Source organism: Nerophis lumbriciformis, linkage group LG01 (genome assembly GCF_033978685.3).
Source record: "Nerophis lumbriciformis linkage group LG01, RoL_Nlum_v2.1, whole genome shotgun sequence".
In the NCBI taxonomy this organism is placed as follows: Eukaryota; Metazoa; Chordata; class Actinopteri; order Syngnathiformes; family Syngnathidae; genus Nerophis; species Nerophis lumbriciformis.
In genome coordinates this window covers 53,678,034-53,822,212 of record NC_084548.2, presented here as the reverse complement: position 1 = coordinate 53,822,212, position 144,179 = coordinate 53,678,034, and the positions used below count along the sequence as shown (strand labels likewise).

General features: G+C 39.4%; 1 protein-coding gene across 1 annotated transcript; it reads right to left on the bottom strand.

Moving 5' to 3' along the window:
* Positions 1 to 25,047: 25,047 nt before the first annotated feature.
* LOC133623488 (vasopressin V2 receptor-like) lies at positions 25,048 to 108,959 on the bottom strand. Its single transcript, XM_061986698.2, has 7 exons — positions 108,685 to 108,959; positions 103,476 to 103,561; positions 66,504 to 66,883; positions 57,177 to 57,422; positions 56,876 to 57,022; positions 43,074 to 43,599; positions 25,048 to 26,008 (listed from the first exon to the last, which is right to left on the bottom strand). Exons 3-7 carry the CDS (start codon positions 66,879 to 66,881, stop codon positions 25,809 to 25,811), a joined length of 1,497 nt encoding a protein of 498 aa, XP_061842682.1. The 5' UTR covers positions 66,882 to 66,883; positions 103,476 to 103,561; positions 108,685 to 108,959; the 3' UTR covers positions 25,048 to 25,808.
* Positions 108,960 to 144,179: the final 35,220 nt, after the last annotated feature.

The window sequence follows — 144,179 nt, the reverse complement described above, 5'->3', positions numbered from 1 at the left end:
CTTTAGTTTTGCTGATGTGGCTGCCATGTAAACTACAGTGTATAGTGACTAAAAAGCACAGCAATGACAGTACAGTCAGAGGAGGAGAAAACAAAAACAAAACCAGATGAAGAAATGTACTTGTATTACTAAAAATCAAATACTATTGTCCCTTGCCACATCATGCGTCAAGTTTGAGGTTTTTTTCTAAATACATTAATCATATTTGGCCTACATTTTTTTTAGCATTGTCATCCATAAAAAATACTTAATGAATGGAAAAATCTGATATTACAATATTACCCACTAAATGAGATCATGGCTCCCAAAGTCAGCACAGTATGTCATATTTTCTATCATTACGTCTACTATATTTAATTAAACGAGTGTAAAGGTTAAATGTTAAAGGTTGTAAACAAATACTTGATTTATAATCAGCAAAATCTACTTCGCTTCATGGAAATTTACAAAGGTCAGGCCCGGAACTAATTACAGCCATTCCGGTGGTGGACGATGACGTCATTAATTACGTGTTCCTTGATTGGATGGTCAGAGTCACGTGGCTAAATAGCAAAACGCATCTATAGCTAGCGGCACATGCTAAAACATACAAAGGTATGTATAAATTTATTATATACATATATTTCCCTTTTTATTCATTTAATTTCCTAAGCAAATAAACACTTAAGTAGCAACCATATTAAACCAATTTGGACAAAAGATATTCGCCTCATATAAAAACAAAACGGACTTACATATCAACCTCAACAGTCATTAGAAAGAAAGACGAGAGGGTTAATTATTCTCGACAAACAATGAGCAGTTTGGGTGAGTGAGTGTGATTTATTTATTCTTTGACATTTTATATTTGTTTTTGAATTATGTATGCTGATTTGTTCGGCACATTTGTGTTTACAGTGCAGGTTACTATAGTCTGTATGTCCTTGGATTTTCATGGTGTCATCAAGCCGTGCAATTACAACAAGTGAACACACGGTGGCGGAGTTGTGCTGCTTCAAGTCCTGTGGTTAAGCTGCTAATGAGGTCAGTTGTTACTACCTCATAAACACATTACAGAATATCCTATGAGCCACAATTTTACAGCACACTAGCATGGAAGTGAATCGATTTAACATTCTGCATTTACAATTTGTCACTAACAAAAAATGTACAGTAAATGTATTTTGACAATAGTCTTTGGTTTTAATAACAACTGTTTATTCATACAGTCCATACTTGCCAATCTTGAGACCTCCAATTTTGGGAGGTGGGGGGTGGAGGGCGTGGTCGGGGGGAGCGGAGGCGTGGTTTGGGCCGTGGTTAAGAGGGGAGGAGTATATTTATAGCTAGAATTCACCAAGTCAAGTATTTCAAAAATATATATATAAGAAATACTTGACTTTCAGTGAATTGTAGCTATATATATATATATATATATATATATATATAAATAAAAGAAATACTTGAATTTCAGTGTTCATTTATTTACACATATACACACACGTAACACTCATCTACTCATTGTTGAGTTAAGGGTTGAATTGTCCATCCTTGTTCTATTCTCTGTCACTATTTTTCTAACCATTTTTCATAACATGGTCACTACTGTCTAGTTTCTCTTGTTATATTCTTATTTACTGTTATATTTGTATTCTCATTGTTGCTTTTTATTTTTATTCTATTGTAATATAGACAAACTGCTTTACGGTAGACGAAAACGTGACTGCTGTTGTTGTGTGTTGTTACCGCGCTGGGAGGACGTTAATGAAACTGCCTAACAATAAACCCACATAAGAAACCAAGAACTCGCCCTTGATCATCCTACAGTTATAACATGATTGGGCAGGCACGCTGTTTATATTGTGGGAAAGCGGACGTGAAAACAGGCTGTCCTCACTCAGGTCCGCATGGAGCTGGAGGGGGCGTGGCCTCCAGCTCCGCTTAAATTTGGGGAGATTTTTGTCCCGGGAGGTTTTCGGGAGAGGCGCTGAATTTCGGGAGTCTCCCAGAAAATCCGGAGGGTTGGCAAGTATGATACAGTCCCATGACACTAATGTAAACTGTGTATCGTGTTCTCTAAACAGAGTACAATAAGTACAATGACTTTCTCGTATGAATATTTTTTTCTTTTCTTTTTCTGCATAAACACACACTCATGGGCCCAGCACGTGTAAATCTTTTTTTTTTTTTGCGTGCAGTCACCTCAGCTAAAGGACAATGGAGACATCCCAATGTTGATAATAAATATGAGACATGAGTTGGAGGGAATCCAGGCACTCCCAGATGGAGTAACCTATTAAACTGTGGGAAGTTGTGCATTATTGAATGGATAGAACAAACAAATACTGCAAAAAGGCTGCAGGCTTCTCCTTTCTTGTAGCTGTGTGATGAAGTTCCAAGGCATGATTACTGACCACTGCGGGAGGAAAATCAAATATTTAAGAGTTTTTTGTTATTGTTTCCGAGTAATTGTAGCCGCCGGAAGGTAATTCTTTAGTCATGAATTGTTTGTCTGTTGGTTTATCCTTATTTAAGGTCAAATTAAACACAACTGAATTCAAGTAGTTTTTGTACCAAGTAGTTTAATATGGGATGAGAATTGCAAATCTGCTTTTCGAAGGGCTCTAACAACCTATGTAATTTCAAACAGAATCACAACATAACCCGTTTTATGATTTTGTCATGCATCCAAATTCAATTGAACCTCCACTGCTAATCAGTTTCCAGTTCAACCCAATTAAATAATTAGTTACAGTGTAAAACATGTTCTTACCACTTTGCTACGTGTCACATATGCATCTGTGATTCTATTCGTCTTTGCCACCGCTGCTATGTACCTGTCTGTGGTGACGTCACATTGGATAAAAGTCTAATAGAGACGGAACGCATACTTGCCAACCCTCACGATTTTCCCGGGAGACTCCCGAATTTCAGTGCCCCCTCCCGAAAATCTCCCGGGACAACCATTCTCCCGAATTTCTCCCGATTTCCACCCATACAACAATATAGGGGGCGCGCCTTAAAGGCACTGCCTATAGCATCCGCTTTTCCTCTATACAAACAGTGTGCCGGCCCAGTCACATAATATATGCGGCTTTTACACACACACACACACACATATGATTGCAAGGCATACTTGATCAAAAGCCATACAGGTCACACTGAGGGTGGCGCTATAAACAACTTTAACACTGTTACAAATATGCGCCACACTGTGAACCCACACCAAACAAGAATGACAAACACATTTCGGGAGAACATCCACACCGTAACACAACATAAACACAACAGAACAAATACCCAGAATCCCTTGCAACACTAACTCTACAATACGCTACCCCCCCATCTCCCGAATTCGGAAGTCTCAAGGTTGGCAAGTATGATGGAACGTTCTGAAATGAGTCAAGTCTGCACAGCTGGGTTTGACTCCCAGATGAAGTTGTGTCATGTATGTAATATTATGTTTCAACAATGTTAAATTTGTTTTTGTCAAACAATTATTTCCTATGAATGTCACTTCATGTCATCGAAAGATGACGTAAAGAAAAAGCTCTTTTTTTTTTTTTTTTGTCAATATTTTTGAAGTCTTCCTGACCATTGAATGTGATCACTGGTACAGGAGAGTTTCAAACTGTTCTTGGTCTGGTGGGAGGAACAGATTCGCTGACAAAAACGGGTTGGAAGCACTTTAAGATCGACACACAGCAATTTGCCTAGCAACGCGAAGCCATATGGAGATCAAGCTGTTGGAGTTTGGGACGGCTGACATCTCCACCTGAGCTCTGATCGGCGCAAGGAGTTTCTGCAAACAGGATACACATTCACATTGGTCTTACAAAAATTAGACAGCCTGAAATCAACCATGAAAGCAGATGTGGCAAGTCTAAAATCAGATGTGGGAAGTCTAAATTCAGAAATGGCAAGTCTAAGATCAGATATGGAAAGCTTGACGCCATCCCTTACCGCCATACTTGCCAACCTTGAGACCTCCGATTTCGGGGGGGATGGTTGGGGGTCAAGTATTCATATATATATATATATATATATATATATGTAAGAAATACTTGACTTTCAGCGAATTCTAGCTATATATATATATATGAAACGACGTGGTCGCATCGTGATGCGGGTGTGGTTCTCCCAAGGATGCAGACGGCTTCGGACACAGCTTGCAGGTAGGAAAATAATTTATTGAAAATATAAATCGTACGGGGAACGAACAAAAGACGTGCAAATAGCAAAAGGCAAAAACAAAAGGACTAGCGTGGGAGCTAGCAGGCAAAATGGCATAGCGTGAAAAGCTAGCGGGAATCAAAGTTGTCGTTATCTGTTGTATGGGAACAAACTAGGAAGCCAGACCGAGTGAGGCCAGGGCAAAGACTAAATAGCCCTCTGATTAGTGCCCGGGCAACAGGTGCGCGTCCCGAACACTAACCAGAGGCAGGTGAATGTAATCAGTTGACATGGCAACTGAACACAAACAAAATCAAGGTGCTGAAAACATGTGACTCAAACATAAACAAACTATGATCCGGGCAGCGGATCGTAACAGTACCCCCCCCTTAAAGGACAGATTCCAGATGTCCCTTGACACGAAATAAAACTAGAACCCAAAAAACAAGAAACAGTTCAAGAGTCCAGGGAGGGTGGAGGGAGGATTTGGTGGTGGGTCGCCAGGCCACGTGTCCCCGAATCCACCGGGGAAGAGTCAGGTGGTGGCGGCGAGTGGAACGCCGCTGCCGCAGGCGAGGCGGGCGACCACGGAAAGGCCACATTCGTGGCTGCCGAGAAGGTGGGCGTGAGTGGCGCCAGAAGTTCAGCAGCCGCAGAGTTCGAAGTCTATGTCTCGGGTGTCGCTGCTGTTTGCGCCACAGGCGTCCATACAGAAACCTCAGAGAGCGCCGTTTGCGCAGCCAGACCACTCGAGGTCGCTGAGACGACGATGAGGGCGAGGAAGGTGGCGGCGTCCTGGAAAAGCCCACCGGAGACGAGGAGAGAGCAGACGTCGCCGTGGAAGCAGGAGGAGTCGTCGTCGCCGTGGAGGCAGGAGGAGACGTCGTCGCCGTGGAGGCAGGAGGAGACGTCGTCGCCGTGGAGGCAGGAGGAGACGTCGTCGCCGTGGAGGCAGGTGCAGGTTCTGGTACCAGCCGTGGAGCCGGCGCTGGTGTGGGTACCAGCCGTGGAGCCGGCGCTGGTGTGGGTACCAGCCGTGGAGCCGGCGCTGGTGTGGGTACCAGCCGTGGAGCCGGCGCTGGTGTGGGTACCAGCCGTGGAGCCGGCGCTGGTGTGGGAACCAGCCTTGGAGCCGGCGCTGGTGTGGGAACCAGCCTTGGAGCCAGCGCTGGTGTGGGAACCAGCCTTGGAGCCGGCGCTGGTGTGGGAACCAGCCTTGGAGCCGGCGCTGGTGTGGGAACCAGCCTTGGAGCCGGCGCTGGTGTGGGAACCAGCCTTGGAGCCGGCGCTGGTGTGGGAACCAGCCTTGGAGCCGGCGCTGGTGTGGGAACCAGCCTTGGAGCCGGCGCTGGTGTGGGAACCAGCCTTGGAGCCGGCGCTGGTGTGGGAACCAGCCTTGGAGCCGGCGCTGGTGTGGGAACCAGCACAGGAGCTTGGCATGGTGGAGCTTGACGTGGTGGAGCTTGACGTGGTGGAGCTACAGGAGACGAAGCTTGGTGTGTCAGCCGAGGTGCAGGAACAGGTGCTAGCCGAGGTGCAGCTGGAGGTGGCGTAGCTGGCGGTTGTGGCTTAGCAGGCCAAAGGACTGGTGGCGGTGGCCGTGCAGGAGGTTGCGGCTTAGCACGCTGAAAGACTGGTGGCGGTGGCCGTGCAGGGGGTTGCGGCTTAGCACGCCGAAAAACTGGTGGCGGTGGTCGTGCAGGAGGTTGCCGCTTAGCACGCCAAAAAACTGGTGGCGGTGGCCGTGCAGGTGGTTGCGGCTTAGTACGCCGAAAGACTGGTGGCGGTGGTCGTGCAGGAGGTTGCCGCTTAGCACGCCAAAAAACTGGTGGCGGTGGCCGTGCAGGTGGTTGCGGCTTAGTACGCCGAAGTTGTGCCACTGCACTAGCACAGTTCCCAGTACTAGCCCCCCCCTCAAGACACGGATACCAGACGCGCTCTTTGCGGTTTGGAACCGTCTTCAAGGGTGGGTGGGGGGAGGTAAGGAGGGGGGTATACTCCTCCTCTTTAAATTGTCCAAATTGTCTATTCTCACCCCCCACTTGAGATTGGGTGAGAGAACAGGGGGAGAAAATATGTGCAGTGGGCGGAGCAATAGTCACTGGGGGCGGAACCAAAGTCACTGGAGGTGGAGTTTGAAAATCAGAATGTGACTGACTAGACTTACACTTAGCAAAAATGTCCTGATAATGTTTTATCTTGGAATAAAAGTAATTTGGAGGTGGCTGACTGAATGAAGCAGAAGATGGAAAAAAAAAATTCTTGCTCTATGACGTCATCGGGAGTGGGCGGAGTTACCTCTTTGGGGGGCGCCAATGAAATGACGTCATTGTTGATGCTGTCCATGTGACTGACAGCCCAATCGGAGAAATGTTTGGCAAAGTGGTCGATTGGGTTGCCAAACATCTGAGGAGGGGAAGTTTGAGCTGCATGTCGCTTGCTTCGGTCCGGGGGAGGAGTTTCCAGGAGCGGCGCGTCTTGGCGGCGAGGGAAAGACCTTCTGGCCGGCTTCCGTCTTTGACGGCGCGCACGGTACTGCGGTGTAGCGGCGATGTCTTCCGACCAGAGGGAGTCGATGGGGATAAGAGAGCCTCCAGCTCCCCACATGAGTTTCGACCTCTCCTCCGTCGAATAGCGAAGCGTCTCGGCTTCCATCGCTCGCAACACCATGAGCGTACCTTCGTCCCACTCCTCATTAGCCGGTGCGGGAGAATTGTCTTCTGCTGGCTTCCTACTGAAACGACGTGGTCGCATCGTGATGCGGGTGTGGTTCTCCCAAGGATGCAGACGGCTTCGGACACAGCTTGCAGGTAGGAAAATAATTTATTGAAAATATAAATCGTACGGGGAACGAACAAAAGACGTGCAAATAGCAAAAGGCAAAAACAAAAGGACTAGCGTGGGAGCTAGCAGGCAAAATGGCATAGCGTGAAAAGCTAGCGGGAATCAAAGTTGTCGTTATCTGTTGTATGGGAACAAACTAGGAAGCCAGACCGAGTGAGGCCAGGGCAAAGACTAAATAGCCCTCTGATTAGTGCCCGGGCAACAGGTGCGCGTCCCGAACACTAACCAGAGGCAGGTGAATGTAATCAGTTGACATGGCAACTGAACACAAACAAAATCAAGGTGCTGAAAACATGTGACTCAAACATAAACAAACTATGATCCGGGCAGCGGATCGTAAAATATATATATATATATATATATATATATATATATATATATATATATATATATATATATATATATATATATATATATATAAATAAGAGAAATACTTGAATTTCAGTGTTCATTTATTTACACATATACACACACATAACACTCATCTACTCATTGTTGAGTTAAGGGTTGAATTGTCCATCCTTGTTCTATTCTCTGTCACTATTTTTCCAACCATGCTGAACACCCTCTCTGATGATGCATTCTGATTCGTCTCCTTGTTGTGTGCGCAGTTGTGCACTCTTTAAAAGCCGTAGATGTTATTGTCACATATGCATGTACAGTAGGTGGCAGTATTGTCCTGTTTAAGAGTGTCACAACATTGCTGTTTACGGCAGACGAACTGCTTTACGGTAGACGAAAACGTGACTGCTGTTGTTGTGTGTTGTTGCCGCGCTGGGAGGACGTTAATGAAACTGCCTAACAATAAACCTACATAAGAAACCAAGAACTCGCCCTCCATCATTCTACAGTTATAACGTGATTGGGCATGCAAGCTGTTTTATTGTGGAAAAGTGGACGTGAAAACATGCTGTCGACACGTCACTCAGGTCCGCCTGAATTTCGGGAGATTTTTGGGAGAAAATTTGTCCCGGGAGGTTTTCGGGAGAGGCACTGAATTTCGGGAGTCTCTCGGAAAATCCGGGAGAGTTGGCAAGTATGCTTACCGCTGGCGTCGACCAACAGGTTCTGGGATTACCGCCATGACATGCGCCAACCACCTTACGGCCACAGCTCCGATTGGCTGCCTCGACAATAGAGGCACAGAACATGGTCCACTCTGAGATGCGGGGCAACAAGGATAGCTACCCCTGCCCATTGCCTCTCACTGCTGGCAAGGCCAGAATGGAAGAAAGTCCGTTCCACGTCCCAAGAGCTAGCTTCTGCAGCTGATGATTTGATCACCAAAGGCCCTGTCTTCGACTGCCGCCCAGCTCACAAAGCCCCCGACTTCTTAATGGGGAAATATGTTTAATGTCTTTTTATTTTTGTGTTAGCATTTTAGCTAGCAAGCTGGCGTAAGTCAGTCCGTGAGTTTATCAATGTGCAGTCATCAATCACGGTGTTTTGATAGTTTTAATGTAAAACGATAATATCGCTACATCACTATCCCAATTTTAAAAATATATAAACATATTGCTGTTTGAACAACTAAGCTTTTCAATCGTACACATTGAACTTACAGGCTGTGATCAGTGCTCTGTTAGAACAGGCAGGTCCAGAGACAGAGGCGTGAATGGCCAAATTACCATTAGGTAAACAGATTTATGATCAATTAAGTTTTCTTCTGTTTAATACATATGATAATTTGTTTATCTTAATACTTTAAAATTCTTAATCATCATTATGAGAGCGCTCCCCCATCCCTTCTCACGCAATCGACTATTCCATTTTACTGGGCATTCACAGACTTGATTTAGGAAAATGTTTCTTCTGCCATTGGAAATATATTGTGTGCCTGTTTATCTATTCATTTTTAAATTAAACTTGGTTGAAATACTTTAATAAGTGTATAAGTACTTTTTGAGCATATTTAACAAGATTGTGATGATAATGACAACCGTGATAGTTTTGATTACAATAACCGTAGTATGAAATTGTCATATTATTACATCCCTAATTGCGATTTAAGAGTCCTATGATGATTCTAATCTACATGTAACATACTTCCTTGTGGTCCAGCATGTCCAGATTGACATCCCAAATGGCTCTCTGTTAAAAAAAGGCATCCAAATGCATGAACCTTAAGATTTAATGCTTTGTCATTGTTTAACACGAGTATGTAACATTGTAACAACATTTATAAGTCAGAAAAGAGGTCACCATAGGTCCCATTTATGTATCGTGACGTGTATCAAATCGAAAAGTTCTTGTCAATACCCAGCACTAAAGTCCATCATTTTTTACTGAACATATTTTTTTTTTTCCATTGTCATTGTTTTTTAAATTTCATATTCCTAATTTGCACTTGTAAACTTTTGTTGGAAACTTGAGGGGACAGTCTTTGAGGAGGCATTCACATTGAGTTGAGTTAATGTTTTTGTGTTTGAAGGCTACCTCTTGCTGCTGCAATGGCTTCAATCGCAAAGAACTTTCTCTCATCATGTTCTGTGTTAACATTTAAAAAAACAACAACAATAAATAACATAAATTTATGCTTTACTTGCAGCTTGACAGTTCCAATTTTTTTCAGTGCCAATGTATTTTTACTGCCAAAACATAATGGCATTGTTCTGACTCGATAAAAGAACATTTTCTCATAGTACAGAAAGTTACAATTGAGAAGAAGTGTCTTGGGATTTTCCAAGGTCTCAACAAATGTTGCCAAGGTCTGTGGAGCTAAGCAGATATCAGTCATGGCATCTTGAACGATGAGGATTTGTTTAGCAAAGTTCTTCTGGAACTTTAGGGTTACACTCATGAGCTTAATTGACCCTGTGATGTATCTCTCAACTTAAAACACTTTAACAACCTAAAATCTACATCTCCCATTAAAAATCAATTAAAATCAGTTAAATTGGTGAAAACATACTGGTTTAAACATACTGCTTTTGTTGGAAAAACATACTTTTGAATAATAAATGTTACATCAATACAGTAGAATAAAATGTACTACTAACAATTACAGTAGTTTTATGAAGTAGTGTAACAATAATGTACGGTATTTACCTTGGAGAGTGGACATCTATGGTATCACCATTCAGCTGCTTTCGCTGTCAAACACACCACAAGACAGCTTTCCATATATCCCATGAATAAATGTCTTCCGTTTAGATATTATTTAAACATCCTTTTGCTTGTGATACGCTCGAATTGCTTTGGCAGGTTGATGACACGCTCCGTCATGTTTTTGATGATTAATTTCTTTAATGCATATCATTTCATTATGTTTCTTAGCACTGTCCTTCACACTCACTTTCTTTCTTCCCATGGTTGGAAAACAAAGTGATGTGCCTCTTTGGCTATACACTAATGTTACTGAGTAAAAACTGCAGTTTTGGGCAGATCACTGTGGCATTTGTCATGCCAACTAATGGGGATGCTTGTCACTCAGTTTTTTGCTTGCAACTAAAAGCATACCAATCAGTCGAGAGACAGCTCTTATCTCTAAACACTCCTATATGTTGGTGCACTATTTAGCTGAGGGGACAATGTATATTTTTACCCTCTATAATTGAAGTGAATTCATTTTGGAATAACTTTAGAGGTTCTTATTCCAACTCTTAGTAATGAAACAACTGGAAATATGTGATGCATTACATTGTATCGATTGCATGTTCGAAATAAACTGAAATTGATCTGAACTGAACTGAATGATATGGTTGACAAAGCGTGCAGTCCCATTGATGGCACTGCAATTAACTTGGGTACTAGTCCAGGGTCTGCCTCTCCCTCTAAATCCGGTGGTATAGAAAATGAATGGATGGAAACTCTTACTAATATTATTATTTTTACTACGGGTGATGATGGGTTAGAATCATGAACATGTGCAGGAACGCTAAGAGATATCTGTGGAATTATGTACAACAGGGGTGCTCATTACGTCGATCGCGATCTACCGGTCGATCTCGGAGGGTGTGTCAGTCGATCACCAGCCAGGCATTAAAAAAATAGTCCTAAAAATGAGCGATCATAAATCTTCACTATGACGTCACTTTCGTCACTTGATTGACATTCATGGCACCCGAGGGTCTTCTGAGATGACGCTGGCTGCTGCCAGCTCATTAAAATTACCGACAGGAAGGCGAGAAACACTTTATTTCAACAGACTCTGGCGCCGTACCTGTCGTCAAAACTCCAAAGACCGACTGCACAGTTGCACAATAAAAGCTCTGCTTCATCCTGCCTGCGCTACCAAAATAAGAGTCTCAGAAAGCTGGCGTGCACAAGCCAGCAAGCTACGGTGTTTGCCGACAATGTATTTCTTGTAAAGTGTATACAAAGGAGTACGGAAGCTGGACAAATAAGATGCCAAAAACCAACCACTTTCATGTGGTATTGGACAGAAAGGAGGACTTTTTTTCTCCGCCATTCGAAAATGCAGACGTTATCATCACTACTGTCTGATTCCAATCAATGCAAGTCATCAGAATCAGGTAATACACCAACTTTTATTCTTGTCTTCATGAAAGAAAGGAATCTACATGTGTTAAACATGCTTGTATTATCTTTAACCACCTTTAAGTTGTTAACAATATTAACTATATGTGTTAAACATGCTTGTATTATCTTTAACCACCTTTAAGTTGTTAACAATATTAACTATATGTGTTAAACATGCTTGTTTTATCTTTAACCACCTTTAAGTTGTTAACAATATTAACTATTTGTGTTAAACATGCTTGTATTATTTTTAACCACCTTTAACTTGTTAACAATATTAACTATATGTGTTAAACATGCTTGCATTATCTTTAAACCCCTTTAACCTGTTAACAGTATTAACTATATGTATTAAACATACTTGTATTATCATTAAACACCTTTAATGTATTAACAATATTAACTATATGTGTTAAACATGCTTGCATTATCATTAAACACCTTTAACTTGTTAACAAAAACATGTATTTCATAAATAAGTAAATATAAATTATATATATGAATGAGGTAGATCCCCACGACTTGATCAATTGAATTGTAGCTCGCCTGCAGAAAAAGTGTGAGCACCCCTGATGTACAATATAGCAGTATGACATGTGCACTGTGCACACACTCATGTAACAATGTACACTAGGATATGAGAACTGAGCCAAACATGTTTTCTTTTGCTGGTCCCTACAAGTTTAAAGCAGAATGAGATATCTGAATGCGTATGTGGGGGGCCGAGCAGACGGTGTGTAAAACCACATCTCGGGGGCAGACACCCAACAGGCTTAGTGAGACTCAGCCGTGTGGAAAGTGGCGTCGCACAAATGATTCTCACATGCAGTCACGCCCTCTGCCCCTGGAAACACACTGTATCTTTTCACGCTAGCTACCATTACAATAGCAGTTATTGTTTTGGTAATTCACGGATGTCCAGGCATTCAGACTGTGACTTATGGTATATGTACAGTAGAGCAGAAGTTTGAGAAGAGGGAATAAACCCGCGGTGAGCCCTGTAAGCCTTTGTGCTTTTCTCTCGCTCTTACCTCACTCTTCCTGTCCTGCATGAGCATCCACTAATCCACTTTGCCTGTCCAGCCAGTTGCTTGTCAAAAACAACCATATATGGAGAAATCACCCCTTTCTTCCACATTTCTGCCTTTCTTTGCCTCCGTAATGGGACCCCCTATTATATTTGAGCCTATTTCACAGAATTGCCCCTGTAAAAGAGTATGATTTCATTTTCTGCTCTCAGCTGGCGGTGAGCCATGAAATACTGCAGATGAAACGGCAGCAGACACAGCACAACGAACCGTTTCGCCGCCCATAAATCCAATGAAAGCATGTTCAATGATCTCCCGTAAAATGGTTTTTATCAGATGCCTGTTTTGACCTTAAACGAATAACCAAAAAAACTCAGGTCCTAGTTGAGGTGTAAACACAACTGCCCCCTGAGTAATGAAAACAAGGTTGCCGAACACGATAAAAGTTAACTCTGATCTCACGGGCTCTCGGTGTAAGCTCTTTTAAAATAAATGCTGTCTGTAAAGAATGAGGTGAGAATTTCAGAAGAAATGCGAACAAACATTTTAAATAAAAGCATGGCTATATTTGGTAAAAAAAAACTTGACTCGGATGAACTATGCTCATAAATAAAGTGCTGAATGCCTTGTATACATGTACAGAAAAAAAGTACATTCCCAGCTGCTTGGGTAAACTAGCTGTATATAATGTAAGTTAAAGCAAATAAAAGAGAAAATAATATTTATATCCTAAAGGGTCTTGACAAATTGCTTGGCTTGTGTTTTTGTTTCCCATAGTTAGTGCTACAGAGCACAAAAGGGGATTGGTTGTGTGCAGATGTGCTCACATCTGTGGACGAGTCTTGAGTGACGAAACACTGCAGCCCCTAGTCTGAGGGTCTGATTTATACAGACTGGTCAAGGCCTGAGGCCTCATCATTCTACACACTAGACGCTCTTCTCGGTTGAGCCTAAATTGATTCCAGGAAAGAAGTTCACCTATTTCGCTGACCTTGCAATAGCCTCCAAGCAAAGTCATTCATTCCTATTATAGTCCATGGCTTGGCAGGAAACACTACCCCCAGCGTAATAACAACATAACCTTGACTTGTGACATCAACCTGGAACGCATGACTGCCATGATCTTTTCAAATACACACATAGTACACGATGACGGAAGACAACAGACTTCGGGCTTGGACAGTCGCAAAATGAACAAATAAGCGGCATTAACATAATTGTATTATGTTAAAGGGGAACATTATCACCAGACCTATGTAAGCGTCAATATATGCCTTGATGTTGCAGAAAAAAGACCATATATTTTTTTAACCGATTTCCGAACTCTAAATGGGTGAATTTTGGCCAATTAAACGCCTTTCTAATATTCGCTCTCGGAGCGATGACGTCACGTTGTGACGTCACATCGGGAAGCAATGCGCCATTTTCTCAAACACCGAGTCAAATCAGCTCTGTTATTTTCCGTTTTTTCGACTGTTTTCCGTACCTTGGAGACATCATGCCTCGTCGGTGTGTTGTCGGAGGGTGTAACAACACGAACAGGGACGGATTCAAGTTGCACCAGTGGCCCAAAGATGCGAAAGTGGCAAGAAATTGGACGTTTGTTCCGCACACTTTACTGACGAAAGCTATGCTACGACAGAGATGGCAAGAATGTGTGGATATCCTGCGACACTCAAAGCAGATGCATTTCCAACGATAAAGTCAAAGAAATCTGCTGCCAGACCCCCATTGAATCTGCCGGAGTGTGTGAGCAATTCAGGGACAAAGGACCTCGGTAGCACGGCAAGCAATGGCGGCAGTTTGTTCCCGCAGACGAGCGAGCTAAACCCCCTGGATGTCTTGGCTCACACCGTCCCTTATGCCACCGAAGATGATCAAGAGAAGAATATCGCTTCCCTGGCCTGCTGACATCAACTCCAAAACTGGACAGATCAGCGGATGAGGGTATGTCTACAGAATATATTAATTGATGAAAATTGGGCTGTCTGCACTCTCAAAGTGCATGTTGTTGCCAAATGTATTTCATATGCTGCAAACCTAGTTCATAGTTGTTAGTTTCCTTTAATGCCAAACAAACACATACCAATCGTTGGTTAGAAGGCGATCGCCGAATTTGTCCTCGCTTTCTCCCGTGTAGCTGGCTGTCGTGTCGTTTTCGTCGGTTTCGCTTGCATACGGTCCAAACCGATATGGCTCAATAGCTTCAGTTTCTTCTTCAATTTCGTTTTCGCTACCTGCCTCCACACTACAACCATCCGTTTCAATACATTCGTAATCTGTTGAATCGCTTAAGCCGCTGAAATCCGAGTCTGAATCCGAGCTAATGTCGCTATATCTTGCTGTTCTTTCCGCCATGTTTGTTTGTATTCACTATGTGACGTCACAGGAAAATGGACGGGTGTTTAAAACGATGGTTAAAATCAGGCATTTTGAAGCTTTTTTTAGGGATATTGCGTGATGGGTAACATTTTGAAAAAAACTTCGAAAAATATAATAAGCCACTGGGAACTGATTTTTAATGGTTTTAACCATTCTGAAATTGTGATAATGTTCCCCTTTAATATAGTGTTCCACAAAAGTAAGTACGCCGACTTCATAATAGCAACCATGTTTTGTCTAAATTGCTGGCAACCCAAGCGGTTAGCAAGGTATCTGGGTCTTGCTTATAGTTGTGGTAGCATCATGGTCTGAGACTGCATGAGTGCGGTCTGTGTCGCACTTCATTGAGGGGATACATAAATTCCAACATGTATTGTGCTTTTCTAAAGGTGGAGGAACGCAAGGTGTCTAACATCCACCAGCTCAATGATATCAACATAGAGACGTTTTTTTATGCACATGTGCATGCCACCTGACTGGCGTCTGGACTAGAAAATGAGTCGGAATCAAAGGAAACTCAGGCATTTGGATTAAACTTTTTGGTCGGGGTCTTTCAGTGTGGTGTTTGCATGTTCTCCCTGTGACTGTGTGGATTCCCTCCGGGTACTCCGGCTTCTTACCACTTCCAAAGGCATGCTTCTGCGGATTAGTTGATTGGGAACACTGAATTGGCCCTAGTGTGTGAATGTGAACGTTAGGTCTATCTATATGTGTCGGCCTTCCAATCAGCTGGCGACATGTCCAGGGTGTACTTTCTCTCCTGAATGCTTGGATAGACTCCTGCCCCCCCCCCCCCCCCCCCCCCCCCCCCCCCCCCTCCCCCCCGCGACCCCAAGAGGTGCAAACGGGAGAAAATGGATGGATAGATGGAACTTTATTTCTAATCAATCGATTGCTTAGAAAAATGTTTCATTTTATGGGTAGTAATACAGTCAAAAACTGTCCTGATGTTCACAGCTTGGTAAAGCCCATAACATCTGATTTTACAAGGACAAAGTCTTGCCATGTCTTCAAATGATTCAACGAATCAAAGATTAGAGTTTCCCTTGTGACAAATAACTAACCTATTCCCAGGTGTGTATAAAAAGAACCCCAATCCTCCAGACCTGAAGTACAACCTGACATCTAACAACTCGATTAAGATTCAACCACATACCATAGTGCTGATCCTCAAAGGGCCTGAAAACCAAGTCTGCTGCTGAGTTGGGAGACATTTTCGATGTATCCAAACTTCAAAAGGAGAGGATAAGAAAAAGATTTGAATGAATTGGTGTTAATGACAAGCCCATGTCAGGCAGACCCCGTAAGACAACTGTTCAAGAGGACTGTTAGTTACTTTGACTGTCCAGAGCCAGACATTTTTCAGAAATTCCGAAATCTACAACAACCGTTTTATAAAAGTTTTTATGCAGTGGTCTTAATGGACAAATTAGTGCTGACAAACCAACATAAGACAGAAGAAAACCGAAACATACAGTATATTTCATTAGTCAACTCCCACAGCTCGCAGAAAAGACAAACAGTGGAAAACTGCCACAAGATTGATTTGTAATTCATGTCACATCCCAGCATTCTCTTTCGTCTTCTGCCTGCCATCTTTTGGATACATTGGCTGTGTTGGACTGGCCTTTGTGTACCGACCCCTGCCTGGTAATAAACTCACCTGCTCTTGTCTGCCAACTCTGCCTTTGTGTCCTTCCTCTGTCAAGTCCCTGACAGTATTGGTGTTTAACAGATCTGTAGAGTGGATGGCAACATCAACTGCTTGAAGTGTCAAGGAAAATATTGCTGCCAGTTACATCCCAAATCACACGAAATACAAATTTCTTGGCAGGCCGATATTATGGGAAATCTCTACTTAAGAGCTTGCGTGTTGACAGCTCGTGTTTTTGGCTCTGTGACTAGTGCTTTCGACTCTCATTCAGGAGTACCCAGGTTTGAGTCCTGGTTGGAACGGAAGCAGGAGCTGGAACGGAAGCAGGAGCTGGACCGTGCGGGCGAGTCGTGCCGTGACCCAGATGTGTGAGGTTAAAGTTAAAGTTAAAGTACCACTGACAGTCACTCACACACTAGGTGTGGTGAAATTACCCTCTGCATTTGACCCATCCCCTCGTTCCACCCCCTGTGAGGTGAGGGGAGCCGTGAGCAGCAGCGTTGGCCTGGCTCGGGAATCATTTTGGTGATTTAATCCCCAATTCCAACCCTTGATGCTGAGTGCCAAGCAGGGAGGTAATGGGTCCCATTTTTATAGTCTTTGGTATGACTCGGCCAGGGTTTGAACTCACGACCTACCGATCTCAGGGCGGACACTCTAACCACAAGGTTTAGGGGGTACTCGGCCAAGGTTTGAACTCACGACCTACCGATCTCAGGGCGGACACTCCAACCACAAGGTTTAGGGGGTGAGTGTAACTGAGGCCAGCCAGTGCGGCTGTGCCATGTGTATGTTGGTAAACCTCATTCCCTAACACCTTACTAGCTTGCGCTGGACACAGAGTTGAGGGCTCCAACTTTTGGCTCAGTTCCTAGCGCTCTTGACTCTCATTCAAGAGGTTCAATGTTTGAGTTCCGAGTGGAACTGAAGCAGGGGCTGAACCAGGCGGGTTACATAGTCACTTAATGCGATATTGTAGCTGCTTAGGGATGTGTGTAGAAGAATGCCTACCCAGCACAAAGATCCAGGTTGGTGTATACAATTTTCAGACAGGGAATTTCACAATAACTAACAAACATGCTGATGTAAACATGACCTAATTTGGCAGAGGTTGGAGTAGATAGAACATCAGAATTGTGTGTGTGGATGTTTTACACACAATGAATTATACCTGGTAGACTGTGCTCTATTTGTTCAATGTACAAAACAAAGTCAAACGCATCTGTCATATTAGGAAGAGCAGTAGAGCTTCTGTCACTTGTTTATATCCCCAAGAGGCTAAATCTGACTCAGGATAAAAGTCTATGCTGAGAGAGTGCTGATTTCAGAGTTTTATATTTGGGTATCTGTGCTTGCAACATAGACTATTTAGCTGCTCTAATGCTTGATAATGACTGTACAGACAGCAATGTAGCAAAGTGCTGTGGCATCACTCTGAGAGGCTGAAGCTGGGCCCCGTCGGTGAAGAGGAGCCATCTATTGACCTGGCAAAGTCCTGTCAGGAAGAGGAAAATACATTAACACTCAAAGGAGTTGGGGAGAAGTTTGTCTCTTTCCTGATGCAACAAAGTGGGACACGGTACGGTGTTGACATAGCCGGCAAACAATCAAAGTAAGTCTTTGTATCTGGAGAATGAATAAACGACACAGTGCTGAAGTCCAAACACGTCAAGAGGAAAAGGTGAGGCTTCATCCACACAAATGAGGGTTCCAGACACATCTTAAAAGCATCAAAGCATTGTCCTGCAGACTCAGAACATCTCTTTGTGTTTTGTACATAAATACTGCAAGGTCTTGTCGGAAATGTTTGCTTTGACCTTTTACACCCACTGGCCTCTCCATCAGGTACATGTGTACAATCGTAGACATTTTCTGAGAGGTATTCATTTAACAATATGTTTAATACAGAGATTATGATTTGCAACGGTGTCAGTCAATGTCAGAATGATGCAGTGCACCTGTACGCCACTACTAGCTAAAAGTGCGATATTACACTAAGCTCTGTCTGTCATTTGCTCCATTTTTAGCAGTGGTCTTTCAAGTAATGAAGGCTCATTTACAGTTACTCTCTAATCACAAGTGTTGGGACTAACGCGTTACTTTGTAACGCCGTTACTTTCGGCGGTAAATAGTAATCTAACGCGTTATTTTTTTATATTCAGTAACTCAGTTACCGTTACTACATGATGCGTAACTGCGTTATTTTACGTAATTTTTTATGTAATATCGGCTAGAAACTGAGAAGATCCGAGTGTTTTATTCGAGCGCTGCAGAAGAGGCGACCGGAAAAGAGGTGCGCGCTATGTATGTGTGTATGTGTGGGAGGGGGCGTGTCTGTGTTTACATCATGGCGGAGCCAGAAGTCGAGTTTCTTAACATGGAGATATTCTCACTACTTTTCTTTTTGTCGACCACAAAGAAAAGAACATTTTAGTTAAATGTAAGTTGTGTCTTGGATCAAAGATCCTATCCTAGCAATTCAAATCTGCTGAAACAGCTAAAAAAGCAACATGCTTCGACGAAGCTAGTAAAGAGAGACACACTTCACCTCCTAAGCAACAGCGGCTGGATTTTAACAAGGCGTCTGCCTCTGCTTATCATTCAGCACTGAAGGTACATACACTCTGTCAATTCTCTTATATACTCTTTCATTCTAGACTTCTAGAGTGTTTGATTATCACATCACTTTAAATGTATAGACTATAAAGTTCACAAACATAAAGAGGGATCCTAGTGGGCCAGGCCAATCTTTCCTTATCTCTAAACTAAAACTGGGGAAATGCGTAGAGTGTTCTGGGCTTCAGACATGATTTTATTTCAGAATTTCTTGAGAAAAAATGCCTGTTTAGGCTTTGTGTATGTAGTGCGTGCCTTCCTTGGTTTACAGCTATGTTGTTATTATGCTGTTTGTTACTTATGTATGTTATGTTGCAGCTATTTAAAATAGTTTTGTCAATTTGTTCTGGCCTGAAACAATTTGGCCCTTTGAAACATATCTTTGTCTTTGTGTGTTGTATGTAGACCACATTGCTTAGCAGAGTTCAGTGATGCAAATGTATGTCAAGTTGATCAACAGATTGTATTATTCTCCAGTACAATAACAGTACTGAAATGAAGGCTAAAAAGGCATTAATGGGAGCTTTAAAAAAAAAAAGAAGAAAAAAAGAAGTAACTAAATAGTTACTTTTCACAGTAACGCATTACTTTTTGGTGCAAGTAACTGAGTTAGTAACTGAGTTAATTTTGAAATAAAGTAACTGTAACTAGTTACTGTTTTTCAGTAACTAACCCAACACTGCTAATCACAAGAACAGTCTCCAATAACAGATAAAATGTGTAAAGATGCTAGATTTTACGAAGAAAATGATAGAGGATTGTAAAGTTCTACACATCAACTTGTAACAACGAAAAAAAAGAAACTTGAAAAATGCTGGTTTATCTTTCAAAATAACTGATTCGAGAGGAGCCAGATGAGGTGGTTCGGGCCTCTGGTCAGGATGCCACCCGAACGCCTCCTTAGGGAGGTGTTTCAGGCACGTCCAACCGGTAGGAGGCCACGGGGAAGAACCAGGGCACGTTGGGAAGACTATGTCTCCCGGCTGGCCTGAGAACGCCTCGGGATTCCCCGGGAGAAGCTGGACGAAGTGGCTGGGGAGAGGGAAGTCTGGGCTTCCATGCTTAGGCTGCTGCCCCCGCGACCCTCGGATAAGCGGAGGAAAATGGAATGATGGACGGATCAAAAAGGGATTCAGCTTCAGATTGATCATTCAATCATCAAGCGTAAGATCAAACCGAGGCCGAGCCCACTTTCCATACACTTCCAGAGACGCGGTGCGTGCGATAGGCGGGACAAAGCCGAACAATTCTCCAATGGCTGTCGAGTTGGGCTGCAGTGGAACAACCCACACTATACTCCCCCTTTGAAGTCAATCACAATGAATGAGAAAAACATTGTATCATCTGTCCTGGAAGTAAAACAAAAGTTGAACGCATTCTAGCGGATATTTGGTCAATAAAATGTAAACACAAAAGAACATATTTGACCACTTATTTTATTTTACATTTTAGGCATAGCTAAGCTTTTCTTGCAGACTCAGAGCGATTGCCACTGATTTTTAGTTAATACTCCAGAAACCAGGAAATGACCCACTAACAGACGGACAAACAATTTTTTTTTCACTTAGATTGGATATATTTATTTTCTCTTCTTTGCCATCTGAAATACAATGCAACTATTCAACCCGCACCAGAATAAAAAAAATAAAAATGTTTTTGTCATTTGACATGCTTATATATTGGAGTTATATTTATGCCTTGATCTTGAGGTTGCAAAGGCAGATTTTGAGCACAGAAAATATATTTTTCAAGCTCATACATGCAAAATTTAAATTGTTTGAGCAAATATAAATGTATTTTGTGCTTAATGTGTCTGCATGTTTGCCATTATCCATCATGACGTGAAATAATTACTGCTTTCTGCTCAAGCAGACCACTGTGCTCTCTCATGTCCTCTGTACCCCTCTCTCTCAACTTCTGCACTCTGCACATTCAGCTTTTTTCTTTGCGCTCTCTAAGGTTTTTCATTTGTGCCAAACAGGTAACCAATCAGAGAGCTGGACAAATGTACTCTCTGGTTGGCTGTTTCCAATTAAATCGCGTGTTACATCGCGGACAAATGTACAATCATACACTATATTGTCAAAAGTATTTGGCCACCCATCCAAATGATCAGAATCAGGTGTCCTAATCACTTGGCCTGGCTACAGGTGTATAAAATCAAGCACTTAGGCATGGAGACTGTTTCTACAAACATTTGTGAAAGAATGGGCCGTTCTCAGGAGCTCAGTGACTGTGCACCAGTGCACAAAGCAAGGTCCATAAAGACATGGATGACAGAGTCTGGTGTGGATGAACTTGACTGGCCTGCACAGAGTCCTGACCTGAACCCGATAGAACACTTTTGGGATGAATTAGAACGGAGACTGAGAGCCAGGCCTTCTCGACCAACATCATTGTGTGACATGACCAATGCGCTTTTGGAAGAATGGTCGAAAATTCCTATAAACACACTCCGCAACCTTGTGGACAGCCTTCCCAGAAGAGTTGAAGCTGTAATAGCTGCAACAGGTGGACCGATATCATATTGAACTCTATGGGTTAGGAATGGGATGTCACTTCAAGTTCATATGTGAGTCAAAGCAGGTGGCCAAATACTTTTGACAATATGGTGTAACTCAATACTGTAATGTTTATAAAACGTTATCCATAAAGTTTCAAATAACCAAATAAATAAAACAACTTACCTGTGTGGTCGTGCTGCACCAAGTTGTTGTTCCACATTCATTGACTACATTAGTCGTGAATCAATGCTTTCGGGATAATGTAAAATCCCGGAAGCATTGATTCACGACTAATGGAGTCAATGAATGAGGAACAACAACTTAGTGCAGCATGACCACACAGGTGAGTTCTTTATTTGGTTATTTGAACCTTTATGGGTAACGTTTTATAAACATTACGGTACGGAGTTATTTTTGTACATTTGTCCGCAATGTAAACAGTGATCTAATCAGAGAACGTACAGCCGATCAGAGCATGCATTTGTCCAGCTCAGGTTGGTTATCTTTTTGGCACAAATATAACGCTGTGTCAAAACCTGAGCAAGCTCTGAAAAAAAAGAATGAATGCGCCGAGTGCAGAGGTTGAGAGAGGGAGGAAGACGGGACGTGAGAGTTGTGGCTTGTGCAGCCCTTTGAGACACTTGTGATTTAAGGGCTGTATAAATAAACTTTGATTGATTGATGGAGAGAGGACAGTGGTCTGCCTGCACAGAAAGTTGTAATTATTGCATGTTAATATGAAAAATAGCAAACATGCAGACACATTAAACACAAAATACATTTATATTAACTCCAACAATTACATTTTTCACTTTAGTTTAATTTCTTAAAAAAAATAGCTTTAAAATTTTTAAAAAAAATTATATATATATATATATATATATATATATATATATATATATATATATATATATATATATATATATATATATATATAATATAATATATATACATATATATATATACATATATATATATATATATATATACATATATATATATATATATATATATATATATATATATATATATATATATATATATATATATATACATACATACATACATACATACATATATACATATATATATTTTTGTGCTCAAAATCAGACTTTGCGACAAGACACAAATATAACTACATACTTCAACTATGAAGTGGCTTGCTAAGTTACTCCCAAATGAACAAACACAAGATATGTTTTCACTTTTGCTTGACAAATTGTTTTTTTCTCTTTTTGACATTTTGAATATGACTTTTCCACCTAACCCAGAACCAAAAGAAATGATAGTGTCCTCATATTACATTTATGAACCAGGCTTTAGCCTTGTAATGAGTGGACCAACACACCCAAATACAACACCAAGCAACTATTTTTTTCCAGGGGTGCTGAAAAAAATGGCTTCACATCCGAATTGCGATTCTTGTTTATTCTGTTTCTAAATTGATTTATAGTTTTCAAAGATATGTTTTTTTTAGACCATCTTAGTAGCTGCGCATATATTTCATATGTCAGCAGCCACAAGGAGCTTTTGCAATCTGTAACCGCTTTGGAAAAGGTATGATTAAAATTTTTATATCAAATAATATATTGCGACAATTAATTGTGTTGAATTGAGAATCTGTTCTGGATCAAATTGTTAACCCAAGAATAATCGTAATCTAATTATGAGTTTTTGAAAGATTCACATCACTAGTTGTCAGCAGTTTAACCTTGTTAAATGTCTTCGCTCTGCTGTGAGCGGTACTGGTTACAGTATTCAGAAGAGCAGATGTTTTTGTCATGCTTTTGTTTGAGGATTGTTGGTTTGTGCAAGTCTACCTAATGTTGTGAGTGTACCCTTAAGTAGGACCAGACTTTATATACACTCACATGTGCGGAATGTTCAGGAGTTTATATAAATCTAAATCTAAAACCACCACTACAATGTGTGTACTTGGCGTGTGCTGACAGCCATAAAGCAATAATTTAAAACTGTGATACAAAAAAAGTGGACAGATTGAGGAATCATGTGTAGAATATCACAATTAGGATAATGAATGTGTGCTGGTGTGATTTAACATAAGACCCTCCCTCTGCTGATAGTGCCGTCTAGAATAACATGGCTGACATCAGCGTGAGATTAAACGGAGAGAGAGGCCGCTCTAAAAATGTCTGCGGACATCACAGACACTTGCTTGGTACTGGGACTGCTTTAATGACCAAGATTATGTTATTTCTTTCTGCTTTTGATACACTTGTAATGTCTTATCTGGTGAAGCTCAAATAACCGAAAGTTGGAGAATAGAAATCCAAACATCTTTGGTTGGACTGCTTATGTACAACAAATGTCTGGCAGCAGTATGTCTTACATACAGTAACGTTTCTCTTGGACACACAGTCATGTCTTATGTGCGGGATACATTTTCAATAAATAGTTTTAACTTGTTCATTTTCTACATGGAATGCTTCTTGCTCCTCCAGCATACTGCTTCGTTGCATGCTTTGAGCATACTTGCCAACCCTCCCGAATTTTCCGGGAGACTCCCGAAATTCAGTGCCTCTCCCGAAAACCTCCCGGGACAAATATTCTCCCGAAAATCTCCCGATTTTCAGCCGGAGCTGGAAGCCACGCCCCCTCCAGCTCCATGCGGACCTGAGTGAGGACAGCCTTTTTTCATGACGGGAGGACAACAGGGTGACAAGAACTAAATCATCCAGACTAGAGATAAATTGTATTATTATGTTTATCTTACCTAAAAATAAATATATTTATTCATTTACAAAAAAAATAACTAAATACATGTTTACTATATTTTGCTAAAAACATCAAAATTAATTGTATTTTTATTTGTATTTTTTCCTGACTCCTTATTACATCCAGCCATAGAATTATACATTAAAATAAACATATTTGAAATAATTGATTTTAAATGATCATAATAATTCATTTAAAATGACCATATTTAATTATTAAAATAATTGCTTGTTTATCAACAACTTTAGCATTTTATTCATTACATTTTGAAACTCTCAGAAGTCAAATTGTGTTATATTCCTTAATATTTATTTATGCAAGTTTGAAGTATCAATTATCTAAACACAGTTTTGTTTGCATATTTTCAGGATGTAGATATATAATATATATATATATATATATATATATATATATATATATATATATATATATGTATATATACATATATATATATAAATATATATATATATATATATATATATATATATATATATATATATATATATGTATGTATATATATATATGTATGTATGAAAATACTTGACTTGGTGAATTCTAGCTGTCAATATACTCCTCCCCTCTTGACCACGCCCCGCCCCACCCCCGACCACGCCCCCACCCCCCTCCTCCCGAAATCGGAGGTCTCAAGGTTGGCAAGTATGGCTTTGAGCCTTGAAGGACAGGAAGGTGCACTTAATATGCTGTTGTGTGTGTAAAAAAAAAACCCAACATTATTGTCATTTGCGTAGAACAATGTTCCTCCTTTGCAAGCCTAACCCGCGAGTGTCTTTTCACTGGTCACATTCTTCATTGAGTCTCTGACCAGCTCGCTCACAGTTAACTATTGGTCTAAGAAAGTAGATTTGTCCTGAGTGAATATCAGTTCAACCATTGTTAGTTCACTTTCTTTGATCTAACCAAGTTTGTTCACCTTATTAGATGTCCATCCCTTGGAACATCCATGACAACCACTGTTCTCAGTCCAGCAGTAGCAACCTTGCTGTCTTTACTGTCTGCTTACTTGCACTTTTCCGCCCTCTGGTTTTCCCTACGCCCTTGGTTTTGTCTCTGGCTGTTGGCACCGGGAGTGCCAACAGGCCTTTAATGCCTCACATTCCTGCTGTTTTCGATGTGAAAGTCGTTCCTCTGGGAATAACCGTGGCACTCAAAAGCCGAGGTGAAAATCCATTTACCCATCAAGAGGCCACCTTGCTTACACTGTCACTGCGTATTCCATTATGAGCTGACTCTCTTAGAGACACGCTCCTCCGGTGTTTGCAAGGACAGCGCCATTGCAGGTGTACTTCCTGTTGACGGCCTGTCACATGTTGTCGGGAGCACCTGGCGACCTTTGTACTCTGGAGTTGCGCGCTTGCAAAGAGCACACGTATGTCCCCTGAATCTTATCTGTCAGTACAGATTGTCCTTAATGGTGGAGGTGTGTGTGGTGGTGGAGTCATCGGGCAGCGAGCCACGTCGTCCAGGCCGCGACCCACAATGCAGCAGGTTCTGTAGCTCTCTGGAAACGCTGCTGGAGAAAGCCGTATAGATCCACGGGTTGGTGCACGAGTTCAGACTGGCAAGCAGCATCAGGATAGTGAAGGTCACGCCTGCAAACATTAGATTGTTCATCAATTTCCATACAAACTATTCACCATCATATTACACCGGTAACAATAATAATAATGGATTAGATTTAGGGATGTCCGACAACGGCTTTTTGCCGATATCCGATATTCCGATATTGTCCAACTCTTTAATTACTGATACCGATATCAACCAATACCGATATCAACCGATATACAGTACACAGTCGTGGAATTAACACATTATTATGCCTAATTTGGACAACCAGGTATGGTGAAGATAAGGTACTTTAAAAAAAAAATGAATGAAATAAAATAAGATAAATAAATTAAAAACATTTTCTTGAATAAAAAAGAAAGTAAAACAATATAAAAACAGTTACCATATTTTTCGGACTATAAGTCGCAGTTTTTTCCATAGTTTGGCCGGGGGTGCGACCTATACTCAGTAGCGACTTATGTGTGAAATTATTGATTATTACCGTGAAATATCAAGTAATATTATTTTGCTCATTCACGTAAGAGACTAGACTTATAAGATTTCATGGGATTTAGCGATTAGGAGTGACAGATTGTTTGGTAAACGTATAGCATGTTCTATATGTTATAGTTATTTGAATGACTCTTACCATAATATGTTACGTTAACATACCAGGCACGTTCTCAGCTGGTTATTTATGCGTCATTTAATGTACACTTATTCAGCCTGTTGTTCACTATTCTTTATTTATTTTAAATTGCCTTTCAAATGTCTATTCTTGGTGTTGGCTTTTATCAAATACATTTCCCCAAAAAATGCGACTTATACTCCAGTGCGACTTATATACCGTATTTTCCACACTATAAGGCGCACCTAAAAACCACAAATTTTCTCAAAAGCTGACAGTGCGCCTTACAACCCGGTGCGCTTTATATATGGATAAATATTAAGATTCATTTTCATAAAGTTTCGGTCTCGCAACTTCGGTAAACAGCCGCCATCTTTTTTCCCCTTAGAACAGGAAGCGCTTCTTCTTCTACGCAAGCAACCGCCAAGGTAAGCACCCGCCCCCATAGAACAGGAAGCGCTTCTTCTTCTACTGTAAGCAACCACCCGCCCGCGTAGAAGAAGAAAAAGCGCGCGGATATCACCGTACGTTTCATTTCCTTTGTGTGTTTACATCTGTAAAGACCACAAAATGGCTCCTACTAAGCGACCGGGATCCGGTTCATGAAAAGACGCAATCTCTCCATCCGCACACGGATTACTATTTCACAGCAACTGAAATTCCTGTGAACCGCACTGTGGATACAACGGGAGCACGTACGGTGAATATTCGCACCACAGGGAATGAGAAGTCATCCTTCACTGTGGTTCTAGCTTGCCATGCTAATGGCCAGAAACTTCCACCCATGGTGATATTCAAAAGGAAGACCTTGCCAAAAGAGACCTTTCCAGCCGGCGTCATCATAAAAGCTAACTCGAAGGGATGGATGAAGAAAAGATGAGCGAGTGGTTAAGGTAAGTTTAAGTTTACGCGAAGAGGCCTTTTTCACGCAGCTCTGTCCATGTTGATATACGTATGTTTGTGATTGCACATTTGCGTACATTTTGGGAGTGAACAGAGTTGTTAGAACGCTGGTTTTTAATATATTATTAAAGTTTGACTGACCTATCTGACTGTTTTTTTGACATTCCTTTAGCGCAGTTAGATGCGGCTTACAACATGGGGCGGCTTATTGGTGGACAAAGTTTTGAAATATGCCGTTCATTGAAGGCGCGGCTTATAACCCAGAGCGCCTTATGGTGCGGAAAATACGGTATGTTTTTTCCTTCTTTATTATGCATTTTGGGCCGGCGCGACTTATACTCCGAAAAATACGGTACATAGAAACCAGTAATTAATGAAAATGAGTAAAATTAACTGTTAAATGTTAGTACTATTAGTGGACCGGGAGCACGCACAATCATATGTGCTTACGGACTGTATCCTTTGCAGACTGTCTTGTTATATATTGATATATAATGTAGGAACCAGAATATTAATAACAGAAAGAAACAACCCTTTTGTGTGAATGAGTGTGAATGAGTGTAAATAGGGGAGGGAGGTTTTTTGGGTTGGTGCACTAATTGTAAGTATATCTTGTGTTTTTTATGTTGATTTAATAAAAAACAAAAAAACAAACAAAAAAACGATACGATAATAAAAAAAACGATATCGATAATTTCCGATATTACATTTTAACGCATTTATCGGCCGATAATATCGGCCTGCCGATATTATCGGACATCTCTAATTAGATTTATATAGCGCTTTTCTAGACACTCATAGCACTTTACAGTGGAAACTGAGAGCACATCATTCATTCACTCCACATTCACACTATGTGGTGGTCAGCCACAGCTGCCCTGGGTTAGACTGATGAATACGTGGCTGCCGACCACCAAAAATGTATTCACATTCATACACTAGTGTGAGCGGCACTGGGAGCAAGGTGGGTGAAGCGTCATGCCCAAGACACAACGGAAGTGACTATGATAGCCGGAATCGTACTAGGAGCCCCAAACTTTCTGGACAGCCACTCTACCATCTGAGCAGTGGTGTGCCGTCAGGGCCAGCAAGGCCTTCTCTGCTGGCCTAACATAACCAGAAATCATGATCAGAAATAAAGATACAATTATTTTTTTATTTACTCTCCTTAAATATCTAAAAGTATTCATATTCTCTTCATGTCATATTATGCTCCTTCCAGTGCTGCTGTTTTTAGTTTTAGTTTGTATACAATCAGAATTCAGCTTGCTTATGTTGCCATGCTGCATGAAATCTGCCAGAGGCCTTCAGAATCAACAATGCGGGCGTCCGTGCACTGTAAGTGAACGGGGACATACAGTTGATAGACAGTTGCAATAGCCAATCAGATCACGACGTCAGTAAGGCCTTCTAGCTGGCCCGAGGTTGAACGTGACATTTACGCGTCTTGTGATTGAATACTCACCGGGACCGTTAGCGGATGAATTTGACAACACAGAGTTGAGAGACAGCTGCGATAGCCAATCAGATCACAAGTTGTTGACAGTAGCCTATCTAGGTAGCCTGATGTTAACGAGACTGTGATTGGATACTCACTTGTCATTCCAAAGTGAGTATCCATTCACAAGTATACACCTTATTGCTTTTTTATCCTGCACTATCATGAGCTTATGTAACGAAATTTCGTTCTTATCTGTGCTGTAAAGTACACATTTGAATGACAATAAAAAGGAAGTCTAAGTCTAAGTCTAAGTCTATGTTGAGAGGCGATGTCGGCCAACTCCGGAAGCTAGCTCAGCTGTTCTGGCGATGAAATGAGGAAATGCTCGCCATTTCCACTCGAATAAGCTGACGACAAGGGGCAACATTGGCTTCAACATTGAATAGGTTCTGTAAATTGTGAGTTCAAATATTTAATTTTTTCACTTTTAATGTTTTTTGCAATTTGAATTTTGACAGTACCACATAAGATATTGAGGGGAGGCGGGGTCGGTCGGGGCCGGCGGACCGACAGCGAGGCGTGTCCCGCCGGGACCGACTCCAAGATGGCGGCGAGGAGGCGTGGCCGGCAGTCCAACAGGGAGGCTGGGCACACCGGGGCCCGCTCCAAGATGGCGGCGAGGAGGCGTGGACGACGAGCGAGCAGCGAGGCGGGGCTCGCCAGGAGCGACGCCGCAATCAGGACAAGGTGCGGGGATCGCGCAGCTGCGGACAATATAATTATCCTCTCGCACTGTATAAAAGGGCGGGAGACGTAAACGTCGGGGAGAGAGACGGAGGGAGAGGCAGGAACCAGAGAGAGACGGATGGAGAGCGAGAGCGAAAGAGAGTGAAGTGAATTATATTTATATAGCGCTTTTCTCTAGTGACTCAAAGCGCTTTACATAGTGAAACACAAAATCTAAGTTACATTTAAACCAGTGTGGGTGGCACTGGGAGCAGGTGGGTAAAGTGTCTTGCCCAATGACACAACGGCAGTGACTAGGATGGCAAAAGCGGGGATCGAACCTGGAACCCTCAAGTTGCTGACACGGCCGCTCTACCAACCGAGCTATACCGCCCCTTAAAAAAGTTAAAAGAGCGCGAGGAAGACGGCGACACACGCAGCTGAAAAGCACACAGCTGAAAAGCACACAGCTGAAAAACAGGCGGCGGTGCGAGCAGCAGGTGGAGCCGGAGCTGGAAAGCGCCCGGCGAAAGAAGACTGAGTATTTGCAAAAATAAAAAAAGTCACAACCCTGCTCAACCATGTCCTTCCTTGATGGTCCTGAAAACCCGCACGATAGCTGGAGTCTGTCACAGATATGTTTTAATTGCTGATGCGTTTTAATAGTTTTTTAGATGCCCCAGAAAATAACCCTTTTGTACACTGTTGCTGTGGTTCAATGCACAGTAGGGCGCAAATGTGTTTCTGTATAGTATTTCTCCAGCAATGGTCATGTGATGACATAAATGATGGTATTTTGAGAGGTAATTATTGAAGTTGGACATCACTGAAGGCCTAGGTGGGAAACGCACGGCCCGCCACTGAATCTGAGCCACGCCGCACCAAACCTACCTCAGTAGTTAATTAAGAGTACCTTAACTAAAATTTTGAGATACGAGAAATCTCTCTGCTTTTTATTATGGTTTAAATTGCGAGCATAATTTGAGTTATGAGCCTCCAAACGGCTAGATTAGCTAATGCAACAGTGAACGCTGGAAGAGTCGGCCCAAAACCTCAGGTTTTACTTGGTAGCATACGTTGCTTCCTGTCAATGAGAAAGGACGCAAAGAAAAACAGCTCCGCTTTCACTACCGGGGTTTTGAATAATTCAGGAGGTTTCCTGGCCACTTAATATAATCAAAGGGAGCTACAGGAGAGCTGGCTTTAAAGGGTTTCTAGCAATACTGAGTGATTTACTCTGGCAGGCTGACCCCTCCAACTGAGCTCTGGCCAACGTAAAAGTACGAAATTGTTGAAGTAAGTCAAAAGTGCCGCAAGCCGCGAAAGCGCCAACTGTCGTCAATGGGCTGCAATAGCAACTATGCCGAAACACACTCTACGGAACACAACTCCTAAGTCTCACAGAAAGAGTTCCAGCAAACAGAAAATTAAATGAGGCATGATATGAGAATGATGATGGAAAACAACAGAATAACCTTGAAACAATGATTTTGGATAACAACAAAAAGATGATGTAAACCAGGGGTCCCCAAACTTTCTGACTCTGGGGCCGCATTGGGTTAAAACAATTTGGCCGGGGGCCGGGCTGTATATATATATATATATATATATATATATATATATATATATATATATATATATATATATATATATATATATATATATATATATATATATATATACATTAGATATATATATATATATATATATATATATATATATATATATATATATATATATATACAGGTAAAAGCCAGTAAATTAGAATATTTTGAAAAACTTGATTTATTTCAGTAATTGCATTCAAAAGGTGTAACTTGTACATTATATTTATTCATTGCACACAGACTGATGCATTCAAATGTTTATTTCATTTAATTTTGATGATTTGACGTGGCAACAAATGAAAATCCAAAATTCCGTGTGTCACAAAATTAGAATATTACTTAAGGCTAATACAAAAAAGGGATTTTTAGAAATGTTGGCCAACTGAAAAGTATGAAAATGAAAAATATGAGCATGTACAAGCAGATGACATGGCACCCCAAACCATCACTGATGGTGGAAACTTTACACTAGACTTCAGGCAACGTGGATCCTGTGCCTCTCCTGTCTTCCTCCAGACTCTGGGACCTCGATTTCCAAAGGAAATGCAAAATTTGCTTTCGTCAGAAAACATGACTTTGGACCACTCAGCAGCAGTCCAGCTGGTGTCGGTCCACTCTGTTTCCTGAGATCCAGGGTCAACGCAGCCGTCTACCAGCAAGTTTTAGAGCACTTCATGCTTCCTGCTGCTGACCTGCTCTATGGAGATGGAGATTTCAAGTTCCAACAGGACTTGGTGCCTGCACACAGCGCAAAATCTACCCGTGCCTGGTTTACGGACCATGGTATTTCTGTTCTAAATTGGCCCGCCAACTCCCCTGACCTTAGCCCCATAGAAAATCTGTGGGGTATTGTGAAAAGGAAGATGCAGAATGCCAGACCCAAAAACGCAGAAGAGTTGAAGGCCACTATCAGAGCAACCTGGGCTCTCATAACACCTGAGCAGTGCCAGAAACTCATCGACTCCATGCCACGCCGCATTAACGCAGTAATTGAGGCAAAAGGAGCTCCAACCAAGTATTGAGTATTGTACATGCTCATATTTTTCATTTTCATACTTTTCAGTTGGCCAACATTTCTAAAAATCCCTTTTTTGTATTAGCCTTACACAATATTCTAATTTTGTGACACACGGAATTTTGGATTTTCATTTGTTGCCACTTCAAATCATCAAAATTAAATGAAATAAACATTTGAATGCATCAGTCTGTGTGCAATGAATAAATATAATGTACAAGTTACACCTTTTGAATGCAATTACTGAAATAAATCAAGTTTTTCAAAATATTCTAATTTACTGGCTTTTACCTGTATATATACTGTATATATATATATATATATATATATATATATATATATATATATATATATATATATATACAAACCCCGTTTCCATATGAGTTGGGAAATTGTGTTTGATGTAAATATAAACGGAATACAATGATTTGCAAATCATTGTATTCCGTTTATATTTACATACAATACAAGAAATATATAGCGCACTTTCCGCGCGTGCAATGATGTCACGTTATCGATGAGAAAATGCATTTTTAGACAATATGATTTGCCTGAGCTGATAGGAGACACCGTGCGTAGCAAGCGGTACAAAGTGGATAAGAAAAGACAGAAAAAAATATTTAAAAAAAATAAAATAAAATGTTATTTTTTTTTATACTTGGGACTTCCCGCGGGCCTGATTTTGGACGCTGGCAGGCTGGATCCGGCCCGCGGGCCGTAGTTTGGGGACCCCTGATGGAAACAATAGACAGCCTATACTCAACTACGAAATCAGATATGGCAAGTCTGCAATCAGATCAGAAATCAGTTGCAAAAAAGTAGTTAGAATAATACATAATGCTTTTGATTATTGAATCACAAATATTGAAATTCAATGATTTGGTGCATTTAAAATATTGTGTACAAAGCAAACTATAACCTGCTACTCAAGAATGTACAACAATTATTTTTGACAAAAGGGGAGAAATATAACCTAAGGGAACATTTAAAATTGAAATGTGTATAAACGTGTATTTAGTATATCAGTATGTGGAATTAAATTATGGAACTGATTAACCAAAGAAGTCAAACTAAATACGATTATGATCCAGTTTAAGAAACTGTTTGAACTGAACGTCTTTACAAAGTAGAAGGAAGAAGAGTCCTGATAAACATCTTGAACCTTACTGAAAATTACAATTATATGCTTCTCATTATGTGAATCACAACTAATAAACAACTGTTTATTTATGAGAACTTTATTTGTTATATATTTATTTAATCTGTTTTGTGTTACCAATTGAGGACATGAAGTTAACAAATGTGTCATAAATTGCTATGAAATGTAAAAGGGGTAAGATTAAATGAGCTCTGTTTCTTCCTACTTTTTTTCGAACATGTAATGAAAAACTGAAAAAATGTGTGATGTTCCATGTTGTAACTGAATGCATGTTCTAAATAGACTAAAACAATAACATAACACCATTACTCGCTGCTATTTCAGTCTTATTGACCAGCCTTCCCTCTTCAGTGACTTGGCCTGTTGTGCATGTTGGATCTAATGAGGCAGGACGACGCCAATCAGAGCAGACCAGAAAGCCCTCTTCAGCCTGCTGGAACATGTAAGTGCTTCACTACTTATTTGTAGTTATTTGTACTACTATTATATTAAAATAATTATTATTGATTATTTAAAAGTGAGTTTTTCTTTGTAAAAGTTATGTTACATGTTAAAATCGTGCTGTTCTGGGAGGGCGAAGTACAAATTAAATCAATTTCAATAATGTCAATGGGCAGTGCTGATTTAAGACATGAGTGTTCCGAGTTACGAGCTCAGTCGTAAAACGCAATGTGCTCGTAAGTAGGGATGTCCGATAATGGCTTTTTGCCGATATCCGATATTGTCCAACTCTTTAATTACCGATACTGATATCAACCGATACCGATATCAACCGATATATACAGTCGTGGAATTAACACATTATTTATGCCTAATTTGGACAACCAGGTATGGTGAAGATAAGGTACTTTAAAAAAAAAAAAATACAATAAAATAAGATAAATAAATTAAAAACATTTCCTTGAATAAAAAAGAAAGTAAAACAATATAAAAACAGTTACATAGAAACTAGTAATTGATCTGATTAATGAAAATGAGTAAAATTAACTGTTAAAGGTTAGTACTATTAGTGGACCAGCAGCACGCACAATCATGTGTGCTTACGGACTGTATCCCTTGCAGACTGTATTGATATATATTGATATATAATGTAGGAACCAGAATATTAATAACAGAAAGAAACAACCTTTTTGTGTGAATGAGTGTAAATGGGGGAGGGAGTTTTTTTGGGTTGGTGCACTAATTGTATGTGTTTCTTGTGTTTTTTATGTTCCATCCATCCATCCATCCATCTTCTTCCGCTTATCCGAGGTCGGGGCACGGGGGCAGCAGCCTAAGCAGGGAAGCCCAGACTTTCCATAAAGGTTATGAACAGAATCGGTGCCAAAGGGCAGCCTTGGCGGAATCCAACCCTCACTGGAAACGTGTCCGACTTACTGCCGGCAATGCGGACCAAGCTCTGGCACTGATCATACAGGGAGCGGACTGCCACAATCAGACAGTCCGATACTCCATACTCTCTGAGCACTCCCCACAGGACCTCCCGAGGGACACGGTCAAATGCCTTCTCCAAGTCCACAAAGCACATGTAGACTGGTTGGGCAAACTCCCATGCACCCTCAAGGACCCTGCCGAGAGTATAGAGCTGGTCCACAGTTCCACGACCAGGACGAAAACCACGTTTTTTTATGTTGATTTAATTACAAAAAAACAAAAAAAAACGAACTGATAATAAAAAAAACGATACCGATAATTTCCGATATTACATTTTAACGCATTTATCGGCCGGCCGATATTATCGGACATCTCTACTCGTAAGTTGAGGTACCACTGTAGCGCCATAGTCATTTTAGTAATGCCGGTTGACACTGAAGTTGGTCCAAATTTTTTATTTGATTTTTTTTTTTTATTAAAAAGAAAAGTTGGTCTAATTTCAAAACCCAATTGTCCTGTTAATTGTTTGGTAATTGATGGGAATAAAGTGTTTTACAGGGCACATACAAATTAGCTTTACATTGAATTAAAAGCACTACAATTGAAGGATTTAGTCGACTTTAAAACAGCACAATTTATGTATATCATAAAAAATAACAAGTTATCAGTGTATATACAGGGATTATTTCAAACACGAAACTGTGTTTATAATTTCCGAAAGAAAGTCATGTTTAAAATAAACATGTGAGAACGAGTGCAAAGCTGCATTGAGTGTCTTTTGTTGGGATTAATGAATGGAATAATTTGGACCAAGAGTTAAAAGACTGTAAAACTTTAATTCAATTCAAAATTATTCTGAAGAAATCAATTAGAAAAACATATGTTGAGAATGGATGTTAAGGATGTAAAATTAATATGTTGGAACTTTTTCATAATTTGTATTTTATTTTGTGATGAATGGAAAAGAAAATAATGCAAAACTTCATGCATAAGAAGACTTTGGTAGTTTTTTTCTGTTTCTCTTTTGTAAATACACTGGGATGGATGTAAGAAGCTTTAGCTTCTGCCTATTCCATTTCAGACTACCGTATTCTTCGGAGTATAAGTCGCACCGGAGTATAAGTCGCACATGCCGAAAAAGCATAATAAAGAAGGAAAAAAACATATATAAATCGCACTGGAGCCCGGCCAAACTATGAAAAAAAATGCGACTTATAGTCCGAAAAATACGGTATATGTATATTAAGAAATGTCTTGTCTTTGTCTGTCAAAATGTTTAAAAATGTCTGAATAAAACAAAGCTTGAACTTGAAACTTGAAAACTTGAACTTGAATTCACGATTGATTATTTCAATAAGTTACAGTCAACATACATTTCATAACTATCAAAGTATCAAAATAAGCTTACCACAGTATAATACAACTAAAATAAAAACTGTAATAAAGTAAAACCTTTTGAATATGTCTAAAACATACGCAATGGAGAAGAAACAGAAAGGATCAAAATTCACCTCAATATTTAATTAATTACTCAGATTGTACTGAGCAGCCACACCGATTCCTATGTCTTAGTATGTTCACTTTCAGGATTTTTGGTTAACTTTGTCCTTGCTATCACTTTTGTGGTGGCATTACTTATGACATAACACCTGATAGTGGTTTGAACTTCAAGTTTTGTTTGACTTTTGAGGCGTACCGTATTTCCTTGAATTAGCGCCGGGGCGGTAATTAATTTAAAACCTCTTCTCACTCCGGCGCTTACCAAAGGCATGCGGTAAATTTAGGCCTGCGCTTATAAATTTGAGGTTGATGTAAGAATACCATAATGAAAAGCACATTTAATAAAAAAAAAACGTTATTATGGTCTTACCTTTACTTATAAATGAAGTCCATGCGGCGCTCCGTCTGAACAAAAGCATCGATAACTTGTTTATAGAAGTCTTCCTTATCTTTCTTCAGTTTTAAAAGTCACTCTGTCTCGATGGAGATCTTCCTTTAATTATTACCTCCTGCTTCGATTGAAAGTCCGGTTTAGAAAACTGTTGTTGTCACTTCTTCTGCAGCCGAGTAGTCGCAAGAATGATCCCTGGGATCACTATAGCGCCCTCTACCACCATGAGGCGGGAGTCATTTAATGACTCATATTTGACACACGCAGCTATATCAATAAAACATTTTTACTGTTCTTTTTAGCATATTCAATAGCTTGGACCTTTAATCCTACTGAATAGCTCTTTATCTTCTTCCCTTTATCCGATTTAAAATTATTGAAATTAGCCTCCTCCATTTTGGAAAATTATGCCTTGAAAGGTGAAGTGTCGTGACGAGTTTGACCCGGCGGTAAAACGAGGCATATGCTAATTATTCTGCGAAACGAGTTTGACCCGGCGGTAAAACGAGACATGCGCTAATTATTTTGCTAAACAAGTTTGACCCGGCAGTAATTCTAAGCATGCGCTAATTATTTTGCGAAACGAGTTTGACCCAGCGGTAAAACGAGGCATGCGGATAATATATACCCAATATATACCCGGCGGCAATTCAAGGAAATACGGTATCCAAATTGTATCACTTTTCAGGCGTTGGACGTTGGAGGGTCCACTGTATTTCGTGCAGGAGTACCAACAATACTGTAAACATCCCAGGTCAGACCTGGGCAAAATACCACTCGCTGGTCATATACGGCCAGTTAAGATATTCAATACGGCCTGCCGGACGTTTCCAAATAATTTTTTTAGACCTCTATCATCAAAACTGTAGTCGCCATCATGATGTGCAGTTATGTTTTCAAATTACTGTAAGTCTTGAACTATAGAAAGTATTTCAATGGTTGGAATCTGCACTTTTGCGTGATATACGGGTTATTACGGTAATCTACATCACAGCAGCTCCAGGCAGACGAGGAACCAAGCAGAGTGGGCGGGGTTTGTTTCCTGAGCAGCCAGCCTGAAACATGGGTGTCAGGGACAGACGCGGAAGCATACTTTTACAACAAAGTTCTGCAGAAAAGTGTTATAATATCTGATTGTATGTGTTTTTCTCTCTGTGTTTATATTTCGCCATGTTTGCTGCTTTTTTTCTTGCGTTTTACTTGATTGTAAAAGATGTCGATCAAGGAGGTGGTATGAGAAGTAAAAGCGTAGCAATGTTCATATGTTGTTAATATTCATTGTTTTATCGTTCATGGCTATTATTGTAAATCCCACATTCTTTATTGTCATGATGTACATTCTGGGTGTCTAATTCAGAAAAAAGAATGTAACATTCTATTCCGTTTTTTGAAGTGGTGTGTCATAACGTATTTAACATACTATCATACATTACTGTGAGTTTTTGTATGAGTGTTATTTATTGATGTATATATACTGTACTAATGTAGGTATACATATATATATATATATATATATATATATATATATATATATATATATATATATATATATATATATATACATACATACATACTAGAGATGCGCGGATAGGCAAATATTTCATCCGCAACCGCATCAGAAAGTCGTCAACCATCCGCAATCCACCCGATCTAACATTTGATCAGAACTGCATCCGCCCGCTATCCGCCCGGTATATCTAATATAGACGATGCAAGGCATTAGTGAGGCACCTGCCAACTACTCCGGTTTTCCCGTAATTCGTACGGTTTTCATCAACCTATTCCGGGTTACGGGAGCAGTGATAAAAAATACGTTTTTTCTTTAATTTAAAAAAAAAAGGGTGAAAACTACGCGAATTGCACCTTGTGCAGACAAGATTTTTCGATCGGACACGGAGGAATTAGCGATGTAAAAGACCACTTTGGGACAAAAAAACACAAGTCTAATGCCGTTGCTAGCGATACAAGTGGAAAACTTTCAACGTTTTTCGTCGCCCAAACAGATTCTTTGGATGTGATAAATGCCGAAGTTTTATTTACGGAGGCAATAATTGAGCATGGACTTCCAATCGCACTGGCTTATCACATGGGACAGTTACATGTTTGTAATGCAACCTTTAAAAATCATTACGCGGTGATCGCGGTCCCAAAAATAAACTTTTCTTGCATGATAATGTCCAGAAAAATTCGCTTTATATTACTATAGAGTCCTTTTAACGAATGAGTTTGATGGTTTATCACAAACCTTAAATGAAAGAAGTCCTTTCTTCTCCTGCACCTGCATGCACTTTGGCCTTGCTTCCTGTGTGGTGCGCAATCCTGTCGGCTGTATTTCACAGCACGACATACTGTTAAAAGTGTTTATACTATTTATGCTTTCAAGTCCAAGTTGAAGAAATCTTGTTAAATGTTGACAGCATAACTACCAAAATACAGAAGTATGTCCTTAATATTTTTGCAGTGCTATTTCTGTTGAAAAGTTAAAATGATTACATTAGAGATGTGATGTGCCACTTTTCAAAGTGTCTGATGGCTTAAATTAATTTTCATTAATTTTTCATATTTTGAATTCTTTTGAAAGGCTTACAAAAAAACTACATTTGAATTGTAATTCCATGCTATTGACAGGACTATTAATTTTAATGAAGTTAGCTTACCATGTTTACAGTATGATAATTGTGATAGAAATGTGAATTTCGGGGGGTGGCGGGCAGGTATGCTGCTTACCTGCTGCGCGTGACGCCGGCCGCGGCGAAGGCGGACGAGGCGGGGTGTCGGTGCGGTGGGCGCGGTAGTGACCCTGGACGTGCGTCGGGCCCTTCTCGCGGATCGCCTCAGCTACGGCTCCCGGTGGGGCCCTCTCGGGGGAAGGGGCCTCGGTCCCGGACACCGGCGAGGCGTCCCTTCTCCGCTCCGTAAAAGTGTCCATCTCTTTTCTTTTTTTTTCTTCTGTTGTGGCATATGCAGCAGGTGCCTGCTCGTTTTTCGTATGTGGGTAACAACATTTAACTATGTGTATATATTTCCGAATTGGTTTAACTGCCACCCGCAAAAAAAAAAAAAAAAAAAAAAAAAAAAAAAAAAAAAATCTAATTGATCCGCCCGACCCGACCCGCACGCGGATAAAATCTTATTTTTTAAAATTTCATCCGCCCGATCCGCGGATAATCCGCGGACTCCGCGGTTGTGCCCGCAAACCGCGCATCTCTAATACATACATACATACATACATACATACATATATATATATATATATATATATATATATGTATATATATATATATATATATATACATATATATATATATATATACATATATATATATATATACACATACATATATATATATATATATATATATATGTATATATATATATATATATATATATATATATATATATATATACCGTATTTTTCGGATTATAAGTCGCAGTTTTTTTCGTAGTTTGGCCGGGCTCCAGTGCGACTTATATATGTTTTTTTCCTTCTTTATTATGCATTTTCGGCAGGTGCGACCTTTTCTCCGGTGCAACTTATACTCCGAAAAATACGGTATATATTATACACGTATACATTTTTTACTCTTAATGTGGCCCCCTGAGTCAAAATAATGGTCCAGGTCTGCCCTACATGTACAAAACATCCTGTTTCTTTTTTTGTTCCAGAATAAATATTTTATGTAACAGAAAATATAATACCTCACCAGGCATTGCAGACTGTGGACAACCAATGAGAATATAAGGATTGTAGAATACAAATCTAATAAGTTAAATTACAGTATGTGAGTAGAAGCAATTTAGTTTCAATTGTAATTTTTTTGGTAGAACAAATAAGAAACTAAATATGATTATGGTTTAGAAGGTTTAGTGTAAGGTAAAGGCCACTTCAAAATAACGGCGCGGCGGACGGGTGGACATAATTTGCTTGTCCTCTGTGTGCCTGCTTGTAATTTCTTTGTGCAAGCTGCTGGCGCGGATTATTGTTGATGAAATGTCAACATCTGGTCAGGTTGCAAAGTCAGCGGGGAATATAAACTAGTTATTTACCACGTCTGGTGTTTGTCTTTAGTTACAGATCAGAGGACACAGGCCACACTACCAAACACGTCTTAAAGCTGCAAACATTCACCTTGCTTGCCAACGATGACTTCAGCACGTTGCTGTTTGTGTCCTAAAGTTGTACTGAGTCTGTCTTAGAGAACTTCCTGGATGTTCTTTAAAACAGACATGGCTTTGGACTTTGTGTTACACTGAATATCTGAATTTTTAAAAAAAAGGTGTTGCTGTTTTTGTTTTTTTTAAGAAATATTTCCAAACCCTCTGTGAACTTTAGTGACATGACATTGAAAATGTGTTTTTCCCCTCTATCATTTTAATGGCCTTATATATACATATATACATACATTATAACATTATAGGCACAAGCCACTTTATTAGGCACTCTTTCACCATCGGACAGGATGGGTACCTTTCACATTTGAACTTATACGGTACCAATTCCGAGTAACTGGGATTTAATACCAATAGTAGTCAACGTTAGCAATTTCCGGTACTTTTGTGTGTGTTCATGTCCAAGAATAAAAAAAACTGGGATTTAATACCAATAGTAGTCAACGTTAGCAATTTCCGGTACTTTTGTGTGTGTTCATGTCTAAGAATAAAATCCTGTTTTTCAACATTTAACACTGAGTTGATAATGTCAACTGTGCTGCCCAGTTGTTACATCTTGTTTTCTTTTTTGCCAGTATGCATTCATTTTAGTTTGTCCTAGGTGTGTTGCCGTAGTCAGGAGTGCAATGTGCCAGTCTTGTCTTTTGTTGAGCCCTAAAAGTGTTTATACTGTAAGTATTATACCTATTACATGTCAGCTGTTTGATATTAACATGCATACCAGTTGTACTTTTGATGACCAAAATCGCCATGTAAAATTGCTCATGCTAATCAGTAGCATGTATAAGGCATATCCAATGTAAAAATAGAATTGAGCTAGTGCATTTTAAAAAGCGGAGCCCTGTGTTGAACACTTTCCATCTGTTAGCTTGCTTTGTTGGCATGGATAATTGGAAGACTCTCCAGAACCAGACCACCCCCAAGTGTTTGAGTCGAGGCTGCAACTGAAAGTGACGTCACGTTCAACAAAGGTATCAAAATATGGTACGGATGATTTTATGTGAATTGGTGCCCGGTAGTAACGACGGAATTCGGTCGGTACCTTTAAAAGTACCAAATTCGGTACCCATCTCTATGCACCAATCGTTCTGCCTTTACAAAGATAATATTTTTAAAACTTATTCTTAAATTTAAGTTAAAGTTAAAGTCCCAACGATAATCACACACACACTAGGTGCATTTGACCCATCCCCATGTTCACCCCCTGGGAGGTGAGGGGAGCAGTGAGCAGCAGCAGTGGCCGCACTCGGGAATCTTTTGGTGATTTAACCCCCAATTCCAACCCTTGATGCTGAGTGCCAAGCAGGGAGGTAATGGGTCACATTTTTATAGTCTTTGGTATGACTCAGCCGGGGTTTGAACTCACGATCTACCGATCTCAGGGCGGACACTCTAACCACAAAGTTTAGGGGGTGAGTGTAACTGAGGCCAGCCAGTGCGGCTGTGCCATGTGTATGTTGGTAAACCTCATTTCCTAACACCTTCCGAGCTTGAGCTGGACACAGAGTTGAGGGCTCCAGCTTTTGGCTCAGTTCCTAGCGCTCTTGACTCTCATTCAAGAGGTCCAATGTTCGAGTTCCGAGTGGAACGGAAGCAGGGGCTGAACCAGGCGGGTTACATAGTCACTTAATGCGATATTGTAGCTGTTTAGGGATGTCTGTAGAAGAATGCTTACCCAGCACAAAGATCCAGGTTGGTGTATACAATTTTCAGACAGGGAATTTCACAATAACTAACAAACATGCTGATGTAAACATGACCTAATTTGGCAGAGGTTGGAGTAGATAGAACATCAGAATTGTATGTGAGGATCTTTTACACACAAGGAATTTTACCTGGTAGACTGTGCTCTAACCCCCAATTCCAACCCTTGATGCTGAGTGCCAAGCAGGGAGGTAATGGGTCCCATTTTTATAGTCTTTGGTATGACTCGGCCAGGGTTTGAACTCACGACCTTCCAGTCTCAGGGCTTACACTCTAACCACAAGGCCACTCAAGGGTCAGTCATATAAGATTTTTGATAGAGCTATTGTGTTACTGTATATCTTATTCATGGATTCCCCTTCCTGTGCTTGTTGATGCAGATCTGTATAAAGAAGCACAAAACTATCTGTCCATTTGCTACCTACGGACAAAGAGCCATAAATACAGGTATGATGGTCATTTTAACAGTTTGGCGTGTATTTGTTACTGACCATGATCGGGAGGGTTGGGGTCCCAGGCAGCCCACAGCTGCACGATGAAGAAAGGCGACCAGCAGACGGTGTAGACCAACACGATGACAAGCGTCATTCGGACAGTTTTAGACATGGCTTTGGTGATGCTTGGTGGTGGTGCCGTACCAGAATGAGGGGGCGCGTAATCGAGGGAGCAGCGAGGTGATCCAGAGGCAACCTCGTAGGATGCCTCCTGGCAATCAGTACTGTTCAGTTGCAGGTGGGTATCCATAGGTGATGTCGCTGATGAAGTGTCATAGTCGTAAGCGTCTCCCGCTTGGCTTGCATTAGACGAGTTATTGTGAGGTTTGTTGGTCACGGCCTTCAAGTGCTGCCCTGATCTTTCTCCACCTCCAGATGCCCGCTGACCCCTTTCCCTGGCCCGCTCCTCTTCTTTCTTAAAGCTGTGGAAGCGGAAGAGGATTTCATTCCTCTTGAGCTCAGCCATCACCATCTTTTCAGACTTCAGGTAGATGTTGTTGTGGATCTCCCGGAAGATTCTTATCTGAAAGGTGGGAACACGTTCATGGATATAGCACAGTTGCAACGACAGCAGCGAGACGTTTGCTCATTCAACAGGATTCTGGTTTCAATTTGAAGACAGACACGTGCCAGATTCAGCAGCGAGTCATCCAGTTAGCATTTCTGCTTTGAAGTTTTACAGGAAATTGAAACAAAGGGAGGGGTGTGTGTTGGCCTTCATCATCAGCCATAAACCAACTGCAGACATTTAGATGTTCCATTAATCAATTCAAAGTTATTTTTCTTTTAGGTGCAGAATTAATTCAATAAACATTTATTGCCACATAATAATTGCTCACTCATTGCAGTGAAAGTACTAGATCTTACTTTTATTTGTAGGGGTTCAAGGTACAGTATCTGCCAGTTTGTACATGAGTTTGTGGATTAAATAGGACCTATGTTTAAAGGGGAACATTATCACCAGACCTATGTAAGCGTCAATATATACCTTGATGTTGCAGAAAAAAGACCATATATTTTTTTAACCGATTTCCGAACTCTAAATGGGTGAATTTTGGCGAATTAAACGCCTTTCTATTATTCGCTCTCGGAGCGATGATGTCACAACGTGACGTCACATCGGGAAGCAATCCGCCATTTTCTCACTTTCGTCGGTGTGTTGTCGGAGGGTGTAACAACACGAACAGGGACGGATTCAAGTTGCACCAGTGGCCCAAAGATGCGAAAGTGGCAAGAAATTGGACGAAATTTGTTCAAAATACGAGGCTGCCAGATGTGGGGAAAGCCGACGAAATGGTCAGTCCTTTGTTCCGCACACTTTACCGACGAAAGCTATGCTACGACAGAGATGGCAAGAATGTGTGGATATCCTGCGACACTCAAAGCAGATGCTGACATCAACTCCAAAACTGGACAGATCAGCTTTCAGGAAAAGAGAGCGAATGAGGGTATGTCTACAGAATATATTAATTGATGAAAACTTTATTCATTACTCGCGGTTTTACGTAAATTATTATACATAAACTGTGTTTACCAATAATTTAGCTTAAAAACTTTTATTTTTTTCAATCATTCGAGTACATTCGGGTAGTCTTGTGTAATGCAGTATTTTGTGTCTATTTAGGTATGGTTAACCTGAGTGCTGAAATCGTGGAAAAATATATGTTCTTAGCGCGCCTGAAATGGGCTGTCTGCGCTCTCAAAGTGCATGTTGTTGCCAAATGTATTTCATATGCTGTAAACCTAGTTCATAGTTGTTAGTTTCCTTTAATGCCAAACAAACACATACCAATCGTTGGTTAGAAGGCGATCGCCGAATTCGTCCTCGCTTTCTCCCGTGTCGCTGGCTGTCGTGTCGTTTTCGTCGGTTTCGCTTGCATACGGTTCAAACCGATATGGCTCTATAGCTTCAGTTTCTTCTTCAATTTTGTTTTCGCTACCTGCCTCCACACTCCAACCATCCGTTTCAATACATGCGTAATCTGTTGAATCGCTTAAGCCACTTGCTGTTCTATCCGCCATGTTTGTTTGTATTGGCATCACTGTGTGACGTCACAGGAAAATGGACGGGTGTATATAACGATGGTTAAAATCAGGCACTTTGAAGCTTTTTTTAGGGATATTGCGTGATGAGTAAAATTTTGAAAAAAACTTCGAAAAATAAAATAAGCCACTGGGAACTGATTTTTAATGGTTTTAACCCTTCTGAAATTGTGATAATGTTCCCCTTTAAATTTGTCTTTTCTGATTTATAAATGATGTTACAATGTTGGATACTTGTGTTAATACTAAAGCGTCAATTCATAAGGTTCCATGCATTTGGTGTGAGTTTGCACTCAGTTTTGGATGCCTCTGCCCGTGAGGTTTTGCAGTCTGGCTACGTTGTGACGTCACGGCGAGATGGACGTACTTATTTTAACATTGAGTAAAGCTCTCTTACTTTCACCCAATCTTGCCATGTGCATACTAACACTGACGTGTGACATGCAGTGACATAAATGCTGCTAAAAGCAGCTTTTTTATGCAGATCTATATTGTTCAGAGAGTGTGCAGGCGTACCAAATGTCTAATGTGGAGACCGGGTGAATCTATATATTGTTTATGAAGTCTATTTTCATCTATAGCCGTGATCTTAATCTGCAAGATATATATTTAAACTGTACATTTTCAAAAGATAAATTATGATACTTTTGGAGAGGGTGGGTGGTGGTTTCATTTGCAATCTGGGAACGCCTCCAGAGTCAAACAATTTGCAGGTATATTGGGTTCAATCCCGGGCTCGGGATCTTTCTGTGTGGAGTTTGCATGTTCTCCCCGTGACTGCGTGGGTTCCCTCCGGGTACTCCGGCTTCCTCCCACCTCCAAAGACATGCACCTGGGGATAGGTTGATTGGCAACACTAAATTGGCCCTAATGTGTGAATGTGAGTGTGAATGTTGTCTGTCTATCTGTGTTGGCCCTGCGATGAGGTGGCGACTTGTCCAGGGTGTACCCCGCCTTCCGCCCGATTGTAGCTGAGATAGGCTCCAGCGCCCCCCGCAGGGAATAAGCGGTAGAAAATGGATGGATGGATGGGTTATAGATGTGACTGTGGAGTAAAATTTACGCAAAGTTTACACCAAAGCACATCCCATATATAGCTAGACCAAGGGTTCTTAAGCTTTGACCCAGGGGCCCAACTTTTCCACTACAGAGGAGATCGGGAGCCACTAAAATATTAAAATATGAATTACATCTCACTTACTCACAGTCCAACAGGATTAAACCTTGTCAAATGATATGAAAGCATGTGGTAATCACAGATTATTATCAAAGATTAGGTCAGGCTGATTACAAAAATAAATATATCAAATATACTGCAAAAAAGGGACTCATAAAAACTAAATTTACACACAATTATGCAGCTCTAAAATTAAAAAAAATATCCTAAATTAATATTAAATAATAATAATAATAATACATATATGTTTCCTAACTAAACTGTCAATAAAATGTAAGTGCAAATGAAAATACAGATTCACCAATTTAATCATAATTTTTGCACCTAATGGAGAACTGCACTTTTTTTGGAGTTATGCCTATTGTTGACAATCATTATGAAAGACATGACGATGGATGTTATTTTTTTAAATGCATTTTAAATAGTACATAAATGCGATCAAAGGTCCACTTACAACGGAGCCTATGGGAGCCGCTCAATTCTGCCTACAAAGCCCTTAAAAAAAAATCCAAACACCTCCATTAGGGTTTTATATACATGATGTAAGGTACTGTATATATGTAATGTAGTAACGAGAACATTTACAATAACATTTATTATTTACGCATTTTGATAATTTTAAGCATACTATGCACATTAATTAAAAAAATACATAACAATGTTTGCTATTTTTTTTCTTCATCACTGATTATTACTCATTGCAAACTTAATGAGAGCCAACAAACAGAATAAAACTTCACTTACTAAAAATGTCTGCTGTCACTCGGATGCCGATTGCTGGGATGTTTAGATGAAGAATGACTCATAATCACCGCAAAGCAACAGGGTGGGAAGGGGAACAAGCGTCTTTTTGTGTCGTTCTCGCCAGTTCCGAGTCCTAAATGGCGGTCAAAGTGTACTAACTTGTCGGATTATATCCTCCAGCCATCTATTTTTCAGGTCAGAGGCATGATTTATGATCTGCAATAAACGTCCAAGGAGAAACTGTGAACTACTCGATGATGTAAACATAGGTACACACGGTAGTGGGCACGGCGCCGCTATAAATAGTTTGTCTGAGTTAGCGCTTACAATAACAATATCACTTATACTTGGTTAATATTCAAGTCACGAAATGTAAAAGAAGTATTGTTGGCACTTTTTGAATGGTTATTTATTGGATTTTATGGGCGGAATTGAGGACCACCCATTGGCTCCGCTGTAAGCAGACTTTTATTTATGTTTATTTAATATTTAAAATACATGAAAAAAAATCCATCCATTGTCGTGTCTTTCATAATGACTGTGAACGTTAGCCAAGGATCCGAAAAAAGTGCAGTTCCCCTGTAAAGGGGATCTATTATGCAAAACCAAGTTTTCTTAGCTATTGGTTCTTGTTTTTGTCATGTGGGATCTGCATAAGTCCTTAAAATTTGAAATCAAACCATGGAGGCATTGCGAAAGATTTTTATAAAACTATCTTGCTTTCCTTCATACTTCCTCCAAACAAGTCATTTGTAATTTCCATAACTTGTTTTTTCAACATGGACGTGCGGATATGTCCATATATGGTAAAGTTTTACCCGAAGAGGTTTGCGCAAGTCCGCCGTTATAGTCACTCATCATCTAAACGGGTCTATAACAAGATACTATCAGTCAGCATCCTATTTACGGCAGACATTGTACAGTAAGTGATGTGTTATTATGTTTGTTGGCGCTCATGAAGTCTGCAGTGAGTAATAATCAGTGATGTTGTTGGGGGGGAAAAAAGCAAACTTTGTGATGCGTTTTTTAACTTAATGCGCCGCTTATGCTTAAAATTATCAAAATACGTTATTATTAAATGTTATAATAAATGTGCCTTTTACTATATTACAAATACATGTCCATCATGTATATAAAACCTTAATGGAGGTGTTTGGATGTTTTTTTAGGGGCTCTATAGGCTGAATTGAATGGCTCCCATAGGTTCCATTGTATGCTGACTTTTGATCGCATTCATTTAATATTTAGAATGCATAAAAAAATCAAAGCAAATGTGTTGTTGTCTTACATAAGGATTGTGAATGATTTTCTCTGTTTTGGAAAAAACCTAAACGTATACCGTTTTTTCAGACCATAGGGCGCACTGCCGATGAGCGGGTCTATTCAGGTAATTTTCATACAAAAGGCGCACCAGATCACACCTCACTCCTACCCACTTCTCCAAAGTGGGCTGGCTCAGGATGGAGGACAGAGTAAAACAACTTGCACTGAGCCTAGTCTATAAAATCCGCTACACCTCCTTGATACCGAAGTACATGTCAAACTACTTCCATAACATAAATGACCGCCATAACCACAACACCAGGGGGAGCTCCACTAACCACGTTAAACCCAGATTCCGATCTAACAAAGGTCTTAACTCATTCTCTTTCTATGCCACATCAATATGGAATGCACTCCCAACAGGTGTAAAAGAAAGGGCATCTCTATCCTCCTTCAAAACTGCACTAAAAGAACACCTCCAGGCAACTTCAACTCTAAACTAACACCCTCACCCTTCCACATCCCTCCTCCTCGGATTGTAAATAATCAAATGTAAATAATCAAATGTAGATACTTGTTCTTATGCTTTCTGATCTCTCTCTCTATGTCCACTACTTGCTGTACATATCCTACCAAGTCAGACCTACACTGTTTCAATGTCCATTTCTCTGATGATGCAAATGTTGATGACTGAAGTGAAATTAACCCCCTCCCTCCACATCCCACACCCCGGATTGTAAATAATGTAAATAATTCAATGTATATACTCTGATGATTAACTTGTGTGATGACTGTATTATGATGATAGTATATATCTGTATCATGAATCGATTTAAGTGGACCCCGACTTAAACAAGTTGAAAAACTTATTCGGGTGTTACCATTTAGTGGTCAATTGTACGGAATATGTACTGTACTGTGCAATATACTAATAAAAGTTTCAATCAATCAATCAATCAATCATAAGGCGCATTAAAGGGGTCATATTGTGATTTTTTTCCCCGCATTTAAAACAATTCCTTGTGTCCTACATAACATGTAATTGACTGTCTCTTCAGAATGCGCTAATTTTGCAAGTCTACTGACAGATATAAATTCGAACTTAACGCTACTTCATGTTAGAAATGGCAACAGCAGAGGATAAATGCCCCACAACAAGAGGTTAGAGAAAAAGACTTATGTAGATCCCAAATACACAACAGCAGTAACCAATAGGTAAGAAAAGTTGGTTTTGCATAATAGGTGGAAACAAAACACTAGATAACATGTTTCCTAATAGGTCCCATTTTGGTGTTCTTATACACACACCATAATAATATCCATATGTTGAAGCACAGCACGTCTGACTACGGTAGCCGTAATGCACCAATATTCCATCAAGGGATGTGGTTTCATAGCTTACTGAAGTCGCACTAAAATATTTTGACATATTTTTGAGTGCTGTGTATAATGTTCTATATTCTCAATGAAACATCAAAGTTTTAGTCTTGTTGCTAATCTGTACTTGCTAGCGTCATTTGTTGAACAGAGGTCGTCAACCTGCAGTCCACACGTATCTCTTATGTGTGACTGCCATCTACTGGTCACACTTATCATTACACCATGTACCAAATAAAAGATACAGTAGGTGCACCTAGTTATAGTGGGCACTGTCGATTTTTGAGAAAACGAAAGGATACGGTAATTACACTTAGACTTAGACTTCCTTTTTATTGTCATTCAAATTTTAACTTTACAGCACAGATAAGAACGAAATTTCGTTACATAAGCTCATGGTAGTGCAGGATAAAAAAGCAATAAGGTGCATATATAAATAAATAAATAATATATATATAATATATATATATAAAATAAATAAATATATATAAATATATATAAATAAATAAATAAATAGATTACTGTACAGATAAATATATTGCACTTTTTCCACATGCGTCCACGTTTATGGATGTATGTTATATTGTCTTTTTTATTCCAGCAAGTTGATCCATTTTGGGGAGAGTTGAGGGGATCATTTAATTATGATGCACTCAAGAGTCTTACGGCCTGAGGGAAGAAGCTGTTACAGAACCTGGAGGTTCTGCTTCGGAGGCTGCGGAACCTCTTTCTAGAGTCCAGCAGTGAAAACAGTCCAATTACTGTCCTGACCCGACATCAACCCATATTAAAACCATAGTCGTCAATATAATCATCATGGTCCACTTTGACTAAATATTGCACTTCTATTCATACCATCTTAAACTTTTAACAGAAAACTTTCAGGATGATATTCCTCTGCAGAAACTGCATCACATGTTTGGAAAAAGTGCCCAAAGATCACTCTCAATTTGAAATTGGATCATGTAAAAAAAGGGTCAGAGATTCTATGTTTGGCTGAGATGTGGTTCACTCCACTCTTTGGCAGGGGGTTCTCTGGCTCGGCTGAGCAGTTCTCTCAGCAGTGGTCCTCCAACTGTTGTGTTAATTAGGGGAAGTAGCTAGACCCTTGAAATATCTTTCTCTAAATAGATCAGTAACAAGTCAGGCTGCTGGGGGTGCTTGCCACATTACACCAAATCCAGTCCCATGAGGGTTACCAAACAATGCTGGCCTCTTGTGTCCTCCACAAAGTCAAAACAATAATTTATTTGAAGTGCCTTCGTATTTGTGGAGGATGCAATGGCCTGTGTCATGGATATCGTGAGAAAGACTTGCAATGCATGGCTAAAAAACGTAATTATATTTGGCTAAGTCAATCTGTCTTTCCTGTGTAATGGATATTATAGACTGTATGGCTTTAATAGAAAAAAAAAAAAGTCAAGCCGTGTCAATTAGTCAAGTTTATGATTGTTTCAACCTCTGTTGTGTTTCAAATCCCTTCTAAGCCTGCCGTTATTGTGATCTTAGACTGTCAGAAAATACAAATATTAGACATATCCCAGATTGAGCAATATCATTTTATAACAATATAACTGCTGGAAGATCTAGGGAGCAGATTAAAACAAATTCAATTCATTTTAGTGTCTGCTAGGATATATTACAATAATATATATTCTAAATGAAAAAATGTCTTGCATGCTATAAGTAGATTCTGTTGTCCAGATCAGGGGTCCCTAACCTTTTTTTCCACCAAGCACCGGCCTAACGTATGCATTACTTTTACGGACCGGCTTTCCACGCGTGGCAGATAAAAACAGCAAAAAAATTAGCATGAAAAATCTACTCACCATAACACTGAAGTTGTAATATAAAGGAGTTTTAAAATACATCTATTAACAAACGTATTGGTGTGTTTAGTGGGATAGGCGACAGTTAAGTCGGAGAAAATGCGGTAGTTTCTAAATTAATTTATGTTTGTGTGTGGCCTGGTAGCAAATGCGTCACGGACTGGTGGTTGAGGACCACTGGTCTAGATCGTGTTGCAGTGTAGTCCAGAAAAGGTGGTAAAAATTATTTTTGTGTGCTGCATGTCAATAACATGACGAAACGCCACAGGTTGGTCAATGTGATGCCATATATGTGGAGGGAATTGATTGTCTCCATGGTGACAGCCGACAAACACAGAAAAATGACATTTAAATAAGTAGGTCTGCACTACTTTTGCTAGGGATTTCCGATAATGGCTTTTTGCCGATATCCGATATTCTGATATTGTCCAACTCTTTAATTACCGAAACCGATATCAACCGATATATGGAGTCGTGGAATTAACACATTATTATGCCTAATTTGGACAACCAGGAATGGTGAAGATAAGGTACTTTTAAAAAATGTTTATAAAATAAAATAAGATAAATAGATTAAAAACATTTTCTTGAATAAAAAAGAAAGTAAAACAATATAAAAACAGTTACATAGAAACTAGTAATTAATGAAAATAAATAAAATTAACTGTTAAAGGTTAGTACTATTAGTGGACCAGCAGCACGCACAATCATGTGTGCTTACGGACTGTATCCCTTGCAGACTGTATTGATATATATTGATATATAATGTAGGAACCAGAATATTAATAACAGAAAGAAACAACCCTTTTGTGTGAATGAGTGTGAATGGGGGAGGGAGGTTTTTTGGATTGGTGCACTAATTGTAAGTGTATCTTGTGTTTTTTATGTTGATTTAATAAAAAATTTAAAAATTTTAAAAAACGATACCGATAATTTCCGATATTACATTTTAACGCATTTATCGGCCGATAATATCGGCAGGGCGATATTATCGGACATCTCTAACTTTTGCACTTCTTATCAATTGTACACAAAGTCTTAGTAGCAGCATACCCACTGATAGTAGACACTATCTTGTAGTTTGCACACAACTGTTTGGCAATTGTTGTTTTGATCTTAGTCGGTAAGTTTTTAAACTTTAACCATCCATCCATTTTCTACCGCTTGTCCCTTTTGGGGTCGCGGGTTTAATCTTGCTCAAATTTTACAGACTCGTCAGTCCCTTAAAAACGTGTATCAAATGTTGTGGTGATTCTGCAAAACACCCTAAAGTTGAAGGGTGTATGGCAGTTTATAGGATGTTTTGTAAAGCACGTTACACTGTTAGGAGTCTATCCAACGGTTTAGTTCAACGGTGCAACCATCGTTTTTTTATACTATGTTTTTCTTTATTTTTCTAAAGCTGCTGCTCCTTCACTGAAGTCTTATGCTGCTTCTGAGAAAAACCCCTGGTCTAGACATAGCCCAGATTTTACACAGAGGTTGTGCGTAAGTTTAGATACCATTTTGTATGGTTTAAGAAAACAGCAGTACAACACATTCACTTAGGTTAAATGTTGAGTAGTCACCTGACACCACGGCATGGTGTAAAAACGAAGCGGCCTGCCTTTCCCTCCCCTTTTGGATTAAGCTGCAGTTCAAAACTGCAGTGGTGTCTCTTGCATGAAAAACTAGTGAGCAACTTTTTATGCTCCACCAGTTCAGCATGTTTTAAGGCTATAAGAGATACTATTACCCTGATAGTTTCAGGTATCTCCAAATAGGAGTCAAAGGTACATTTGTACACCACTACTGTATTTTTGTGTATCCCTGTATCAAGATTAGGGATGAGTATACCAAAACCTGGTTCAATAATTGCCAACGTAAACCGGAAGTAACCAGACTGAAAAAATAAGAAGCTATTGGTGCTTAATTTCAATACTAAATAAATGCAGACTGAGCTAATAGGAACACGTTCCTGGCAGTGATATTGTACAAGTAACATTTTATAAGTAATGTAGCATCCCGACACAAGCAACCAGAGTCTGATCCTCTTCCTAAACTTTATTGCCGACCTTAACGTGCCAAAGGCAGCCCACATAACACTGTTGCTGTAGCCACAACAGCAACGCACCATTTCCTCATTATGCAGCAATTACGGTTATGACGAGCAAGGTTGCATTCACAAACCCCTAGAATTATGAGTGTCAACATTACAACACTAGCAAGTCGTCTATGTGCTGTATTACTGCAATAATGATGTTAATTTATTGTGGATTTGATGTGGATTTAGATCAGGGGATGTCGTTGTGAGTTTGTAAAGCTCTTTGAGGTACTTGAGATTGAGAGCTACATTAATAAAATATGATTGATTTTGATTTCTTGTTTTGAATGTATTACTAAGGTTGTGTATCATTTAATGTATACATTGATGGATTGATGATTGGAGTATTGCAATTATTAATATAATAAATTTATTTTTATTTTTTTTATTTTTATTTTTTTATTTTATTTTTTTTTATAATTAATTTAAATGTCTCTCAATTCTGGTAAGTAGCAGTAAGTTCCGGTAAATACCGGTTCGGACACCATTTAAGTACCAACATGGTTCTTAAAGTACAGATTTGGGGATAGTACAAGTACCTGGGAGTAGAGATGTCCGGCCGATAAATGCATTAAAATGTAATATCGGAAATTATCGGTACCGATTTTTTTATTATCGGTATCGTTTATTTTTTATTTTTTTAAATTTTTTTATTAAATCAACATAAAAAACACAAGATACACTTACAATTAGTGCACCAACCCAAAAAACCTCCCTCCATCTTGTACACTCATTCACACAATGATTTTTGAAAAAAATTGTTTCTTTCTGTTATTAATATTCTGGTTCCTACATTATACATCAATATATATCAATACAGTCTGCAAGGGATACAGTCCGTAAGCACACATGATTGTGCGTGCTGCTGGTCCACTAATAGTACTAACCTTTAACAGTTAATTTTACTAATTTTCATTAATTACTAGTTTCTATGTAACTGTTTTTATATTGTTTTACTTTCTTTTTTATTCAAGACATTTTTTTAAATTTTTTATCTTATTTTATTTTATTAATTTTTTTAAAAAGTACCTTATCTTCACCATACCTGGTTGTCCAAATTAAGCATAATAATGTGTTAATTACACAACTGCATATATCGGTTGATATCGGTATCGGTTTATATCAGTATCGGTAATTAAAGAGTTGGACAATATCGGAATATCGGATATTGGCAAAAAGCCATTATCGGACATCCCTACCTGGGAGTCTACTTGAACAACAGACTGGACTGGAAGGACAACAGCAAAGCTGTATACAAGAAGGGCATGAGCATACTCTTTTTCCTGAGGACGCTTAGGTCCTTTAATGTGTGCAGCAAGCCGTTGGAGATATTTTATCAGACTGTTGTTGCCAGTGCCCTGTACTTTGCAGTGGTTTGTTGGGGGAGCAGCACCAGCAAAAGGGACTTAAACCGGATTGACAAACTGATCCGGAAAGCCGGCCAAACTATTGGCACGCAGTTGGAGGCGTTTGTGTCCGTGAGGGACAGGAGGACACTGGACAAACTGCTGGCCATCATGGATGATTCAAGAACTCCTTAATTCCGCACTCCATCCAGCTGTATAATCACTCGCCATACAGCAATAGATGATATTTGTCTATTACCTGACCGCTTCTATGTTAGCTACCTCTCTTTGTTTATAATGTATATTTTCTGCTGGATCTACTCTCTATTTGTTGCTGCAGCTGTTACATATACTGTAATATGGTAAATGTTATCATATAAAAATATAATATAATATAATATTTCATTATATATCATATACTGTATATATACCGTATTTTTCGGACTATAAGTCGCAGTTTTTTTCATAGTTTGGCCGGGGCTGCGACTTATACTCAGGAGTGACTTATGTGTGAAATTAATAACACATTACCGTAAAATATCAAACAATATTATTTCGCTCATTCACGTAAGAGACTAGACCAGGGGTCGGCAACCCAAAATGTTGAAAGAGCCATATTGGACCAAAAATACAAAAACAAATCTGTCTGGAGCCGCAACAAATTAAAAGCCATATTACATACAGATAGTGTGTCATGAGATATACATTGAATTGCGATGACTTAAAGGAAACTAAATGACCTCAAATATAGCTACAAATTAGGCATGATGATGCAATATGTACGTATAGCTAGCCGAAATAGTATGTTAGCATCGATTAGCTTGCAGTCTTGCAGTGACCAAATATGTCTGATTAGCACTCCACACAAGTCAATAACATCAACAAAACTCACCTTTGTGCATTCATGCACAACGTTAAAAGTTTGGTGGACAAAATGAGACAGAAAAAGAAGTGGCATAAAACACGTCCTCGAAAGTCGGAGAAAGTTATATATGTAAACAAACTACGGTGAGTTCAAGGACCGCCAAAATTAGTAGGAAAAAACGGCGCTCGCCAAATACTTGAGTCAGTGAAGCATGTTTAATATAAACAGTGTGCTTTATAACAATTAGGGAGGTTTGTGTCATGTTTGTCCTCCTACAGAAACCATATTAAAACAAAATATATATTTTTTCCCCTTATCTTTTTCCATTTTTCATACATTTTTGAAAAAGCTCCAGAGAGCCACTAGGGCGGCGCTAAAGAGCCACATGCGGCTCTAGACCCGCGGGTTGCCGACCCCTGGACTAGACGTATAAGATTTCATGGGATTTAGCGATTAGGAGTGACAGATTGTTTGGTAAACGTATAGCATGTTCTATATGTTATAGTTATTTGAATGACTCTTACCATAATATGTTACGTTAACATACCAGGCACGTTCTCAGTTGGTTATTTATGCGTCATATAACGTACACTTATTCAGCCTGTTGTTCACTATTCTTTATTTATTTTAAATCGCCTTTCAAATGTCTATTCTTGGTGTTGGGTTTTATCAAATAAATTTCCCCAAAAAATGCGACTTATATTCCAGTGCGACTTATATATGTTTTTTTCCTTCTTTATTATGCATTTTCGGCCGGTGCGACTTATACTCCGGAGCGACTTATACTCCGGAGCGACTTATACTCCGAAAAATACGGTAATATGTAAATATTACATATATTGCAACTACGGTACATTTTTAGTCTACTTTATACCTGCATTATCCTTTCCATCCTTTGTAACTGAACTACTGTGTGGAATAATTTCCCTTGTAGATCATTAAAGTTTGTCTAAGTCATCGGTTAAAATGTAAACAATACTCATTCATGTGGATGTCTACTACATTCTCTTGGAGTTAGTTGGACACTGCTGTCTTTGTGGATGTCAGATTGAGGATTTAAGACCAGTTTTACCTGACAGATGGTGATGATGAGGGCAGGCAAAAGAAAGACCGCCACCGTCATCCATGTGATGTAGGCCTTAAGCCCCCATGTCTCGGCATAGTGACCCCAGCACTCAAACTCCCCAGGACTCACTTCTGAGCGAGAGAAGATGAACACCTGCCAGACAGGAGAGACGGGCGTGACTATCGCTTCAGCTCAACAGAAATCTGACATCTGCAAGGACCCGACGCCGCTAAGAATAGATTGAGGGCAGTTTGGGTACACCATATGTCAAAAACAGAAACGGAAAGGGTGTGTTAGCGGTCCTTACCTGTGGAAGGCTGAGGACAAGCGCCAGGGCCCAAGCCACCATGACAGGGGTGTTCCAGCGGGACACCGCCCCGCCACGGTAGGCCTGCAGCGGGCAGCAGATGGCATGGTGTCGATCCACTGTCATGGCAACTATCATGTAGGAGGAAGCAAACATGCCCACAATCTGCAAGTACTTGATGGCACGGCACAGGAAGTCAGGTCCTTGAAACTTATCTGTGATGTCCCATATGAGCTGAGGAAGAACCTGGACACACACGACAGATGCTCAATATTATTTTTTATATCCCTTCTGCACACTGCTCAACGTTATCTCGCTTTTTATTGTTCTCCTCCCCATACTAATTACCTGCAACTAGCCCGAGCTTCTGTGCAACTCAGTCAGTGTTTGAACACATCATTGAATCTGGGAAAACACATTCCTCAGCCTCAATCGCTCTAATTTTTGAGAGATGACTCCTTTGGGCAGGCAGTCATATTTAAACATCTTTGAATTATTGAGAAACCCTCGCCGAGACATTATTTTTCTTTCTGTTATTTAAGCCGCTGGCAACAAATCCCAAAATAGTAAAGTGCCAGACGAATGACAGATTTTAAACGTTATTTCTAGAAATAAAATACCCATGTGGTGCCAGTTCCAATATTTGGGTAGTATTTAAAATGTGTGTTTATAATGTGTCAGTTTGAGTGATCACACTTACAACAAAAGATAGTTTTAGCCTAAACTTAGACTTAGACTTAGACTTAGACTTAGACTTCCTTTTTATTGTCATTCAAATTTGAATTTTACAGCACAGATAAGAACGGAATTTCGTTACATAAGCTCATGGTAGTGCAGGATAAAAAAGCAATAAGGTGCATATATAAATAAATAAATATATATAAATAATATATATCATATATATATATAAAATAAATAAATATATATAAATAAATAAATAGATTACTGTACAGATAAATATATTGCACTTTTTCACATGTGTCCACGTTTATGGATGTATGTTATATTGTCTTTTCTATTCCAGCAAGTTAATCCATTTTGGGAGGAGTTGAGGGGATAATTTACTTATGATGCGTTCAAGAGTCTTAACCCTTAGTTTCTAATAATATTAATAGTGCTGTCGAACAATTAAAATCATTAATCTGATTACCGTATTTTTCGGAGTATAAATCGCTCCGGAGTATAAGGCGCACCGGCAGAAAATGCATAATAAAGAAGGAAAAAAACATATATAAATGCATTTTTGGGGGAAATTTATTTGATAAAACCCAACACCAAGAATAGACATTTGAAAGGCAATTTAAAATAAATAAAGAATAGTGAACAACAGGATGAATAAGTGTACGTTATATGAGGCATAAATAACCAACTGAGAACGTGCCTGGTATGTTAACGTAACATATTATGGTAAGAGTCATTCAAATAACTATAACATATAGAACATGCTATACGTTTACTAAACAATCTGTCACTCCTAATCGCTAAAATCCCATGAAATCTTATACGTCTAGTCTCTTACGTGAATGAGCGAAATAATATTATTTGATATTTTACGGTAATGTGTTAATAATTTCACACATAAGTCGCCCCCGAGTATAAGTCGCACCCCCGGCCAAACTATGAAAAAAACAGCGACTTATAGTACGAAAAATACGGTAATCACAAGGTTGCTGTGGATTAATTTCATTAATCACGATTAAATGGAATCACGATTAAATGGAACTCGATTTTAATCCGAATCGATCGCGTTTCATTTTGCATGAGCAAAGAGACTCAAGAAAGAAGGAAATATACGTGCACTTAATTTGTTTATTTGGGTTGTCTTCAAATAGTCGAGGATTCGCCGATTCAATTTGATAGAGTCTGATTCGACTAAGTCTACTGATTTGCTGGTAGGGCGATATGGCAAAAAATTAGTACGATTAATTTTTTCACATCATCAGAGCTCAAATAATATCACAATTTGTTGTTTTTTATTAAAAACAAAGTACTGTTGCATCCCTACTGTTTACTACTGCAGTATCTTGTAACAGACATTTACGCCATGTTTGATCGAGGTGATAATATATGCTAACAAGTGACAACTTTTATTTTGTTCATATTTATGATTATGTTTACTAGAGGTGCAAGGGTACAGGTAACCTACGTTACTGTCCGTACCTCGGTTTTAGGGCCATGGTTTTGCTTCTTTTTTGGTACGTTTTGTGGGCGTAACGAGAACAACTTTTTTTCCCTCTCAAAGTTTTTTGTTATTTTGATTGTCATCACAAACACATTCTGCAGTAAACAAGTGATTTACTGAATACAATAATACTTTTTTCAAGATAATATATACTAATTAACATTTTTAAATAGTAAATTATTATTTGTAATCTTTAATTACGGGTATACTTTAGTGCAGTGGTTCTTAACCTTGTTGGAGGTACCGAGCCTCACCAGTTTCATATGCGCATTCGCCGAACCCTTCTTTAGTGAAAAATTAAATGTTTTGTTTTTTTTCAAATTCAAGACAAAGTTATATGTTTTTGGTAACACTTTAGTATGGGGAACATATTCTAAGTAACAAAGACTTAATTTAGAGTTATTTGGACACTAGGGGAACATATTCTAAGTAAAAAAGGACTTAATTTGGAGTTATTTGGTTAGGGTCAGGGTTAGAGTGTTAGGGTTATAATAAGGCCATGGCGAATAAGACATTAATAAGTACTCAATAATGACTAGTTAAGAGCCAATATGTTACTAATTTGCATGTTAATAAGCATCAAATGAATGGTGAATATGTTCCCCATACTAAAGTGTTACCATGCTTTTTTACTGGTGCACAAAATGAACCGTGCATGAACATCACCTTGTTCAAAGAACAAAACCAACACAGTGCATAAACTCACAACAAATTACACACCTGCAAATCAGTGTGACTTCTGCTGTTGCCGTATCCGTAATACGCCGATAGGGAGAAGTTTGTATTTACACGATGAGTCGGGTGTGTTTTGACCTCTGCCGAACCCCTGAGGTCGACTCACCAAACCCCTAGGGTTCGATCGAACCCAGGTTAAGAACCACTGCTTTAAATAAATAAATAATGATAAATGGGTTGTACTTGTATAGCGCTTTTCTACCTTCAAGGTACTCAAAGCGCTTTGACACTACTTCCACATTTACCCATTCACACACACATTCACACACCGATGGAGGGAGCTGCCATGCAAGGCGCTAACCAGCACCCATCAGGAGCAAGGGTGAAGTGTCTTGCTCAGGACACAACGGACATGACGAGGTTGGTACTAGGTGGGGATTGAACCAGGGACCCTCGGGTCGCGCACGGCCACTCTTCCACTGCGCCACGCTGCCCTTTAGTGCTTCTCACCAGTGCTTTGACAAACGTCAAGCGGTGACCCAGATTGTGGAGTTTTTCAAGACTCAAACACTGTAACTTATGTTTATTGAAAGTACATTAAAGTGCAGTTTGAATATGAGGTACTGTTATAAATGTGTACCAACACACAAAAAAAACATGTTTAATGATTATTTCTGGGACAAAATGTTTTTTTTAGCCACAAACTCAAAAATGATTTGAACAAAGTGTCTGCATAGTACATGTTATATCAGGGGAGTTGAATCAGAGCAAACAAACAAAAGGTCTGATTCAAAAATATTTAGATATACTGATGTTATTTCTTTCTGATTAAATTAGTTGGTGTTTATTTTCCCAGTCGGGACCAATACAGTAGTTCAGTCACATAGACATTCTGTGCCTGCCTGCGAGTCCGCATTGAGGCCAGGATTACTGGTGAGCTGCAGCAGACTCTGAGACTAAAGTGTGTCACTGGAATTGCTGCTCCTTCTCAATGTTGTGTTTCAACTTGCTAGTGTTGCTACTAGGTTTGTACGGTATACCGGTATTAGTATAATACCGCGATACTAATGAATCATATTCGGTACTATACCGCCTCTGAAAAGTACAGGTCCGCCACCACACCTGTGCCCCCGTCGTCGTCACGTCGTGACATTGCTGGTTTACGAGCAGACGAGCATGTTCGGCAGCGCACAATCACGGAGTACTTACAAGCAGACACAGAGTGTAGACAGAAAAGGGAGAACGGACGCATTTTGGCTTAAAAACCAACGATAAAGGTGAAGTTATAACACTGAAACGCCTGCAGGAAGAGGTGCTTTAAGACAGCTAGCTAGCTTGCGGCTAACATCCAGCCCCAGTCGGCAGTGATTTAGCTACTTCTAAATCACTAATCCTCGCCTCCATGGCGACAAATAAAGTACGTTTCTTACAGGTATCATCCCTGCAGGACGAGGAATAGATAAACATGTTTCACTACACACCGCAGCTCACCGGCATCAAAATGTAAACAAACGCCATTGGTGGATTGATACCTGACATCCACTGTAATGATACCAAGTACAGCAGCGTATTTAGTCGATACTACTATGATTACATCGATATTTTTTGGCATCACAACATCTTCTTTCGTTTTTTTTTTTTTTATATTATGTTTATAAACTCAGGAAATATGTCCCTGGACACATGAGGACTTTGAATATGACCAATGTATGATCCTGTAACGACTTGGTATCGGATAGATAACTAAATTTGTGGTATCATCCAAAACTAATGTAACATCCAAACAACAGAAGAATAAGTGATTATTGCTGCGAAAAACCCTGAAGACACATAAGACCAAGATAGGCTGCCTGAGGAAACCCGTGGTGCAACGCACAGGGCCAGTACCTTGTACGGCCCTGATGAGACGGAGGAGGACCCAGGCCCGGACACTCCCCACAGTGCCTGGAACCTCCAAGCACCACCGGCGCAACCCCGGGGCAGACCGTCGGAGGGGGGACGCGTTGCGTGGAGCGCTACCTGGACACAAGTCGAGGGACTGATCACCCTCGGCTGGGTCGCCCGGTGTTTGATTAAGACCCGAAACACCCTATGACCCCGGGAGAATCACTGATGATGTGTCCAGGTTGCACAGTAAGGTGTATTATGAAACCTAATTTTAACATAAGTGTAGATAGAACTTGTTAAAAGAGAAAGTAAGCAGATATTAACAGTAAATGAACAAGTAGATTAATAATTCATTTTCTACCACTTGTCCTTCATAATTTTGACAAAATAATAGAATGGAAAATGACACAATATGTTACTGCATATGTCCGCAGACTAAATTAGGAGCCTTTGTTTGTTTACTTACTACTAAAAGACAAGTTGTCTTGCATGTTCACTTTTTTATTTAAGAACTAAATTGCAATAAGAAACATATGTTTAATGTACCCTAAGATTTTTTGTTAAAATAAAGCCAATAATGCAATTTTTTGTGGTCCCCTTTATTTAGAAAAGTATCGAAATAATTTTGGCACCGGTACCGGTACCAAAATATTGATATTGGGACAACACTAGTTGCTACTGTTAACCATATTTCATTATTTTATTTTTATGGGCTGCACTTCCAGCTGTGTGAGGGGGGAAGAGGCAAAATGCTGATTGAACATTAATTACGTTGTGAGGAGCCTGACCTTCGCGGCGCACACAAACACATTCACAGGCAAAATAAAGGCGGATTGTTCCGTGCAAGATAATAACTCAATTTAACTCAAATTATTCATGCTCATCGATCTCGATCATATAATCGCCCAGCCCTATTCACCGGGGCGCTCTCTTCTGCCAAACGTAATGATCCCTCCACAGGTTCACATACAGAAACTTTGTCACAACTTTTACTTCCTCTTGTCGAGTTTGATGTCTTCTGCACCAGAATCCAGAAGACATCACTAAAGTATCCAATGTCTACCGTCTTTACTTGTTTATCAGAGTTTTTGGGGAAAAAGTTGCAAATTGCTTGGTTCGTTAAGTATGTAGCCACAAGAGCATTGTATTTTGCTAGAACAAAGTGCCATGTTGTGCCACTTTAGGGCTGTTAAAGTCAGGGCATATTACAGTAGTCCATCGCCACATCGCACTTTAAAATATTACAGACTATATTTTTATCTTTTTAGCATATTCTACATATATTGACCTAAACTAAGTCTTTTTTCTGGGTTAACAGTACCTTCCGCTGTCATGTTTGGTTTCATGTTAAGTGTTAAGAGTATATAACTGTTTATGCACTTCAATTTTGGGGACGGTGTGGCGCGGTTGGGAGAGTGGCCATGCCAGCCAACCTGAGGGTTCCTGGTTCGATCCCCAGCTTCTACCAACCTAGTCACGTCCATTGTGTCCTTGAGCAAGACACTTCACCCTTGCTCCTGATGGGTCCTGGTTAGCGCCTTGCATGGCAGCTACCGCCATCAGTGTGTGAATGTGTGTGTGAATGGGTGAATGTGGAAATAGTGTCAAAGTGCTTTGAGTACCTTGAAGGTAGAAAAGCGCTATACAAGTATAACCCATTTACCATTTCTGACTCCGGCCATATCACATTTTCACATTGGTGAGCCTTTGACGTGAGCGATCTCAAAAGACAACAGTGAGACCATTGTGACAAGTCATACAGCAATAGATCCATCCATCCATTTTCTACCGCTGGTCGTGGGGGGTCTGGAGCCTATCTCAGCTGCATTCGGGCGGAAGTCGCGGTACACCCTGGACAAGTCGCCACCTCATCACAGGGCCAACACAGATAGACAGACAACATTCACACTCACATTCACACACTAGATCAGTGGTTCTCAACCTTTTTTCAGTGATGTACCCCCTGTGAACATTTTTTTAATTCAAGTACCGCCTAATCAGAGCAAAGCATTTTTGGTTGAAAAAAAGAGATAAAGAAGTAAAATACAGCACTATGTCATCAGTTTCTGATTTATTAAATTGTATAATAGTGCAAAATATTGTTCATTTGTAGTGGTCTTTCTTGAACTGTTTGGAAAAAAGATATAAAAATAACTAAAAACGTGTTGAAAAATAAACAAGTGATTCAATTATAAATAAAGATTTCTACACATAGAAGTAATCATCAACTTAAAGTGCCCTTTTTGGAGATTGTAATAGAGATCCATCTGGATTCATGAACTTAATTCTAAACATTTATTTTGTTGAAGTATTATTCAATACATATATTTATAAAGGATTTTTGAATTGTTGCTATTTTTAGAATATTTTTTAAAAATTTCACGTACCCCTTGGCATACCTTCAAGTACCCCCCCCCCAGGGGTACGCGTACCCCCATTTGAGAACCACTGCACTAGATGATATCTGTTTATTACCTGACCGCTTCTATGTTAGCTACCTCTCTTTGTTTATAATGTATATTTTCTGCTGGATCTACTCTCTATTTTATGCCGCCCTTTTTTTTGCTGCAGCTGTTACATATACTGTAATATTGTGCATGGTAATTTGGGATTTGTTATATATTGTATATATTATATACAAATATAATATCATATATTGATGTAATACAGTGTTTTTCAACCACTGATGCACTGACATCATGTGGTTTATTCTGTACATATGTTGTATCGTCTAAAACAGTGTTTTTAACCACTGTGCCACAGATACAGTCTGGTGTGCCGTGGGAGATTATATTATTTCACCTATTTGGGGTAAAAATATTTTTTGCAAACCAGTAATTATAGTCTGCAAATTATGTGTTGTTGTTGAGTGTCGGTTCTGTCTAGAGCTCGGCAGAGTAACCGTGTAATACTCTTCCATCTCAGTAGGTGGCAGCCGGTCGCTAATTGCTTTGTAGATGTGGGAAACAGCGGGAGGCAGCGTGCAGGTAAAAAGGTGTCTAACTTTAAACCAAAAATAAACAAAAGGTGAGTGCCCCTAAGAAAAGGTATTGAAGCTTAGGGAAGGCTATGCAGAACGAAACTAAAACTGAACTGGCTACAAAGTAAACAAAAACAGAATGCTGGACGACAGCAAAGACTTACTGTGGAGCAAAGACGGCGTCCACAATGTACATCCGAACATGACATGGCAAACAACAATGTCCCCACAAAGAAGGATAAAAACAACTGAAATCTTCTTGATTGTTAAAACAGAGTAGATGCGGGAAATATCACTCAAAGGAAGACATGAAACTGCTACAGGAAAAAGCCACCAAAATAGGAGCGCAAGACAAGGACTAAAACACTACACACAGGAAAACAGCAAAAAAACTCAAAATAAGTCGTGACAGTACACCTACTTTGCGACAAGAGCTATATTGATGCATGGTTGGTTATGGTTTAAAGTCATGTCCAACAATTGTGACAACGACTTTTTACTGTCAACTGAGTTTTGTTTTTTAATGATTTCTGCTAGTGGTGTGCCTCCGGATTTTTTCAACGCAAAAAAGGTGCCTTGGCTCAAAAAAGGTTGAAAAACACTGGTATATGTTGTATAAAAATATAATATAATATATTAATATAATATATCAGTATATGTTATATACTGTATACATAATATGTAAATATTACATATACGTTATACTTTATATTGCTACTATGGTACATTTTTAGTCTACTTTATACCTTCAGTTTTCGCCCTCTTTGTGTGCCCTTGTGTGCATTATCCTTTCCATCCTTTGTAACTGAGCTACTGTGTGGAACTATTTCCCTTGTGGATCAATAAAGTTTGTCTAAGTCTGAGACTCGATGGGACTCGGCGTGCCACTTCATGCGAAGTGGAGATGAACTCTGTTGTTGCACTTCGGGACAGTATAGCTCGGTTGGTAGAGTGGCCGTGCCAGCAACTTGAGGGTTGCAGGTTCGATCCCCGCTTCCGCCATCCTAGTCACTGCCGTTGTGTCCTTGGGCAAGACACTTTACCCACCTGCTCCCAGTGCCACCCACACTGGTTTAAATGTAACTTAGATATTGGGTTTCACTATGTAAAGCGCTTTGAGTCACTTGAGAAAAAGCGCTATATAAATGTAATTCACTTCACTTCATCTTCAACATAAATAACATAGCTCCACATGGCATCGGTGAGCCTTTGACTCTAGGTTCCCTCGGGTTGGCTCTGACCAGGAGACTAGAGGCGTTTCAAGTGACCAATCAGTAAGGATGGGGGTTGCTGGATGTGTATTTATTGCCCGCCCCTAAGGGGGAAAGAGTAAAAATCCGTCCATGCAGAGTATGGTTTTTACATGCAAGGATTTTGGCATGTTTTGACGCCATACATTTTTCAAAATCAATCAATGTGGCATATACATAGGGAAATTCAACTCTAACCAAAAAAATCATATTGATTCCAAAAGCCTGCTAAATTGTTTTGAGTCTTCCCTGAGTGGGTGCAGAAAGGAGACTGTCAGGTTCAACAACATGGGAAACAGGAGTACCTGACAGGTCATAGGCGAAGTACTGGTGTCAAGAAGCCAAGAACTGACCTGAAAGAAGGCCACCACCAGGTCAGCCACACACAAGTTGACCATGAACACGTGCATGGGCGCGTTGTGCTTCCTCCTCCTGAGCAGCACCCACAGCACAAAGCTGTTCCCCAGGGTGGTAAGAGCCAGCACCACTCCCAGCACAGCGATCTCCGCCTGGGCCAGGCCCTGATCCCTCACCCTGGGCTGGGGTAGCGGGTGAGGAGTGGTGTTGGAGCCATTGTCTGGAAAGATCCCAAAGAAGGATCCTCCACTGTGGGAGTCATTGGGGTAGTTGAGTTCAAGCAAAGATGGAGCAGAGAGGTTGTTTCTTCCCGCCACGACCAGAGAGGAGAGGGCTAGAGCATCCCAGTCCGTTTCCATGCCGATGCTTTCCATTCCTGTCAGACAAAAAAAACATGGTCATGTGTGGAGGAAAACGACATCTCAAGTTGTCTTTGAGTAAGGTTGTCCCGACATTTTGGTATTGGAGCCAAAATGTATTTAGATACTTTTCAATACTTTTCACAATAAAGGGGACCACAGAAAAAAATCATTATTGGCTTTATTTTAACAGAAAACATTAAACATATGTTTCTTTTGCAATCAAAGATCAATTTTGGCATTAAATAACATAATGAACATACCAGACAACTTCTCTTTTAGTAATTGGGAAGCAAACGTAATTTGTCTGCTGATGTATGCAGTAACATATTGTGTCATTTTTAATTCTATTATTTTGTCAAAATTATGAGGACGAAGCGGTATAAAATGTATTATTAATCTATGTGTTTATTTACTGTTAATATCTAGTGAAGTTGGCACGTCGTGTGAATCGTAAATAAAAAGATAATACAATGATTTGCAAATCCTTTTCAACTTATATTCAATTGAATAGACTGCAAAGACAAGATATTTAACGTTCGAACTGGAAAACTTTAGGTTTTTTTTGCAAATATTAGCTCATTTGGAATTTGATGCCTGCAACATGTTTCAAAAAAGCTTGCACAAGTGACAAAAAAGACTGAGAAAGTTGAGGAATGCTCATCAAACACTTATTTGGAACAACCCACAGGTGAACAGGCTAATTGGGAACGGGCGGGTGCCATGATTGGGTATAAAAGCAGCTTCCATGAAATGCTCAGTCATCCACAAACAAGGATGGGGCGAGGGTCACCTCTTTGTGAACAAATGCGTGAACAAATTGTTGAACAGTTTAAGAACAAAATTTCTCAATGAGCTTTTGCAAGGAATTTAGGAATTTCTCCATCTACGGTCCATAATAAATAAATGATAAATGGGTTATACTTGTATAGCGCTTTTCTACCTTCAAGGTACTCAAAGCGCTTTGACAGTATTACCACATTCACCCATTCACACACACATTCACACACTGATGGCGGGAGCTGCCATGCAAGGCGCTAACCAGCAGCCATCAGGAGCAAGGGGTGAAGTGTCTTGCCCAAGGACACAACGGACGTGACTTGGATGGTAGAAAGTGGGGATTGAACCCCAGTAACCAGCAACCTCCGATTGCTGGCACGTCCACTCTACCAACTTCGCCACGCCGTCCCAATATCATCAAAAGGTTCAGAGAATCTGGAGAAATCACTGCACATAAGCGGCAAGTCCAAAAACCACCATTGAATGCAGTACTGCATCAAAAACCAACATCAGTGTGTAAAGGATATCACCACATGGGTTCAGGAACACTTCAGAAAACCACTGTCAGTAACTACAGTTCGTCGCTACATCTGTAAGTGCAAGTTAAAACTCTACTATGCAAAGCGAAACCCGTTTATCAACAACACCCAGAAACGCAGCCGGCTTAGCTGGGCCCGAGCGCTAGACTGGCCTGCCTGTAGTCCAGACCTGTCCCTCATTGAAAATGTGCGGTGCATTATGAAGCGTAAAATACGACAACAGAGACTCCGGACTGTTGAACAATTTTGCTGTACATCAAGCAAGAATGGGAAATAATTCCATCTGAAAAGTTTTAAAACTTGGTCTCCTCAGTTTCCAAACGTTTACTGAGTGTTGTTAAAAGGAAAGGCCATGTAACACAGTGGTAAAAATGCCCCTGTGCCAACGTTTTTGCAATGTGTTGCTGCTATTAAATTCTAAGTTAATGATTATTTGCAAAAAAAAAAAAAAGTTTCTGAGTTCGAACATTAAGTATCTTGTCTTTGCAGTCTTTTCAATTGAATATAAGTTTAAAGGGATTTGCAAATCATTGTATTCTCTTTTTATTTATGTTTAACAAAACGTGCCAACTTCACTGGTTTTGGACTCTGTATATTCTATATACACTTCTGTTAAAATGTAATTAGCACTAGAGATGTCCGATAATATCAGTAAGTTCTGGTAAATACCGGTTCGGACACCATTTAAGTACCAACATGGTTCTTAAAGTACAGATTTGGGGATAGTACAAGTACCTGGGAGTAGAGATGTCCGATAATATCGGCCTGCCGATATTATCGGCCGATAAGTGCGTTAAAATGTAATATCGGAAATTATCGGTATCGGGATTTATTTATTATCGGTATCGTTTTTTTTAGTTTATAAACAATAAAAAATGACAAAAAGTTTTTTTTGCGATAATAAAAAATATCGATGTAATCATTGAAGTATCAATGATATACGGCTCTTGTACGTGGTGTGGTTACAGTCGATATCCACCTATTTGTTTACATTCAGGAGCGCTAACTTGCTGTTAGCGGTTACCTTTTGTATCCTCCTGCGGTGTGTAGTGAAGCATGTTTAGCTATTCCTCATCCTGCAGAGAAAAGGTACTTGTAAGAAACAGTTTATTTGTCGTCATGGAGGCAAGGATTACATTTTAGAAGTAGCTAAAATACTGTGGACTACTAGCTCCTAGGTGTTAAAGCACCGCTTGCAGAGCTCCGCTTGCAGAGCTCCGCTTCAGTGTTCATAGCTTTGCCCTTACCATTAGTTTTAAAGTCATAATATGTCTATTCTCCCTCTTTTTTCTCCACACTGTTTCCGCTTGCAAGTGGTGTGTGAGCGTTGACTCGCGTCATGCGTCCCGATGCCATCAGGCGCATGAAACAGTACTGGTATTTTTCAAAGGCAGTATAGTACCTTTTTAAATGCATTAGTACTGCAGTACTTTATTAGTACGAGTATTAGTACAATCCTATCTGTGAACGTGGAAAATAAGCTTCTGCGAGGTCGTGAGACTGTAATTTAGTGCTCTTTTTTTTCTTTCTTCTTCTTCAGACAATTCTATCAACAAGCTGCGGATTTATTTTGAATGATTAATAGCGTCATGTCTACTTTTCCAAAGGCCTGGCAGATTCCCTCATTAATTGTGTCTTCAGAATTTGATTACAGCCTTGTCTTTATCTAATTTGACGGACGGCCGCAAAAGGCCAGAGGGTGGGGATCACGCTGTCATGTGAATATTATTACGTCTCAAGTTTTTAATAAGCCCAAAGTGTGTGTGTTTGTCCACCACTCAGATTATCCTCATCTGTTTGACGCACGTCCAGCATGGTTTATTTTCTCTTTCATACTTTCTCAAGGTTGATTAAACAGATTTGCCCTCCATCCCTCCATTTTTACTCCTTCACCTCCACTGTCATACCAGGCTTACTCCCGTTCATTCCTGTTTCCCCCTTGTTTTTGTTCCCCCTCTCCATCTCTCTCTCTCTCTTGCATACATCCTGTCATTCTTCTCCCTTCCTCATGTCACTCTTGAGCTCAATAAATTGTAATGTTTGTTTTTCTTTGCTTATAAATAAGTTGTTTGAAAGTCACAGAGGAATGACATGACAATTTGAGGAACAGAGCCATGGGAGGCTGAGCGCCGTCTTGGTCAAACAAACTTGCACGCAGAAGAAAGTCCTGGAGGAGAAACGAAGGAAGATGATGAAGATATTGCGGGAAAAGGTTCGGTAAGGAAAACAGTCCAGTTGAGGTGAATGTTGGCAATGGAAATAAGACAGGAGTAGGCGGCTCAATTTGGATTTACCTACAAACCCCGTTTCCATATGAGTTGGGAAATTGTGTTGGATGTAAATATAAATGGAATACAATGATTTGCAAATCCTTTTCAACCCATATTCAATTGAATGCACTACAAAGACAAGATATTTGATGTTCAAACTCATAAACTTTATTTTTTGCAAATAATAATTAACTTAGAATTTCATGGCTGCAACACGTGCCAAAGTAGTTGGGAAAGGGCATGTTCACCACTGTGTTACATGGCCTTTCCTTTTAACAACACTCAGTAAACATTTGGGAACTGAGGAGACACATTTTTTAAGCTTCTCAGGTGGAATTCTTTCCCATTCTTGCTTGATGTACAGCTTAAGTTGTTCAACAGTCCGGGGGTCTCCGTTGTGGTATTTTAGGCTTCATAATGCGCCACACATTTTCAATGGGAGACAGGTCTGGACTACAGGCAGGCCAGTCTAGTACCCGCACTCTTTTACTATGAAGCCACATTGATGTAACACGTGGCTTGACATTGCCTTGCTGAAATAAGCAGGGGCGTCCATGGTAACGTTGCTTGGATGGCAACATATGTTGCTCCAAAACCTGTATGTACCTTTCAGCATTAATGGCGCCTTCACAGATGTGTAAGTTACCCATGTCTTGGGCACTAATACACCCCCATACCATCACAGATGCTGGCTTTTCAACTTTGCGCCTATAACAATCCGGGTGGTTCTTTTCCTCTTTGGTCCGGAGGACACAACGTCCACAGTTTCCAAAAACAATTTGAAATGTGGACTCGTCAGACCACAGAAGACTTTTCCACTTTGTATCAGTCCATCTTAGAAAAGCTCAGGCCCAGCGAAGCCGACAGCGTTTCTGGGTGTTGTTGATAAACGGTTTTCGCCTTGCATAGGAGAGTTTTAACATGCACTTACATATGTAGTGACCAACTGTAGTTACTGACAATAGGATTCTGAAGTGTTCCTGAGCCCATGTGGTGATATCCTTTACACACTGATGTTGCTTGTTGATTCAGTACAGCCTGAGGGATCGAAGGTCACGGGCTTAGCTGCTTATGTGCAGTGATTTCTCCAGATTCTCTGAACCCTTTGATGATATTACGGACCGTAGATGGTGAAATCCCTAAATTCCTTGCAATAGCTGGTTGAGAAAGGTTTTTCTTAAACTGTTCAACAATTTGCTCATGCATTTGTTGACAAAATGGTGACCCTCGCCCCATCCTTGTTTGTGAATGACAGAGCATTTCATAGAATCTACTTTTATACCCAATCATGGCACCCACCTGTTCCCAATTTGCCTGTTCACCTGTGGGATGTTCCAAATAAGTGTTTGATGAGCATTCCTCAACTTTATCAGTATTTATTGCTACCTTTCCCAACTTCTTGGTCACGTGTTGCTGGCATCAAATTCTAAAGTTAATGATTATATGCAAAAAAAAAAAAAAAAGTTTATCAGTTTGAACATCAAATATGTTGTCTTTGTAGCATATTCAACTGAATATGGGTTGAAAATAATTTGCAAATCATTGTATTCCGTTTATATTTACATCTAACACAATTTCCCAACTCATATGGAAACAGGGTTTGTATATTCGATTAGACCTAGAAGGAATTTCCTCTTTTTTGTCTTATAAATGTTGTCACAATGTTGGATGCTCATGTTGAACAATGCCAAAGCTTCAAATCATAAGGTTTATGCATTTGGACGTGAGATCGCATTCAGTTTTGGATGCCTCTAAATCAGTGGCGGGCCGTGCGTTTCCCACCTAGGCCTTCAGTGATCTTTGACTTCAATGATTATTTCTCAAAATACCATCATTGATGTCACCACATGATCATTGCTGGAGAAATACTATACAGGAACACATTTACGCCCTACTGTGCATTGAACCCCATTAACAGTATACAAATGGGTTATTTTTTTGGCGCATTTAAAAATAAATTATAACGCATCAGCAATTAAAACATATACCATAAATGTATCAGTTTGGCTTATGCAACTTCCGGTCAATAAAGTTTGATTCAAAGTACACACTTCTCAAAGATATATTAACTGCCCTGACCACATGATGGCGACAAATACACATGTAACAATGTGAATTAAATGACACACATGACACACTTTAACAACAAGAGTTTACAACTTTTAGTTGTAACAGAACAGCGACTGTCAACAACTTGTGATCTGATTGGCTATCGCAACTGTCTATCAACTGTATGTGTCCTCAAATTCATCCGCTAACAGTCCCGTTGAGTATCCAATCAAATGAAAATGTCACGCTCATCGTGAGGCCATCCAGAAGGCCTTACTGACAACAACTCGTGATCTGATTGGCTATTGCAACTGTCTATCAACTGTATGTCCCCGTTCATTTACAGTGCACGGACGCCCGCATTGTTGATTCTGAAGGTTATAGGCAGATTTGGTACAGCATGGCAACATAAGATAGCTGAATTCTGATTGGATACAAATTAAAACTAAAACTAACAGCACTGGAACGTGCATAATATGACATGAAAAGAATATAAATAATTTGATTTTTAATTATGATCATGATTTCTGGTTATAGCCCAGCAGAGAAGGCCTTGCTGGCCCTGACGGCACACCACTGCTCTAAATACTGCATTTTGCAGTATACACTCTTCCAGCACCCTCCGCTTCTGCTTTATTCAAGCTGAGTCGAGACTGTTGGTTGCAGCCTAGAGCCTACTGTGCCATTCCCTCTCATCTCATGCCGTCCCACTTGCTCCGATGTGTCCAAAAGTGAAATACTTCTGTGTTAATTTGTCCACCACGTTTTACACAGGACTGCTTTTGTCAACATGGACCAGTAATATATTGGATTAGCCGCTAAACTGCTGTTGAAAGACGGCGCCGTTCCGACATTACTACAATCGTGTTGAAGGACCACAAGAGAACGCTGCGAGTCACAATTTATCAGCATCCTAACAGTTTATTTTGTGTACCTACAGGGAGCGAATGCGAGGTTTTCAATCAAGTTGTATTAGGCTTACTGCATAAATACAGACGTGAGTTAAGTATTCTTCTCATCTCAGGGTGGCATGCACAATGTGCAACATGCAGTAAAATATGATATGAAGAAGGGCTGCACGATTTTGACCAAAATAATAATAACTATTATTTTTATATATATTAAAATCACTGTTATTAATCACGATTATTTATTTTGTTAGGTCAAATCTATCAGTGTATTCCAGTGGTTCTTAACCTGTGTTCGATCGAACCCTAGGGGTTCGGTGAGTTGGCCTCAGGGGTTCGGCGGAGCCTCCGCCGTGGAGGTCAAGACACACCCGACTCATCATGTAAATAAAAACTTCTCCCTATCGGCGTATTATGGATACCCCCAAACAATGTTCCCTCTAATTTTTCATATGCGTGAGCACACGCAAAAACTCCTTGAGCATTCAGTGGAGCACATGTGAGCGACGTTAGACGTGCACATGCACTGTGGCCACACCAGTAGCACACCTGTCCCAAACCTGACTAAATAACAAGTTAAATGTTTTATTATTATAATCAAATAACAGCAGTCATTTCTATGAGATTATTTTCTAATAAAAATATTTTGGCCCAATTACAATGATAATAACAAAACATATTGTTTTTAATGAGCTGTGTACTAGTATTGTATGTCTGGGTGGGGGTTCCTGCTTTGGAAATAATTTGTACCCCTTTCATATATCGCATTTAGTTCCCACTAAAACATTCACATGTTGCACAATGAGATGCAAACATGGGATCATGTGCACATTCCTGTAACTTTGTTTGTAAAATATATCTTTATTTGTATTTATTTAATATAATAACATAATTTCAAATAAGAACAAAAACATTTTATTGTTTACTAAAGAAGGGTTCGGCGAATGCGCATATGAAACTGGTGGGGTTCGGTACCTCCAGCAAGGTTAAGAACCACTGGTGTATTCTAAAGGTTGACAATATACCTGCTCCAAACTCTCATAGGTACTGATTTTATAGTTTAGCACCTCTCTGTGTGCAATTTTTACTTTCCACCCACAGTCTGAATGCTTCTGTATATATGTACATAGTATAATATTTAATCAACACATTCAGAACATTTGTTCTCAGGACTGGACTGTGCACCTTACCTCCTTTTGCACTATTTTTCTTTTCTTTCCATCTTATGTTTTGTATATTTGTAGACTGTCGCACTGATACTGGAGTTGCTTTTAATCTCATTGTACCTGTGTATAGTGACAATAAAAGGCATCATATCTATTCTATTCTATTCTATTCAACAAATATGTCTTGCCATTAGTCCTGCTAGTGCAACTCCAAGGAGACAAGCAGAGCATGCTTTTTGTTTCAGTGCATCATTTCTGGGTCTGGGTGACTTCTTAAGCTCTCCAGTCCATTCACTTGGCACCAGTAGATTCCTGACGGTTCACCCTTCCAGTCGTTTTTATCTCCGCTGCTTTGGCTCCACTCACGCTTCTCGTTCCTGTGCCTGTGTAATGTCATCTGTTTCCTCTCCACACATTTTGTGTGTGCATACTTGCCAACCCTCCCGGATTTTCCGCGAGACTCCTGAAATTTAGCGTCTCTCCCGAAAACCTCCCGGGACAAATTTTCTCCCGAAAATCTCCCGAAATTCAGGCCGAGCTGGAGGCCACGCCCCCTGCAGCTCCATGCGAACCTAACCTGTTTTCACGTCCGCTTTCCCACAACATAAACAGCGTGCCTACCCAATCACGTTATAACTGTAGAATGACCGAGGGTGAGTTCTTGGTTTCTTATGTGGGTTTATTGTTTGGCAGTTTCATTAACGTCCTCCCAGCGCAGCAACAAAACACAACAACAGCAGTCACGTTTTCGTCTACCGTAAAGCAGTTCGTCTGCCGTAAACAGCAATGTTGTGACACTCTTAAACAGGACAATACTGCCATCTACTGTACATGCATATCTGACAATAACATCTAGGGCTTTTAGAGAGTGCAGTGCACAACTGCGCACACAACAAGGAGATGAAGCAGAATAATGAGGAAGATACAGCCATGGCGACGCCGATGACGAGTAAGATGAAGAAATACGCTTGTAAGTTCCAAGCCGCAGCTGCGATTGGACCTGGATAGCCCCCGGAAAGAAGTAGTGGAGTACCAATCTTTGCTTCCTCAGGAAGCAAATATTGACCGGTTTTGGGCCATGCTAGGGAGAGATGGAAGATTCCAGACTCTTGTGCATTTGATGAAAGCACTTTTGTGCGTGCCACACAGCAATGCATCATCAGCGAGGTGTTCAGCATGGTTAGAAAAATAGTGACAGAGAATAGAACAAGGATGGACAATTCAACCCTTAACTCAACAATGAGTAGATGAGTGTTATGTGTGTGTATATGTGTAAATAAATAAACACTGAAATTCAAGTATTTATTTTATTTGTATATGTATATATATATATATATATATATATATATATATATATATATATATATATATATATATATATATATATATATATATATATAATAAAATAAATATATATATATAGCTAGAATTCACTGAAAGTCAAGTATTTCTTTTATATTATATATACAGTACATATATATATATATATATATATATATATATATATATATATATATATATATATACATATATACTTGACTTGGTGAATTCTACCTGTAAATATACTCCTCCCCTTTTAACCACGCTCCAACCACGCCCCCTGCCCCACCCCCGACCACACCCCCCACCTCCCGAAATCGGAGGTCTCAAGGTTGGCAAGTGTGTGTGTTTGTTTTCTCTTTCTCCACATCGTTTGTGTGCATCCTTTGTTATTTTTCCTTACTCCTTTTTGAGTTCTATTTTTGTTGCTAATACTATTATTTCTTCTCTGCGTAGGAGTCCTACTGCGACTAAAGACGGTGTGGTCTTAAATGCACGTCGAGCTAGACTCCACAGAAGTCGGGGCTTTGAAACGAGGCAACCGGCTGCAGCTGTTCGGGAAAACTCTGGCAATGCCGGCCGGCGAGGTGGTCGGCATGTTCCTGGAGTTGTGTGCCAAGACACAATGGCCTCTGGCGTATGGGGACGCTATTGTTTTCCTACCCCCGTGGGCTGTTAAAGTGCTTGATTTTGTATGCAGTGCAGCCTTCGTTTTAAATGTTAATATCGGCGGCGATCACATTCTTTTAATCGTGGCAGCCAAAATCGTGGTCGCCTTTAAAACTTGATTAATTGTGCAGCCCTAGTTTGAAGTTTATTTTGGACCGTGTCTGCCAAAAGATAGTTCAGATGTTTGTACATTTTCAAAAGGAGTACGCTCGAGGGGTTTGTATTTAAAAAGACATATCCCTAAAACGAACTGTTTGCAGGCATACTCAGAAAGGAGATTAAACGTGTGACTGTGCAGCAAAATGTATATCAAAGCACATCTAATGAATATTATCTGGACAACAATGAAGTGCGCTAAATGTAGATTAGAATCGTGCTGCGGTTTTGTCCCTGGGCAGGACTCTTTGCCCACACAGGGAAGCCTCTCCGATCGAGAAGCTAAACCACAACGGCCCAGAAATGGTTCCGAGGCACTACACAAAGGCTGCCTATAGATCCTCATGAGAGGATGGGTCAAATGCACAGACACAATTTTGCTGTAGTACACGTGTTAAAGTTCTTCTTCTTACATTTTTCAAACCAGAAAATTAAAGAGGAACACCACTGGCTAGTTTATGTTACCATTAGTGTTTTAACAGAATATATTTTGTTTTGAAAAGTGTCTGTATTTTTCACAAATACTATATATATGGAAAAACAATTGCTCGTGGGCCCAAAGTAAAAGTCTGGTGTTCAGACCGTCCCCCATAGCTGTAAACACATACAAAAGCAGTCCCAGAGAAGCAACTAACAATTTGTCATGTTCGATAGACTATGCATTTAATTACAGCAGCTAAACTTTGCCAAATCGCTACCATTAGCTGACAACAAACATAATTAATGCCTAACACTAATGTGTTATATGGAGAAATTGTATGTGCTCATGGCGGGAAGGGATCCAAATACCAAGTGCTTAACAGCATGTGCAAACTATAAAATTGCTGTGTACTATTAGTGGGCGTGTTGAGTGTGATCTACTAAGACTGACAACTGTGTGCAAAATAAACACATAATTTATTCTGTGTAATTTTGCAATGCAACTCTGAGTGACGGTGACAACAAGCGGTCCTAACGGTGTTCGTCAACACCGTTCAATTGAACACCGTTCAATTATTGTAACGTCTATCGAGATGCTTCGAGGACAGGAATTATATCGATCACTTTATTGAGCAAAACTATTTATATTCGGCCATAACCACACCAAAAACTTGAGAAAAAAACTTCTATCTCGAAAAACTAGTCATTTTCTGCCGTACAAACCAGGCCAAAACCAACTTGTCATCTGTCACCAACACGCATACCACCATACTTGCCAACCCTCCCGGAACGCCTCTCCCGAAAACCTCCCGGGACAAATTTTCTCCCGAAAATCTCCCGAAATTCAAGCGGAGCTGGAGGCCACGCCCCCTCCAGTTCCATGTGGACCTGACCTGTTTTCACGTCCGCTTTTTCACAATATAAACAGTGTGCCTGCCCAATCACGTTATAACTGTAGAATGACCGAGGGCGAGTTCTTGGTTTCTTATGTGGGTTTATTGTTAGGCAGTTTCATTAACGTCCTCCCAGCGCGGTAACAACAAACAACAACAGCAGTCACGTTTTCGTCTACCGTAAAGCAGTTTGTCTGCCGTAAACAGCAATGTTGTGACACTCTTAAACAGGACAATACTGCCATCTACTGTACATGCATATGTGACAATAACATCTAGGGCTTTTAGAGAGTGCAGTGCACAACTGCGCACACAACAAGGAGACGAAGCAGAAGAATGAGGAAGATACAGCCATGGCGACGCCGACGACGAGTAAGATGAAGAAATACGCTTGTAAGTTCCAAGCCACAGCTGCGATTGGACCTGGATAGCCCCCGGGAAGAAGTAGTGGAGTACCAATCTTTGCTTCCTCAGGAAGCAAAGATTGACCGGTTTTGGGCCATGCTAGGGAGAGATGGAAGATTCCAGACTCTAGTGCATTTGATGAAGGCACTTTTGTGCCTGCCACACAGCAATGCATCATCAGAGAGGTGTTCAGCATGGTTAGAAAAATAGTGACAGAGAATAGAACAAGGATGGACAATTCAACCCTTAACTCAACAATGAGTAGATGAGTGTTATGTGTGTGTATATGTGTACATAAATAAACACTGAAATTCAAGTATTTCTTTTATTTATACATACATATAATAAAATAAATATATATCTAGCTAGAATTCACTGAAAGTCAAGTATTTCTTATATATGTGTATATATATATATATATATATATATATATATATATATATATATATATATATATATAAATATATATATATATATATATATATATATATATATATATATATATATTTACCAATATATATATATATATATATATATATATATATATATATATATATATATATATATATATATATATATATATATATATATATATATATATATATATATAAAAATATATATATATATATATATATATATATATATATATGTATATATATATATATATATATATATATATATATATATATATATATATTGGTGAATTCTAGCTGTAAATATATTCCTCCCCTCTTAACCACGCCTGTTACTAGAGAAAGTTACAGGAATGCACACTTCATCCTATGCTTACATTTCATTGTGCAACATGAGGATGTTTAAGGGGAACTAAATGTGAACTCTGAAAGGGGTACAAATGATTTCCAAAGCAGGAACCCCCACCCAGACATATTGTACAATACTAATCCATAGCTTATGAAAATCAAGATTTCTTTTATTTTCATTACAAGTGGGCCAAATCACTAATATTACAAAATAATCTCATGAAAATGACTCCTCTCATTTCAATGTTATTATAAAAGATTGGTTTGAGACAGGTGTGCTGCTGGTGTTGCCACGTGTGATGTTGCTCACATGTGCTCCACTGAATGCTCAGGGAGTTGTTGTGTTTGCTCAGACACAAGAACAATTAGAGGGAACATGGACACTGGGTGATGCTGGCTCTAACTGTGAGTTCCTTACGCAAGAAAATGCATATTGCAAGACTTTTTTTTTCATATAAAGCGGTAAATGACACAACAAACATTATTAGAAAAATTGCCAGCAGACACCAAATGCATCATTTGATGCATTTGTCATCCAGCAGCTATATAATGTGAAAATAATATTGCTGAATAGACAATGTCTATAATTTTTATTTTTGTCAATTCATACGATATATGTTGACAAGCATACGTAGGACGCAGCTGCAGCGTGTTTGCCTTCTTTTCTCACAGATATATCTGAATAACTGCCTGTTCGTACGCGCATTGCAGACATGTTAAATATAGACGCAAAACAGCTCATGCAGATCTGTTTTAGTCTTGATAAATCACTGGGCTTGTGTTAAATAATACAATTTGCATCTTCTCCTCCTAGTATTGTGGTGGTTCTGCTGATCAGCATATATTCTGCATACACATGAAGACAGACACGCTAAATGGACTGTGCTCCTTTTTTTCTCACTTTGCGCACGAGTTTAGTAGATCAGCAACACAGTTAGCATCCTCTAGGCAGCAGCTTAAGGTTACAAATAGCTGCTTTATGTGAGGCCTTTTATTTTGAGGTCTTTTATTTTGAAGGCCGAATGGCTGGTGCGGGGGGTCAGTAACCCGCGGCTCTCGAGCCGAATGGGGCTCTTTAGTGCCGCCCTAGTGGCTCCCTGGAGCATTAAAAAAAAGAATTGTTAGAAAAACCCACTGTTTAATATGTTTGTGTGTATGTTAAATTAAGTTAAAGTACCAATGATTGTCACACACATACTAGGTGTGGCGAAATTTGTCCTCTGCATTTGGTGAACATCCTTTTGTCCTAATAATTTTGGCGGTTCTTGAACTCACCATAGTGTGGACTTTGACGCAACAATTTGCTTACTTGTAAAATCTTCCACTCCTTCTTCGTCTCATTTTGTCCACCAAAGGTTTTATGCTGTGCGTGAATGCACAAAGGTGCGCTTTGTTGATGTTATCAACTTGTTGGTGTGCTAATCAGGCATATTTGGTCAGTGCATGACTGCAAGCTAATCAATGTTAACATGCTATTTAGGCTAGCTGTATGTACATATTGCATCATTATGCCTCGTTTGTAGCTATATTTGAGCTCATTTAATACATACTTGCCAACAGGCCCGGCCCTAACCAATCTGGCGCCCTAGGCAAGATTTTAGGTGGCGCCCCCCCACATCGGCAGTGAAGTGTATATACTCACAAGAAACTGAATAGCTTTGTCTTTGACCTTTTTTTTTTTTTACTTACAACTATACCTAATATATAAAGGGGTGGAAAAGTGACTATTACCTGCAGGGCAAACATTAGCTAACCAGAAGGCAATAACAATGTAAACAAAAAACACCTGCTTAAAAGATCTAATACAAATGTCCCTGAGGAATGTAAGGTGGGAGTACTGTAATTACCTAACGTTACATTATTATTTTCCATAACAATTTAGCCCCCTCCACAATATTAACCCGACGTTAAAACAGAACTAGCTATTTATTGATTAGCAATTGCCGAATCATGTAACATTAGCTTAATGCTAAAAAGCCAGCTACTATCACATTCTGTGACAGACAAATAATTTCATGTAGGCTAACGTTACCTACCTACTACCTCTGTCTTTTCTCGTTTCTCCTTCTCTTCTTTTCCCTTTTTTCTTCCCTGGGCACCTGACAGTTTTGGCCGTTTTGACATCTTGTGTTGATTTTTTGATGTGGTGACGTCCAAAAAGAGTCATGATACGGGAAGGGAGGGGGCGCATCGTGCGGGGGGAAGGGGGGGGGGGGGAAATATATATATATATATATATATATACATAGTTAAATGTTGTTACCCACATACGAAAAACGAGCAGGCACCTGCAGCATATGCCACAACAGAAGAAAAAAAAAAAAAGAGATGGACACTTTTACGGAGCGGAGAAGGGACGCCTCGCCGGAGTCCGGGACCGAGGCCCCTTCCCCCGAGAGGGCCCCACCGGGAGCCGTAGCTGAGGCGCCCACCGCACCAGCACCCCGCCTCGTCCGCCTTCGCCGCGGCCGGCGTCACGCGCAGCAGGTAAGCAGCTTACCTGCCCGCCACCCCCGTGGCCGGGGGCTCGTAACAGGGGTCACTCCGCGCGCTCCGCCCGCGCAGCTTACCTGCCCGCCACCCCTGTTGCCGGGGGCGCGTAACAGGGGTCACTCCGCGCGCAGTGCGCTCACGAAAGGGGTGGGGCTCACCCTGGTTGATATAGACAGCAGCTAGGACGGTGGCCATGGAAGTTGGAACCCGCTAAGGAGTGTGTAACAACCCACCTGCCGAATCAACTAGCCCTGAAAATGGATGGCGCTGGAGCGTCGGGCCCATATACCCGGCCGTCGCCGGCAGCGAGACGCGCTTGGAGGTGCGCTCAGCGCGGCTCCCATATGATTGCGCACTGGTGTGCGTCTGGGTCGTGACAGCGTGGCACGCGAATGTCTGTGCTGCATTGGATCAGTCTCCTTTCTTTAACAGGCAAAAGCTTTATAACCTCACTAATGCCTTGCATCGTCTATATTAGATATATAACAACGGGCGGGTGCGGGCGGATGCAGTTCTGATCAAATGTTAGATCGGGTGGATTGCGGATGGTTGACGACTTTCAGATGCGGTTGCGGATGAAATAATTGCCTATCCGCGCATCTCTAATATATATATACCAGGACCATCAGTGAGTCAGACACAAACTAGTCTCATCATTGAACCAGATTCAAGGGCTGCTGAGTTGCCATCATCAGAACCCAGATCACCCACAACAAAAACCCCACCAGTGATTCGCAGGTACCCAGAAAGGTTTCGAGTACCACCAAAAAAACTGAATCTCTGAAGACAGTATAAAAATCTGTGTTAAAGATGTACAAATACTGTTTGTATAATAAGCATGTTATTGTTTACAAATGAGGGTTAAGAGTTCAGTACTAAAAAAAAAAAAGAATGTGGCTTAAGTACAGTTTTTTAATTGAGTTGCTGCATTTTATGGTTGGGTTGTTTGTTTCTTTTGAGTAACTTCTACATTTCTAAAAGGGGAGGAATGTCATAGAGTGATCTATGTTTGTCTGTTGCCATCTCCTGGTGAATGTTGGCTATAGCGTACTGGGGTTACTTTTTGGTTGGCCAACGATTTACGTGGTGTTGCGCACCTGACGTCAAGTGTGTGAGTCTGTTCTGAAGTCTACAGTAAAGAGACGTACTTCATCACCTCGCCTGGTTATTGCCTCCAACTCAATATATTACAACAACATTGCTCCATGCAGACCCTCCAGGTCCGCATGGAACTGGAGGGGGCGTGGCCTCCAGGTCCGCCTGAATTTCGGGAGATTTTCGGGAGAAAATTTGTCCCGGGAGGTTTTCGGGAGAGGCGCTGAATTTCGGGAGTCTCCCGGAAAATCCGGGAGGGTTGGCAAGTATGATTTAATATCCTTTACTTTTATCCTCTTTGTATATGATTTAGTTTTGCATGTCTCATGACACATTACTGGCTGCATTTCAGATAGTTGTTTGTGTGCCATATTGTTCCAGACCACAGCAAACGTTACCTAGCCTGCCAAAGATTGTAATAAATCTATTAAAAGAAGACAACCTGCCATTTCCTTTAACTTGAACACACATTCTAAGACAGTCATTTCCAGGACGTATCTCACCTTCTGAGTAGCCTCTGATTTACTAATGGTTTTTAATGTTGTAAAAATGTGTAGAATAAATATTAATGTTCAACATTACTGTCAACGAAGATTAGCTTCAGTCTGCGACACATAGTCATTTTGATAGTAGGCTATTAAAGTTAAAGTTAAAGTACCAATGATTGTCGCACATGCACTAGGTGTGGTAAAAATAACCTCTGCATTTGACCCATCCCCTTGTTCACCCCACGGGAGGTGAGGGGAGCAGTGAGCAGCAGCGGTGGCCGTGCCCAGGAATCATTTTTGTGATTTAACCCCCAATTCCAACCCTTGATGCTGAGTGCCAAGCAGGGAGGTAATGGGTCCCATTTGTATAGTCTTTGATATGACTCGGCCGGGGTTTGAACTCACGACCTACCAATCTCAGAGCGGACACTCTAACCACAAGGCCACTGAGCAGATATTATATTGTATTATAGCTAATATAGACACTTACATCATGTGTTGCCTTCATTATAAGACGTACATAACATTACATGCTTTTCATTTTTTGCGGCTCCAGACAGATTCGTTTTTTGTATTTTTGGTCCAATATGGCTCTTTCAACATTTTGGGATGCCGAGCCCTGGGCTGGTGGAATAGTTTGTGTAAATTTATGGGCGAATACCTTTTTATAAAATGTGTTTTGCTGTCCTAATTTTTTACGAAGAGAAAAAAAAACGTACCTATTTGTAGTAATGTTAATGTAATATCAGGGTGGACCCGAAGTTAACATAAAAGTATGTTTTGTTGTGGTGTAATACTGTTGTCACAAATGTCCGTTAAAGAGAAACTTTATACGGATCGTAGATCTAGAACGATTTGGCAGAACACAAGATTAAAAAGTCGCATGGTGCGCACAGAGCATAAATGGATTCTGTTAAAAAGAAAAAAATTGCACACATTATGGCTGCAGGATCAGGTCTCTGCTTTTTGCAGATGATGTGGTCCTGATGGCTTCATCTTGTCACAACGGGGGGTTGCAGCTTGCTGCGGGGTTGTTCTTCCAATGCAAAAATACAGCCCCGCACGACAGCGTGAAGGTAGGCTTGGATTTGTTGACATAAATCACTCACTACCACAAAACACAAAAATACAACCAAAAAAGGCAAGTGTCCCTAAAACACAAGAAGCTGCTAATTAGCAGAAGCTATGGCATGGATCAGGAAACTTACTAGGTCAGAACGAGACATGAACCGGTGTGACATAAAGACAATGCAGGCAGAACGAGTAATGAACAAAGGTAAGCTTAAATAACAGTGACATGATTGGTGACAGGTGTGTGTGAGTCCAAACGTGGAACAGGTGAAACTAATGGGTAACCATGGAAACAAAATAAACTCAAACAAGGAAGTGAAACCAGGAACAAAACTAACAGCATAACTAAACAAAACATGATCCGGACCACAGATCATGACACATCTGGCCAGGATCTTCAGCTCTCACCGGATCGGTTCGCAGCCGAGTGTGAAACGACTGGGATGAGAATCAGCACCTCCAAGTCCGAGTCCATGGTTCTCACCCGGAAAAGGGTGGAGTGCCATCTCCGGGTTGGGGAGGAGACCCTGCCCCAAGTGGAGGAGTTCAAGTACCTCGGAGTCTTGTTCACGAGTGAGGGAAGAGTGGATCGTGAGATCGACAGGCGGATCGGTGCGGCGTCTTCAGTAATGTGGACGCTGTATCGATCCGTTGTGGTGAAGAAGGAGCTGAGCCGGAAGGCAAAGCTCTCAATTTACCAATCGATCTACGTTCCATCCTCACCTATGGTCATGAGCTTTGGGTCATGACCGAAAGGACAAGATCACGGGTGCAAGCGGCCGAAATGAGTTTCCTGCGCCGGGTGGCAGGGCTCTCCCTTAGAGATAGGGTGAGAAGCTCTGTCATCCGGGGGGAGCTCAAAGTAAAGCTGTTGCTCCTCCACATCGAGAGGAGCCAGATGAGGTGGTTCAGGCATCTGGTCAGGATGCCACCCGGACGCCTCCTTGGGGAGGTGTTTAGGGCACGTCCGACCGGTAGGAGGCCACGGGGAAGACCCAGGACACGTTGGGAAGACTATGTCTCCCGGCTGGCCTGGGAGCGCCTCGGGATCCCCCTGGAAAAGCTAGACGAAGTGGCTGGGGAGAGGGAAGTCTGGGCTTCCCTGTTTAGGCTGCTTCCCCCGCGACCCGACCTCGGATAAGCGGAAGAAGATGGATGGATGGATGGATGCACACATTAAAGACTTGTTTATTTTAAGCGTGTTGTATAAGGTCTTTTATAACTTTTTTACGTCAAAGTTAAGGTTTTAAGACTATTTTTCCAACAAACACTATAAAGTTGTAAAGATGATATTAAATCTCGGCAGGTGTGCAGTCTATGGAGCCCACTCTCTCCCACAGTGTTTTGAATGACACCATATAGATTTACAACATGCAAAGAGTGGTTTGGCATGTAAGTGTGACATTGAATGAGCGTTTCGAAATATCTCACTTGACTAAAAATAGACAGGTAGAAGTGTAGTAATGGTATTATGCAAGCATGCAGTGTTGGTAGGGGGAGGTTCTCAAAACTCCACCGAGACCTGCTGGCCAATTAGCTGGTAATAGCGCCGCATGACATATTGTCAAGTGTTACATGCTGGCTTTCACGGAGGAATGCGTTGCAATGAATGCATGACAAGCCATGCCAGCTGGACAGCACCAGCCAGGCGGAAGCATGCGTGAGAGGTAGAGATTCAGTAAAGGACTTGGTTAAACATTCCTCCACATGCCCAATGATTAGCAGACCTGTCCTTACATATTAAATGTTCTTGTTAGCTGTAACTATATTTGTCCAAATTGCACACAAAGACAACTTTCAGCTCTCTTGGGTTTTTTAGGGCAGCCGATCATGCCTTCACACATAATAGGGACGGCGTGGCGCAGTGGGAGAGTGGCCGTGCGCAACCCGAGGGTCCCTGGTTCAATCCCCACCTAGTACCAACCTCGTCATGTCCGTTGTGTCCTGAGCAAGACACTTCACCCTTGCTCCTGATGGGTGCTGGTTAGCGCCTTGCATGGCAGCTCCCTCCATCAGTGTGTGAATGTGTGTGTGAATGGGTAAATGTGGAAGTAGTGTCAAAGCGCTTTGAGTACCTTAAAGGTAGAAAAGCGCTATACAAGTACAACTCATTTATCATTATATATACAATATAGCATGACCTGAGGACTTCCTCTTAACTTTTTTTTTCTTATTTACATTTTTTTTTAATTAAGTTTTGGGACAATGCTGTCTTTTTTTCCATCAAAATATCTCCTTGCCTCTCTTTGTTGGAACCCGAGAGTCTTGCTCCCTTCTCTGTAATTACAGTATGAGAGGATTCTTTGTGCTGCTGCAGCTCGTTATACTTACTATACCATCTTATTATCTGTGTTTGACCATGTGACTAATTTTGAATCGAAGCAGATAAGGTGAAATGATTGCTCCATCACCCATTCAATAGAACTAAATTAGAGAAGGCGATTGTACAGTATGTTTTCATGTAATGACGTAATAAGATGGTGTAAGACCCTTTTGGACTGTCTACTCTTTCCATAATTCCTCTAAATATGCTCATTTGTATGCATCCAATGAATCTAGTCTTTTCAAATTGCTCAAAAGGTCAACTGAAGTTGCTAAGATTAAAAAGTCTTCCATGTTCTATTCTCTGAGGACAATATTATTTTGTCTGCAGAACCAAACAAGTTTCTTTTTTCCTTGACTTCCTTTTCTCTTTTTGCTAACCCAAGCACAGCATGTTGTTGCCATCTGTCCTATCAACTTAATGTAAGGAACAAATTATTCTTCAAGCTGGATGGACGGCAAACATTGTTTTTAATCATTAGTGCGCTACACTGGATACCATCTTTACTTGAAGCCTTTCACTCAGATTGATTAGAGCAGTGTTTTTCAACCAATGTGCCGCGGCACACTGGTGTGCCGTGAGATGCTGTCTGGTGTGTCGTGGGAGATTATGTAATTTCACCTACCGTATTTTTCGGAGTATAAGTCGCACCGGAGTATAAATCGCACCTGCCGAAAATGCGAAATAAAGAAGGAAAAAAACATATATAAGTCGCACTGGAGTATAAGTCACATTTTTTGGGGAAATTTATTTGATAAAACCCAACACCAAGAATAGACACAGGCTGAATAAGTGTACGTTATATGAGGCATAAATAACCAACTGAGAACGTGCCTGGTATGTTTACGTAACATATTATGGTAAGAGTCATTCAAATAACTATAACATATAGAACATGCTATACGTTTACCAAACAATCTGTCATTCCTAATCGCTAAATCCCATGAAATCTTGTAAGTCTAGTCTCTTACATGAATGAGCTAAATAATATTATTTGATATTTTACGGTAATGTGTTAATAATTTCACACATAAGTCGCTCCTGAGTATAAGTCGCACCCCTGGCCAAACTATGAAAAAAAACTGCGACTTATAGCCCGAAAAATACGGTAATTGGGTTAAAAATATTTTTTGCAAACCAGTAATTAGAATCCGAAAATAATGTACTGTTGTTGAGTGTCGGTGCTGTCTCGAGCTCGGCAGAGTAACCACGTAATACTCTTCCATATCAGTAGGTGGCAGCAGGTAGCTAATTGCTTTGTCGTGATCACAATATGCTGGTGGCAGTGTGCAGGTCAAAAGGTATCTAATGCTTATACCAAATATAAACATGCCGCTAAGAAAAGGCATTGAAGCTTAGGGATGGCTGTGCAGAACGAAACTAAAACTGAAATGGCTGCAAAGTAAACAAAAACAGAATGCTGGACAACAGCAAAGACTTACAGCGTGTGGAGCAGACAGCGTCCACAAAATACGTCCGTACATGACGTGACAATCAACAATGTCCACACAAAAAAGGATAGCGTCCACACAACTGAAATAGTCTTGATTGCTAAAAGTGCGGGGAATAGCGCTCAGGGAAGACATGAAACTGCCACAGGAAAATACCAACAAAACAGGAAAAGCCACCAAAATAGAAGCGCAAGACAAGAACTAAAACACTACACACAGGAAAACACAAAAAAACTCTAAATAAGTCACGGCGTGATGTGACAGGTCGTGACAGTACACCTACTTTAAGACAAGAGCTATACTGATGCATGCTTGGTTATGGTTTGAATTCATATCCAACAATTGCGAGAACAACTTTTTATTGTCAATATCGGCTGCTGAGTTTAATGTTTTAATGTTTTCTGCTGGTGGTGTGCCTCAGAATTCTTTAACTCAGAAAAGGTTAAAAACACTGGATTAGAGAGTCCACGCATCCCGCTTGTTCCACTCCAGAGGCAAACCTTTGCACAGCCATTCATTTTCATGTCCACACCATTCAACACTGCCTCCCCACAAATGATCAAATTCCCTCGGGGTGGACTGAAACAGGTAGTTAAGGTGCACAGGAAAATACAGTACATCTTTCAGCATCTTCGTTTATCTTGTCTTTAAGTTATGTGCACATGTTGGTCAAAAGCCCTAAACATGATGTCATCGGCCAGCTATACACAGGTAAACACCACGAGGGTGAGTAACTCATTTTTAAAACCTATGGTGAACGAGAAAGAAGAGACGATCAAGGGAGAACAAAAAAATGCAGAAAATCTAAAAAACAATGAATACTAGCTATGGATGGGTACTGGATTCGGTACTTTTATGCCTTGTTCACACTGCGGGTCAATTTCGATTTTTTTTGCCCATACGTGACCTGTATCGTAATTTTTAATGTCAATGTGAACAGTACAGTTTCGATTATTTCAAATCCGACCCAGGCCTCTCTCCTATGTGGATATGAATGAAGAGTAGGCCTTGACCAAGGCCTCTTTAATATGTGGATAAATCTGATATGTATCCGATGCAACCGCAGTCTGAACGACCATGTAACATTCTTCCGATCTATACGTCATCAATCAATCAGATACTGTATGTCGCAGTTATCCGACAAATACGTCATTTAAAGCGATAAGCATCACAGTTTTTTGCTAAAGTAGTCGGTTGCAAAATTATTAGTTGACAAATGAGCAGAAAACAGGCGAATATAATGTGTTTTAGATACTCATGTCAATGGTCCACCACTCATGACGTCATGTCTGCATGCGGGTCAGTTTGCATTCACATTAGACATCTCATTTTTATTTAATTTATTATTTATAATGTGAGCAACTACATAATAAGATCGGATTTGATACCTTTGGCTATGTTCCCACTGCAGGTCATACCGATTTTTTGCCCATTTGTGACAGGAATCTGATTATTTCATGACAGTGTGAACAGTACAATTCCACGTTTTTCTAATTTGACCAAGGCCTCTTTAATATGTGGATACATCTGATATGTATCCGATGCAACTGCAGTCTGAACGACCATGTAACATTGTTCCGATCTATACATCATCAAAAAGCGATAAATGTCATAATTATTTGCCAAAATAGCAGTCGAAAAGAAATCGTGGTTGAATGAGCAGAAAATAGGCAAAAAGAAGATGTTTTAGAACTTTCGTAAATGTTCCACCACTCCGCTCAAACTTGGTGGGCAAACAATCACTTAAACAGTATTTGCCTCTGAATAATGCTACAATTTTAAATTCCAACAAAGCAAGTATACCTGATAGAAATCACTCTGTAAAGCCCCATTTTTCAAAATGTGCTAGGTTGATGCTAATATATATCGGATTTGCCATAGACATGCTTAAGATTAGCATTTTAGATTTTTACACTTCCAAATTTGGTAGTGAAAACTATAACTAAGATGTATGTTACAATCAAACAGCAAGTGTGTAATAAGTACAATACTTGCAGTATAAAGAGTTTTTAGAGCGCAACAAAAGACAAGATTCGGCTACTCACTGACGAGGCAACACTCTGTAGCCTATACACTACTGCCATGTAACATCTTGGAATTGCGACTGCATGCAAAGTATACTATACAATACTTGCAAATGAGACTCACAAATGTAAGAAAACAAGATTTAACAACTGGACAGCACAGTGATCATTACTGTTAAATGTGACAAAAAAAAACACATTGATATTATTAAAAAATTAAAATTTCTTAACAATAAACAAACAGAAAAACTAACATTGGTACAGTTGAGTAGCGATATTGATTCCCAGGTACTGGGAATTGGTACCATATGGATTCAACCATGAAAGGTACCCACCATAGTGCTAGTTGGCAGTGTAGAAGTTAGACTACACTAGAGTACAGGTGGGTCAAACTTTTTTTTAGTGAAGGCCACATCGCAATCATAGTTGCCCTAAAAGGGACGCTTGTAACAGTGAATAATATAAATATTTAAAATGTATAATAGCCTTGTTACACAATTTGTATAAGCAACTGTTTTTGATTACCAGTATATATTTTACTTATATGTGTCTGATAACTTGCTTTGAAATCTTAAGTCAAGGGTGACCATCGACTATAGTTCGCTATTTATTTTTGATAACTGAAAAAAACCCAACTATTAAAGTGTAAAACATATGCGACTGCATGCAACACATTTTTCAAAATTGAAAGAACAAATGCATTTGTCCAGAAGTACTTTTTTATTTCCAGCCTTTTGTTGGCCACTTGAATTATTTGGTGGGCCAGATATTGAGTTTGCCCTAGTGAATTAAGTCCATCCATCCATCCATTTTCTACCGCTTATCCCTTTCGGGGTCGCGGTGGGTGCTGGAGCCTATCTCAGTTACAATCGGGCGGAAGGCGGGGTACACCCTGGACAAGTCGCCACCTCACACACAGGGCCAACACAGATAGACAGACAACATTCACACTCACATTCACACACTAGGGCCAATTTAGTGTTGCCAATCAACCTATCCCCAGGTGCATGTCTTTGGAGGTGGTAGGAAGCCGTAGTACCCAGGGGGAACCCACGCAGTCACGGGGAGAACATGCAAACTCAACACAGAAAGATCCCGAGCGCAGGATCGAACCCAGGACCTTCGTATTGTGAGGCAGACGCACTAAGCCCTCTACCACCGTGCTGCACTAGTGAATAAAGTATTAACTACAAAACAAGCGATCATCTTTCAAGTCAGCTATTTCAAACTAAACGACCGACCACCTGGTAGTTTACTTGATTAAAATCATCTGTGAATTCTTCTAAAAATTCATCTGAGTTCTTTGTCATAGTATGCATAATCCCAAATTTATGTTGCTCTAATCTTGGCACCATATTGTATGCTGTTCTATTTCAGGACTGCATATTTACATCTTAAGTGGCTGAACTTGGATCGAAAGCTAATCACTAGCTGACATGAAGCAGTACTGACAGCGGTGGTAGACCAGCAGGTGTTCAGGCACCGGGGGCTATAATCCAAACATGACGGAGGATGCTTTGCTTCCCCCTCTGCCTCGTGTGTGTTTGCATACTCTGTGTGTGTATGGCAACGCATCGATTAGTTCCCCTTTGGTCAGGTTTGACCCAGTTTGGTTCAGGAAATCTTTCTCACTAATGGAGGTTCTCCAATCTTTGACTTTAGTACATTGAACTAAAAGCTGCTGTAGTAAATGTAAATTTATGATCTGAATGAGAGGTGGGATTAATAATGTTATAGTTGTGAACAAATAAGTTGAATGTGTGGAAAAAATTGGTTGATTAATCGTATCTCTTGAAGCTATTGAGGCAAATGAAGTGCACTACTTGGCTGCAACCAGCAGGGGTGGTGTTGAGTCTATTTAAACCAGTGTGTGGTCTAAAGAAGAACAATATGATTTAACTACCGTATTTTTCGGAGTACAAGTCGCACCGGCCGAAAATGCATAATAAAGAAGAAAAAAAACATATATAAATCGCACTGGAGTATAAGTCGCATTTTTGGGGGAAATTTATTTGATAAAACCGAACACCAAGAATAGACATTTGAAAGGCAATTTAAAATAAATAAAGAATAGAGAACAGGCTGAATAAGTGTACGTTATATGACGCATAAATAACCAACTGAGAACGTGCCTGGTATGTTAACGTAACATGTTATGGTAAGAGTCATTCAAATAACTAACATATAGAACATGCTGTACATTTACCAAATAATCTGTCACTCCTAATCGCTAAATCCCATGAAATCTTATAAGTCTAGTCTCTTACGTGAATGAGCTAAATAATATTATTTGATATTTTACGGTAATGTGTTAATAATTTCACACATAAGTCGCTCCTGAGTATAAGTCGCACCCCCGGCCAAACTATGAAAAAAACTGCGACTTATAGTCCGAAAAATACGGTATATGTAGCCACACGGATACTTTTTCTTAACCTGACTCTCGCCAGATCCTTGTAGTTCACTGAGCTCCACACAAATATCTGGGACTTCTCAATAGGAAATGTATTTCAGAAGGTGGGGCCTTGTAAAAAAAAATCATTGTATGTGATTGGATAAACCACTTGTCCGTTATCTTGAATGACGTGCTACTTCAACCACTCACATCGAAATCAACCCGTGACGCTGATGAGAGCGACGCTGGGAAATACAAAACAGAACAGCCGACATATTGGATAACGACAGAGCGAAAAGTTAGAGAACTTTTACTGAAACAACGCAGCAATGTCAGTAGAGAGTTAGGGTTAGGGTTAACCCCTACGGATCTGATCCTCTACCAGACCAATCAGCAGGGAGACAATTATACCGACTGGGTTCTGCACTCGTCCCTTTTCCTTCACCACCTGTGGAGCGATTTGGTAAATCAAGCTCTTGCCAAACCCGGTCGGAAGAAGAACCAAAACATCCTTGAACCTTGAACCTTGAACCTATCCTTGCCACCAATAAATGTCTTCAAAAGCATTCTCTGTTCATATTTTAAAGAATTAATATTCGATAGATTCGACAAAACAGTTGCAATAGAAGAATCAATATCAGCACACGACTCCTCGCTGCGTGCCACCATTGTTGTTTGAATCAAACGGTCGCTTCGGCGCTACGTCACATCTATGAAATCCCGCCTGGCGATCCTGATTGGTTCATTATTTTTTGATACCTTAAAGGAGTTTGCAATGCCCTAGAGCCCAGATCCTTGTGTGGAGCTCAGCAAACTACAAGGATCTGGCGAGAGTCTGGTTAACTTTTTCTTAGTATTATCCAGTATTTTGGTTTTCATTTATCATTGTGAAAAGTCCGATTTTACGCAAGGCGGAACTTCCGCATAACTTTCTCTTTTTGTTTGGTAAAAATAAGAAGTTTGGACTAGGACTATAGTGAAACAGGATCAACTGCAAAACGTAATACATATACAGGACTGTCTCAGAAAATTAGAATATTGTGATAAAGTCCTTTATTTTCTGTAATGCAATTAAAGAAAAATGTCATACATTGATTATGGCATACAGCTTAAGAAAACTCAAAAATCGTATCTCAAAAAATTTTAATATTTCCTCAGACCAAGTAAAAAAAAAAGATTTATAACAGCAAAACAAAATCAAACATTTGAAAATGTCAATAAATGCACTCAATACTTGGTTGGGAATCCTTTTGCACGGATTACTGCATCAATGCGGCGTGGCATGGAAGCCATCAGCCTGTGGCTTTGCTGAGGTGTTATGGATGCCCAGAATGCTTCAATAGCGACCTTTAGCTCATTTGCATTATTGGGTCTGGTGTCTTTCAGCTTCTTCTTCACAATACCTTACAAATTCTCTATGGGGTTTAGGTCAGGGGAGTTGGCAGGCCAATCGAGTACAATAATGCCATGGTCAGTACACCAGTTACTGGTGGTTTTGGCACTGTGGGCAGGTGCCAGATCATGCTGGAAAATGAAATCATCATCTCCATAGAGCTTTTCAACAGATGGAAGCATGTAGTGCTCTAAAATCTCTAGAAGCGTCTGACTTGGGCTATGGAAAAGAAGCACTGGACAGTTGCAGAGTGGTCCAGAGTCCTGTTTTCAGACAAAAGCAAGTTTTGTATTTCATTTGGAAGTCAAGGCGCTACAGTCTGGAGGAAGGCTGGAGAGGAGCAAAATCCAAGTTGCTTAAAATCCAGTGTGAAGTTCCCACAGTCAGCAATGGTTTGGGGAGCCATGTCAGCTGCTGGTGTTGGTCCACTGTGTTTCATCAAGTCCAGAGTCAATGCAGCTGTGTACCAAGAGGTTTTAGAGCACTACATGCTTCCATTAGTTAAAAAGCCTAATTTTCTGAGACAGTCCTGTATGTGTATACTTTGAAAACATTTCTTTAAACCAGATATAGATATAATTTATTTTTTTATCGTAACTTTTATAAAAGATCCAACTTGATATAGACTGTAATTATTGTTAGGCCTTGTTGATTGTCTTGTTTGTTATGTAACAAGCAGTCATATCCCTTCTGCAGTGGACATTGGTGTTTTGCATATCAGAGTAATTATTTTTCCCAAATTTTTTACCTGTCAAGTTCTTTTTCTGACTTTTGTCCGCCTGCACTTGAAAAGGCTGAGAAGATCGTATAGAGGACACTTTATCAACTCAACTGTTGTAGATTTTGTAGGGTTTATATCACACCACATCTATTACAGGAGCATTTAAGGATAGGGTGAAGACCTTAAACCAAAGAGGATTTACTAGCATTCAATACTTAGTATAGCAATCAATCTTCATAGTATTTGCATCCAACTGTATCTTAGGGCCAACAATAGTAATAACATACCAGTGGTCCCTCCGGTCATCTCTCATTCAAATTCCATTCATGTAGTGCATCCGCATCAAAATGACTTAATTCTGTGAAATTCCCATTTTTATGTCTTATGCATGTCACATAGTATCAATAATTAAATACATCAGGCATTCATTGGTATCATAGTCTTGAAATATGTGTCAGCGAGGATTTAGCTTTGAGAATCATGGTGATATTTACATTTTCCAAAATGTGACCCAACAGTACTTCTGACATAGGAGAAAGATCAAAGACAAAAGTCTGCTGCACAGGACTCTTGGTTCCTAGGAAGATATCTTAGATAAACTAATTGTCTTTTTGAAACAGAGCTGAAATTAGTAAGTAGGTATACTGCAGTTCAAATGTATTTTGTACTAGGGATGTAATGATAAATGGTATTAATAATACACCAAGGTAAAACTCTAGCCGGTTTGTATGACCGTATTTTTTGGACTATAAGTCGCAGTTTTTTCATAGTTTGGCCGCGCTCCAGTGAGATTTATATATGTTTTTCTTTCTTCTTTATTATGCATTTTCGGCAGGTGCGACTTATACTCCGGTGCGACTTATACTCCGAAAAATACGGTACCTTTTAAATGACCATGATTGATAACCACACTTTGATAAACTCGAATGGGCGACACGTACTGCTCATTTTGTGGCAAAGCAAACAAGCGCGAGCTAGCTTAAATGCTAACCTAAATACAAGAGACATCAACCTTTTTCCTCATTAATAAACAACATACCCCAACGTCAACTTGTAGAAACACATTACTGTCTGAGCAACTAAGCCCCTGCTCAGACAGAAACTCATTTTCATCATGAGCCACATTGCAGTTACAGAAGCCCTTAGAGGGTGGCTCTATGATACCCAATTGCCCATTTTTCTTTTTTATTGTTGTCATTGTTTACTGACAAAATGAGGGAACACTTGCTTTCAAATCAGAAGTCAATCTGACAAGGAGATATTTAATTTCAGCAGGTGCAGAATTTTAATCAATTTGAGAAGGGTTACATCCATCCATCCATCCATCCATCCATCCATCCATCCATCCATCCATCCATCCATCCATTTTCTACCACTTGTCCCATTCCCGGTCGCAGGGGATATCTATTATGTATTTTTTTCTTTTTTTTAAAAATCTTTTTAATTGTTTGTGGGCCACATGTAAACTGAGCTACTCATTTGTGCACATTGAACCTACATTAAAGACTGAACTACAATACAGAATGATCGATCAATATTTGGAGGAATACTACTACAACAAGAAGTGAACTTGCGTGAGCATGAACTGGAAGTGAAGCCCATAACACACACCTATTTTACTTTTATCATTAAAAAACCACACACTAAAACTATTACAAATGAAAACAGAAGAAGATAAATATATTTCAACACTCAAATATTAATAATATGGCTCTAAAGAGAAGCCATATATGGCGTGTGTTACGATGTAACGATATAAAAATGTCATATGACCAAATGATCATGGTATTGTAGAATGTTCTCAAAAAGTATTTCATACACACTTGGAAATCTGTCATTCAAGTTTCTATTTTTAAAACGTCAATGTGGCTTGTATTCATGTTTGCATTTAAGCTAGCTGGCGATTAGGGCGCTAGCTGCTTCTTCTTAAAAAATGAGCTGACGTTTTTCAATGTGGTAATCAAACACGGTTGTACGAAAAATAAAACTTGAAACGGTGATATTAACCGTTGCATATTTTGCCGTGGTTTATCATTATGCTATCCTACGTGTGATTCCTTTTTTATTACATTTTTTACTAAAACTTTGTCAGAGGATTTCAGTGTGTAAATAAGTGACAATAATGACAATTTTGTCACAATAACCATGATGTGATATTTTTGTATCATTACATCCCTATTTTGTGCATGTGTGAAGTGCTTCCATAAACGTGTTTACACATTGCCACTAATTTCCCCTTTATTCCACTCTTCTTCCTCTTTTTTTATTTAGTTCTTGGTTTACTCAGTCAATCTCTCTTCTCACACTTTTTAGTAACCCAGGGGTGTCAAACTAATTTTAGATTGGGGGCCACATTGAGAAAATCTACTCCCAAGTGGGCCGGACTGGTAAAATCACGGCACGATAACTTAAAAATAAAGACAACTTCAGATTGTTTTCTTTGTTTAAAAATAGAACAAACACATACAGTTTTTTTTTTTACACTTAAAAGTTGCGGTTAATAGTATTCTATCTTTTTTCGTCGTTATTTTTTTTTTCTGAATAAATTATGTGATAATGTTCATCAGTCAACTCTTTGGTGTTAATTCTCAATCTATCAAGATAAACAAATTCTATCAAAATCAAATTACAAGATGTTATCTATGTAGTTTGATCATTTTCCTCGACTGATGCACTGACATCATGTGGTTTATTCTGTACATATGTTGCATCGTTTACAACAGTGTTTTTCAACCACTGTGCCGCGGCACAAGTGTGCCATGAGATGCAGTCTGGTGTGCCGTGGGAGATTAACACCACAGACTGTGGATGCTTTTAAAAAAGGCTTAAAAACCCTTCTTTTTAAAAAAGCCTTTTTTTTTTTTTTTTTTAGATATATGCACACTAGTTTTAGCTATTTGGCTGTTCTAGTTTTAATTTTTTTAAATTTTGTATTATCTTTTTATTTTAATACACTGTAGCATTTTGAGGTTGTTTACTCAATGTAAAGTGCTTTTTACAAATACAATCTATTATTATTATTATTATTATTATTATTATACACTAATTTCAACTATTTGGATTAAAAATATTTTTTGCAAACCAGTAATTATAGTCTGCAAATTATGTGTTGATTTTGAGTGTTGGTGCTGTCTGGAGCTTGGCAGAGTAACCGTGTAATACTCTTCCATATCAGTAGGTGGCAGCCGGTAGCTAATTGCTTTGTAGATGTTGGAAACAGCGGGAGGCAGCATGCAGGTAAAAAGGTATCTAATGCTTGAACAAAAAAATAAAACAAAAGGTGAGTGCTCCTAAGATAAGGCATTGAAGCTTAGGGATGGCTATGCAGAACAAAACTAAAACTGAACTGGCTACAAAGTAAACAAAAACAGAATGCTGGACGACAGCAAAGACTTACTGTGGAGCAAAGACGGCATCCACAATGTACATCCGAACATGACATGACAATCAACAATGTCCCCACAAAAAAGGATAAAACAACTGAAATATTCTTGATTGCTAAACAAAGTAGATGTGGGAAATATAGCTCAAAGGAAGACATGAAACTGCTACAGGAAAATACCAAAAAAAGAGAAAAAGCCACCAAAATAACAAGAACTAAAACACTACACACAAGAAAACAGCAAACAACTCAAAATAAGTCACGGCGTGATGTGACAGGTCATGACACTACACCTACTTTGAGACAAGAGCTATATTGATGCATGCTTGGTTATGGTTTAAAGTCATATCCAACAATTGCGACGACGACTTTTTATTGTCAACTGAGTTTCGTTTTTTAATGATTTCTGCTGGTGGTGTGCCTCCGGACTTTTTTCAACGCAAAAAATGTGCCTTGGCTCAAAAAAGGTTGAAAAACACTGCTCTACAAAGATACAAATAATTGCTATTGCGACATCCATCCATCCATCCATTTTCTACCGCTGGAGCCTATCTCAGCTACAATCGGGCGGAAGGCGGGGTACACCACAGATAGACAACATTCACACTCACATTCACACACTAGGGTCAATTTAGTGTTGCCAATCAACCTATACCCAGGTGCATGTCTTTGGAGGTGGGAGGAAGCCGGAGTACCCGGAGGGAACCCATGCAGTCACAGGGAGGACATGCAAACTCATTGGACACATTTAGAACAGCTGTTATCTTCATTCAAAAATGTCAGGTTAATTTTTTTTTACCCTCGGGCCGTACATTTTACACCCCTGCTGTAACCCGCCGATTATGACCGCAATGAAAGTACAAGCTACCGACAGATTGGCCGATAGGGATTCATGCTGTATTTCATGGAGTCTTTGACTGCTATTAGAGTGCTAGTTTGCTGAGGTCTGTGTTGCCTTTTTTTTTTTCAGAACGACATGAGACTTTATTTGCTTAGCGATCAATAGGCACAAGAAAAGGGCTGCGTGAGTCATGAATGAGCTGAGCTTTGCCACATTTCATCTGCATTATAAAACATGCATGGGCCAAAATAGATTTCTGCCGGCACTTTCTAATGCAACACATTGTCTAAATGAGTCACTTCAATGACAGCTGGACGCTCTCCACACACGTATGCATTTCCTCCTTGGAAATTTGGCAGCTATCTCTCCATGATTTATTCATTTGGTCTTCATTGTGTCAGCTAGGTACCAACCTCTACCATGTGAGTAATAAAAGTAAACAATTTGTTCTATCACTGCCACAACACAACAGCTATTTAAATATTAATCATGTGGGGGCCACACCTCATTACTCGCCCACATTCTCCCTGCCACCTTTGTTTAGTGACTGTCGTAGCCTTTTCATTGACTTCAGGCTATTGCCACAATACTCCAACGGACCGTGTTGAAGACTTATCAGCCCTGATAAAGACCACTCACTGTTGTTGTTGGGAGTTATGTATCATTAACCAGCATACTATCAGGCCACACGTGTCCTCGACAAACCTTTTACACAGGACTATTCAACTGGTGGCCTGGGGTCCAAATCCAATGGCGCCATACGGGCCCCACGAGTTCAGTTCAAAGCTTGGGAGAATTTTTTTTTTTTTTGCAGCAAATTCCTAAAATCACGAGAGTGCTCCTGTGGAATACAGTAGATCAGGGGTCACTACCTTTTTGAAACCAAGAGCTACTTCTTGGGTACTGATTAATGCAAAGGGCTACCAGTTTGATACACACTTAAATAAATTGCCAGAAATAGCCAATTTGCTCAATTTACCTTTAACTCTATGTTATTATTAATAATTAATGATATTTATCTTTGTGGAAACACTGATCATCTTAATGATTTCTCACAATAAATTTATATAGAAACAGATAAATATCAATATGCAACACTTTATTTTTATATTTTCTCTAAGTGCACATTTTTCAAATTGAACATTTTCAAATGATCACGTCTTGTGAAATCACAATATCCCATTTTAACTAGCGAGCCACTAACATTTTTGAACGAATCATGAATTGCTTTGTACCATGTTTGTACAAATAATAACTCATGTAAAATACAAAAGTCAACTCTCAAATTTTTAAATAACTTTGAACTGAACACCAAATCTGTTATCTGTTTCTTTGTCAGTTAGTGAAGACCAAGTCTTTAAAATATTTTCTTGGATTTTCAAATTCTATTTGAGTTTTGTCTCTCTTAGAATTAAAAATGTTGAGCAAAGCGAGACCAGCTTGCTAGTAAATAAACAAAATTTAAAAAATAGAGGCAGCTCACTGGTAAGTGCTGCTATTTGAGCTATTTTTAGAACAGGCCAGCGGGCTACTCATCTGGTCCTTACGGGCTACCTGGTGCCCGCGGGCACCGCGTTGGTGACCCCTGCAGTAGATGAACTTGGAACACTGTGAACACGTTGGCAGACCCTTGCATTGACATTTTAACCTTGCTGGCAAACATAAAACACCGGAGTCCAAACTTTACATAACTGAGACGTTCCTCAAGGCAGCCCTTCTGAGTCCTCTCATTGTTGGCAGTTACAATTTTGGTAACACTTTAGTAGGGGGAACATATACACCATTAATTAGTTGCTTATTAAAGTAACAAATACTTAATTTAGAGTTATTTGGACACTAGGGGAACATATAAAGGTTAGGGTTACCGTATTTTCCGCACTATAAGGCGCACCGGATTATAAGGCGCATCTTCAATGAATGGCCTATTTTAAAACTTTGTTCATATATAAGGCGCACCGCATTATAAGGTGCATAGAATAGACGCTATAGTAGAGGCTGGGGTTGCGAGACCTGTTGTGGCTCAATATTGGTCCATATATAAGGCGCACCGGATTATAAGGTGCACTGTCAGCTTTTGAGAAAATTGGAGGTTTGTAGGTGCGCCTTACAGTGCGGAAAATACGGTACTAATAAGCAATAATTCTGAGGTTATAGAGGGAAGACTCTTAGTTAATGGCTTACTGGTTGTATAATAAGGCCATGCAGAATAAGGCATTAATAAGTACTTAATAATGACTAATTAAGAGCCAATATGTCACTAATTTGCATTTTAATAAGCAACTAATTAATTTTGAATATGTGTTCCCCATACTAAAGTGTTACCACTATTTTTTTCATAACGTGATTTATGTCTGGGGATCCTAACCTTTTTGACCTCATGGCCCAACTTTTCCACTACAGAGGGGCCCACAGCTCACCCAAATATTAACACTGAATTAGTAATCTTACTCTTGATCATACTCAATAATTATACCTACCGTAAATTCCGGACTATAAGCCGCTACCTTTTTCCTAGGCTTTGAACCCTGCGGCTTATAAGACGGTGCAGCTAATTTATGATTTTTTTTTTTTTTGCTAACGGTCATAATGCATATAGCTTTAAAAAAAAAAACAAGCAAATACCATGAATAAGTGTGTTATTGTTTGTTCGATGGCGTCATCTTTTAGATGGTGCTGCTGTGCTGCATTGCCTTTCTGTTTAGACTGAGCCTCCATCCGGAAGTAGAAGTCCTGTTCTGTCTCATAGCCACCCATAGCGTTTCTACTTGTATGCACTCTTCATTCATCACTCCAAGCAATGTTCGTAAGTTCTACAATATAACTAAAACAATTCTTACTTGCTAAACCGCCCCATATGTGATGACTGTTTTAATGCATATTTGTACACGCTATCATAATTTAATGAAGCTAGCTAATATGCTAACATGTTTACGAGTCTTTGTTAGTATTGTTAACATACAATAGCATTCTTTTTGTATTGTTTTAATTTTGTAAATTCACTTAAACATAACCGTGGACTTATTGAGTCTGTTCAGCTGATTGGAGAGCGAGCCACCACAGCTCGTGGGTCCATGACGATGACTTCTGTTTTGTTTACTGCCATGTGACAGGCACCGTTTGGAAACAATTAATGTATGTCAATAAACATTTTAAAAATATTTCTGTGTAAATAACTCATTTCACAATGTATATATAGGCTTTATATGGAAAAATATATTTTTCTTCTAAAATGTGGTAGGTGCGGAACGGTAACCTTCTTACAGTTTAACAGGATAAACCTTGTCAAATGATATGGAACAATGTTTTTAATCTCAAAGATTGCAATGTTTCGGTCGGGTTGATTACAAAATAAATACTAATCAAATATACTGTAAGAAGAGACGCATAAAAACTGATGAAAAATAAATATACATACAGTTATACATACATTCAGTTACGAACTTTCCAACGCAGTTAATAATAATTATTATTAATAATAATATCTTTGTTTTTTAAATAACTTATCAATACAGTTAAAGTGCAATTGAAAATACATCTTTACCACTTTAGTCATAATTTTTTAGCTTAAACTTCTCTCTGACTTTAGCCCCAGACTTCTTCTGTTTGTGTGATATTGTCATTACTGCCACAAGTAGTGAAAAAGTGTATTACAACTGAGTACTGCTGCGGCCCTCAAGTTGGTTATGATGTATGATTTATGTAATTAAGGTGTTGCTGTCGCTTGTTTACCTCAGATGTAGTCATTTGCTCAACTTCTTTAGTTATACTCGTGGTGTTCCTCAAGATTCCATTTCAGGTCCTCTCTTTTTCATCATTTGGACTATTCAACTGGGGGCCTGTGAATTCCGTGCAAAAAACACTTGCGAGAGACTACGTTTGTCACTCACAGCAGATTCTTAAAAACACTACAGCGCTGTCATAGAGACGATCTTTGACTTGATTTTTTGCGGAAGGTCCTTAAAAACAGCAGAGCGCTCCTGTGACTCTTGACAAAATAAATAGACTAAAATCAAATGTCTACTGTAGAGGACGTTGGTTATCTGGAATATACAAAATAAGACTAATAGTGAAGGGAGAAGTTCAGCCTGCTGGTTTTTAGCTTTCTGGAAATATGGCCCCCAAAACAATTTAGCAAAATATCCCTATGAGCTTGAGGTGATACTGTATGTAAAGCGATACTCAGCAAGTTTTTCACGACTACAAGCAAGGACGTGTTTTTTTTTTAGGTTGTACCAAACATTTGAAGGGGGTAAAAGACGAAAAAAACTTGAATGATTAATGGAACAAGCCCTCTCGGGCCCTAGTGGCTTATGCAAAAGCACAAAAAAAAAAAAAAAAAAAAAAAACTTTCCTGGACACAGTCATTAAAAATGATTTTTGCCAAACATTTGTTTGTTGTTTCAGCTGACAAGTGGAAGATATTTCTTGAATTAACTGTGATTACTCCAGCTGGAAAGTGTTACAACCACACGTGCAGGCTTTTAATAGACTTTGTGATTTTCTGTGTAAAAGAAATAAAGAGCTCCCCCCCCCCCCCCCCCCCCCCCCCCCCCAAAAAAAAGTTATATCTTGCATTTTAAAATTGGGAATACTTGCCTCCATCCAGGGCTGTCTCTCACTTTGCAGTCAGTGCATGGCTAGCTTCCTCACGCGTGTCCGGCTTGTGTCTTTTGCAGCCGCAACTGTGAGTCAAAGCATTAAGCTGTCACTATTACAGTCCATTAACATTGCATGCTTCGGCGCTTCACATGAATAACCTGAGACTTTCCTGGAGCTTTTGTAATCCAATCAAAACCCCTGACAGACACATGAGTTGTCACCTGCGGGCTTTGCCATTAAACACATTATCACTCGTCTGTGCAGGACACAGTCCAGATTTAAGGGGATCAGGACCAGCAGTGGAGCACTCATTGGACACTTTATTAGGTACATTCAAGTTAAAGTACCAATGATTGTCACACACACACACTAGGCGTGGTGAAAGTATTCTCTGCATTTGACCCATCGCCCTTGATCACTCCCTGGGAGGTGAGGGGAGCAGTGAGCAGCAGCGGTGGCCTCGCCCGGGAATCATTTTTGGTGATTTAACCCCCAATTCCAACCCTTGATGCTGAGTGTTAAGCAGGGAGGTAATGGGACCCATTTTTATAGTCTTTGGTATGAACTCACGACCTACCGATCTCAGGGCGGACACTCTAACCACCACGCCACTGAGCAGGTATATATTTGATAATAATATATATAATCACGAGTTTATTCAAACTAATCTGCTTTTACAAGGATAACAGTGCTTAGTTTTTCATTAATTGAGTTTATTAATTTAAAAATTGTGTTTATTTTTGTCCTTTAAAGCCTATTTATATATTACAAACCCCGCTTCCATATGAGTTGGGAAATTGTGTTAGATGTAAATATAAACGGAATACAATGATTTGCAAATCATTTTCAACCCATATTCAGTTGAATATGCTACAAAAACAACATATTTGATGTTCAAACTGATAAACATTTTTTTTTTTTTTGCAAATAATCATTAACTTTAGAATTTGATGCCAGCAACACGTGACAAAAGAAGTTGGGAAAGGTGGCAATAAATACTGATAAAGTTGAGGAATGCTCAACAAACACTTATTTGGAACATCCCACAGGTGAACAGGCAAATTGGTAACAGGTGGGTGCCATGATTGGGTATAAAAGTAGATTCCATGAAATGCTCAGTCATTCACAAACAAGGATGGGGCGAGGGTCACCACTTTGTCAACAAATGCATGAGCAAATGGTTGAACAGTTTAAGAAAAACCTTTCTCAACCAGCTATTGCAAGGAATTTAGGGATTTCACCATTTACGGTCCATAATATCATCAAAGGGTTCAGAGAATCTGGAGAAATCACTGCACGTAAGCAGCTAAGCCCGTGACCCTCGATCCCTCAGGCTGTACTGCATCAACAAGCGACATCAGTGTGTTGAGGATATCACCACATGGGCTCAGGAACACTTCAGAAACCCACTGTCAGTAACTACAGTTGGTCGCTACATCTGTAAGTGCAAGTTAAAACTCTCCTATGCAAGGCGAAAACCGTTTATCAACAACACCCAGAGACGCCGTCAGCTTCACTGGGCCTGAGCTCATCTAAGATGGACTGATACAAAGTGGAAAAGTGTTCTGTGGTCTGATGAGTCCACATTTCAAATTGTTTTTGGAAACTGTGGACGTTGTGTCCTCCAGACCAAAGAGGAAAAGAACCATCCAGATTGTTATAGGCGCAAAGTTGAAAAGCCAGCATCTGTGATGGTATGGGGGTGTATTAGTGCCCAAGACATGGGTAACTTACACATCTGTGAAGGTGCCATTAATGCTGAAAGGTACATACAGGTTTTGGAGCAACATATGTTGCAATCCAAGCAACGTTACCATGGACGCCCCTGCTTATTTCAGCAAGACAATGCCAAGCCACGTGTTACATCAACGTGGCTTCATAGTAAAAGAGTGCGGGTACTAGACTGGCCTGCCTGTAGTCCAGACCTGTCTCCCATTGAAAATGTGTGGCGCATTATGAAGCCTAAAATACCACAACGGAGACCCCCGGACTATTGAACAACTTAAGCTGTATATCAAGCAAGAATGGGAAAGAATTCCATCTGAGAAGCTTAAAAAATGTGTCTCCTCAGATCCCAATAGTTTACTGAGTGTTGTTAAAAGGAAAGGCCATGTAACACAGTGGTGAACATGCCCTTTCCCAACTACTTTGGCACGTGTTGCAGCCATGAAATTCTAAGTTAATTATTATTTGCAAAAAAAAAAAAAGTTTATGAGTTTGAACATCAAATATCTTGTCTTTGTAGTGCATTCAATTGAATATGGGTTGAAAAGGATTTGCAAGTCATTGTATTCCGTTTATATTTACATCCAACACAATTTCCCAACTAATATGGAAACGGGGTTTGTAGATTATATAATGATACAATATGTATGTATTATTTACAATATTTAGCTAAGGGTGACAAAACACTCACCCACTATTAATACTAGAAAGGTTGCATACAGACTAAGTATCTTTATCTAGTTATCCACCTGACCTGTGTTGGACCTCTTTAGTTCAGGTGTACCTAATGAAGTGTGAAGTGAATGTTTGTACTGTATATACGCCGTTGGTATGGGAAATCTTCATGAATGACGCCGCAGGTAATTAGGACAAAGACTGTGTTATGACTGTAAATATCCATTAAGTTTCCTTCATTAGAACACGCGGTAAGAGACATTTTCCCCAAAAATTCAGGTTAACTGATAATAAACACTTGAAAAAAAAATCTTCCACACGATTCTTGTTTTTCATTTGTACGAATAAACCTTACCGGGATAACAAAATAAGCGACGCATTTATTGATCTTGATGGGATAATGAAGGCAGTGTTTGAGTGGCATATGAGTGTCTTGTGGAGACATCATTTGCATAGTATTATTTGCACAGTAATGAGAGTCTTCTGCCTTCTTCCACACGATTCTTATTTTTTATTTCGTACGAATAAACGTTACCGGGATAACAAAATAAGCGACGCATTTATTGATATTGATAGGATAATGTGTTTGAGTGGCATATGAGTGTCTTGTGGAGACGTCATTGGCATAGTATTATTTGCATAGTAGTGACAGTTTTCTGACTTTTTTTGGAAAAAAATCTTCCACACGATTCTTCTTTTTAATATGTATGAATAAACGTTACCGGGATAACAAAATAAGCGACACATTTATTGATATTGATGGGATAATGTGTTTGAGTGGCATATGAGTGTCTTGTGGAGACGTCATTTGCATCGCATTATTTGCATAGTAGTGACAGTCTTCTGACTTTTTTTGAAAACAATCTTCCACACGATTCTTCTTTTTTAATATGTACAAATAAACGTTACGGGGATAACAAAATAAGCGACGCATTTACTGATATTGATGGGATAATGAAGGCAGTGTTTGAGTGGCATATGAGTGTCTTGTGGAGACGTCATTTGCATAGTATTATTTGCACAGTGATGACAGTCTTCTGCCTTCTTCCACACGATTCTTCTTTTTTAATTTGTACGAATAAACGTTACGGGGATAACAAAATAAGCGGTGCATTTATTGATATTGATGGGATAATGTGTTTGAGTGGCATATGAGTGTCTTGTGGAGATGTCATCTGCATAGTATTATTTGCATAGTAGTGACAGTCTCCTGACTTTTTTTGAAAACAATATTCCACACGATTCCTCTTTTTTAATATGTACGAATAAACGTTACGTGGATAACAAAATAAGCGACACTTTTATTGATATTGATGGGATAATGTGTTTGAGTGGCATATGAGTGTCTTGTGGAGATGTCATTTGCATAGTATTATTTGCATAGTAGTGACAGTCTTCGGACTTTTTTTGAAAACAATCTTCCACACGATTCTTCTTTTTTAATATGTACGAATAAACGTTACGGGGATAACAAAATAAGCGACACATTTATTGATGTTGATGGGATAATGTGTTTGAGTGGCATATGAGTGTCTTGTGGAGACGTCATCTGCATAGTATTATTTGCATAGTAGTGACAGTCTTCTGACTTTTTTTGAAAACAATCTTACACACGATTCTTCTTTTTTAATATGTACGAATAAACATTACGGGGATAACAAAATAAGCGACACATTTAATGATATTGATGGGATAATGAAGGCAGTGTTTGAGTGGCATATGAGTGTCTTGTGGAGACGTCATTTGCATAGTATTATTTGCACAGTAATGACAGTCTTCTGCCTTCTTCCACACGATTCTTCTTTTTTAATTCGTACGAATAAACGTTACCGGGATAACAAAATAAGCGACACATTTATTGATATTGATGGGATAATGTGTTTGAGTGGCATATGAGTGTCTTGTGGAGACGTCATTTGCATAGTATTATTTGCACAGTAATGACAGTCTTCTGACTTTTTTTGAAAACAATCTTCCACACGATTCTTCTTTTTAATATGTACGAATAAATGTTACGGGGATAACAAAATAAGCGACGCATTTATTGATATTGATGGGAAAATGTGTTTGAGTGGCATATGCGTGTCTTGTGGAGACGTCATCTGCATAGTATTATTTGCATAGTAGTGACAGTCTTCTGACTTTTTTTGAAAACAATCTTCCACACGATTCTTCTTTTTTAATATGTACGAATAAACGTTACAGGGATAACAAAATAAGCGACGCTTTTATTGATATTGATGGGATAATGTGTTTGAGTGGCATATGAGTGTCTTGTGGAGACGTAATTTGCATAGTATTATTTGCATAGTAGTGACAGTCTTCTGACTTTTTTTGAAAACAATCTTCCACACGATTTCTTCTTTTTTAGGGATAACAAAATAAGCGACACATTTATTGATATTGATGGGATAATGTGTTTGAGTGGCATATGAGTGTCTTGTGGAGACGTCATTTGCATCGTATTATTTGCATAGTAGTGACAGTCTTCTGACTTTTTTTGAAAACAATCTTCCACACGATTCTTCTTTTTAATATGTATGAATAAACGTTACCGGGATAACAAAATAAGCGACACATTTATTGATATTGATGGGATAATGTGTTTGAGTGGCATATGCGTGTTTTGTGGAGACGTCAGCTGCTGCTTAGTTACATAGTAATGGCTCAGATTAAAACCACAAACATTGTAACTGTACGCAACCACTTTGTATTTTGACTCCTTTTTAAAAAAAATTTAGATGAATTCCATTTAGTAAAAAAAAAAACCTCAATATAAGAAAGATAATGAATAAAAGTCACTTACGTACAATCCGATTTGAAGTAAATGTCAAAAGATGCAAAATGTGAAAAAAAAATCAAAAAAAAAAATCAAAAATCCAAGTCAACATAACAAAGTCAGCCGGCTTTGATAGGTAACACTAATGGTGAAACAAAAAAAAATCTCACCGCATCTTTACGTAAGCACGGAAGTATTCTTCCGTCGAGGGTGACAAAGTGTCCGCTGACTGTCTTTAAAGCGCTTATAATCCGTGGTGGTAGCCATGTGTGCGTCAATGCTTCATTGCAATGTGCTGTGCCTCCAGCTGCACATGCACAAATGAATTTGAGCTCCTTCTCCCCCTCCTTTCTCCCGACCCTCTCTCTCCCTCCTGGTATCCCCTCCTCCTGGGTCAAGCCTGTCCTCTGGGACTGAGGGTGGAGCGTGCTGCCAGTCGAGGAACGGTGTGATTGTCATACATACCTATAATATATATGTGTGTGTGTGTGTGTGTGTGTGTGTGTTTAAGTGCGTGTGTGTGTATGTGTGTGAGTGTGTGAGAGAGAGAGAGAAAGGTGGTCCGCTTTGGAAAACATTGTGTTTATCTGCATGCCGACTCGCATAAAGGTTAATGTTTGCTAGGGGGTACTCACTCCCCTCATTCAATTGATTAATGACTTGTGCATACATGCTGCTTTTGTTTTTATTCCGAGCACATTCTGTTGTCTTCCGTGTCCTTTTGTTGCTGGTGGCCAAGTCCCTGCACTTAAAAGCCTGTGTACTGTAAAACTGTCATTCGGCTGAGTCAGCAGGTCATGCCCTTGGCGTGTGCGGAAGGTTATTACGGAAACAGTCCGTATGTATTCCGCATTTTAGAGGCACGTGCGATGTGATGGAGGTGGCATTGACACCGACAGGGGGACAGACACAAAGACTAAATTCAAGTCGACTTCAAAGTGTGGGAATTTTTGAGAACGGAAGCTGTTAGAACTTGTGACTGAGGAATTTAGGTCTGTTTAAAAGATCAAGACACTCAGTATGTGTGGTTAAATCTAAATTATTTGGATCATATGACATTTTTTTTTACAATTGTTTTTTGTGTAGTGTTTATCAGACCGCGCCTGTAATGATATTTTAGCCATTTATGATGTTAAAGTTTCTCTTGACTGGATCACCCATCATTTTAACAGGCATTTCACCCAATAAGCAGTCAATAGACATACAATCCCATACAGCAGTGGTTCTCAACCTTTTTTCAGTGATGTACCCCCTGTGAACATTTTTTTTAATTCAAGTACCCCCTAATACGAGCAAAGCATTTTTGGTTGAAAAAAAGAGATAAAGAAGTAAAATACAGCACTATGTCATCAGTTTCTGATTTATTAAATTGTATAACAGCGCAAAATATTGCTCATTTGTAGTGGTTGAACTAAGTTGAACTATATGGAAAAAAAGATATAAAAGTAACTAAAAACTTGTTGAAAAATAAACAAGTGATTCAATTATAAATAAAGATTTCTACACATAGAAGTAATCATCAACTTAAAGTGCCCTCTTTGGGGATTGTAATAGAGATTCATGAACTTAATTCTAAACATTTCTTCACAAAAAAAGAAATCTTTAACATCAATATTTATGGAACATGTCCACAAAAAATCTAGCTGTCAACACTGAATATTGCATTGTTGCATTTCTTTTCACAGTTCTTTGTGACAGACATTTTAAAAAAATCTCACGTACCCCTTGGCATACCTTCAAGTACCCCCAGGGGTACGCGTACCAACATTTGAGAACCACTGCCATACAGTACATAAAACAAAAAAAAATACAGTATAATAGGCATTATCACATACTATTAAAAAACAGTTGCTTGTGCATATTCAGTAAAAGGCATGTAATAAATAAATAAAAGCAGAAATAATTTTTTTTAAATATATATATATATATATATATATATATATATATATATATATACTTTAAAAATGTGTCTACACATTCTATAAAAGACAGAGATACCAGTGTTTCCATAAATACAGTACGATTGGTACTTGGGCTGGGTGATATGGCCTTTTATTAATATCTCAATATTTTTAGGCCATGTCACGATACAAGATGCACTATATTGCCAAAAGTATTTGGCCACCTGCCTTTACTCACATATGAACTTGAAGTGTCATCCCATGGAATTGTCCAAAATGTTTTGGTATCCTGGAGCATTCAAAGTTCTTTTCACTGGAACTAAAGGGCCAAGCCCAACTCCTGAAAAACCAACCCCACGCCATAATTCCTCCTCCACCAAATTTCACACTCGACACGATGCAGTCCGAAATGTAGCGTTCTCCTGGCAACCTCCAAACCCAGACTGGTCCATCAGATTGCCAGATGGAAAAGCGTGATTCATCAGTCCAGATAAGGCGTCTCCACTGCTCTAGAGTCCAGTGGCGACGTGCTTTATACCACTGCATCCCACGCTTTGCATTGGACTTGGTGATGTATGGCTTAGATGCTTGGCCATGGAAACCCATTCCATGAAGCTCTCTGTGTACTGTACGTGGGCTAATTGGAAGGTCACATGAAGTTTGGAGCTCTGTAGTAACTGACTGTGCAGAAAGTCTCTGCACTATGCGCTTCAGCATCCGCTGACCCCTCTCTGTCAGTTTACGTGGCCTTCCACTTTGTGGCTGACTTGCTGTTGTTCCCAAACTCTTCACTTTTCTTATAATAAAGTTGACTTTGGAATATTTAGGAACGAGGACATTTCACAACTGGATTTGTTGCATAGTGGCATCCTATGACAGTTCCACGCTGGAAATTACTGAGGCCCATCCTTTCACGAATGTTTGTAGAAACAGTCTCCATGCCTAAGTGCTTGATTTTATACACCGGGCCAAGTGATTAGGACACCTGATTTTCATCATTTGGATGGGTGGCCAAATACTTTTGGCAATATAGTGTATGTATCTTGATATTTTGCCGTAGCCTTGAATTAACACTTGATGCATGTAATCACAGCAGTATGATGATTCTATGTGTCTCCATTAAAACATTCTTGTTCATACTGCAATAATATATGCTCATTTTAAACTTACATGCAGAGAGGGAAACCACAACTAAGTCAATTGACCAAAACTGTATTTATTAAACAGTTATTAAGCAGTGGCACAAACATTCATGTCATTTCAAAACAGAAAGTGCAAGATTGTCAGAGACATTTTAAAACAAGCTATGCGTACACTTTTGTGCATGGTGTCACTAAGATGACATATCAAAACAACACTAAATTAAAGTGTACTTTTTGTACAGAACGCCACTACAATCGTTAAAAACAAATAAAGTCCACTTGTGTGCATGATGTCACTAAGATGACATATCAAAACAACACTAAATTAAAGTGTACTTTTTGTACAGAACGCCACTACAATAGTTGAAAACAAATAAAGTCCACTTTTGTGCATGATGTCACTAAGATGACATATCAAAACAACACTAAATTAAAGTGTACTTTTCGTACTGAACGCCGCTACAATATTTTAAAACAAATAAAGTGCACTTTTGTGCATTATGTCACACAAGATATTTCAATAACTGTCAAATAAAAATGAGCTGCATAATAGGAAATCAAATAGTGTATGTCCTTCGCTATGTGGTAGCTTACTGCAGACGTTATCTCCAGTTTTTGACTACTTTTTTCATATGGTTTTGATGTGGAAATGGAAGATGCCAGGCTCAATTGGGTCAGTGCTGGTTGGGGGGTGTCAACGGCCAGAGATATTTACATGCGGAGTTTCAAGCACGCTTCATTCTCTAGCGGGTGACTTTTCAAATGATGCTACAAATTAGTAGTGCTGCTACTTTTTGTAGCAACGCTTTTGCCGCATACTTGACATATTACGGTTGTCTGTTCAACATCTTCCCGCTTGAAGCCAAACCACCGCCAGACGATGGAGCCTGTGCTCTTTTTCTTGGGAATTAATTCTTCTTCCTCCATTTTTTACCGTATTGGCACCTTCTCTCTCTCGTATTACCACTCGCACCGCTCCAAAAGCACCACTTGCCACTGCTAACTTTACCCATGCTGCTACCTCTCTGCTCCGCGAGGGCGTATGACGTTGCACTCGCGACAGTCTGTGACGTATGTAAGAAGGTGCGCTTGTTTTAAGTCTCTGTGAGAAGCAGAGACCACAAGGAGTGAGAAAAGCCTGAAGTGTAATGCCCGCAGCTAAAAGCAACTGCGTGAGAACGTATACTCCAATACTCACGATATAGTCATTTTCTACATTCGATATATCGCCCAGCCCTAATTGGTACCTAACAGAACTACACCTAGGATTGGTTATCTGTATAATAAGATCATTCTTGGACCCCTGCAGTCTACATATAAATTTAAGCATTAGTTTTCTCAGGGTAGCGTGGAAGGTGTTTATCCCTAAATCACAAAAAAGTCACTCCAGGATTTGCAACTTTGTCCAATTTCGACAAACAATTTGTCTCGAAACACATCAACTTTTAAATCAAAACTTATGTTTAATTCTTGTGTAGACGAAGAAGGATCAACAACATGTAACAATAATAACTCTTCGTTGCTCAAACGGCCTGATTGTCATCCTCCTGCGGATATTAGACCTCTTGCCAGTTAATGTCTATGACGCTAAGCCTTGAGGGTAGTATAGTATTTTAAAATGTACTCCCTCATTTAAGACAATTTAAGACACATTTTCATTTCCAATGCTGACGTAGCAAACAAGCAGCATTTGACTAAGATGTTGAAATGTGATGATAATCCCTCATAGTCCCTTTATTTCCCAACTCAAATAAGGGCTATAGATTCATAAATGTTCTTAAAGTATGGGGGTATATGTGCTGGAACATTAATGTTTGATGATGGACAAACACTTTTAAGCATAAAATAAACAGCGGACAATAGGGAGCTTTTGATTGTATTTGTTTTTCTAATTATAGTAAATGATTATCTGTATTGGCCCTGTGATGAGGTGGCGACTTGTCCAAGGTGTACCCCGCCTTCCGCTCGATTGTACCTGAGATAGGCTCCATCGCCCCCCGCCACCCCGAAGGGAATAAGCGGTAGAAAATGGATGGATGGATTACTATTACTAGTTATGCGGTTTCCTCCCACCGCCAAAGACATGCACCTGGGGCTAGATTAATTGGCCCTAGTGTGTGAATGTGTGTGTGGATGTTGTCTGTCTATCTGTGTTGGCCCTGCAATGAGGTGGCGCCTTGTCCAGGGTGTACACCGCATTCCGCCCAAATGCAGCTTGGATAGGCTCCAGCACCCCGGCGACCCTGAGAGGGACAAGCGGTAGAAAATGGATGGATGGATGAATGGATGGTCATATTTTAACAGTAATTTCACAATGATCTCTGAGTATGTGCTTTTACTGCCATCTAGTGTCTATTTTGAAGTCTGTGCGGTATGAAAGGAGTAAAACATCAGCATAGTGTTTGTTTTCCAATTTCTGTTGAAATCCTGTGCTTTTTTTTAAGGTTAAAGTTACACTTAAAACATTGATAGCAAATTCATAAAAGCTCAAGTTGGTTGATTGTTATAAAAAAAAAAAACGCCCCCAAAATATCACAAGATTTGCCGCAACTTTCTGAAAAAGCAAATTCCGGCAACAGTCACAAAGGCCGCACATTCCTGGATGTACTGAACAAGACATATTGATACAATTACCCTGTCAGGTCATTGTGGTTTAAGAGGGGTAAAGTCTGACAAGAGCAGTGAAAGCTAGCAGTCCTCTCCTTTTGTGGTTACATTTGATTTAGCGTTATCGTTTTCATCAGCTTTTCAGTCCATGACAGGATCACACCACTCACAGGCTCTCATTGTCCTTCTTGACGATTATAATTGTAGTTTGTTCCAAAAAACACTCTCTGTGGAGACGGGCAATTAAATGAATTTAGAAAATGCCTGAAACATTTTCAAGATCTTAGTTTTATTTTCAAACAACTTGTTTAATGTCTTAGGGTGTTCTGCAAAATATAATATTGTTGTTAGTAATACTATTCCTAATAATACCTCAATCTTACTTGCTGGTTGTAAAAAATATAAGCATATCACAATTAGTGGAAAATTATTATTTTTTTAAATCTGATTAATTACAGTATATTATTTCCTTACATAATTTAAATTAACATAGCAGCAGGCGGCTCGTCTGCTGGCCTGGGCGGAGCCAGAGGAGCAGGCGGCTCGTCTGCCGGCCTGGGAGGGCGGCATCCACAGACCCCCCCGGGGTTGATGGCGGCATCCACAAGCCCCCCGGGGTTGAACGTAGCTGTGCCTCTCCAGCTACACTGCTACTCATAGCCCCCCTCAAGGGACAGATCCAAGACGTCCCCTCATACAACAGGGATGGGCGGGAGGGAGCTTGAAACGAGACAAAAGTTCTCGATTCGGCCAACAGCGCCAGAATCCTGTCAAGCCTCTCCGCCATAGAAATCTCTGCGGGGTTCGTATTTGGCTGCCGTATTCTGTCAGGGAGTATTGGTGACGAACCCCAAGATGCAGAGATGGCAGGCTTGGTGCAGGAAAACATGATTTAATGTCCAAAAATGCTGGTAAATCACGAACCAGGAACCAGGAGACAGGATACAGCAAACAGGAACAGGAATCAGGAATCAGGAACCAGGGAACAGCTAACAGGATACAGGAAACCGCTAACAGGGGACAAGGAACCAGGGAGAACTGGTGACAGCAAGCAGTCCACAGCATACAATACTCCAGCACTGACTGGAGGGTGAGGCAGGTACAAATAGTAGCCTGATTGGCAATTGCCACCAGGTGTGCCAGACTGCCAATCAGATACAGGTGAGGGAAACAAGCGCTCAGGCAGACATGCAGGAAAAGGAACCAAAATAAGAGCGCTTACAGGAAATAAAACACAAACACAGAGGAAAAACCAGAACATAACCAAACTGTCAGTGACACGCCTGACTGTGTTAAGTGTGTTAATATAGTGTGTAAAGGCCATATTAGAGAGATGAGAGAATGTCTTTTTGAATTTTCTGAACTTTTGTTTTCATGCCAGTGTTGTATTGAGGGTGTCAATGAAAGCCTTGCCGTTTGTTTTTCCCAATAAACAATTGTTGGACTAACTGTATATGGTGTACAAATACACTGACTGGCCAAAATGGTTACGGTTAATAATGGCTTAAATCTATATAACGCTTTTCTCGTGAATAAATGACGGGCTCTCAGTTCTCAGAACCCGCCATTTATTCACTCCACATTCTCTTCTGGTTGGTGGTAAGCTCCATTCGTAGCTACATTGGCCCTGTTTACACTGAATAACAAATTCGATTTTTTGCCCTCAAGTGACACAGATCCGATTCTTTGGGCCAGTCTAAATCCTCCAAAGTTCTTCAAATCGGATCTTTTCGCATCAGATTCAGGCCACATGAGGTAGTTCAAATCCGGTTGAAATCTCATCTGTTCAAATGTGACTTCAGTCTAAACGGCAATGCGACTTGAATGCGACCTGTACATCACTTTTTTTGTCATCTTTGGACAAGCTACGTCATTTGTGTGAGCGGGGGAAAGACGCAGTGGATAATTAGGTCATGTCTGGCCATGGCCCTTAAACAAATAATTATTTAGCCTAAGCCCCGTTTCAGCCACACTAAACCAGCGTTTAAGGTCCCCCTTCTCGGACAAATTTTTACACGGCTAAGTGTGCCGTGTATTTCTTGAATCTCCGGCACTTAGATTTGTATGGACTCATTGATCGTTTACAAACTGAGTTCGGAGAGGAAGTGACGCCAGAAAGACCGCTCCCCACACAGGAAGTGACGTCAGAAAGAACGCACCACAGCCAGCTTCATAATAAAGCGGTTTCGTAACTCGGAGCTAACCACTGGATATATGAAGGCGAGTCATCCAGACATGCCCGTGTTTCTCCTTCTTCTACATGTACAGACGCTTGTGGAAATCACACATGAATACATTAAGTCAAGGAAACGCGCGATTGCAGCTATTTCGGATACAACACTTTCGAATGTCCAGGTCAGCTGGGATTGTACTTAGCGAAAAACTTTGTTCATTTGTCGAAGGAGAGTCAACGAGAATGCGGGCTCCCGTGGATGTGATAAAAAAAAGGTAGCGTGTGCTTTGTATTACCTGGCCGTCAAGGTAAAACTACGGAAAATAACAAATGCATTTGGACTGGCAAAGCAGACTGTATCAGTTATAGTGCGCCATGTATAGAATTAGACTTAGACTTAGACTTCCTTTTATTGTCATTCAAATTTGAACTTTACAGTACAGATAAGAACGAAATTTCGTTGCATTAGCTCATGGTAGTGCAGGATAAAAGAGCAATAAGGTGCAGATTTAAATAAATAGATTACTGTACAGATAAATATATTGCACTTTTGCATATGCATCCACGTTTATGGATGTATGTTATATTGTCTTTATATTCCAGCGAGTTAATCCATTTTTGGGGGGAATTGAGGTGATTATTTTAATGCGATCAAGAGTCTTACGGCCTGAGCCAAGAAGCTGTTACAGAACCTGGAGGTTCTGCTACGGAGGCTGCGAAACCTCTTTCTAGAGTCCAGCAGTGAAAACAGTCCTTGGTGGGGGTATGAGGAGTCTCTGCAGATTTTCTGAGCCCTGGTCAGGCAGCGGCTTTTTGCGATCTCCTGGGTAGGAGGAAGAGGAGTCCTGATGATCTTTTCCGCCGTCCTCACCACTCTCTGCAAAGACTTCCAGTCTGAGGCACTGCAGGTTCCAGTCCAGACAGAGATGCTGTTGATCAGCAGGCTCTCTATAGTGCCTCTATAGAATGGGGTGAGAATGGGGGAGGGAGCTGTGCTCTTTTCATCCCACGCAAAAAGTGCATGCGCTGCTGAGCTCTTTTTACAAGAGCTCCGGTGTGTAGGGACCAGGTCCTATTGTCAATTATCTGCACCCCCAGGAACTTGGTGCTGCTTACCATCTCCACCGCTGTGCCGTTTGATGAAGAGTGGAGTGTGGCTGGACTGGTGCTTCCTAAAGTCGACGATGATCTCCTTGGTCTTGTTGACATTCAGGACCAGGTTGTTGGTTCTGCACCAGTCAACCAGATGTTTCACCTCCTCCCTGTAGTCCATGTCGTTGTTGTCACGGATGAGGCCCACCACTGTTGTGTCGTCCGCATACTTCACAATGTGGTTAGTAGTGGACCTAGCGCAGCAGTCATGGGTCATTAACGTGAACAGCAGCGGACTCAAGACGCAGCCCTGGGGGGAGCCGGTGCTCAGGGAGATGGCACTGGAGGTGTTGTTGCCCACTCTCACAGATTGGGGTCTGTCTGTGAGGAAGTCAAGCAGCCAGTTGCATAGGAGGGTACTGTATGTCGCAGACTCAACGTCTAGGTCCAGAGTATACAAAGTCACCAAAAAGGAATGGACAATGAAGGTGAAGTCAAAAGAGTGAGGAGTGTCCTGACCAGATATCTATATCCTGAGTTTGATTGATGTAAAATGTTCTTTATCACATTGTTTACGTGTCTAATAAATATTTTATTAATTTATGTCTCAGGTGTGATTCACTACAATAAGGCCCCACAGCACACTGGATTCCAGTTAATTGACATACCACAACACTGGATATTGTTCAGATAAGTTAAATTTAAGAACTTGCACACAAAGCAACACTGGAGGTGACTATGACGTGCGCATGCATACTAGGTCGCGTTGCGCCAGCGGACGGAGGGGGGCGGGGATCTTAAGCGGTGGCATTGTTGTGTGTGGACACGGATAAGGTTAGGTATACTTGCCAACCTTGAGACCTCCAATTTCGGGAGGTGTGGGGCGTGGTCGGGGGTGGGGCGGAGGCGTGGTTGGGGGCGGGGGGCTTTTGGGCGTGGTTGGGGGCTTACAGCTAGAATTCACCAAGTCAAGTATTTCATATATATATATATATATTTTTATATATATATATATATATATATATATATATATATATATACATCCTGAAAATATGCAAACAAATCTGTTTAGATAATTGATACTTCAAACTTGCATAAATAAATCTTAAGGAATATAACATAACTTGGCTTCTGAGAGCTTCAAAATGTAATGATTAAAATGCTAAAGTTGTTAATAAACAAGCAATTATTTTAATAATTAAATATGGTCATTTTAAATGAATTATTATGATCATTTAAAATTAATTATTTCAAATGTTTATTTTAATGTATAATTCTATGACTGAATGTAATAAGGAGTCAGAAAAAATACAAATAAAAATACAATCAATTTTGATGTTTTTAGCAAAATTTAGTAAAAATGTATTTAGTTTTTTTTTTTAATTGATAAATATATTTATTTTTAGGTAAGATAAACATAATAATACAATTTATCTCTAGTCTGGATGATTTAGTTCTTGTCACCCTGTTGTCCTTCCGTCTCTTCCCCAAGGATGGCTCCATGAGCTGGGCAAACGCCTGGAGATGCCCTACGTCAACAACACGGTCGGCGGCCCGTTGGTGTGCAGCTCGTACATCGCCGCCCTCTACTTCACCCTCAGCAGCCTGACCAGCGTCAGCTTAGGCATCGTGTGCGCCAACATGTACGCCGAAAAGATCTTCTCCATCTGCACCATGCTCATCGGCAGTATGCCGGACGCCTCGTATGGAATAACGTGATTGGGCAGGCACGCTGTTTATATCGTGGGAAAGCGGACATGAAAAAAGTCTGTCCTCACTCAGGTCCACATGGAGGTGGAGGGGGGCGTGGCCTCCAGCTCCGGCTGAAAATCGGAAGATTTTTGGAAGAATATTTGTCCCGGGAGGTTTTCGGGAGAGGCGCTGAATTTCGGGAGTCTCCCGGAAAATTCGGGAGGGTTGGCAAGTATGAGGTTAGGTGTGATTTACCCTGGATAACCTTAGCCGGCTTAATGTAAACGGGGCCTTAATCACAACATCCGGTTTCGGTGAGCAAAGTATTTTTTGGACGGACGAATTTTCGGTGCATCCATAGTCAATAGTGTGCAAATAAAAGGCTTTATGTAATATACCGTATTTTCCGGACTATAAGGCGCACTTAAAATCCTTTTTTTCCCTCAAAACTCCACAGTGCGTCTTATAACCATACAGTTGGGGGCAGGTTAATTGGTTGCCCCATAAATATGTGAAAATGTCCTTGACCAAACCTTCAACATTTATTGCTGCCGAGAGTGTGAATGGGTGAACACCAACTGCTTTGGCCAGCATAAAGGTGGAAAACAGCAACACATAAATGCATCCCAACGTATGATGCAACTCCTGGAGAGGGACCATGGAATTCCCACTGCTCAGCAGTGGGATCAAGTGGATTCTCTGGCAGCCTCTATCCACTACACATGCTGCTCCCAGGAGACTATCTGGATAAAACTACAACTTCAAAGACTTGAGGGAAACGTTTGATCGAATCTGGCATGGAGGTTAGTGGCAAGTAATGAGGAATTAGAACATTGAGCGCGGCACCTGCATGATTAAGGGTCTCCATGACAACGGCAGCAACACAGACAACCGGATATCATAGAGGTCAGGAAAAAATGTGTAGCATTTTCATGGGTGACGCTGCAAATGAGATAATGTCTGCTTTTGACAGTCCACAACCATTTATTTGTACATTATGTCTGCAACCTCATTAGTTAATGATATGCACTTAATGGAGCAGGGAAGAGCCTCATCATCAGCCTGCGAGTCAGTTGAGAGAAAATAAAGCCTCTATCATTAGCCCGAGTATATCGTATATCATTCATCATGCTGGGGTGATAACATCTCGATGTAGTAGCGGATTTTATCACAAAGAAAAGCAGTAATAATATGCCTGTTTTACTGTGTGTGTGTGTGTGTGTGTGTGTGTGTGTGTGTGCGTGTGTGTGTGTGTGTGTGTGTGTGTGTGTGTGTGTGTGTGTGTGTGTGTGTGTGTGTGTGTGTGTGTGTGTGTGTGTGTGTGTACGCGCGAGCGTTTGTATGTGACATATGTGCATTACAGCTGTCATCACAGATGCACATTAATTTTATTGAGAGATCAAATAAGCAGCCAAAATAAGCAGCCCTCCACAAAGGTATGTAGTTTAAATATAGTGACCCAAAAAAACTGATGGGATTAACAACTATGCATTTTTTTAGAGCAGTGTTTTTCAACCTTTTTTGAGCCGAAGCACATTTTTTGCGTTGAAAAAATCCGGAGGCACACCGCCAGCAGAAATCATTAAAAAACAAAACTCAGTTGACAGTAAAAAGTTGTTGTCACAATTGTTGGATCTGACTTCAAACCATAACTAAGCATGCATCGATATAGCTCTTGTCTCAAAGTAGGTGTACTGTCACGACCTGTCACATCGCACCCAGACTTATTTTGAGTTGTTTGCTGTTTTCCTGTGTGTAGTGTTTTAGTTCTTGTCTTGCGCTCCTATTTTGGTGGCTTTATCTCTTTTTTTGGTATTTTCCTGTAGCAGTTTCATGTCTTTCTTTAAACGATATTTCCCGCATCTACTTTGTTTTAGCAATCAAGAATATTTCAGTTGTTTTTATCCTTCTTTGTGGGGACATTGTTGATTGTCATGTCATGTTCGGATGTACAGTGTGGACGCGGTCTTTGCTCCACAGTAAGTCTTTGCTGTCGTCCAGCATTCTGTTTTTGTTTACTTTGTAGCCGGTTCAGTTTTAGTTTCGTTCTGCATAGCCATCCCTAAACTGCAATGCCTTTTCTTAGGGGCACTCACCTTTTGTTTATTTTTGGTTTAAGCATTAGACACCTTTTTACCTTCACACTGCCTCCCGCTGTTTCCGACATCTACAAAGCAATTAGCTACCGGCTGCCACCTACTGATATGGAAGAGTATTACACGGTTACTCTGCTGAGCTCTAGACAGCACCGACACTCAGCAACAACACATAATTTGCAGACTATAATTACTGGTTTGTAAAAAATATTTTTAGCCCAAATAGGTGAAATTAGATAATCTCCCACAGCACACCAGACTGTATCTCAAGGCACAGTGGTTGAAAAACACTGTTTTAGACAACCAAAATGTTTTCCATCAGACATCTTCCTAGATTCCCTCTCGCATTTGGTTTGCACCAATGGATAAAGGCAAAATGGCATCGTCAGTCTACTAAGTGAGGAGTTAGTACATCAGGTTCACGTTACAGTGGTACCTCAGCCTCGCCCAACATACTTGCATCTCAAATCAATGTTCCCTATTGAAATGAATTAACATTCAATTATTCTGTTCTCGGTCCCCATAAAACACCACAATATAAACATATAACATGCTATTGAATGTGAAAAATGACATTCTAGATAACGAATATTGTATCAAAAAAACAATAAAATATACTAGTAAGAACTACAGTCGTTTTACTAAAGCGACTTTGCAATTTGCTTAAAGTTAAAACACATAAAAAGAACACCCCCAGCTTATGTTACCATGAGTAGGTTAAAATAACTTACTTAAAAAAATATATTTTACAATCAATAAATATATTTAAAAAGATTGTTCGTCAGCCCGAGTAAAAAGGCTGGTGTGAATGGCTGTCACAAAAACCACACAAATACACAAAAGCAGTCCCAGAGTGATTAAACCTGCTCAGTGGCCTAGTGGTTAGAGTGCCCGCCCTGAGATTGGTAGGTCGTGAGTTCAAATCCCGGCCGAGTCATACCAAAGACTATAAAAATGGGACCCATTACCTCCCTGCTTGGCAGTCAGCATCAAAGGTTGGAATTGGGGGTTAAATCACCAAAAATGATTCCCGGGCGCGGACACCGCTGCTGCTCACTGCTCTCCTCACCTCCCAGGGGGTGATCAAGGGTGATGGGTCAAATGCAGAGGATAATCTCACCACACCTAGTGTGTGTGTGTGACAATCACTGGTACTTTAACTTTTTAACTTTAATTTGCTGTTACGTTGTTATGATAGAAAATACATTTAATGAAAGCTAACATTAGAAGCTAAACTTTGTTAAATTGTTATCGTTAACTGACAACCAAGGTTGCCACAGTTACTTTGAAAAATACATTGAATTACTAATTACCCCTTAGTTACTTCACTGATTACGTTATATCAAAATTAACTACATTAGACCACAAGTTACTTCATTAGTTTCATTTTGTTGCAAGCACAGTGTACAAAGAACTTTAATATGACAAAAACTTATATAAATGGCTGTATTTTCATCTCTCTTTCTCCTCCCTACATTGATTTTTATGTTGGTGCTGCTTGCTGCTTAGTATGTTTAACAACAGGGGCGATACGGATGTATCGATAAACGGTAATAATGATAACCGCAGTAAAACTCCAGACGGTTAGTGTTACCATTTTATTGAAATGATCAAAAAACGGAGATTGATTACTGCACTTTGATAAATTCACTGATGGAGCGGCGCCAGCTCGCTAGCTTAAATGCCAACATGAAAACAAGAGACATTAACATCTTCAATCATAAGGAAAGGGCATACCCCTATCTAAACTTATACAAAAAAAAATGTTGTCTGATATTCAATTGTGCACATTGAACCTACAATCTGTGCTCTCTGTCTATCACAGTGATGGATCACTCCTCGGAGGAAAGTTTTTATGATACGTTCAAGGATCATTGATCAGAGTAGGACACAACGCCCGCCAGAAATAATAAATAATAGATTTTATTTGTTTCACACTTTTCATTGAAATAAATCTTACAAGTGCCACAGTACAAACCATTATTTAAAACAAAAGCTTAGCCATTAAAACAGAAAAAATACTAACACTAAAAGACTATCAGTGAAACATAAGAAACACAAAACATGCAAACTAGTGGGGTTTCTAGCAGTATGTCTATTTATTTAGTTGTTGTTTATACAAATACAAAACATTTCAGTGTTTGTGTAAGTACCGTTTAAGCACATTCAACAATACTGTCATACTAATGACAATAGTGACAATTTTGCTCAGAATAACGGTGATATGAAATTTTCATATTGTTAAATCCCGAGCGCAGATTATAATTTTTGAACTGCGGGGACCAAACTGTTGGTAAATAAGTTTTAACTCTGAGTTGTGTTCCACTCAAAGCCTTTAGCAAAATGTGATTTGTTTAAGCCTTTTTAGGATAACTGGGGTGTAAACAACAGCAAATGCACTGTAGATAAATAAAAAAAAGATGATATACAGCATCACAAGTAAGTAATAGTAATAATAATACTATAATAAGTAGCTCCGCTTGGGTTACTATGCTTAATTTCTATTTAAAAAATAAAATAAAAACATTCTCAAAACCAGGCCAACAAGTTTGTTTTGGTTTTTCTGAATCAAGCGGGGCCACTAAAATAGGGACGAACGAAAATGCTTTAATTATATATAAGACAAAGTTACTTTTGAGGGTGTTGCACTGTTAATCATGATGCTAAAATGCCTGATAAATACCAGTAACATTCTGGAACTAAGCATCTTAAAAACTGAAACATTTTTAAACCAATAAATATAGATCGATTGACAGATTTAAAGATAGATCGATAGATATACTGCATTAATCCCATGAGGGAAAGTAAAGTTAAAAAACTAATAAATAATTCCAATAGTGTTTTATCCTTAAATCACATTGAATCAACCATGCATAGAGCACTCAGGCTTATTTAGAAATTGTTAGGTGTACTATTGGTGCACAATAGGCTTTATTGCAGTGTATTGTAATGATTACCATTCTAAACAAAATGTGAATAGCGTGTCCAACGTGTCGTAATAAAAGTGTGACCTGTGTTCTAAAGCAGTGTTTTTCAACCTTTTCTGAGCCAAGGCACATTTTTTTCATTGAAAAAATCCTGAAGCACACCACCAGCAGAAAACTTAAAAAAATGAAACTCAGCAGCCGATATTGACAATAAAAAGTTGTTCTCGCAATTGTTGGATATGAATTCAAATCATAACCAAGCATGCATCACTATAGCTCTTGTCTCAAAGTAGGTGTACTGTCACGACCTGTCACATCACGCTATGACTTATTTTGAGATTTTTGGTGTTTTTCTGTGTGTAGTGTTTTAGTTCTTGTCTTGCGCTCTTATTTTGGTGTTGATTGTCATGTCATGTATGGATGTACTTTGTGGACGACGTCTGTTTCACACGCTGTAAGTCTTTGCTGTCGTCCAGCATTCTGTTTTTGTTTACTTTGCAGCCAGTTCAGTTTTATGTTCGTTTTGCATAGCCATCCCTAAGCTTCAATGCCTTGTCTTAGTGGCACTTGCCTTTTGTCTATTTATGGTTTAAGCATTAGATACCTTCTTACCTTCACTTTACCTCCCGCTGTCGTCTGCATATTGTGATCACGACAAACCATGTTCCCGACTTCTACAAAGCAAATAGCTACCTGCTGCCACCTACTGATATGGAAGAGTATTACACGGTTACTCTGCCGAGCTCTAGACAGCACAGACACTCAACAACGACACACCAGACTATCTCACGGTACACTAAATGTTCTAAAGTACGTACTAGGGGTGTAATGACTGATCGATATGGAGATATAGCGCTGTACGCTTAGCTTTTTCACTAGTAGCCCCGGTGATACAAAATGAAAAAAAATTAGTAGCACAGAATTTTTTTGTAGCCCAGAAAACATTTTGTAGCAATATGAAATGTCTTAAATATCACAATTGTATTATTTTATCACTTAAACAAGGTACACATATACATATAAACTGAATGCCATCATAAGGCCTACTGTAGCGCTTAATTAAACACAGATAACATCCCTAAACTGTGCTAGCACTGTCGCTAACACAAGTGTAGGGCAAGGCGATATGGATCAAAACTCATAACCCGATATAGTTTAGCCCACAAACTAACTCATACATGGGAATATCCGTTAACGTAACTAAATATCTCCACCATGATTTGATTTAAAATTTTCGGGACTGATGGGGATCCCAAATACACAAAAACAGGAACCAACAAGTAAAACAAGCAGGTTTTGAATAATATGATCCCAACTTAAGAGGTGTTTTAGGATAAGAAAAAAAAACAACCTTGAAATGAATAGAAGAAAAGTCTAATTCAATGTTCTTTAAAAAAACATTTAGCTCAGCTCAATTCTTCAGCTAACAAAAACACAAAGGAACAAAATGTGAAAAAAGTGCCCTGGTTTAAGAGGACATGTTTAAACTTCAGCAGTCACATGAAAATAATTGAATTTTAAAAATTGTGTTTTTATAGGTAAACATTCTTATAGGACAGGGGTCACCAACGCGGTGCCCGTAAGGACCAGATGAGTCGCCCACTGGCCTGTTCTAAAAATAGCTCAAAAAAGAAAAGAAAAAAAGAAAAAGAAAAAAAGAATAGCTCAAATAGCAGCACTTTTAGCTGCCTCAATTTTTTAAATTTTATTTATTTACTAGCAAGCTGGTCTCGCTTTGCTCGACATTTTTAATTCTAAGAGAGACAAAACTCAAATAGAATTAGAAAATCCAAGAAAATATTTTAAAGACTTGGTCGTCACTTGTTTAAATAAATTCATTTATTTTTTTACTTTGCTTCTTACAACTTTCATAAAGACAATTTTAGAGAAAAAATACAACCTTCAAAATAATTTTAGGATTTTTAAACACATATACCTTTTTACCTTTTAAATTCCTTCCTCTTCTTTCTTGACAATTTAAATCAATGTTCAAGTAAATTTTTTATTTTTTTATTGTAAAGAATAATAAATACATTTTAATCTAATTCTTCATTTTAGCTTCTGTTTTTTCGACGAAGAATATTTGTGAAATATTTCTTCAAACTTACTATGATTAAAATTTAAAAAAAATATTCTGGCAAATCTAGTAAATCTGTAGAATCAAATTTAAATCTTATTTCAAAGTCTTTTGAATTTCTTTTTAAACTTTTGTTCTGGAAAATCTAGAAGAAATAATGATTTGTCTTTGTTAGAAATATAGCTTGGTCCAATTTGTTATATATTCTAACAAAGTGCAGATTAGATTTTAACCTATTTAAAACATGTCATCAAAATTCAAAAATTAATCTTAATCAGGAAAAATTACTAATGATGTTCCATAAATTCTTTTTCAAAATTTTTTCAAAAAGATTCGAATTAGCTAGTTTTTCCTCTTCTTTTTTTCGGTTCAATTTTGAATTTTAAAGAGTCGAAATTGAAGATAAACTATGTTTCAAAATTTAATTTTAATTTTTTTCGTGTGTAATTCATGATTTGTTAAAAAATGTTAGTGGCTAGCTAGTTAAAATGGGATATTGTGATTTCACAAGACTGTCTTAGAAGGGATCATTTGAAAATGTTCAATTTGAAAAATGTGCCCTTAGAGAAAATATAAAAATAAAGTGTTGCATATTTATATTTATCTGTTTCTATATATATTTATTGTGAGAAATCATTAAGATGATCAGTGTTTTCACAAAGATAAATATCATTAATTATTAATAATAGCATAGAGTTAAAGGTAAATTGAGCAAATTGGCTATTTCTGGCAATTTATTTAAGTGTGTATCAAACTGGTAGCCCTCCGCATTAATCAGTACCCAAGAAGTAGCTTTTGGTTTCAAAAAGGTTGGTGACTCATGTTATAGGACATACACATACAGTAACACCAACCTGCCAACGTCTCCATGATGCTGTGTGACAGGTCTCTACAAGGTCACTACCTCAGCAGATGGCCACCATACACCGCAGAATACCATGCAACGCACCGAGATGCCACGATAGACAAGACCCAACAGGCCCCAACCAAGCTGGGCATCCAAAAGAAAGCATTTCTTCCTGTCAATTTAATCGAAAGTGTTGGGTGCACTTTATTCAAATAAGATGTGAGTGCATTGGCCATTAATTGTTGTTTACTTGTATCCATAATTCAACTATACATAATTCTCTTACAAGAAATAACATATAGGAAACTTCACTTGCAGTATCCAGTATTTATTTCACAGTCACACTGCTTGATTTGTTTAGCTAAAAAGTTACTGAATCGATTTCAACTCACTGTATCGTTTCTTATCGTATTGTTCTAAAAATATAATATCGTCTTTGAATCGAATCGGCAACCACAAATATAGAATTGTTGATCAAACGAATTGTTAATACAGACAGATGATATTCCAGTGAGATACAACTAGGGTGTGGAGAGCGGGCGGTTTAGAAACCACCATGGACAAATGGACGGAATTATTTTTCAGATTCCAAAGCTGTTCCAAGCAACTTTCTAAGTACTGCAAACACTAATACCCTCTCTATCAGTGTTCTGTGTGCATATAGTATGTAATATCTTATCCTAAGAGACTTTTGTCTTTCAATGAGACCTGAAGACAAAAACTTGTTTTTCTTCCCGAGTCAAACTCACATCAGAATCCTGCACAAAAAGATACAGGTGGAGGACACAACGGCAGTAGGAAGCACAAAAAGAACCATGCAGGGCTGGCATAACAGAATTAAACACTAAATGTCAAAAACAATCCAATCCAAACAAAGTCCAGTGGAAAATCAATAGTCCAAACAGCACTGTGGCAAATAAGAGCTTCGGTGGAAATAAAGCATCTTTGTATGGACTAAGCATAGACTGCATTTGTGCTCATTGTGGATTCACACAAGTTGAAATCCGAAGTGGTCAGTCTCTGTTATTCAAGGGTTGACTGATGGATGTCTCAGATGCTCCTTCACTCGTTCATTGCCAACAGGTGTTCTGTGCTGAATGTGCTCCTCAAGCCAAGGCATGGCCGAGTTCAAGCCGTCCAAAATAAAAACAAATATCTTTGCCTCAAGGTGCGCATCCTGCCCAATCTAATTCCTTCCACTTTCTAAAGCCGACCGTAGTATTGTTTGCGTCATCTCGCAGAATGCAAAGGAAAACCGAGACATTCTGAAATATGATTAACGGACTGTTTTATATTCAGATCCAAGATTGTCTCCATCGCTGAGTCATGTCATCTCATCGCAATATTTGCTGTAATTGCCCTCATCTCTGCTTGCATAATATATGAATATGTCTCAGATGATTCATTGAAAGGCCCCTGTTGAGGGAAACAGCTGTCACTTTCATTCTGGTACAGGATCAGAATGTGGAAATATGCCCCAACATGTGAGAGAATGTCCAGACAGAAATGTCAGAAAGAAACTGGGTGGTATATTGACATAGCTACATTCCTGTTTATTGCTATGCCTTTGTGAACACATACATCCTGTGGGTGCTCGTGGGATTGATGGCAACCTCCAATCTTTAAATTCATTTTTGCAAAATGTATCTTGTTGTTGTTAATTGTGTGGCAAGTTTGGTCCGTTTTACATAATATAAAAGCCACAAATCATATAGTCTATAATTAACACATTCTAACCAAGATTTCATCACGCCAGATAATGAACTAATGACACTATCATCTGGACTTTGAGTACACTGCACACGAGCGAATGAAGTGCATACTTACTCAACGGCCATGCATGTCACACTAAGGGTGGCAGTATGAACAATGCCAACACTGTCATAAATATGTGGCATATAGTGAAACCACACTAAACAACAATGACAAACACATTTTGGAAGAATATTTGCACCGCAACACAACATAAACACTACAGAACAAATTCCTAGAATTGCCTGCAGCACCAACTCTTCCGGGACGCTACAATTTAAACAAACACCATTGGTGGATCTACACCTAACATCCACTGTAATGATACCACATACAATATTCGATATTACTATGATTACATTGATAATTTTTAGCATCACAAAATCTTCTTTTGTTTTTTTTAAATGTATATTATGTTTATAAACTTAGGAATAATGTCCCTAGACACATGAGGACTTTGAATATGACCAATGTATGATCCTGTAACTACTTGGTGTCGGATTGATACCCAAATTTGTGGTATCATCCAAAACTAATAAGTGATTATTACATTTTAACAGAAGTGTAGATAGAAAATGTTGAAACAGAAAACAAGCAGACATTAACAGTAAATGAACAAGTAGATTAATAATTCATTTTCTACCACTTGTCCTTAATAATTTTGACAAAACAATAGAATATAAATGGCACAATATGTTACTGCATACGTCAGCAGCCAAATTAGGAGCCTTTGTTTGTTTATTTAGTACTAAAAGACAAGTTGTCTAGTATGTTCACTATTTTATTTAAGGACTAAATTGCAATAAGAAACATATGTTGAATGTACTGTAAGACTTTTTTTGTTAAAATAAAGCCAATTAATTACATTTTCTGTGGTCCCCTTTATTTAGAAAAGTACAGAAAAGTACCAAAATATTGGTATCGGGACAACACACCGAGCACCCACTGGCAGAAATGTAGATCGGCGCCTATGAACGCATATAATCGTCAACCGGATGATAGAGTTCTGAAATGAGGGTGGATGTGTTCCCTCCTGAAACCATCCATTTGGTGTCATTTGTCAAAAAAGACAGTATTTTTAATTCAATAAAACTGCAATCTCACTTCAATCTCTTGCCACTTTTTCCCCACATAAAGGAAGAAAATAGATTACGAATGAATTCAGGTGAGGACGAAACAAAACCTTATGGACAAGCAGAGTAGGGATAATCATATCAGAGGGATTCTCGGGTAACTAAGGGCCCCACCTTGTGAATGACAAAGGGAGATATCTAACATCGAGGTCAAGGGGAAAAAAACTACTTTTTTCCGGCATCATGGGAAAATGGTGCCTCTTATGGCCAGCGATGAAGGGTTTGATAACGTGTCCCATGGGTGGGATATAGGCTTTATGGAGGTGCATTGCTGCTGGATAATGTTCCAAGGAAGAAGATGTGATGATGATTTCTTACTTAAGTTAGTGAGGCAGCCATGATTGTACTACTGTATATGACTCAAGGATACGAGTTAAAATGAGCAGTGCTGCAGCCTCAGCTCAAATTCAAACTCAAACAACAGGCGGTGTGGCTCAGATTCAGGTTGTAGAGCAGTTGTCCAGAAACTTGAGGGTTTTTGGTACAAATCCAGCTTCCGCAATCCCAGTCACTGCTGTATGAATGTGAAGAAATGTTTGGTGGTGGTCAGAGAGGCACAAATTGGCAACCATGATTTTGTTAGTCTAAGACAGGGGTCGGCAACCCGCGGCTCCGGAGCCGCATGCGGCTCTTTGATCACTCTGATGCGGCTCAGCTGCATACTTGCCGAACCCCCCCGATTTTCCCGGGAGACTTCCGGATTTAAGTGCCTCTCGCAGAAAACTCCCGGGATTAATATTCTCCGATTTTTACCCTTACAATAATAATAAGGACGTGCCATGATGGTACAGCATTTAGCGCCCTCTACAATCTGTACAAACAGCGTGCCACCCCAGCCTCTTGTTTTATGCATTTTCTGCTTGCACACGTAAGTGACAGCAAGGCATACTTGGTCAACAGCCACACAGGTTACACTGACGGTGGCCATATAAAACGACTTTAACACTCTTACTAATACAACCCTGCTCCCTCACACATCAACCCCCCCCCCCCCCCCCCCTCTGTGCGTCAGTTGAGGTGGGCGGGGTTTGGTAGCGGGGGTGTATAATGTAGCCCGGAAGAGTTAGGGTTGCATGGGATTCTGGGTATTTGTTCTGGTGTGTTTATTTTGTGTTACGGTGCAGATGTTCTCCCAAAATGTGTTTGTCATTCTTGTTTGGTGTGGGTTCACTGTGTGGGGCATTATTAGTAAGAGTGTTAAAGTTTTTTATACCGCCACCGTCAGTGTAACCTGTGTGGTTGTTGATCAAGTATGCCTTGCTGTTACGTATGTGAGCAAGCAGAAGCCTCACACAACGTGTGGCTGGGCCGGCACGCTGGTTGTAGTGGGTGCTAAATGCTGTACCATCACGGCACGTTCGAGAGAATAGTTGCCCTGAAATTTGTAGTCTGACGGAAATATCGGGAGGGATGACAAGTATGACGCTGTCGAGCGTCATTCATATAAAACTTGCGGGCCGCACAAACATTCCATTTTCATACTAAGGTGTGGACCGCATGTCTGAGACCCTTGGTTTATACATAGCACAAAGCAAAAAAAACTACTTTGCATGCAGTGTTATTTCATTTTAAATTTCAAAAGATTTTTGTCGCTCCCATTGTTTTCTTTAATTTGTGAAACTGGTCAAAATGGCTCTTTGACTGGTAAAGGTTGCCGACCCCTGGTCTAAGACTATGACTGCGTTTACACTGCAAGCTGAAGTGGCACAAATTGGATTTTTCTGAAATCTGATTTTTTTTCCACCTGATTATTTACGCTGCAAGTAAAATGGGATCTTTATCAGACTCCAGTGTAAATGCACAAAGGCCAAAATGTGGCCCCAATGTGGCCTTGACATCACTTGCATGCACTGTTTGATAAAGTGAAAACAAAGGAGGTTTACCAGATTCAGTAAATGAACAAGGAAGTCGCTTTTTCTACAACAAAATAAAATTAAAGTCGCCAAACCTTAAAAATGTGTGTTTTTTTGCGTGGAAATGAATTACAGTAATGCTCATATATAGTGTGATATATTTGGGAGGGTTCTAATCATTTTATGACTAGCTAAACATGCTTCACTACACACCATAGGATACAATGGGTAACCGCTAAAACAGCAAGCTAGCACCCTGAATGCAAACAAATGCCATGGGTGGATCTACACCTGACATCCACTGTAATGATACCAAGTACAATTGCGTATCTAGTCGATATGACTATGATTACATCTATATTTTTTATCGTCACTAAATCTTTTTTCCCTTATTAAAAATTCATTTTATGTTTATAAACTCAGGAAATACGTTCCTGGACACATGAGGACTTTGAATATGACCAATGTACAATCCTGCAACTGCTTGGTATCGGATCGATACCTAAATTAGTGGTATCATCCAAAACTAATGTAAAGTATCCAAACAACAGAAGAATAAGTGATGAATACATTTTAACAGAAATGTAGATAGAACATGTTAAAAGACAAAATAACCAGATATTAACAGGAAATGAACAAATGGATTAAGAATACATTTGTACAGCTTGTCCCTCATAATTTTGACAAAATAGGTTGGAAAGTGACACAATATGTTATTGCATACATCAGCAGATAAATTAGGAGACTTTATTTGCTTACTTACTACTAAACGACAAGTTGTCTAGTATGTTCACTATTTTATTTAAGGACAAAATTGTTCTTCGATTGCAATAAGAAACATATGTTTAATGTACCGTAAGATTTTTTTGTTAAAATAAAGCCAATAATGCAATTTTTTGTGGTTCCCCTTATTTAGAAAAGTATAGAAAAGTATCAAAATACCTTTTGGTACCAGTACCGGTACTAAAATATTATTAACGTGACAACACTAAGAGGCAGTTTTATTTTGCATAGTATGTGTTTTGGTAGCATCTTCATCCCATATCACGTTGTTTTTATGCAGAATTTGAAATAATGTGTTACTGTTCTGCATGCAGAGAAGCAGGTGGTGTGCAAGCAGAAAGTCCCCTTTGTAGGATCCATGCAGAGGAGTATCAAAAAACAAAGAGCACCGGCATGGGGCGAGCAGTCAACCACAGGTGGACTTGCAAAAGATAGCAAACATAAGGCAAATCAGGGCTAAGGTAAGGCAAGGCAAAAACACAATAAGGCACAACACGATCATTAGAACAATGAACCAGCAGAAAGGCAACAATGGCAGATAAACACGTCTTAATTGCCAACCATGTAAGGATAACAGGCTTCAAAAGCATTAGTGGGATCGATACAGGTCTATCATATCCTATAGAAAGACAGATCAAAAAAATCAGTAAGAGGGCCCAAAATAAGAGCACTAGACAGGAAGACATTAAACAGAAAAATTAACCTGAAGTAGTCATGATGGATCATTACAGAACTAGCAAATATGTCTGCCAGATGCATTGTTGCAGGTTGTAGCAATACAACTAAACAAGGCGTCAGCCTGCATACGTTTCCAAATTATGGGAGAATGAGGAAAGTATTGACCTCTCTAGTCAAATTAAAGCAAGACCAAGCAAGAGAAGTGTAATGTGCAGCAATCATTTTAATGATTTTGATTGGAAAGAAAAAAGGTTTTGGTAGAAATCTGGATTTTTTTTTTAAATTTCAGAACTCAAACCAAATGTGATCCCAAAAATTTAGGAGCACCCTCGAGGGGAGAAAGACTTCAAAAAAACAGACAAAGAAGAGTAGACCCAATGCTAAATATTGAGCCACTAGTATCCTATGTTGTGTCCTCTTCTACTGATGATTACCTAATGAACCCATATTTGTCCAAACTAGTGTAAAAACACATTATACTTATAGATTATGTTATATGTATTATTTGCTCATAATGTTAATAATCCTGAACTAGCAAACATGCAATTAAATGATCAAAATACAGTGGTACCTTAACTTAGGATCAATATATATATATATATATATATATATATATATATATATATATATATATATATATATATATATATATATATATATATATATATATATATATATATATATATATATCAATATATCAATATATATATATCTATATATATATATATATATATATATATATATATATATATATATACATATATACAGTACAGGCCAAAAGTTTGGACACTTTTTTGGGGCGGCATGGCGTAGTGGGTAGAGCAACCGTGCCAGAAACCTGAGGGTTGCAGGTTCGCTCCCCGCCTCTTACCATCCAAAAATCGCTGCCGTTGTGTCCATGGGCGGGACACTTCACCCTTTGCCCCTGGTGCCACTCACACCGGTGAATTGAATGATGAATGATAGGTGGTGGTTGGAGGGGCCGTTGGCGCAAATTGCAGCCACGCTTCCGTCAGTCTACCCCAGGGCAGCTGTGGCTATGAAAGTAGCTTACCACCACCAGGTGTGAATGAATGATGGGTTCTATATGTAAAGCGACTTTGGGTACTTAGAAAAGCGCTATATAAATCCCAGGTATTATTATTATTATTACCTTCTCAATCAATGCGTTTTCTTTATTTTCATGACCATTTACATTGTAGATTGTCACTGAAGGCATCAAAACTATGAATGAACACGTGGAGTTATGTACTTAACAAAAAAAGGTGAAATAACTGAAAACATGTTTTATATTCTAGTTTCTTCAAAATAGCCATCCTTTGCTCTTGGTTACTGCTTTGCACACTCTTGGCATTCTCTCGGTGAGCTTCAGGCACACCTGTGAAGTGAAAACCATTTCGTGTGACTACCTCTTGGAGCTCATCGAGAGAATGCCAAGAGTGTGCAAGAAAGTAATCAGAGCAAAGGGTGGCTATTTTGAAGAAACTAGAATATAAAACATATTTTTAGTTATTTCACCTTTTTTTTCTTGAAGGTAGAAAAGTGCTATACAAGTATAACCCATTTACCATTTGCAATGACAATAAAACTATTGTTCTTCTTGTTCTTAAGGAAACAGTGATATATCTAATTCATAATTTCATCAAAGATTTTTACTGCATTACATAAAACACAAACATGTTATTTGGCAAATTTAGCAGAAGCAATGTATAATGTATCTTTTCACAGTCATCTCTGCACGTTGCAGTTATGCCTCCTTCCCCTGTACCACTCCTTTGCTGCGCTCACTTTGTTCTTCACCATGTTTACATGCACTATTTGTTCATGGTTCTGCATTACAATCCTTACTTGGTGGCCTATTTCACTCTGGATCATGATAACCACCGTAAGTAATCATAAATAACAGAACAGAGAGAAGATTGCATTGATTATATGACAAATAAAGGTTGGCCGTCTGTACACAGTTTAAATCAAACCCACCTCTTCCAACCATGCTGGCGCCGTGCACTGAGTGCTCACACTCGTCAAAGTGGGGACATTAGGTGTCAAGCATACCAAAGTATGTACAGCATGCGTTGCCTTGTGTGAGTGCATCCTTAAACATTTTTAGGTTTTCCTGATTGCCATTTCGAGCGTGACCTCAATCTGAACGCACCTCATGGTCTAAACTCTTACTCGTAAATGAATGATCATAAGACTACCAAAAATTGGGGTTGATGGTCTTTATTTTTTTACTGTCACCATCCTTACAACTCCCAATGGAAACTTGCTTCCCTCCAGTCAGTGTTTGGATGTAGGGTGGTTACCTGAACCATCAAGTGGTCAGTAGGCTAATCATCCTTAATCCCACCCATGCATTATCCAGTTAATCGTCTTTTTGTACTTTCCTCTGTGTGCGTCTAAATCCCCCTGTTGGCTCGTGCCTCTCACCTTACCTTCCGAGTATCAGAGAATCAAATGACAGTGTCCTTCCTTCACTGACACTTAGACTGGTCATCATGGAAAGGAACACCTGAGCGTTGTCTTCCCAGGCCTGTCAAAATTAGTTGGCATTGGCCACAAAGAGACTTCGACCGCCTTGGGCATCATATCACTAAGCTATCAAACTACCATGTAGGTATTGTCTCTTATGAGAACCCAGAGAACAAACCACAATAGAGCTTGTCAGCGTTACCAAGTGTCTCCAAAGGGTTAATCTCAAGTCTGTGATGTGTACACTGCTCTATGATCACAGCCTACTGTCATCCACTGTCCCCTTATTTAATCAGGCCACTCTTTCATAATCACTCCAGTCAAAACACAGTTTCTGGCTGTCGTCTCTGTTGCCAGCATGTCATTATCATACCTCAATTGCAATAAATCACCCATAATTGCTCACCCAGTCCTGCATCTGGGTCATTCTGATTCGAAATCAGATTGTAGAGCGGACGTGCCAGCAACTTGAGGGTTCCTGGTTCGAATCCAGCTTCCGTCATCCTAGTCACGGCCATGGTGTCCTTGGGCAAGACACTTCACCCACCTTGCTCCTGATGGGTCGTGGTCAGCACCTTGCATGGCAGCTTCCGTCATCAGTGTGTGAATGTGTGATTGAATGTAGCTTATAATGGAAAGCGCTCTGGCTATCGTGCAGGTTTAGTAAAGCACTATATAAATACAGACTGTTTACCGTTTTGAAAGCTCATTTATTCCTAAAAACCAGTGTCCTCTGCAGTGGATATTTGGTTTTGGTCTTTTTCTTCTGTCAGAGTCACAGACTTTAGGAAAGAAAATAGCCCTGTTGTACAAAACACAAATGTCCACTGCAGAGAACGATTGCTCTCAGAAGGTTACATATGAGTTTGTATATGAGTCTCTTTAAGATTCCCTGGTCAATTTACTCTCGTCTTCTGTCATCTGTTTCCTGTCTTCTGCGGCCTCTCACTTTGTTTGTAGGCCTTAACCCCCCGTCTCTTCTCTCTTAGTAGTTAGTCAGTGATCTCTTTCTAATGGAGTGTTTTTCAACCACTGTGCCGTGAGATACAGTCTGGTGTGCCGTGGGAGATTATTTAATTTCACCTATTTCACCAAGTCATCAACTTTCTTCAACAACAAAGGAATTCCTGTATGCAGTTCAAGTATAGCTGCATGCCACACCATTCCACTGAAACAAAACAACAGATCCAACATCATCATCCGTTTTGTGAGTAGAAAACATAAAATAGAAATGCTTAAGATGGGGAAAAATGTGAAAGTCACAGGAGTGTATGTGTATCTCACAAAGAGAAACGCAGAAATTGCAAGACAAGCCAGGATCTTGAAAAAGGGAAAGCGAATCCAGGACACATGGACAATGAACTGTAAAGTAATGATCAGATTGAATGGTCCACCAGAACAAGCAAGGGTATTAGTGATCAGAGACTTGAAGGACCTTGAACAATATAAATGAAAACAATTATCATGATAAACAAGTGGAATAGTGGGGAAATGTTCCTTGTTGGCTGTGTACTGTGTGCAGAGAAACAGTGTGTACAACGAACATGATAGAAGAACAAATCAGCTGCACAAAAACAAGGGGACGGCGTGGCGCTGTTGGTAGAGTGGCCGTGCCAGCAACCTGAGAGTTCCTGGTTCAATCCTTACCTTCTACCAACCTAGTCACGTCCGTTGTGTCCTTGCGCAAGACACTTCACCCTTGCTCCTGATGGGTCGTGGTTATAGGGCCTGGCATGGCAGCTCCCGCCATCAGTGTGTGAATGTGTGTGTGAATGGATGAATGTGGAAATAGTGTCAAAGCGCTTTGAGTACCGGTACCTTGAAGGTAGAAAAGCGCCATTTACAAAATTTTAAGTCTTTTGACTTTCATGATCATAAATGCTATGAGTTACAACATAACATTGAACCAGATATTCACTTCTATTAGAACTCTAATGTGGACTGTGAGTATTACACTGAAGAACAGTTTAATTCAAATGTTAAAATGGAAGGCTTTTCAGTGATTCATTTCAATAGCAGGAGTCTTTACAGTAACTTTTCCAAAATTAAAGAGTATCTTAAACAAATACAGCAAAGGTTTACCGTAATAGCAATTTCAGAGACTTGGTTGAGTGATATTAAGGAATTACTAGATGGATTAGAAGGATATGAAATGTTTTGGCAAAACAGGATGAACAAAAGGGGAGGAGGTGGTGTATTGTTTGTGATGTCCTCTCTCAAATGTAGGCTGATTGCTGACATGACAACTGCCATTGACAATCTGATGGAATGTGTAACTATTGAAATCAGTGTTGAAAGATCCAAAAACATATTAATTAGTTGTATTTATAGAACTCCAGGAACATGCATTGATCAATTTAATAAGACAATTTTTTAATTATATGAAAGCCATAATGATAAGGTGATCTTGATTTGTGGTGACTTCAACATTGATTTGATGAAATGTAATGATCACACAAAAACCACTGATTTTGTTAATCTTTCATTCCACTAATTGTAAAACCTAGCAGAATAACAAAGGACAGCTTAACACTGATTGACAATATTTTTATAAATGTACTTTCTGTGTGGAGTTTGCATGTCCTCACCGTGACTGCGTGGGTTCCCTCCGGGCACTCCGGCTTCCTCCCACTTCCAAAGACATGCACCTGGGGATAAGTTGATTGGCAACACTAAATTGGCCCTAGTGTGTGAATGTTTGTGTGAATGTTGTCTGTCTATCTGTGTTGGCCCTGCGATGAGGTGGCGACTTGTCCAGGGTGTACACCGCCTTCCGCCCGATTGTAGCTGAGATAGGCTCCAGCGCCCCCCGCGACCCCAAAGGGAATAAGCGGTAGAAAATGGATGGATGGATGGATTTGATGGGAAGGGAAAAAGTGGACTTTTAGTGACTGGTGTAAGTGATCACTTGCCTGTCTTTACAGTGATTCAAATGAACAAAGAGCGAAACTTACAAACAAAAAGACAAATAAATGGGGCGGTATAGCTCGGTTGGTAGAGCTGCCGTGCCAGCAACTTGAGGGTTGCAGGTTCGATCCCCGCTTCCGCCATCCTAGTCACTGCTGTTGTGTCCTTGGGCAAGACACTTTACCAACCTGCTCCCAGTGCCACCCACACTGGTTTAAATGTACGTAACTTAGATATTGGGTTTCACTATGTAAAAGCGCTTTGAGTCACTAGAGAAAAGCGCTATATAAAAATAATTCACTTCACACTTCACTAAATAACTTTGTTAGAATAAAATCACCAGAAGCAGTTAAGGCATTCAAGGCTGATCTTTTTAATCAGGATTGGCAAAATGTTTTTGTGGAGGATACTAATGAAGCATACGATATATTCCTGGATATATTTCTGACACTTTATGACGAGAGAATATAAGCAAAATACAAAAAAGAGGGAGAAATCATGGATAACAAAGGGTTTAGTAAAAACTTGTAAAAAGAAAAATAGGCTTTACAATGAATTTTTTAAGCATCTAACAAAGGAAAATGAGGACAAAGTATAAAAACAGATTGACATGTATCATGAGGCTGCAACAAAAAAACTATTATGAACAATTGCTGCATAAACATAAAAATAATATAATTGAAACTTGGAATGTGCTTAATACTATGATTAAAAATATCTAGCAAAAAGGATTTTTACAGCATATCAGGTAAAAGATGACAACTCAATTATTGAAAATATAGAAGAAATAGCTGAGGAATTCAATAAGTTTTTTTGTGAAAGTTGGCCCAAATTTGGCTAAAAATATGAATTTTAATATGAATGATGACAAAAAGTTAAAGAGTGTATCTGACATTAAAAATGCAATGTTTCTTGGCGGAGTTTGTGAAAGTGATGTGTTAGAAGTGGTCAGAAAGTTTAAAAACAAAAAATCTGTCGATGATAACAACGTGGATATGTCACTTGTTAAAGAAGTGATGGATTGTGTCCTGAAGCCATTTACTTATATATGTAATACATCTTTATCAACTGGAACTTTTCCTGACAAAGTGAAAAATCGCTAAAGTTATTCCGATTTATAAAAATGGTGATAAACATATGGTCTCAAATTATAGACCTGTGTCTCTACTACCTCCATTTGCAAAAATTCTTGAGAAATTATTTGTAAATAGACTTGATAAGTTCATTGACAAACATGAGCTACTGAATGACCATCGGTATGGCTTCAGGAGTAATCAATCTACATCCCGAGCAGTGATGGACTTTGTAGAAAACATAGCTACAGCAATAGAAAATGAGCAACACACCGTTGGAGTATTTATTGACTTATGTAAAACTTTTGACACAATCGGTCATCCCTTACTTCTGCAAAAACTGGAAAACTATGGCATAAGAGGTGCTTCACAACAGTGGTTAAGTAGTTATTTAAGTAATAGATCTCAATATGTGGAAATTAATAAGACTAAATCAAAGCCAAGAAGAGTAACTTGTGGGGTTCCACAAGGCTCGGTATTGGGACTTAAATTATTTATACTTTATTTAAATTGTATTTGTTCGGTATCTAATAAGTTGAAATGTTTTATCTTTGCAGATGATACAAATGTATATTGTTCAGAAGAAGACTTGAAGGAAGTGTTGAGGATAATAGAGGTTGAGTTGATTCAGCCAAAAAAAATGGTTTGATATTAATAAGTTATCATTAAATGATAAAGCGAAATTAAAATTAAATCAAGTGGAAATTGATAGAGTATATGAAACTAAATTCTTGGAATAATAATTGATCATAAATTATGTTGGAAACCGCATATTGAATATATAAAGGGAAAAATATCCAAATCCATTGCTATTCTTTATAAAGTAAGACACATGCTGAATAAAAAATGTCTGCATATGTTATATTATTATTTTGTTTTTCCAAATTTAACATATTGTGTTGAAGTTTGGGGAAATGTTTATAAAACAAACATAGACCCAATAATTAAACTTCAAAAAAGGGTCATTAGAATAATACACAAAGCGTGCTACTATGAACATACCAATCCATTATTTACAAGTTCTAATGTGTTAAATTGTTCAGATATTATGTTTTTAAAAGCAATGAAAATTAAGTTTCCAGTGAAGAACATCAGCCTTCCAGCTTGTATGCTTATGTTATTTAAATTAAGAGGAGAAAACAATAATTTACGGGGGATATTGATTTTTGAAATTGGTAAAGTAAGAACGAATATAAAATACAAATGTATTTCAGTTTTAGGAGTTAAATGGTGGAACAGGCTCAGTGATGAGTTGAAGACATGTACTTCTTTGTTAAGGTTTAAGAAAGCCTTGAAAGGTGAAATAATTGAAAATTATAAAATATAGAAACAATTACTTTCATCCCATTGATTTTTTGAACATTGATGTTCCAGGTAATCTTATTTTCAGTGAAGGTATATGATAGCCAAATATAAGCTTTGGCTTCAGCCTATACCTTTTTCGGTCATTCTTTTTATTTTATTGTTGTGTATGACGGTTAAATATGTATAATCTGTACTGTTAAACGGAAAACACTTATATCATTTCATATTTGGGTTAAAAATATTTTTTGCAAACCAGTAATTATAGTCTGCAAATGATGTGTTGTTGTTGAGTGTCGGTGCTGTCTAGAGCTTGGCAGAGTAACCGTGTAATACTCTTCCATATCAGTAGGTGGCAGCCGGTAGCTAATTGCTTTGTAGATGTCGGAAACAGCGGGAGGCAGTGTGCAGGTAAAAAGGTGTCTAATGCTTAAACCAAAAATAAACAAAAGGTGAGTGCCCCTAAGAAAAGTAATTAAAGCTTAGGGAAGGCTATACAGAACAAAACTAAAACTGAACTGGCTACAAAGTAAACAAAAACAGAATGCTGGACGAGAGCAAAGACTTACTGTGGAGCAAAGACGGCGTCTACAATGTACATCCGAACATGGCATGACAATCAACAATGTCTCCACAAAGAAGGATACAAACAACTGAAATATTCTTGATTGCTAAAACAAAGTACACGCGGGAAATATCGCTCAAAGGAAGACATGAAATTGCTACAGGAAAATACCAAAAAAAAGAGAAAAAGCCAACAAAATAGGAGCGCAGACAAGAACTAAAACACACAGGAAAAGACCAAAAAACTCAAAATAAGTCACAGCGTGATGTGACAGGTCGTGACAGTACACCTACTTTGAGACAAGAGCTACTGTATATTGATGCATGCTTGGTTATGCTTTAAATTCATATCTAACAATTGCGACAACAACTTTTTACTGTCAACTGAGTTTCGTTTTTTAATGATTTCTGCTGGTGGTGTGCCCCCGGATTTTTTCAACGCAAAAAATGTGCCTCGGCTCAAAAAAGGTTGGAAAACACTGTTCTAGTGGATGGCAGTGATGCACTTTCTTACGTTAGCAAACATGCACAGAAGGCAAAGAAAAGGGATGAACAACAAAGAAAATAGAAAAGGCTCAATATAAAGTTGAAATCATGTTGGCAACAATCTGCTGCGACTCTTGTGACTTTTTTGTGCTTTTGTGTTTGGATTACGGTGTGAAAATGCTTTTAAAATGTTTACTTTTGCTTCTTTAATCACAACTATGTTTAGGCATGTGACATTTGAGCCATCAATCAACGGAGGCAGCAACACAAACACTATCTGCTGTTCCAGCTCCTCAGATCCGGCATCTCGTCTGTAGCAATAGGGAAGCAGGAAAAACAGGATTGGCTGTAATTCAAGTGTAAAAGATGGTTGCAAGGCAGCGGACACAGATATAGGCATCCTGGAAAAAGAAAAATAGGGGGATTAGGAATCAGAGGGATTAGGCAGAAAGGCCAAGAGCTTGGGAAATTGAGGGTGCGGGGAAAAACTGTTGAGTGAGGAGAAAGCAAGAAAGGGGAGAAGGAGTGAGGTCGCATCGTAATAAAGAAGACGTTTCTGTAGCATTGTGCCCTTTGGAGCCTTGAACATGATCATCTTGGAAAGAAGACCGAGAACACAATGTGATAGTTGTGGGAGGCGGCACGGTTTTGTGTGTGTGTGTGTGTGTGTGTGTGTGTGTGTGTGTGTGTGTGTGTGTGTGTGTGTGTGTGTGTGTGTGTGTGTGTGTGTGTGTGTGTGTGTGTGTGTGTTCTTGTATTTCTATCCTTCTTAAGACATCAACAAGCAAAATTACCTTCCATATGAGGACCGGTGAACAAGTTAGGACATAAATCATGGTCCCAATACGGAAAACCATTGCATCTAATAGAGAATGTCTCATTTTCACCCCTGGTGGTGAAATATATCAAAATTAAGGTGGTCCCAAAGAGGAGGGATTTTTCAATTTGACTGTGTGTCGGTTTTAAAAGTGCTCCCCCCTCTGGTCAACATATGAAATAACAAGTGTGTGTAGAAATTCAAAGTTCTCCCCCTCTGGCCAACATATGTAATAAGTGTGTGTAAGAAATTGAAATGCGCCCCCTTTGGCCAAAATGAATCACAAAAAATAAAATAAATATGTATATATAGACATACTGTAATAACTTGAAGTAAATAATGAAGATTAAAAACCAATTACAAACAAAAAAAACTTAACCAAAAGCAGTCTTTTTTTTTTTTAAATGTGTCGACTTTTTTCTTATAAAATTGGGAACAATTTCTCATATTCTTTCTGGTTCTATAATATTGCAATATTTTCTCGTACAATTATTCCTTTTTTTATGTAAAATTATTACTTTTTAATGCAAAATGGCGACATTTGTCATATGAAACTCTGACTTTTATCACAATATTGCCAATTTTTTTGTTGTTCTTGTAAACTAGTGACATTTTTGGAGTAAAATTATGACTTTTGTCATAATTTTGCCAAGTATAATTCTGATTATTATTATAAAATTGCCCAAATTTTAAGCTTTTTCTTGTAAAATTACGACTGTTATTGAGTGAAATTCCAACTTTTATCATAACATTGCACAACTGTTCAGTTTTTCTTGTAAAAGGTTGACTTGCGTTGAGTAAAATTACAACTTTTATTATGACACTGCCAAAATTCTAAGTTTTTCTTGTGAAATTGTGACCTTTTTCTTGTGAAATTCCAACTCATTTTTCACAACAAGCTTGTTTATTTTTGCATTGTATGTATATATTATTAGTGTCCAAATCTTTATATATCCAGAAAGGGTGGTCCTAAAGAGGTAGGGCATTTTTCAAAACCAATTACAAACAAAAAACACAAAAAAAATTAACTAAAAGCAGTCTTTTTTTCTTTTTTTTTTAATGTGTCGACTTTTTTCTTATAAAATTGGGAACAATTTCTCATAGTCTTTCTGGTTCTGTAATATTGCAATATTTTCTCGTAGAATTAA

Coding starts and splice junctions, on each gene's coding strand:
- LOC133623488 (XM_061986698.2), bottom strand. CDS start 66,881: ATGGAAAGCATCGGCATGGAAACGGACTGGGATGCTCTAGCCCTCTCC. Junction 57,423..66,503: donor TGGTGGTGGCCTTCTTTCAG/GTCAGTTCTTGG, acceptor GTGTGTGTCCAG/GTTCTTCCTCAGCTCATATG. Junction 26,009..43,073: donor CCCCAACCCTCCCGATCATG/GTCAGTAACAAA, acceptor TAATGTTTGCAG/GCGTGACCTTCACTATCCTG.